The sequence below is a fragment of the Oncorhynchus keta genome, chromosome 32, assembly GCF_023373465.1.
Source record: "Oncorhynchus keta strain PuntledgeMale-10-30-2019 chromosome 32, Oket_V2, whole genome shotgun sequence".
Classification (NCBI taxonomy): Eukaryota; Metazoa; Chordata; class Actinopteri; order Salmoniformes; family Salmonidae; genus Oncorhynchus; species Oncorhynchus keta.
In genome coordinates this window covers 10,417,872-10,547,321 of record NC_068452.1, presented here as the reverse complement: position 1 = coordinate 10,547,321, position 129,450 = coordinate 10,417,872, and the positions used below count along the sequence as shown (strand labels likewise).

The 129,450-nt window shown below is 42.5% G+C and overlaps 1 protein-coding gene across 2 annotated transcripts; it reads right to left on the bottom strand.

Annotated features, from left to right (window-relative positions):
• Nucleotides 1–21,250: 21,250 nt before the first annotated feature.
• On the bottom strand, nucleotides 21,251–118,404 carry LOC118365729 (spectrin beta chain, non-erythrocytic 1-like). Of its 2 annotated transcripts, XM_052490177.1 has the most exons (36): nucleotides 118,254–118,404; nucleotides 104,267–104,482; nucleotides 81,334–81,485; nucleotides 76,254–76,427; nucleotides 74,846–74,940; nucleotides 74,467–74,547; nucleotides 73,927–74,042; nucleotides 71,912–72,024; nucleotides 71,463–71,650; nucleotides 70,746–70,863; nucleotides 70,028–70,186; nucleotides 67,983–68,285; nucleotides 66,067–66,220; nucleotides 64,955–65,825; nucleotides 58,928–59,065; nucleotides 55,074–55,830; nucleotides 54,361–54,563; nucleotides 51,567–51,657; nucleotides 51,108–51,254; nucleotides 49,007–49,270; nucleotides 48,499–48,723; nucleotides 47,930–48,019; nucleotides 44,946–45,224; nucleotides 44,685–44,815; nucleotides 44,112–44,316; nucleotides 43,371–43,745; nucleotides 39,649–39,893; nucleotides 39,276–39,414; nucleotides 38,187–38,271; nucleotides 37,134–37,330; nucleotides 36,504–36,604; nucleotides 27,572–27,626; nucleotides 25,198–25,412; nucleotides 24,846–25,019; nucleotides 23,001–23,043; nucleotides 21,251–22,602 (listed from the first exon to the last, which is right to left on the bottom strand). In XM_052490177.1, exons 2-36 carry the CDS (start codon nucleotides 104,415–104,417, stop codon nucleotides 22,384–22,386), a joined length of 7,053 nt encoding a protein of 2,350 aa, XP_052346137.1. In that variant the 5' UTR covers nucleotides 104,418–104,482; nucleotides 118,254–118,404; the 3' UTR covers nucleotides 21,251–22,383. The 2 variants fall into 2 exon arrangements, with proteins under 2 accessions (XP_052346137.1, XP_052346138.1); XM_052490178.1 differs by lacking the exons at nucleotides 104,267–104,482; nucleotides 118,254–118,404 and adding an exon at nucleotides 95,347–96,053.
• Nucleotides 118,405–129,450: the final 11,046 nt, after the last annotated feature.

Sequence of the window (129,450 nt, the reverse complement as noted above, 5' to 3'; positions counted from 1 at the left end):
TGGGGGACAACGTCATTAATGCACCTATTGATGAGCCGGCAACTGATGTGGTATACTCCTCCATGCCATCGGTTGCATCCCGGAACCTATTCCAGTCTGTGCTAGCAAAACAGTCCTTTAGCTTAGCATCTGCGTCATCTGACCACTTCCGTATTGAGCAAGTCACTGGTACTTCCTGCTTTGGTTTTAGACCCCATCATAGCACTGAGACTGCACTTGTGTAGGTGGTAAATTACCTTTTAATGGCGTCAGACCGAGGCTCTGCATCTGTCCTCATGCTCCTAGATCTTGCTTTTGATACCATCGATCACCACATTATTTTGGAGAGATTGGAAACCCAAATTGGTCTACATGGACAAGTTCTGGCCTGGTTTAGATCTTTTCTGTCGGAAAGATATCGGTTTGTCTCTGTGGATGGTTTGTCCTCTGACAAATCAACTGTAAATGTTGGTGTTCCTCAAGGTTCCGTTTTAGGACCACTATTGTTTTCACTATATATTTTACCTCTTGGTGATGTCAATCGAAAACATAATGTTCTACTTTTAAACTCGGACAAAACAGAGATTCTTGTTCTAGGTCCCAAGAAACAAAGAGATCTTCTGTTGAATCTGACAATTAATCTTGATGGTTGTACAGTCGTCTCAAATAAAACTGTAAAGGACCTTGCCGTTACTCTGGACACTGATCTCTCTTTTGGCGAACATATCAAGACTGTTTCAAGGACAGCTTTTTTCCATCTACGTAACATTGCAAAAATCAGAAGCTTTCTGTCCAAAAATGACGCAGAAAAATTAATCCATGCTTTTGACACTTCTAGGTTAGACTACTGCAATGCTCTATCTTTCCGATTTGGTCCTGCCGTCCATACCTACACGTTCGCTACGGTCACAAGACGCAGGCCTCCTAACTGTCCCTAGAATTTCTAAGCAAACAGCTGGAGGCAGGAATGGCCTGCCTACCCATTTGAGAGACGCAGACTTGGTCTCAACCTTTAAGTCTTTATTGAAGACTCATCTCTTCAGTAGGTCCTATGATTGAGTGTAGTCTGGCCCAGGAATGTGAAGGTGAATGGAAAGGCACTGGAGCAACGAACCGCCCTTGCTGTTTCTGCCTGGCCGGTTCCCCTCTCTCCACTGGGATTCTCTGCCTCAAACCCTATTTATCAAATCAAATCAAATGAATTTATATAGCCCTTCTTACATCAGCTGATATCTGAAAGTGATGTACAGAAACCCAGCCTAAAACCCCAAACAGCAAGCAATGCAGGTGTAGAAGCACGATGGCTAGGAAAAACTCCCTAGAAAGGCCAAAACCTAGGAAGAATCCAGGCTATGTGGGGTGGCCAGTCCTCTTCTGGCTGTGCCGGGTGGAGATTATAACAGAACATGGCCAAGATGTTCAAATGTTCATAAATGACCAGCATGGTCAAATAATAATAATCACAGGCAAAACAGTTGAAACTGGAGCAGCAGCACGGCCAGGTGGACTGGGGACAGCAAGGAGTCATCATGCCAGGTAGTCCTGAGGCATGATCCTAGGGCTCAGGTCCTCCGAGAGAGAGAAAGAAAGAGAGAAAGAGAGAATTAGAGAGAGCATACTTAAATTCACACAGGACACCGGATAAGACAGGAGAAGTACTCCAGATATAACAAACTGACCCTAGCCCCCCGACACATAAACTACTGCAGCATAAATACTGGAGGCTGAGACAGGAGGGGTCAGGAGACACTGTGGCCCCATCCGATGACACCCCCGGACAGGGCCAAACAGGAAGGATATAACCCTACCCACTTTGCCAAAGCACAGCCCCCCCACTACTAGAGGGATATCTTCAACCAACTTACCATCCTGAGACAAGGCCGAGTATAGCCCACAAAGATCTCTGCCACGGCACAACCCAAGGGGGGGGGGCTAAGTCACTGGCTTACTGGTGCTCTTCCATGCCGTCCCTAGGACGGGTGCATCACTTGAGTTGGTTGAGTCACAGACGTGATCTTCTTGTCTGGGTTGACGTCCCCTTTTGGGTTGTGCCGTGGCGGAGATCTGTCAGCATTTATAATATTGTACCTAAACTTCATGTTTCTATCACAGCTGTCTGATTTAATTTTATACGTTATGACTTTACTTGCATAAAAACTGTAGATTAAAATGTGATTAGTGATGTGGTTAATTCCATTTATTTGTATTTTTTATTAATCTTTTAACTACAAAAACCTCAAATAAAATAAAATTGATAAACAAAAAGCCTGGCCTACTTTTACAACCTTTGATTTGTATAAAAAGTTAGTTGTTGATTTGATAGAAATAATCAAGTCCTATACAATTACATTTAAATCTCTTATCAGCAATAACCTTTTCATGGATTGGTCAGAAATATCAAAGTAAATGTCAAATTATTCAAATTCAAACCAGACCCTCAACAGAACTGCAGCACGTAATCACTGCCTTAAGTGCCCTTATAGCGATTGCACTTTCACTTATTTAAAAAAAATGCCCGGCCCCTATCAGAAAACCTTGGCTCGTGAAAGATCCTTTGTAGTAATCAGAGAGGAATGGAAATTGTTGTCAACATTTAAATAGGTTAACAACGAATTTCAGTTGAATGTCTGGTCTGTTGAATGTCTGAAACAAAACCTACTTTACCTCGGTGGGTTACCCTCTGTGAGAAGCAAATGCTGTTGTGGCTATATTACCAACCTGGTCTCAGAGCATTTCGTATTATTCTGTATCTAAATCCGGGGCTCTCCATATAGTATGATATGTTCTGTATTGTATGTAATCATTTGTGGATGTCCATTGCCCATATAATATGTAACGAATTACAATTCGTAATATATGTTATGAAATTGCAAAACGTACAATATGTTACGAATTTGCAAAACGTATGATATATTACGAATTCTAGCTAGGTGGATAACGTTAGATAACTGATTAAGGTTAGCTCGGCGAAGGGTTAGGGTTAAGTTTAGGAGTTAGGTTTAGGTTTAGGTTAGGGGAAGGGTTAGCTAAAGGGGTTAAGGTTGGGGATGTTTTAGCGAACATGTAAATTGCAAAAAAACATAATAGGTAGTTGAAAAGTTGCTAAAATGCTGAAGTTGTCCTTGATGAGATTTGAACAAATTAGCTCCTTACATTTTGATCAGGACATCAAATTAAGTCACTTCTTAGCAATACTTTGACTGAGAAAAGAGTGGGCTTAAAGTTGTTGAAGGAAAATGCCTACTCAGAAAGATACACACACACACACACACAACAACAACAACCACACCCCTCAAAGAGCAGTCTGTGTTATGAAAACACAATTGTGTGCATGTGCATGGATTCATGTGCTTAAGTATGTGTGCGCGCTTGTGCATGTACATACTGTATGACTCAGTCTGGGGCAGAGTGTGGGAACTGCAGGAGTTGGAGAGAGAAGAGACGCATGATGACAACTCTCCCTCTGGCTGGAACTCACCCAGAAAGAGAGAGAAGTAGAAAGAGAGGAGAGAGAAAGAGAGGGAGGGAGTCATAAGTAACAGACAATGACCATCCTCTGTGCCAACGACTGCTTTCAAAGCTTCTGTCTTCCACTTAGCATTTTTTTCAACAATCAGATAAACAGCTGATTTCACAGGGTTTCACAAACAAGTTCCCCATATATTTTTGTAAGCGTACATCTCTATTCTTTGTTGGATGAATGAAGCTTGGATGTTGGTGTGTAATGTTTTGTTATGGTTATATGTTACGTTATGATGGCTTGACTGAACTACATTTCGAAGTGTGGTATTACCGGACTGTATCTCATAGTGAGGTACAAATATTTCTGTAATTGATTACTGAAATGTAATTAAAGCTCGCTAAACAAATCAGTAGTAACAATTTAGTAACAATTTAAAATATGCAAAGGTATCCAAAACAAAGGGTATTTCAGCAAAACACCTCCTGAATATTGCCCTACAGTGTTGCTGAATGGTAATACATATTGTAATTAAGATAAATAATTATAAACTGGGTGGTTTGAGCCCTGAATGCTGATTGGCTGACAGCCGTGGTATATCAGACCCTATACCATGGGTATGACGAAACATTTATTTTAAATTTTCTAATTACGTTGGTAACCAGTTTATAATAGCAATAAGGTACCTCTGGGGTTTGTGATATATGGCCAATATACCATGACTAAGGGCTGTGTCCAGGCACTCCGCGTTGTGCATAAGAACAGCCCTTAGCCATTGTATATTGGCCATATACCACACACCCTCTTGTCTTATTGCTTAAATAAACCTCTTTCATGTAGAAGTCTCAAGGTATTGCTCGCCTGAGGTAGAGTACCTTATGATAAGCTGTAAACCACACTATCTACCAAGAGGGTTCTCATCTATATTATTCATAGCCGTCTATTTACCACCACAGACCGATGCTGGCATTAAGAGCGCACTCAACTAACTCTATAAAGCCAAAAAGCAATCAATGTTAACCCAGAAGTGTCCTGGTAATCCATCTGGCACTGCTTTGTGAATGTTGACCTGTTTAAAGGTCTTAATCACATTGGCTAGAGAGAGTGTTATCACACTGTCATCCAGAACAGCTGGTGCTCTTGTGCATGTTTAAGTGTTGCTTGCCTCAAAGCAAGCGTAAAAGGCATTTAGCTCGTCTGGTAGACTTGCGTCACTGGGCAGCTCGCATCTGGGTTTCCCTTTGTAGTCCGTAATAGTTTTCAAGCCCTGCCACATCCGATGCGCATCAGAGCAGGTGTAGTAGGATTCAATCTTAATCCTGTAGTTGCCGGGGACTAATTAGCTTCTTAAGGCTGCATCCCTTGTTCTCAATTTCCACCTGAAGACATACCCTAATCTAACTGCCTATAGCTCAGCCCCAGAGGCAAGGATATGCATATTCTTGGTATCATTTAAATGGAAACATTCTGAAGTTTGTGGAAATGTTAATTTAATGTAGGAGAATATAACACAGTAGATCTGGTGGCAGAAAAGAGAAAAAAGATCATACGTTTTCTGTTTTTTATTGTTGTAGCAGCATCTTTCACATGTACTAGAATAGCCACACAGTCAGATAGAATGCTGGTGTGGTGTGTAAAGTATCAGACTGATAACTTCAGGAATGGGTGAGCTACATGACATTAAGCATGAAGTCACCCAGGTGTCCCACACAAGTTGTCCAAATGTACGCAAGTGACCGAATTGGAGAAATGACCTATAACTATATACAACAGTGCAAATAACTATATACAACATATCAAAAAGCAATTCTAACACACCAAAAAATATATAAAAATGTTTAAAAAAATATAGGAAAACAAATGTTTAAAAAAAACAGTAGACCCTTTGGACGTCCTCTACACAATATTTTGCTGCCTGTGCCATGTCCCGTAGCAGTCTCTTTCTGATGTAAAGCAGAGGCAAACTGAACAAGTGGTGCAGGTCATGCAACACAGAACACAACAACGCCTCCATGCTGTGCTGTTTTGGCCCTGAGGCACAGTCATGCCTGTAGTAATGAACTGTGGCATATGAACACCACTGGAGGCAGGAGTAGAGGGGGCAGAGGTAGAGCAGGCAGCTTGGCACCGGGGGCTCCCAGTCGAAGTCGCTATCACTGTGAAAGAAAACATGTAAAAAAATATTTTTATTGTATGAGCCTTTTATCATCACATAAAATAAACAGATATGTATTGTATAGAGCAGAAGGAACAGTCACTAAGGTGAAGTGCTGTTCCATTCAACTCCGGCCATTGTTGTGGGCCTGCCCTCCCCCGAAAAGCACCCAATGGCTATTTCATATGGAAATGGTGAGGAGTAGCAGGCGCAGTGGCCATGTGTGTGTTTGCTGTTCTACTCCATTCCATTTGAATAAAAAAATGGAAAATATATATATCTGACATGGAATACAGCTCCTCAGCTCCTGTTTGAATCATAACACTCAAAGATTCCTCAAACAAAAAATCTATCTCAGTTTCCCGATCAATCTCTTCTATAATCTGGTGCAAATCTGTATACTTAGACTTGGACTTCACTTTTCCTGATTTATTCGCCATGATGTCTTCAATGAAATCGTTGAAAATACTCCTTTCCAAAATACTGCTGTGCGTAACAAGCGTCACTGCAACTCCTCTGATAGTCAAGGCGAGAATGGAGTGCGTTAGCCGTGCGTTTACAAACAAAGAATGGTGGTCCAACCCATAACCATCACATACTGGCGTTTACCTCAGCTTATTGGCTATCTACCCAGCTATATTTCAAGAAGATCAGTGGTCATTGGGCAGAAATACAGTCAATCAACGAAGCTTCGCTAAAATAATTGGTGCGCAATGAAGTCATTGTTCATTGTCTTCAAATCAGTTCACTTCGGTCAATACTCCCTGCAAAAAAAAACAATCATGTTTGGCTGTGTTGCAAACATCCACAGGAATGCACTGAAACCAACCATGACTAGATAAACGATTGTCTACTGTGTGTAATTATGTTGAATGCTCCGTAAAAAATTGATAGAGATGGAATTCACGGCACAAACGGTTTACAAAATGTTTCAATTTAGGCTCTAAAAATGGATTTTATCAAAGAAAATGGCACTTCATTTGATCACTGGGACCCTCAGGAAGAGAAATAAGAGAAAGACATCAGAATGTAAGTCATAATTTTACCTTCAGATGTGAATGTGTAAAAACTGTCATGGCGGAAAATGTTTTTGTTGTTGATTGCTCTTCTCAAACAAAAGCATGGTATTTGTTCTCGGAAAACGTAGTTTAATTACCAAGATTCTAATCTTTTGAAGGGTGTAAGACACTTGCATTTTCAAGAATGTTTAATGTTACGACGTTGTATTTTTAGTTGTCACTCTGAAATGTCCCCTGATGTTGATCCCTGTACGGGGATCGCAGCCATAAGAGGTCAATGCAGGCAAACTTAAATCAGTTTGACCAAATATATATATATACAGTATATATTTTTTGTCACATGTGCAACTAGAGGATTTTATTTTTTTAAACTCTAGACCACCTTTACTCCACACACAGAGAGATGCATACAAAGCTCTCTCCCGCCCTCCATTTGGCAAATCCGACCATATTTCTATCCTTCTGATTCCGGCTTACAAGCAAAAACCAAAGCAGGAAGTACCAGAGACTCGCTCAATACGAAAGTGGTCAGATGGCGTGGATGCTACGCTACAGAACTTTTTTGCTAGCACAGACTGGAATATGTTCCGGGATTCATCAAATGGCATTGAGGAGTATACCACCTCAGTCATCAGCTTCATCAATAAGTGCATCGACGACGTTATCCCCACAGTGACCGTTCGTACATATCCCAACCAGAAGCCATGGATTACAGGTAACATCGGCATCGAGCTAAAGGCTAGAGCTGTCGCTTTTAAGGAGCAGGACACTAATCCGGACGCCTATAAGAAATCCCTGTTACGGATACAAGTATCCTGTGTGTATCCTGTGTGTGTGTGTTTCTTTTCTCTCCTTCTCCCCTCAAAGGTGAAAATCATCATCCCCCAATCAGTCACCAATCATCAATCAGAAGACACACCTCCTCCTGTTTCCTACCCAATCACCGTTCCTTTCCCTTTGTTTAAAAACCCTGTCAGTTGTTTGCTGTGGAGCACAATCTCTCTGTAAATGCCATGGCTGTAGGTCTCTCTGTTTCACTCTCTCTTTATGTATTGACCTCTCTTTTGTTTGAGCACTTCCATATCACTTTGTCCTCACCTGTGACTATTGTTTTTGGTTATGGTGTTTGTTTGCTGGTGGGAAAAGGGGGAAACAAGATAAGTCGCCCATGGGCATACACTACCCGTAGGTAAACTTTGTTAAATACACTAGTTAGAACTGGGCGGACCACCCACTGTATTTTTTGGTTAGTTAGTTAGCTGTTGTTGAAATAGGCTAGTCTAGCTTCGGGGTGTTTATGAATACTTATTATTTCTTTCCTTGGGTCCAGCTCAGCCCCTTTTCCTGCTCCCCCCATTACCGTGTGTTTTCCAATAAACCGAGTTTGACGGTAGATTTCAGTTGTTGCGGTTATTTCGTTCTCACTTTTACTTTTTCACTATTATAATTTGCATGAGTTATGTTACAGGTCTCGTTACCATCTCCCCTAGACTGTCGGGCCAAAAGGGATTCGTAACAATCCCGCAATGCCCTCAGACGAACCATCAAACAAGCAAAGCGTAAATACAGGATTAAGATTGAATCCTACTACACCGGCTCTGACGCTCATCAGATGTGGCAGGGCTTGAAAACTATTACGGACTACAAAGGGAAACCCAGATGCGAGCTGCCCAGTGACGCAGTCCTACCAGATGAGCTAAATGCCTTACATGCTCGCTTCGAGGCAAGCAACACTGAAGCATGCACTAGAGCACCAGCTGTTCTGGATGACAGTGTGACAACGCTCTCGGTAGCCGATGTGAGCATGAAAAAGGTCAACATTCACAAAACCGCGGGGCCAGATGGATTACCAAGACGTGTACTCAAAGCATGCACGGACCAACTGGCAAGTGTCTTCACTGACATTTTCAACCTCTCCCTGACTGAGTCTGTTTTACCTACAGGTTTCAAGCAGACCACCATAGTCCCTGTGCCCAAGGAAGCGAAGGTAACTTGCTTCCTTGATCCTGGACTTCCTGACGGCCTGTCCCCAGGTGGTAAGGCAACAACACGTTTGCCATGCTGATCCTCAACACTGGTGCCCCTAAGGGGTGTGTACTTAGTCCCCTCCTGTACTCCCTGTTCACCCATGACTGCCTGGCCAAGTACGACTCCAACACCATCATTAAGTTGGTAGTACACCTGATCAACGACAACGATGCCTATAGGGCAGAGGTCAGAGAACTGGCAGTGTGGTGCCAGGACAACAACCTCTCCCTCAATGTGAGCAAGACAAAGGAGCTGATCGTGGACTACAGGAAAAGGCTGGCCGAACAGGCCCCTATTAACATCAATGGGGCTGTAGTAGAGCGGGTCGAGATTTTCAAGTTCCTTGGTGTCCACATCACCAACAACCAGTCATGGTCCAAACACACCAAGACAGTCGTGAAGAGGGCATGACAAAACATTTTCCCCCTCAAGAGACTGAAAATATTTGGCATGGGTCCCCAGATCCTCAAAAAGTTCTACAACTGCACCCGAGAGAATCCTGACCAGTTCCATCACCGCCTGGTATGGCAACTGCTTGGCATCTGAACGTAAGGCGCTACAGAGGGTAGTGTGTACGACCCAGTACATCACTTGAGCCAAGCTTCCTGCAATCCAGGACCTATATAATTGAAACTCTGGGGGTGGTATTTTATTTTTGGATAAAAAAACGTTCCTGTTTTAAACAGGATATTTTGTCACGACAAGATGCTCGACTATGCATATAATTGACAGCTTTGGATAGAAAACACTCTAACGTTTCCAAAACGGCAAAATATTGTCTGTGAGTATAACAGAACTTATGTTACAGGCGAAACCCAGATAAAAATCCAATCAGGAAGTGCCCCATATTTTGAAAGCGCTGCATGCCAGTGAGAAGGATTACGAATTACCCTTACTTACCCTAGCCTAGGTATTTTTCCTTGAAGAATAGGTAAGGGACCACAATGGGTTTCATGGTGTCTCCCCAGAAGGTGGTGATTGACTCCGCTATTCCTGGCGTCGTGAGAAAGTTTGTTCCACCATTGGGGGCCAGAGCAGCCATGTTTCGAACAGTTTTGACTGGGCTAATTTGGAAAAAAGGAACTGTAGTTCCTGCAGTGGTAGGGAGGCGATTTCTCAGGCCAAACGTGGAACAAACGCTAGTGCCCAAAAATTGTTTGGAAAGGAACATTTGTAGGGCCTGATCAGAGCCTGGTAAATGATTTATTTGATTGGTGAAAATTGCCCCTCACAGCTCCGTAGGCTATGATAAGCACCATGGTCTTGTCTAGCGGTTGGCTTTAAAGCATATTTTGAAAACTGAGATGACAGTGGATTAATAAAAGGCTGACGTGTCTCAATATATTTCATTTGGGAATTAATAGGAATATTTTCCAGGGATATTTATGTCTGCTGCGTTATGGATGAGTTTCAGGGGTTTAATGGCACAGGCAGGGAGCCCAGTATCAAGAGGGTAATGCAGTAATCAAGACGGGGGAAAGATGACAAGTGCCAGTAGTCTCCAGTCACCCAAGTCAGACTGTTTTCTTCCTGTACCACACGGCAGCAGTACCTAGGACCAAAAGGCTCTTGCGGATGTTGCCATAAGACTGCTGAACCAATAATCAAAGGAACGGGACACCCCCCCATTTGTTTTGTACACTGCTGTTATGTTTATTTTTTAGTATTATTATTTTTTTACGTTTATTTAACCAGGTAGGTGTTGTTCTCATTTCCAGGATCCTGGCCAAGGTTCAGACACATACAACAACACAGAGTTACACATGTAATAAACAAACCATACAGTCAATAATACAGTAGAACAAAAGAAAACAAAAAGTCTATATACAGTGAGTGCAAATGAGGTAAGTTAAGGAAATAAATAGGCCATGGTGGCGAAGTAATTACAATATAGCAATTAAACACTGGAATGGTAGATCGGCAGAAGTTGAATGTGCAGGTAGAGATACTGGGGTGCAAAGGAGCAAAATAAATAAATAAATACCAGTATGGGGAGGAGGTAGGTAGATAGATGGGCTGTTTACAGATGGGCTATATACAGGTGCAGTGATGAGGGAGATGTGAGTCTCCAGCTTCAGAGATTTTTGCAATTCGTTCCAGTCATGGGCAGCAGAGAACTAGAAGGAAAGACGACCAAAGAAGGAATTGGCTTTGGGGGTGACCAGTGAGATATACCTGCTGCAGCACGTGTTACGAGTGGGTGCTGCTATGGTGACCTGTGAGCTGAGATAAGGCGGGGCTTTACCTAGCAGAGACTTGTAGATAACCTGTAGCCAGTGGGTTTGGCGAAGAGTATGAAGCGAGGGCCAACCAACCTACAGGTCGCAATGGTGGGTAGTGTATGGGGCTTTGGTGACGGATGGCACTGTGATAGACTGCATCCAGTTTGTTGAGTAGAGTGTTGGAGGCTATTTTATAGATGACATCACCGAAGTTGAGGATCGGTAGGATGGTCAGTTTTACGAGGGTATGTTTGGCAGCATGAGTGAAGGATGCTTTGTTGTGATATAGGAAGCCAAATCTAGATTTAATTTTGGATTGGAGATGCTTAATGTGAGTCTGGAAGGAGAGTTTACAGTCTAACCAGACACCCAGGTATTTGTAGTTGTCCACGTATTCTAAGTCAGAGCCGTCCAGAGTAGTGATGCTGGAGTTGGAGGCCACGGAAGGAGAGTTGTATGGCATTGAAGCTCGTCTGGAGGTTAGTTAGCACAGTGTCCAAGGAGGGGCCAGAATTATACAGAATGGTATCGTCTGCGTAGAGGTGGATCAGAGAATCACCAGCAGCAAGAGCAACATCATTGATGTATACAGAAAAGAGAGTCGGCCCGAGAATTGAACCCTGTGGCACACCCATAGAGACTGTCAGAGGTCCGGACAACAGGCCCTCTGATTTGACACACTGAACTCTATCAGAGAAGTAGTTGATGAACCAGGTGAGAAACCAAGGCTGTCGAGTCTGCCAATAAGAATGTTGTGATTGACAGAGTCGAAAGCCTTGACCAGGTCGATGAATATGGCTGCACAGTAATGTCTCTTATCGATGGCGGTTATGATGTCGTTTAGAACCTTGAGCATGGCTGGGGTGCACCCATGACCAGCTCTGAAACCAGATTGCATAGCGGAGAAGGTATGGTGGGATTTGAAATGGTCAGTAATCTGTTTGTTAACTTGGCTTTTGAAGACCTTAGAAAGACAGGGTAGGATAGATATGCTGTAGCAGTTTGGGTCTAGAGTGTCACCCCCTTTGAAGAGGGGGATGACCGCGGCAGCTTTCCAATCTTTGGGAATCTCAGACGATGCGAAAGAGAGGTTGAAAAGACTAGTAATAGGAGTTGCAACATTTTCGGCAGATAATTTTAGAAAGAGAGGGTCCAGATTGTCTAGCCTGGCTGATTTGTAGGGGTCCAGATTTTGCAGCTCTTTCAGAACATCAGCTATCTGGATTTGGGTAAAGGGGAAATGGTGGGGGCTTTGGCGGGTTGCTGTGGAGGGTGCCGGGCAGTTGACCGGGGCAGGGGTAGCCATGTAGAAAGCATGGCCAGCCGTAGAGAAATGCTTATTGAAATTCTCAATTATAGTGGATTTATCGGTGGTGACAGTGTTTCCTAGCCTCAGAGCAGTGGGCAGCTGGGAGGAGGTGCTCTTATTCTACATGGACTTTAGTGTCCCAGAACTGTTTTGAGTTAGTACTACAGGATGCAAATTTTTGTTTGAAAAAGTTTGCCTGAGCTTTTCTAACTGCCTGTGTATATTTTTCCTAACTTCCCTGAAAAGTTGCATATCATGGGGGCTATTCGATGCTAATGCAGAATGCCATAGGATTTTTTGTGCCGGTCAAGTGCAGACAGGTCTGGAGTGAACCAAGGACTATATCTATTCCTACTTCTACATTTGAGAGGGGCATGCTTATTTAAGATGGTGAGGAAGGCACTTTTAAAGAATAGCCAGGCATCCTCTACTGACAGGATGAGGTCAATGTCATTCCAGGATACCCCGGCCAGGTCGATTAGAAAGGCCTGCTCGCAGAAGTGTTTCAGGGAGCATTTGACAGTGATGAGGGGTGGTCGTTTGGTCGCAGACCCATTACGGATGCAGGCAATGAGGCAGTGATCGCTGAGATCTTGATTGAAAACAGCAGAGGTGTATTTGGAGGGCGAATTAGTTCGGATGACATCTATGAACTTAAGGATAGGAATGATGTATGTAAATGTAAATGTAATGAATGATGATGGTGTCTAAGAATCGTTGACAGACATGTTCTCCACTTGGAGTGTTTACTGATTTTGGGGTTGTACCTGGTCGGTTCATTGATTTGTGTGAGATTGAGGGCATCGAGCTTAGTTTGTAGGATGGCCGGGGTGTTAAGCATGTCCCAGTTTAGGTCACCTAGTAGCACGAGCTCAGAAGATAGATGGGGGGCAATCAATTCACATATGGTATCGAGGGCACAGCTGGGGGCAGAGGGAAGTCTATAGCAAGCGGCAACAGTGACTTGTTTCTGTAAAGGTGAATTTTTAGAAGTAGAAGCTCAAATTGTTTGGGTACAGACTTAGATAGTAATACAGAACTCTGCAGGCTATCTTTGCAGTAGATTGCATCACCACCCCCTTTGGCAATTCTATCTTGGCGGAAAACGTTATAGTTAGCAATGGAGATTTCAGGGTTTTTGATGGTTTTCCTAAGCCAGGATTCGGACACGGCTAAGACATCTGGGTTGGCAGAGTGTGCTAAAGCAGTGAGTAAAACAAACTTAGGGAGTAGGCTTCTAATGTTAACATGCATGAAACCAAGGCTTTTACGTTTACAGAAGTCAACAAATGAGAGCACCTGGGGGGTGGTAGTGGAGCTAGGCACTGCAGGACCTGGATTAACCTCCACATCACCAGAGGAACAGAGGAGAAGTAGGATAAGGGTACGGCTAAAGACTATACGAACTGGCCGTCTAGCACGTTCAGAACAGAGAGTAAAAGGAGCAGGTTTCTGGGCACGATAGCATAGATTCAAGGCATAGTGTACAGACAAAGGTAAGGTAGGATGTGAGTACCTAGGCATTGAGTAATGAAGAGAGAGATATAGTCTCTAGAGATGTTTAAACCAGGTGATGTCATCGCATATGTAGGAGGTGGAACAACATGGTTGGTTAAGGCATATTGGAGCAGGGCTAGAGGCTCTACAGTGAAATAAGACAGTAATCACTAACCAGGACAGTAATGGACAAGGCATATTGATATTAGAGAGAGGCATGCGGAGCCAGGTGAACATATGGGGTCATATAACATATGAGTGGTTGGGCTACCTGGGGACACGGCGATTCAGACAGTTAGCAGGCTAACAAGCTAACAGTTAGTAGGCTGGGGCTAAACAAGCTAGCATCTAGTAGACCGGGGCAAGCTAGCAGTTAGTAGGCCGGGTTAGCAAGCAAGCAGTTAGCATGGGCTAGCAGTTACAGACCAGGCAGGTAAGCTAGCAGTTAGCAGGCCGGCAGCTAGCAGTTAGTAGACCGGGGCAAGCTAGCAGTTAGCAGGCCGTGTTAGCAAGCAGTTAGCAGGGGCTGGCAGTTAGCAGACCGGGTTAGCAAGCAAGCAGTAGGCAAGGGCTAGAAGTTAGCAGACCGGGCAGGCAAGCTAGCAGTTAGCAAACCGGGCCCGGCAAGCTAGCAGTTAGCTGACCGGGTTAGCAAGCAAGCAAATGGCAGGGGCTAGAAAGTTAGCCTTTGGGGGACGTTGCGATGGGGGTAAGTCTGTTTTTGCCTCTTCGTGTGGTGACGTCGATAGACCAGTCATGGAATGAGTAGGGTTCCAAGTAGCTCTAGGTAGCTAGCAGGCCTAGCTGGTTAGCAGAATGGGCCTTCAGCGGGCATCGCGCCTGAGGGGCCTGTTGGAGTCCTCGGCCAGATTATGTCGGTATTCCAGTCGTAGGGGGTCTGCGGGTTTCCATGCCCGTACCGGCTGTAGAAGGGGTCCGGGTATTGTAACCCAGGAGTATACTTTGGTGGTAGCACAGGAGCCCTGGCCGGCCTAGCTTCAAGCTAATTGGTGCTTCCTCTGGGATGGAAATGCTAGCCAGGAGTCGTCATCCGGGATTGCGGTTAGCTAGTTGTGAAGATCCAGATGAAAATGTTCAGTTTGCGGTAGGAATCCGGGGATAAAAATAACAGGTCCGTTATGCTCTGGTTAGAGTCACGTTTTTTAAAAAAAACATTTTTTTATTTCACCTTTATTTAACCAGGTAGGCTAGTTGAGAACAAGTTCTCATTTGCAATTGCGACCTGGCCAAGATAAAGCATAGCAGTGTGAACAGACAACACAGAGTTGCACATGGAGTAAACAATTAACAAGTCAATAACACAGTAGAAAAAATGGGCAGTCTATATACAATGTGTGCAAAAGGCATGAGGAGGTAGGCGAATAATACAATTTTGCAGATTAACACGTTGTTCGAACTGACGAGAGCTTTCCGAGCTGAAGGTTAGCTGATGACCGCTGACAATGGTTTGCTGACTGATAGCTGGTAGTTAGCTGGCTAGCTTCAGTTGAGGCATTCTGGATCCGAAGTAAATATAAATACTTTAGGGAAAAAAAGCAGATCCACGCGACATTGGGTGAGGCGGGTTGCAGGGGAGTATTTAGATGTTGAGGTTTAGCAAAATATTTTAAAGGATATGCCACGAAAAAGATGTACAACGATATATACAAGGGAAACGACAGGACAAAGACGTCTGACTGCTACGCCATCTTGGAAATGTTTAGATATACATTTTTATTATCTATGCATAGTCACTTCACCCGCCTACATGTACAAATGACCTCTAACCTGTCTCAGTACCAGTATATAGCCCCTGCATGTAGCCTCGTTATTGTTATCTTATTGTGTTACTTTTTATTATTTTTTACTTTAGTTTATTTGGTAAATATTTTCTTAACTCTTTCACAGTAAGGTCTGCACTTGTTGTATTCAGTGCATGTGACAAATAAAGTTTGATTTAATTTGATTAGATTATATTGGCCATATACCACATCCCCTCGGGTCTTATTGCTTATTAAATAAACATATTTTCATGCAGTGAATTAGACCATTTTAATATGATTCAGTTGTATGATTCAGATTATAAAACCTGTTCTAAAAGTTTCATTTTCTACTGGATGTGAAATCAAAGGACATTTAGAAAAAAACGATAAAATAATATATGTCTTCACCATAGAAAGTATTACAGCTAAATCAACAGAAAGAAGGGGAAAATACATCAGGCAGTCATGGCTCATGAGGTCTCTTTCAAGTGAAAATGGGATCTTTGGTTACGGAGATGAGAATCTACACGCGACATCAAAGCTTCAGACTTCAGAGAAAATCTTAAATATTTGTTTTCAAAGTATTATACAGCTAGGGGGGCCAGTGACAATAAGGTCTATGCTCAGATTTACAGTATACAGAGTTTAGTCCTGGAGTTTCAAAGGAGAATCTCCACTGCTTTTTAGACCAATATTTGTGTTTATCTGTGTCCAGGAAACCAGCAGATATTGCTATGAGCAAGATGTAAGACTTCGCTCACACACGGTTACACACAGTATCTGCACATGTGCACGGGTTCTCTTTACACTTTTACAATGTGGTGGCCACATGGGCAGTGGTGGAAAAAGTACTCAATATAACTTAATAGAAAATGACTGAAGTAAAATATAAATAAATAAAATAGTAAAATACAGATACCCTCAAAAAAAAAAACTTGAAGATGCACTCCCGAACTTTTGTATAATTTCAGCCAGTAGTTTTGAAAGTGGTGTTCACGAGCCAAAACTGGTCCCCGTTTTCTGTGTACTATGTCATCCAATTGTGTACTACATCATCCATTTCGTGATATGTTACGAATTTTGCAATTTGTATAATATCATATGAATTTTCCAATACGTATGACATATCATATGAATTTTCCAATACGTATGACATATCATATGAATTTTCCAATACGTATGACATATCATATGAATTTTGCAATTAGTGTGATATGCTACAAATCCAATGTGTGAGAATTTGTTGTGCTTAAGATCCCAGAGTGTATCTTTTAAGTAGTACTTTAAAGTATTTTTACTTAAGTAATTTAGACCACGGGATGAAAACAGCAGAGAAGTTGAGCTTCGCGCTTTAACGCTCCTCCTAGTTGTTGTGGAAATTGACCAACTATACTGTTTACCTTCTGCATCTACGTCATATAGCTGACTCTACCTTTAAATGCGCTTGACACTTAAATAGTCAGGAACTAACTATCTAAATGACTTAAATGTCTTATTTGTGATTCCTATAGCTGTGTGAGGCCTGTTGTTTGTCATTAATGTATTTGTGGAGTGCAATATCAGCAACACGTGGGATAATAACCCATTATTAGTGTCTCTGGCAACTACATACCTGCCATAGGTGGATTAAGTTAAGTCTTGTCTTTGGTCATTGATTGAGTGTTTTTCTCTTAGATGTTAAGTCCCTTATTTGGGAGACTTTGAGAGTTTCTGGACCGATTCCGACTGACATTTTGGCTCTCTGTGAATGTTGTAGGGTGCAGTGCCTTGTAGTGCCAAAGAAGCCCCATGCCTCTGCTCTCCACTCTCACTCTCTCAGCTGAAATGACTTGAAGTGTCAGGTTTCAGACAAAGATTTGCATAGGGTGTGATGTGTCAAAGGAACTATTTCCCATGCCTGCGAAACTCACAGCTGTCCTGGGTACTACGGGAGACTCCATCAGATGCATGCAGCAATAGTAGTTTAATCTCGCTGTGATATTCTCCGCCGGATTTAGAGCTCTCAACATGAAAAAATACAACATAATTTTATAGAATTGGAACAACAGTCCTGCAAAATTGCAGAGTGCATCAAATATGATTTAGACCTTGTTTATGGAAAAGTGTTTATTTCTGTATTTCAAAGCTGCAACTTGCTAAAAATTGTCCACAGCGTTCCTATCATCTAGTTTAAAACATTACTTCAAAAATGTACTTACAGAGTGCATCAAACATGATTTAGAGCTTGTTTATGGAAAAGTGGTTATTTCTGCATTTCAATGTTGCAACTTGCTGAAAATTGTGCACAGTGTTCATATCATCTAGTTCTAAACAGTACTTCTAAAAATGTTACTTAGGGTGCATCAAACATGATTTAGAGTTTGTTTATGGAAAAATTGTTATTTTTGCATTTCAATGTTGCAACTTGCTGAAAATTGTCCAGTATTCATATCATCTCAAATAAGCAGATTTTTAAATATTTTTTTATATTGAGTGCATCAAACATGATTTAGAGCTTGTTTATGGAAAAGTGGTTATTTCTGCATTTCAACGTTGCAACTTGCTGAAAATTGTCCACAGTGTTCCAATCATCTTGTTTAAACAGTACTGCAAAAAAAAATTGCTTACAGAGTTCATCAAACATGATTTAGAACTTGTTTATGGAAAAGCGTTTATTTCTTTATTTCAACACTGCAACTTGCTAAAAATTGCCCACAGTGTTCCTATCATCTAGTTTAAACAGTAATTCAAAAATGTTTACTTACAGAGTTCATCAAACACGATTTAGACCATGTTTATGGAAAAGTGTTTATTTCTGTATTTCAATGCTGCAACTTGCTAAAAATTGTCCACAAGTGTTCCTATCATTTTGTTTAAACAGTTCTGCAAAGAAATTGCTTATACAGAGTGCATCAAACATGATTTAGACCTTGTTTTACAGAAGTGTTTATTTCTGTATTTCAAGGTGGCAACTTGCTGAAAAATGGCCACAGTGTTCCTATCATCTAGTTTGAACAGTACTGCAAAAATGTTTACTCACAGAGTGCATTAAACATGATTTGGACCTTGTTGGGGGTTGCATCATGTTATGGGTATGCTTGTCTTTGGCAAGGACTATGGAGTTTTCTTTTTAGGATACAAAGAAACGGAAGAGAGCTAAGCACAGGCAAGTTGCTTACGAGAGTAGTTACAGTTTTGACTTAAATCGTTTTGAAAATAGAGTTGAAGTTTACATACACTTAGGTTGGAAACATTAACTCGTTTTTCAACCACTCCACAAATGTCTTGTTAACAAATTATAGTTTTGGCAAGTCAGTTAGGACATCTACTTTGTAATTGTTCCAACAATTCTTTACAGATTATTTCACTTAACTCACTGTATCACAATTCCAGTGGATCAGAAGTTTACACTAAGTTGACTGTGCCTTTAAACAGCTTGGAAAAGTCCAGAAAATTACGTCATGGCTTTAGTAGCTTCTGATAAGCTAATTGACATAATTTGAGTCAATTGGGGTGTACCTGTGGATGTATTTCAAGGCCTACCTTCAAACTCAGTGCCTCTTTGCTTGACATCATGGGGAAATCTTAAGAAATCAGCCAAGACCTCAGACAAAAAATTGTAGTCTGGTCTGGTTCATCCTTGGGAGCAATTTTCAAACGCCTGAAGGTACCACATTGTACAAACAATAGTACGCAAATATAAACACCATGGGACCAAGCAGCCGCCATACCGCTCAGGAGGGAGACGCGTTCTGTCTCCTAGAGATGAACATACTTTGGTGCGAAACGTGCAAATCAATCCCAGAACAACAGCAAAGGACCTTATAAAGATGCCGGAGGAAACAGGTACAAAAGTATCTATATCCACAGTAAAACGAGTCCTATATCGACATAATCTGAAAGGCCGCTCAGCAAGGAAGAAGCCACTGCTCCAAAACAGCCATAAAAAAGCCAGAGTACGGTTTTCAACTGCACATGGGGACAAAGATTTTACTTTTTGGAGAAATATCTTCTGGTCTGATGAAACAAAAATATAACTGTTTGGTCATAATGACCATTGTTATCTTTGGAGGAAAAAGGGGGATGCTTGCTAGCCGAAGAACACCATCCCAAACGTGAAGCACGTGGGTGCCAGCATCATGTTGTGGGGGTGCTTTGCTGCAGGAGGGACTGGTGCACTTCACAAAATAGACTGCAATCATGAGGGAGGAAATTTGTGGATATATTGAAGCAACATCTCAAGACATCAGTCAGGAAGTTAAAGCTTGGTCACAAATGGATCTTCCAAATGGTCCTTCTGTGGCTCAGTTGGTAGAGCATGGCGCTTGTAACGCCAGGGTAGTGGGTTCGATTCCCGGGACCACCCATACGTAGAATGTATGCACACATGACTAAGTCGCTTTGGATAAAAGCGTCAGCTAAATGGCATATATTATTATTATATTATTATATTATTATTATTATTCCAAATGGACAATGACCCAAAGCATACTTCCAAAGTTGTGGTAAAATGGCTTAAGGACAACGAAAGTCAAGGTATTGGAATGGCCATCACAAAGCCCCGACCTCATCCTATAGAAAATTTGGGGCAGAACTGAAAAAGCGTGTGCGAGCAAGGAGGCCTACAAACCAGCTCAGTCAGGGCCAAAATTCACCCAACTTATTGTGGGAAGCTACCCAAAACGATTGACCAAAGTTAAACAATTTAAAGGCAATGCTACCAAATACTAATTGAGTGTACTTCTGATGAAATAAATAAAGCTGAAATAAATCCCTCTCTACTATTATTCTGACATTTCACATTCTTAAAATAAAGTGATCCTAATTTTTACTCTGATTAAATGTCAGAAATGATGAAAAACTGAGTTAAAATGTATTTGGCTAAGGAGTATGTAAACTTCCGACTTCAACTGTACATGGCAAGACTTGAAATTGACTATCTAGTAATGATCAACAACCAACTTGACAGAGTTCGACATTTTTAAAAGTAATAATTGGGAACTATTGTACAATCCAGGTGTGCAAAGTTCTTAGAGACTTACCCAGAAATACTCACAGCTTTAGTCTCTGCCAAAGGTGATTCTAACATGTATTGAATCAGGGAGCTGAATACTTGCGCAACAACTATATTTCAGTTATTTAATTTGCATTAACATTTAAACATTTTTTTTGAATACTTATCTAATCCAGATATAATAGTATTTTATTTTCCATAATAAAAATAAAATGTTAGAATTTTTCTTCCACTTTGACATTAAGAGTACTTTGTGTAGACTTTGACAAAAAAAATGACAATTACATCCACTTGAATCCCACTTTGTAAGACAACAAAATGTGGAAAAGGTCAAAGGGTACGAAGACTTTCTGAAGGCACTGTATGACAGAAGATAAGCTGCATGTAGCTAATTATAGACAAGTTGACAAACAAATAGCCTATCAAAATGTTGGAAATTATAAGAAACAAAGGCCTAGTGGCGGTAAAAAAAAAAAAATATCCTGCACCTCGTCAAAACATTTTTTCCAGCATCTCTACAGTGCATTTTCTGTGTTTGTGGGTTAGGGTGCGGTGTGGGCCTCAGATTTTCACATATAGTAGGGCAGTTGCAGATGGGTTATTAGGAATGTTGGGCTGTTGTGTGTTAACAAAAATATGACCAGCACATCACAATAAGGTGCTCTGTACTGAAGTTATAGACTAGGGCATTTGAATTTTGAATGTGTATTTAGTTACATTGATTGCACAGAGTAAACTTAAAGTACTAATTAGATTACAGCAAGGTTCAACATTTTCAAGCAGACGAGCTCCACTTCTCCAAAACCATAGGTAGCAAACAAACTATAATGTTTAATAGCATTTTAATGACATCGCACATATTTGAGAGACAGAGAGAGAGAAGTCTATAGGTGCAGTTTCATACATCAGAAATCCAGGTCAATATTCCATATATGCCCAAAGACTCAGGCATTGCAAAGCATTTCATTCCTATTACATAATTTCTGATTGTTTTTTTTCTCAATACAATATATACAGTGACAAAGAAATGCACACTATGTATCAAATAACAGGATAACATAGCAAAAATTATAATGTGCAGTGCTAGAGCCAACAAGCAAGCAACCTTTTTTTGCAGTAAATGCTGAATTTCCACATTTCAATTTAACATCAATGCTTTAAAGTGTTTGTTATACATACTGATACTGATTTTATAATCTGTAGCCAACTATTATTATTTGGAAACATATATTATGATGCAACTCAAGAGGGACAAAAGTAAACAAAGGAAAATAATTACTGGTCCATGATATAAAACATTACACCATGAGGGAATCATTTAAAGATATTCATCTTGTTTCAATTAAAGGTGTATTATTAGGCTTATCTTGACCAAAAAAGAAATGCGCTTATTCATAATGCTGGCTAGCTATGCCCTTGTGGAGCCTGATATTTTCTCGTGGTTGTTTGTTTTCAAGTAAGAATCATAGTAAATTATGTTGAAAAGTTTCATTAAATTCTTTATTCAATATGTGTATGTCCAGTCACAAAAATGAATTATTTTCAACAGAAAAAAAATGTAGGCCTGCCTCTTGAAGACACCCCTCACAAAATTGAGGAAATGTTTAAATACTCAGACCCATTTGAACAAAACACAATGACAAAAAGCACACAAAACACATTTTTACAAGTAAATAATTAAGGTTAAAATATTAAATGGTCCTCATGATATTACCAAATCTATTTCATGATGGAACCTGCCAGATACACCTTGACACTAACAAAGTTCAAATGGTTCATTTACATTTGTATTTCAAGTCTCATCGACCGTTTTACCCATTTCCAGGAACATTAAACACAGCATGTGGTGTAGTTGAGCAGGAATATCATTGTGGCTGGACAGACAAAAATTAAAAAGAAGTAAAGAAAAAACAATGCTGCACTAATAAAAAACATAATGTCTTCATTGCTGTGAAACTTTATAGTTTTTTCTTGCCAAAGAGGCTGAATCGCTTCTCCTTGTCCTTTTCTTTGTCTTTCTCCCGCTTGCCCGGGCTGGATTCGGTGGTGAGGGTGACAGTGGCGGGCAGGGTCTGGGCTCGGCTCGACGCCGGAGTGCTCTGGTTGCTGGGCGTAATCGATACCTTGTCAGGTGTCCCCGCGTTCAGAATGGCCTGGATCCATGTGCTCATCTCCTCCTGTAAGGGGTCATTGAAAGGTCAGTTTCCTAAGCACTTTTTTAAGCTAATGTTGTGCTTTCTCTGTCTCAAAAAGAGAATGGCAATTGTAAAGATGTATGCTGATAAGTGAATGAAATTTGGCAAAGAAGTACTGAGTCTGGGTCGTCATGACATATGAAGTGCCACATTAGCTAGGGAATTTTGGGGAAACTCACCCTAGAAGAATAGGTGCATGCAAGGTAGTGGAGGCCAGTTTAACAACTAGCCCAATAATTAGGTTGGGTAGTCAAGAACAGGGCCTCTACACAAAAGTTGTTGTTCATTTGTTTTACAGTATACCCACGGTTTTGTTTTGGCCTACCGAAACAATATTTAACACGATTACACAAAATGTTAAACAAAGGAAGCAGACTTACCTCTTCTTTGGCTTGGAAGAGATACTCATTTCCATCAGCAACTCTGAGGAAAAAAAAGAAAAAAAAATTGGGGGGGGAACTTAATAAACATATATATACACTGCTCAAAACAATAAAGGGAACAATAAAATAACACATCCTAGATCTGAATGAATGAAATAATCTTAATAAATACTTTTCTCTTTACATAGTTGAATGTGCTGACAACAAAATCACACAAAAATTATCAATGGAAATCAAATTTATCAACCCATGGAGGTCTGGATTTGGAGTCGCACTCAAAATTAAAGTGGAAAACCACACTACAGGCTGATCCAACTTTGATGTAATGTCCTTAAAACAAGTCAAAATGAGGCTCAGTAGTGTGTGTGGCCTCCACGTGCCTGTATGACCTCCCTAAAATGCCTGGACATGCTCCTGATGAGGTGGCGGATGGTCTCCTGAGGGATCTCCTCCCAGACCTGGACTAAAGCATCTGCCAACTCCTGGACAGTCTGTGGTGCAACGTGGCGTTGGTGGATTGAGCGAGACATGGTGTCCCAGATGTGCTCAATTGGATTCAGGTCTGGGGAACGGGCGGTCCATAGCATCAATGCCTTCCTCTTGCAGGAACTGCTGACACACTCCAGCCACATGAGGTCTAGCATTGTCTTGCATTAGGAGGAACCCAGGGCCAACCGCACCAGCATATGGTCTCACAAGGGGTCTGAGGATCTCATCTCGGTACCTAATGGCAGTCAGGCTACCTCTGGCGAGCACATGGAGGGCTGTGCGGCCCCCCAAAGAAATGCCACCCCACACCATGACTGACCCACCGCCAAACCGGTCATGCTGGAGGATGTTGCAGGCAGCAGAACGTTCTCCACGGTGTCTCCAGACTATGTCACATGTGCTCAGTGTGAACCTGCTTTCATCTATAAAGAGCACAGGGCGCCAGTGGCAAATTTGCCAATCTTGTTGTTATCTGGCAAATGCCAAACGTCCTGCACGGTGTAAGCACAACCCCTACCTGTGGAAGTTGGGCCCTCATACCACCCTCATGGAGTCTGTTTCTGACCGTTTGAGCAGACACATGCACATTTGTGGCCTGCTGGAGGTCATTTTGCAGGGCTCTGGCAGTGCTACTCCTGCTCCTCCTTGCACAAAGGTGGAGGTAGTGGTCTTGCTGCTGGGTTGTTGCCCTCCTACGGCCTCCTCCACGTCTCCTGTACTGGCCTGTCTCCTGGTAGCGCCTCCATGCTCTGGAAACTACGCTGACAGACACAGCAAACCTTCTTGCCACAGCTCGCATTGATGTGCCATCCTGGATGAGCTGCACTACCGGAGCTACTTGTGTGGGTTGTAGACTCCGTCTCATGCTACCACTAGAGTGAAAGCACCGCCAGCATTCAAAAGTAACCAAAACATCAGCCAGGAAGCATAGGAACTGAGAAGTGGTCTGTGGTCACCACCTGCAATTGCCAATTGCCTATAATTTCCACCTGTTGTCTATTCCATTTGCACAACAGCATGTGAAATTTATTGTCAATCAGTGTTGCTTCCTAAGTGGACAGTTTGATTTCACAGAAGTGTGATTGACTTGGAGTTACATTGTGTTGTTTAAGTGTTCCCTTTATTTTTTTGAGCAGTGTATTTCAGATTCAAAAGAGATTCGGATAGCAACATTTGCAAGAAAAACATTCTGAAATGGCAGTCATTAAACTGAACTGGTTCTAACAAAATGAATTAGAACATTAAGAAATCCGATTTAGACTGAAGCAGATAGCGTAAAGAAGTGCAACTGTGAGGATCCACTTCTGGGGTGATTCCATGAGAAGAAACATGAACACCACTCAAGTGTTTTACCTGAGTTTGAAGACATGCTTCTTTTTTTTGTAGTCCATGGCCACATCACACACAGCCCCCATTAGACTGATCGGAATCGCATTATGGTAGGGGATGCCTTGACCAGCACCCTTGTTGTCTTTGTAGAAGCCCATTTCCTGATTGTTGATAACGCAGTACACGTTATGCCATGATCTGAAAAAGAGAGCTTTGTGAGCCTGGGAAAAAAAGTCATTGTGATCCTGGGATGTATTGTACAACACAAGTTACCTTCCTTAAAATAATCTATTTACATAAAAATAAACGGTATAATTAAACGACTTCTTCCAAACAATGCTATTTGGATTCTCTCTTTTGATCCAGTTCACCATACCTGCTTGAGGCCTTCTTGTTGTGTCCCTCCCATTCATGCTTGCGATGCAGGAAGCCCTCCAGCTGAGCCACAGGCGTATCGTGGTTCTGGGTCAGCAACGTGGAGGACAGGCTGCCCTTGCCCCGCCGGTCGGCTGTGGGTGAGGGAATGGGGCTCGGGTCCTTTGAGTTCTGCTCCGCCACTCCATTCATGATCTCAACTCTATCCAAGCCGTTCTGTGTGTGTGTGTGAGAGAGAGAGAGAGAGAGCGCCCAATCATTTCCCCAATCATGCCTTAAAACTAGAGTATGCAACGCTAATAGGCTCTTCTGGTTTCTGAATTGTATTTGGACAAAGAATGTTGTGATTGAGTCAACCAGGTATGCTCCCAGGTAGGACGCCAGGTAGCGCCCCTGGAGGGGGGTGGGGGTGGGGGGGGTACTGTTACACCTTGGTCTGTTTCACATGTCTCTGTTCTTGTCTCCACCCCCTCCAGGTGTCGCCCATCTTCCCCATTATCCCCAGTGTACTTATACCTGTGTTTGTATGTTGCCAGTTGGTTTTTGTTTGTCAAGCCTACCAGTGTTTTTCCTCTTGCTCCTGTCTTTTTGTAGTTCCTGTTTGCTAGTTTCCCCGGTTTTGACCATTCTGCCTGCCCTGACCCTGACTGCCATTCTGTACCTTGTCACACCACCCTGGATTTACTGACCTCTGCCTGCCCTTGACCTGTAGTTTTGCTTGCCCCATGTACTAGTGATAAACATTTGTTACTTTGACACTGTCTGCATCTGGATCTTCTCCTGAAATGTAAAAAAAAGCCTGGGTTTCATGCATGGAAGTGTATTTGAGTTTTAAAATACATAGTGTATTTCCTAATACATTCCAATAATCAACTACCTGTCTTAAAAATAACATTTAAAATGATAAATATTTACTTTGGAATGTCTTTAAAAGTAATTAAATTACCCTAAATAGTATTTGAACCCTGGTCTGCACTGTATCACCATTCCAATGATGTCTGTTTGTATTTGTATTTATTATGGATCCCCATTATCTCTTCCTGGGGTCCAGCAAAATGAAGGCAGTTATACCATTTTAAAAACATTACAATACATTCACAGATTTCACAACACACCGTCTGCCCTCAGGCCCCTACTCCACCACTACCACATATCTACAATACCAAATTGGTGTGTGTATAGTGTGTATGTTATCATGTGTATGCATGCGTCTCTGTACACGTTTGTGCTGCTTCATAGTCCCCGCAGTTCCAGAAGGTGTATTTTGATCTGTTTCTTAAATCAAATTTTACTGCTTGCATCAGTTACTTGATGTGGAATAGAGTTCCATGTAGTCATGGCTCTATTTAGTACTGTGCACCTCCCGTAGTCTGTTCTGGACTTGGGGACTGTGAAGAGGCCTCTTGTGGCATGTCTTGTGGGGTATGCATGGGTGTCCGAGCTGTGCGCCAGTAGTTCAAAACAGACAGCTCGGTGCATTCAACATGTCAATACCTCTTATAAATACAAGTAATGATGAAGTCAATCCCTCTTCCGCTTTGAGCCAGGAGAGATTGCTTGTCAATCTCTGCTGCCCTGTTTTGAGCTAATTGCTCAAAGTCCCGGTTTGTGGCACCTGACCACACGACTGAACAGTAGTCCAGGTGCGACAAAACTAGGGCCAGTAGGATCTGCCTTGTTGATAGTGCTGTTAAGAAGGTTGAGCAGCAGTGCTTTACTATGGACAGACTTCTCCCCATTTTAGCTACTGTTGTATCAATATGTTTCGACAATGACAGTTTACAATCCAAGGTTACTCCAAGCAGTTTAGTCAACTCAACTTCCCACATTTAGTCAACTCAAATTTCCACATTATTTATTACAAGATTTGGTTGAGGTTTAGGGTTTAGTGAATGATTTGTCCCAAATACAATGCTTTTAGTTTTAGAAATATGTGACAGGCATGCACAAGCAGGAATTGCTGCGTCATTGTTCTACATATACTTGCGTCTTAGTTTGTCGTTAGTAGTGATTGAAGAAGTACTGGAATGACAGTGTAACGCAGGACAAAATGCAGATTAACCTACATAAGAGGTGGCCTTGACACCAGTGGGGTCATGCACCAACATTCATTATTATTATAATTTGAAGAGGCATGGATGGGCCTTCACACCAAAATAATTTAATTTATATTTCATACATAAAATATTTCAATATATTAATATTCATTCTTCAGCTTTAATGCAATTATATTTTCTGGGAAACGCCTCAGATGCAAACAATGCACCTTAGGTGAGATTTAACAATGTAATGCTCTGAGAAGTAAGGCCCTAGTCAGTCTATTGACCCTAAAAGCTGGCATATTTTTGGTCGTAAACTTTGGAGCAGTGACTTACCTGTGGAGAATCCTGGTCTGAGGGCAGTCCGTTCTGCAGTCCGTTCTCTACTCCACTGTGGCGAATATAAAGTAGAAAGGGATAATCAGGAAGCGAGTCAATGAAGATGAGTAAGTGTCCATGAGCTTACCTAACAACTTGCCTGTGGTGATTTTCATCGCTAACTTAATTTACAAGAAAGAGTCACAATTGTTTGATGAGTGCACATGTTGGCTCTTTGCCCTAGCACTACAAAGATTCTTCAAATAAATCTAATCTTAATGATGAGTTGATTATTTCAATCAACTGTGTGGTGCTAGGGCAAAAACCTAAACGTTAACCCCCTGGGGTCCCCATGACAGAGTTTGGGAAACACTGAAATATGTAAAAGGAAGCACTTTGTTATTCTACGATTGGAATGAGTCAGAGTGGAATGAGTCTGGGTCTTTGAGATAAGTAACATACTACATTAGCTATGATGGCTTTGGGAAACACACCCTTGTCTGTTTCTTTACCAGCACCGCTACTAGGGCGGTGGCAGTTACAACATTTCGTCAGCCAGTGATTGTCAAGGAAATAACTGGTCTCACGGTAATTGACCATTCATCTCCTGGGTTTCATTGTTCATTGTAGCTGGGGATTTTAACAAGGCTAATCTAAAAACAAGAATCCCTCAATTGTATTAGCATATTGATTGCGCAACCAGGGCTGGAAATACCTTGGATCATTGTTACTCTAACTTCCACGACGCCTATAAGGCCCTGCCCCGCCCTCCTTTCGGAAAAGCTGACCACGACTCCATTTTGTTGATCCCTGCCCACGCTGAGGTCTGTCCAACGCTGGTCCGACCAAGCTGATTCCACACTCCAAGACTGCTTCCATCACGTGGACTGGGATATGTTTCGTATTGCGTCAGATAACAACATTGACGAATACGCTGATTCGGTGTGCGAGTTCATTAGAACGTGCGCTGAAGATGTCGTTTCCATAGCAACGATTAAAACATTCCCTAACCATAAACCGTGGATTGATGGCAGCATTCGCGTGAAACTGAAAGCGCCAACCACTGCTTTTAATCAGGGCAAGGTGACTGGTAACATGACCGAATACAAACAGTGCAGCTATTCCGTCCGCAAGGCAATCAAACAAGTTAAGTGTCAGTATAGAGACAAAGTAGAATCTCAATTCAACGGTTCAGACACAAGAGGTATGTGGCAGGGTCTACAGTCAATCACGGACTACAAGAAGAAAACCAGCCCAGTCACGGACCAGGATGTCTTGCTACCGGGCAGACTAAATAACTTTTTTGCCCGCTTTGAGGACAATACAGTGCCACTGACACGGCCTGCAACGAAAACATGCGGACTCTCCTTCACTGCAGCCGAGGTGAGTAAAACATTTAAACGTGTTAACCCTCGCAAGGTCTGCAGGCCCAGACGGCATCCCCAGCCGCACCCTCAGAGCATGCGCAGACCAGCTGGCCGGTGTGTTTATGGACATATTCAATCAATCCCTATACCAGTCTGCTGTTCCCACATGCTTCACGAGGGCCACCATTGTTCCTGTTCCCAAGAAAGCTAAGGTAACTGAGCTAAACGACTACCGCACCGTAGCACTCACTTCCGTCATCATGAAGTGCTTTGAGAGACTAGTCAAGGACCATATCACCTCCACCCTACCTGACACCCTAGACCCACTCCAATTTGCTTACCACCCAAATAGGTCCACAGACGGTGCAATCTCAACCACACTGCCCTAACCCATCTGGACAAGAGGAATACCTATGTGAGAATGCTGTTCATCGACTACAGCTCGGCATTCAACACCATAGTACCCTCCAAGCTCGTCATCAAGCTCGAGACCCTGGGTCTCGACCCCGCCCTGTGCAACTGGGTACTGGACTTCCTGACGGGCCGCACCCAGGTGGTGAGGGTAGGCAACAACATCTCCACCCCGCTGATCCTCAACAATTGCGCCCCACAAGGGTGCGTTCTGAGCCCTCTCCTGTACTCCCTTGTTCACCCACGACTGCGTGGCCACGCACGCCTCCAACTCAATCATCAAGTTTGCGGACGACACAACAGTGGTAGGCTTGATTGCCAACAACGACGAGACGACCTACAGGGAGGAGGTGAGGGCCCTCGGAGTGTGGTGTCAGGAAAATAACCTCACACTCAACGTCCACAAAACTAAGGAGATGATTGTGGACTTCAGGAAACAGCAGAGGGAACACCCCCCTATCCACATCAATGGAACAGTAGTGGAGAGGGTAGTAAGTTAAGTTCCTCGGCATAACAAACTGAATTGGTCCACTCACACAGACAGCATCGTGGAGAAGGCGCAGCAGCGCCTCTACAACCTCAGGAGGCTGAAAAAATTTGTCTTGTCACCAAAAGCACTCAAACTTCTACAGATGCACAATCGAGAGCATCCTGGCGGGCTGTATCACCGCCTGGTACGGCAACTGCTCCGCCCACAACCGTAAGGCTCTCCAGAGGGTAGTGAGGTCTGCACAACGCATCACCGGGGGTAAACTACCTGCCCTCCAGGACACCTACACCACCCGATGTTACAGGAAGGCCATAAAGATCATAAAGGACAACAACCACCCGAGCCACTGCCTGTTCACCCCGCTATCATCCAGAAGGCGAGGTCAGTACAGGTGCATCAAAGCTGGGACCGAGAGACTGAAAAACAGCTTCTATCTCAAGGCCATCAGACTGTTTAACAGCCACCACTAACATTGAGTGGCTGCTGCCAACACACTGACACTGACTCAACTCCAGCCACTTTAATAATGGGATTTAATGGGAAATGAAGTAAAATATATCACTAGCCACTTTAAACAATTCTACCTAATATAATGTTACATACCCTACATTATTCATCTCATATGCATATGTATATACTGTACTCTATATCATCTACTGCATCCTTATGTAATACATGTATCACTAGCCACTTTAACTATGCCACTTTGTTTACATACTCATCTCATATGTATATACTGTACTCAATACCATCTACTGTATCTTGCCTATGCTGCTCTGTACCATCACTGATTCATATATCTTTATGTACATATTCTTTATCCCCTTACACTGTGTATAAGACAGTAGTTTTGGAATTGTTAGTTAGATTACTTGTTGGTTATTACTGCATTGTCGGAACTAGAAGCACAAGCATTTCGCTACACTCGCATTAACATCTGCTAACCATGTGTATGTGAAAAATAAAATTTGATTTGATCTAACAATGCAGACCTTCAGAACATCTACATTTTAAAAAGTATAATAAATCCATGTAATATAGCCTACACCTTCACAATAAATCCATTATTTATTGTAGACGGGTCTAAAGAAGCTTGATACGAAGAAAATGGAGTCTATTTCAGAAGAACAGAATAACATACTCTGATATGTCCTTATGTTAGTTCCTGATATGGCTGTGGGCTACACTAGTTCATTTAACAGACAAGATTTGTTTAGAATTCTGTGACATTATTGCTGTGCTGCGTTGTGCCCTTCTCCCGGAGTGCTGCGTTGTGCCCTTCTCCCGGAGTGCTGCGTTGTGCCCTTCTCCCGGAGTGCTGCGTTGTGCCCTTCTCCCTGAGTGCTGCGTTGTGCCCTTCTCCCTGAGTGCTGCGTTGTGCCCTTCTCCCTGAGTGCTGCGTTGTGCCCTTCTCCCTGAGTGCTGCGTTGTGCCCTTCTCCCCCGGAGTGCTGCGTTGTGCCCTTCTCCCGGAGTGCTGCGTTGTGCCCTTCTCCCTGAGTGCTGCGCCCTTCTCCCTGAGTGCCCTTCTCCCTGAGTGCTGCGTTGTGCCCTTCTCCCTGAGTGCTGCGTTGTGCCCTTCTCCCTGAGTGTGCTGCATTGTGCCCTTCTCCCTGAGTGCTGCATTGTGCCCTTCTCCCTGAGTGCTGCATTGTGCCCTTCTCCCTGAGTGTGCTGCATTGTGCCCTTCTCCCTGAGTGCTGCATTGTGCCCTTCTCCCTGAGTGCTGCATTGTGCCCTTCTCCCTGAGTGCTGCATTGTGCCCTTCTCCCTGAGTGCTGCATTGTGCCCTTCTCCCTGAGTGCTGCATTGTGCCCTTCTCCCTGAGTGCTGCATTGTGCCCTTCTCCTGAGTGCTGCATTGTGCCCTTCTCCTGAGTGCTGCACTGTGCCCTTCTGCCCCTCCCGGAGTGCTGCATTGTGCCCTTCTCCCTGAGTGCTGCATTGTGCCCTTCTCCCTGAGTGCTGCATTGTGCCCTTCTCCCTGAGTGCTGCATTGTGCCCTTCTCTCCCTGAGTGCTGCATTGTGCCCTTCTGCCCCTGAGTGCTGCATTGTGCCCTTCTCCCTGAGTGCTGCATTGTGCCCTTCTCCCTGAGTGCTGCATTGTGCCCTTCTCCCTGAGTGCTGCATTGTGCCCTTCTCCCTGAGTGCTGCATTGTGCCCTTCTCCCTGAGTGCTGCATTGTGCCCTTCTCCCTGAGTGCTGCATTGTGCCCTTCTCCCTGAGTGCTGCATTGTGCCCTTCTCCCTGAGTGCTGCATTGTGCCCTTCTCCCTGAGTGCTGCATTGTGCCCTTCTCCCTGAGTGCTGCATTGTGCCCTTCTCCCTGAGTGCTGCATTGTGCCCTTCTCCCTGAGTGCTGCATTGTGCCCTTCTCCCTGAGTGCTGCATTGTGCCCTTCTCCCTGAGTGCTGCATTGTGCCCTTCTCCCTGAGTGCTGCGTTGTGCATTTTTATGGTGAAATTATCTACCCCAAACTTGAAACTCACGCACTGTTTATGCATGCCAGTTAGGTCTTAACGTCTTGTAAAGCGGATTAACGTGTTTAATTTTAAGAAGTTATTTGGCCACTTTAATTGTGATACTAACCGTATCAAAACATATAGGCATATGGGCTAGGCTACATAAGGTGAGTGACTACAATTAGAAATAAAATGCAGTTTCTTATGCTGGGCATGATTCACAAGTGATAATATATAATTCACAAGTGACAGGCTAATATTGTCACCCATCAGACTATTCTTAATTGAATCTTATCTTTACATATACAGTTGAAGTCGGAAGTTTACATACACTTAGGTTTAGTCATTTAAACTTGTTTCTCAATCACTCCACAAAATTCCTGTTAAGTAAAGTTTTGGAAAGACGGTTAGGACATCTACTTTGCACAGGACACAAGTAATTTTTCCAACAATTGTTTACAGACAGATTATTTCACTTTACGATTCACTGTATCACAATTCCATGGGGTCAGAAGTTTACATACACTAAGTTGACTGTGCCTTTAAACAACTCGGAAAATTCCAGAAAATTATGTCATGGCTTTAGAAGCTTCCGTTAGGCTAATTGACATCATTTGAGTCAATTGTCAATTCAAATCTTGGGCCGACTCTCTTCTCTGTATACATCAATGATGTTGCTCTTGCTGCTGGTGATTCTCTGATCCACCTCTATGCAGCTGACACCATTCTGGCCCTTCTTTTGACACTGTGCTAACTAACCTCCGGACGAGCTTCAATGCCATATAACTCTCCATCCGTGGCCTCCAACTGCTCTTAAATGCTAGTAAAACTAAATGCATGCTCTTCAACCGATCGCTGCCAGCACCTGCCCGCCCATCCAGCATCACTACTCTGGACGGTTCTGACTTAGAATATGTGGACAACTACAAATACCTAGGTGTCTGATTAGACTGTAAACTCTCTTCCAGAGCCACATTAAGCATCTCCAATACAAAATTAAATCTAGAATCGGCGTCCTATTTCGCAACAAAGCATCCTTCACTCATGCTGCCAAACATACCCTCGTAGAACTGACTATCCTACCGATCCTCGACTTCGGCGATGTCATTTTCAAAATAGCCTCCAACACTCTACTCAACAAATTGGATGCAGTCTATCACAGTGCCATCCATTTTGTCACCAAAGCCCCATATACTACCCACCACTGTGACCTGTATGCTCTCGTTGGCTGGCCCTCACTTCATACTCGTCGCCAACCCCACTGGCTCCAGGTCATCTACAAGTCTTTGCTAGGTAAAGCTCTGTCTTTACTCAATTCACTGGTCACCATAGCAGCACCCACCCGCAGCACATGCTCCAGCAGGTATATTTAACTGGTCACCCCCAAAGCCAATTCTTCCTTTGGCCGCCTTTCCTTCCAGTTCTGCTGCCAATGACTGGAACGAACTGCAAACATTGTTGAAGCTGGAGACTCATATCTCCCTCAATAACTTCAAGCACCAGCTGTCAGAGCAGCTCACAGATCATTTCACCTGTACATAGCCCATCTGTAAATAGCCCATCCAACTACCTCATCCCCATACTGTATTTATTTATTTAGCTCCTTTGCACCCCAGTATCTCTACTTGCACATTCATCTTCTGCACATCTACCACTCCAGTGTTGTAATTGCTATATTGTAATTACCTCGCCACTATGGCCTATTTTATTGCCTTTACCTCCCTTATCTTACCTCATTTGCACACACTGTATATATACACTTATTTTTTTCCCTACTGTATTATTGACTGTATGTTTGTTTATTCCATGTGTAACTCTGTGTTGTTGTATATGTCGAACTGCTTTGCTTTATCTTGGCCATGTCGCAGTTGTAAATTAGAACTTTTCTCAACTAGCCTACCTGGTTAAATAAAAATATAACAAATTGGAGGTGTACCTGTGGATGTATTTCCAGGCCTACCTTCAAACTCAGTGCCTCTTTGCTTTACATCATGTGAAAATCAAAAGAAATCAGCAAAGACCTCAGACAAAAAAATTGTAGACCTCCACAAGTCTGGTTCATCCTTGGGAGCAATTTCCAAATGCCTGAAGGTACCACGTTCATCTGTACAAGCAACAGTATGCAAGTATAAACACCATGGGACCACGCAGCCGTCATACAGCTCAGGAGGAGACTCGTTCTGCCTCCTAGAGATGAATGTACTTGGGTGCGAAATGTACAAATCAACAGCAAAGGACCTTGTGAAGATGCTGGAAGAAACAGGTACAAAAGTATCTATAGAGTACGGTTTGCAACTGCACATGGGGAAAAAGATTGTACTTTTTGGAGAAATGTTCTTCTGGTCTGATGAAACAAAAATAGAACTGTTTGATCATAATGACCATCGTTATGTTTGAAGGGAAAAGAGGGAGGTTTGCAATCCGAAGAACACCATCCTAACCGTGAAGCACGGGGGTGGCAGCATCATGTTGTGGGGGTGCTTTGCTGCAGGAGGAACTGGTGCACTTCACAAAATAGATGGCATCATGACGGAGGAAAATGTGGATATATTGAAGCAACAATCAGTCAGGAAATTAAAGCTTGGTCGCAAATGTGTCTTCCAAATGGACAATGACCCCAAGCATACTTCCAAGGTTGTGGCTAGCGGGACACCTGTCGACAACTTCCGGTGAAATTGGAGGGCGCGCAATTCAATTAAATAATCATAAGAATTATGGATATTAAACATTTATATACATACCAGTATCTTATATCAGTTAAAAGCTTAAGTTCTTGTAATCTAACTGTACTGTCAGATTTACAATGGGCTTTACAGCGAAAGCATGCCATGTGATTGTTTGAGGATGGCGCCCCACATCAACATATTGTTCCACCGGCACAGGCTTCGTAAAATCACAAATAGCGATTAAGTATTAAATCTTCCTCTGATTTGCAATCCAAATGGTCCCAGCTACAAAATGTAGTGTCGTTTTGTTAGATAAAATCCTTCTTTATATCCCAAAAAGTCTGTTTAGTTGGCGCCATCGATTTGAGTAATCCACTCGTTCAACAAGCAGAGAAAGGAATCCAAAAATCTTCCGCTAAACTTTGTTAAAACAAGTCAAAATACATTCTCAGGTACCCTAAAATGTAATTAAACTATAATATTTCATACGGAAAGAAGTATGTTAAATAGGAAAACGATATTAGCAGATGCGCGTCCTCTTCTTCGTGCACGCACAGACTGATTTCCAACTCTGAGTCCCAGTACTAAAACTCGTACTTCTTCCTTGTTTGGGAAGAAACAAGCCTGAAACATTGAACAAAGACTGTTGACATCTCGTGGAAGCCATAGTAATTGCAATCTGGGAGCTGAATTTGGATATGCCCATATACTTTCCATTGTAAGAGCATGAGCTCTCTAAAAAAAAAAGAATAATAATAATAATCTGGTTGGTTTTTCTTTGGATTTTCTCCTCCCATATTTATTGTGTTATAGTCTCATACATTATTATAACATTTCTACAAAATTCAAAGTGTTTTATATCCACTGGTACCAATTATATGCATATCCTGGCTTCTGGGCCTGAGTAACAGGCAGTTTACTTTGTGCACGTCAGTCAGACAGGAAGTGGAGAAAAATAGACCCTAGCCTGAAATAGTGTTAAGGACAACAAAATCAAGGTATTGGAGTGGCCATCACAAAGCCCTGACCTCAATCCTTTCAAGAATATGTGGGCAGAACTGAAAAAGCGTGTGAGAGCAAGGAGGCCTACAAACAATTTAAAGGCAATGCTACCAAATACTAATTGAGTGTATGTAAACTGACCCACTGGGAATGTGATGAAATAACTAAAAGCTGAATTCTCTCTTCTATTATTCTGACATTTCACATTCTTAAAATAAAGTGGTGATCCTAACTGACCTAAGACAGGGAATTTCTCCTAGGATTAAACGTCAGGAATTGTGAAAAACTTAGTTTAAATGTATTTGGCTAAGGTGTATGTAAACTTCCGACTTCAACTGTACTAAATAATGTATGTGTGACTTTTATTTAATATAGAAATTACCATTATCATGCACCTGTCTCGAAACAGGGGCAGCGGGAAAAGTCATCTATGCACTTAAATAACGAACGGAGGACGCTTTTCCCTGTCTTCATTTTCATGCCAGCCAGGTAAGCTATACTCCTGTTGTAAAGATAAACAATAAACAAGATAAGCAACAGCCTGCTACACTTACCTCTGCCGTGGTGAGTCCTGCGCCGGTAAAGGCTCTGGCGAAGGGGGTTTTCGCATTCTCTCTTCTTCCTCTTGCTGTCTTCTCACTTCCAATAACTCCAACTGGAAGAACAAGACACAACGGAACCTCAGTCTCATTTTACCCCCTTCATCTGAGTAAATTTGGCAATGCCACCTTCAAAAAAGTGATGGGTCACACTTCAATTTTAAAGTTGGCTATTGACCTGGGACTTAATGTGAAAAATGGTAGCAAATTTAATTAACTAATGATTACATTGTAGTTTCTTTGGGATTCATTGGAACATGCAAAACATTGTACCAATTATTACCAATTATGTTGAATTCTTTGAACTTATATTATATTACTACTATCAAATTTTTCATGAAATATTGGGTAAATACTGTAATGACATGCAGTTAACACTAGGTGTCAATGTTAGTATGTGAACTTAAATAATTGACTAGCACAAGATAGCTGTTCACTAAACAATGTTTTATGAACATTACAAATGCCCACTGGAATATAACTGAAAAAGTAACTGTCTATGAGTAAGACTATTGTCTAAGAATCATTTTATCATAAACATTCATGACACGTCACAGACAAATTGCAAACTGTCAAAACACTCACCGTAGTCAACCTCTCCAGTGCTGAGAAGCGCTCCTCCCAAGTAGCGGCCGACTTCTCAAAAGCCTCGTGCCTCTTGATCAGTTTCTCCACTTCGTCTACGCTCTGCCCCAACTCCGGGCCAAACAGGTATGGTTCCTGTCCCAGCAGCCACGCCTCTGCCACCCCTGCATCCCTCCCAAACTGGTGAACTTCCAAAACTAGACCATGCAGAGCAAAGAGAAGAAAGTCAACAGGGAAAACATCTGCTTCATCTGACCACTTTTTTATAGACCTAGTCACTGGTGCTTTCTGCTTTAATTTTTGCTTGTAAAGCAGGAATCAGGAGGACAGCATTATGGTCAGATTTGCCAAATGGAGGGCGAGGGAGAGCTTTGTAAACGTGTGTGGAGTAAAGGTGGTCTAGAATTTTTTTCTCTCTGGTTGCACATTTAACATGCTGATAGAAATGAGGTAAAACTGATTTAAGTTTCCCCGCATTAAATTCCCCGGCCACTTAGGTATTTTATACATAGATTCCATGCAATGATGTGTATAAACCCTGGATTTGTTTTGCTACGTAATGGCCAATGTGAGGCTTTGAAGCCAATTCTAGGACAAAATTACACGTATTTAAGTATGTCTTTGTTATGGGGACAGTAATATTAGTACTCTACCCCAAAAATGTTTAAGTCATATATTTATATATATATATATTTTTTTTTCATGTTCAGTTCAGAAAATATATTTTTTAAGTAAGCATAAGGTGTCTGTAATAGAATAGGCTTGTCAAAAATGAATATAGACATACACATTTTGATTTATATAGCTTCCAAAATATTTTTTGAAATGGAGAGAGGAAGAGTACCAAAATGGCTGCTCGCAGGCTTCAAAACAGTGCCCTGTCAGTCATCTAGGATTAATACATATAATGAATTGCATGTCATAATACATTGACAAATTACGTTGAAACAACATTCATTGAATCAGTTTGGTGCCCAATAGGGCGGGATATGCCCAACTAGTGACAAGATTCCATCCAATAGCATGTGGGAAAGTATGAACAAAAATCCTTACTCAGTCTTAACCACTCCCGTCGGTCCTCCCACTTGTCAATCATGTCTTTCCTCTTGTCCATCAGCTGTAGTAATTTATCTTTGATCTAAACAGAGGACAAAGCAGCAAATTATTATATTTTAACATTGGGTATCACATACAAACTATGCAATACACTAAAACCTGAAGAGGCTACGATGCAGTATGGTCATTCCACAAAATGAGTGCCTTTGATATTTTAAGAAATGGTGCCCTTTAATAAATCCGATTTTTATATCAATGAAGACATGCTAAAGTGCGAAGATTCAAAAACTTTGACGTCCCTCATTGCACCCTCTGTGACTTCCAGGAACCCACTTCACTCCAACATTTCTCCAGGTTTTCACCATCATTGTAAATCCCCAGTTATTTGCTTTATTGACAAAGCCATTTCTGAAGATGATTATTTATTTAATATGATTAGTGATTCCTTTTAAAGGTTAAAAAAAACAACAACAACCTGTCCCTCATTTGAAGGTCAACCCTGTTATGTGAACTGAACTCTCGTTTTAATATGGCAAAACTATTCCTTAAAAAAAAAATACAAATCAAAAGAAACATTGAACATCTAAATCATACTGTAAAAAGCTGGTGAGATGGATCTACTCTTTTTGGGCATTTTCTGGTGTTTTGTGGTGGGAATCTGAGTGGGTTGACCATAACATGTCAACCATGTTAAAACATTTTTTTTAATGAAACTTGCATTCAATTGCACCTCCCTGTTGCATATAACAAGCTTCAATTTCCCCCGTCACAAGGGATTTATGGCTGATTTAAGACGAAATAGTCAACCCTGTTCTGGTCAACACTGTTACTTTATTTGGCAGTTTTTTGTATTAAGTTGAACATGTACACTTTATGACAGAATGCTAAAATTAGGTGAAATCAAACATGTATTTTCACCAAGTTACACATCTCAAAAAGCACCATAGTGGTGAAACGACCCAGTAACATAGGGCTGTCAAATTAATTTACCCAAATGGACCATTTAATTGAGAAAGAGCAGTGGTCCTCAAATGGCTCATGGGCTGCCCTGCAGTAGCATAGCATTGGTTTGGCAATGGAACCTACCTCCTCTGATGCATAGTGCTTTCTGGCTAGCAGAGACTTGCCCAACTCAATGCAGGCGGTGAAGCTGTCATTGCGGGCGTCGATCTCAGCCTTGATACCCTGGTGGTTGTTCATCAACAACTCCACAGAGGACACGTCCCTGTGCAGAGAAAGAAAAATGCGCACACACACACACACACACACACACACACACACACACACACACACACACACACACACACACACACACACACACACACACACACACACACACACACACACACGATATCCGTATACAAACCTAAGATTGGAATAGGAATTTCAGTTTACCTCCTGAATTGACTGAATTGAAATGGAACTGACCCCCACCTAGCTAAGTACAATAATCATTTACCTTGGATTCTCCTGGGCTTCGATGAGACGGATGACGTCCTCCATCCACAGCATGAGATCGCGCACCATGCTGAAGAAGTGAAATTTGTCACCCGTGTCCAGGAGGTGGCCTCTGCGGACATCGCAAGACTCCAGCAGGGTATTCCAGGCCTCCAGCACCTCGCTCTCTCTCCGCTGGATGTCGTCTGCCTTGTCACCGGCGTAGGCTGACTGGAGGCGGACGGCATCCTCCTGCAGCTGCCTCACCTGAAGGTCCAAACACAAGTCGCTTTAATGCATTTTATTCTACAATTATACTACCTTTTGCTGCCTGGTATTTACATGAAATGACAGGCTATATGTAATTAACAGGTTAATAATTACTAGTGATGTGCACCGATATGGAAGATCTATATTGATATTGGTAAAAAATAATAATAACCGATACCATAGCGGTTTTATGAATAACATTGTGTGATTGTTTCATTTTCTGTTCATTTCCATGGCTTTGTGAAGCTCAGACAACTGCTTTCTTATTGCCTATTGGGATTGCCATCTGGGGGCCAGTTTGAGTACAATGGGAAGCCAGTTGGTGACCCATCAGCAGGCAGTTAAGTACAGTGCATTCTGAAAGTATTCAGACTAGAGGTCGACCGATTATGATTTTTCAACGCTGATACCGATACCGATTATTGGAGGACCAAAAAAGCCAGAAAACCAAAAAAAGATTTTATTGATGTATTATATTAAGTTAAAATAACAAAATATTACAAAATAACAAAATAATGACAATTACAACAATACTAAATTAACACTTATTTTAACTTAATATAATACATCAATAAAATCAATTTATCCACAAGTAAATAATGAAACATGTTCAATTTGGTTTAAATAATGCAAAAACAAAGTATTGGAGAAGAAAGTAAAAGTGCAATATGTGCTATGTAAGAAAGCTAACGTTTCAGTTCCTTGCTCAGAACATGAGAACATATGAAAGCTGGTGGTTCCTTTTATTAACATGAGTCTTCAATATTCACAGGTAAGAAGTTTTAAGTTGTAGTTATTGTAGGAATTATAGGACTATTTCCCTCTCTACCATTTGTATTTCATATCCCTTTGACTATTGGATGTTCTTATAGGCACTTTAGTATTGCCAGTGTAACAGTATTGCTTCCATCCCTCTCCTCGCACCTCTCTGGGCTGGTATATATAAATATATATATAAATATATACCAGCAACACAATGACAACAGCCACCATCGAAGCAGCGTTACCCATGCAGAGCAAGGGAAACAACCACCCCAAGGCTCAGAGCGAGTGAAGTTTGAAACACTATTAGCGAGCGCTAACTAGCTAGCCATTTCACTTCGGTTACACAAGCCTCATCTCAGGAGTTGATAGGCTTGAAGTCATAAACAGCGCAATGCTTGACGTACAACGAAGAGCTGCTGGCAAAACGCTCGAAAGTGCTGTTTGAATGAATGTTTGAGCGTTGGTAGGCAGAAGCAGGCGCGTAATCAGATACTTAGATACTTGTATGCTCAGTCAGATTATAGGTTATAGGACACGCTAGATAATATCTAGTAATATCATCAACCATGTGTAGTTAACTAGTGATTATGATTGATTGTTTTTTATAAGATAATTTTAATGCTAGCTAGCAACTTACCTTGGCCTTACTGCATTCGCGTAACAGGCAGTCTCCACAACGAGAGAGAGGCAGGTCGTTATTGCGACCTCGTTACTAGTTAACTGTAAGGTTGCAAGATTGGATCCCCTGAGCTGAGAAGGTGAAAATATGTAATTCTGCCCCTGAACGAGGCAGTTAACCCACTGACTAACTGACTTGCCTAGTTAAAAAAAAGGTATAAAAAAAGTAATATATTTTTTAATTTAAAAAATCTGCAAATTGGCGGCGCCCAAAAAATACAGATTTTCGATTGTAATGAAAACTTGAAATCGGCCCTAATTAAATCGGCCATTCCGATTAATCGGACGACCTCTAATTCAGACCCCTTGACTTTTTCCAAATTTCGTTACAGCCTTATTCTAAAATGGATTCAATACATTTACCTCATCAATCTACACACAATACCTGATAATGATAAAGCAAAAACAGGTTTCTAGAAATGCTTGCAAATTGATTAAAAACAAAAAGCAGAAACACTTTATTTACATAAGTATTCAGACCCTTTGCTATGAGACTCAAAATTGAGCTCAGGTGCACCCTGTTTCCATTGATCATCCTTGAAATGTTTCTATAACTTGATTGGAATCCACCTGTGGTAAATTCAATTGATGGGACATGATTTGGAAAGGCACACAACTGTCTTTATAAGGTCCCACAGTTGACAGTGCATGTCAGAGCAAAAACCAAGCCATGAGATCAAACAAATGTTTATTAGAGCTCCAAGACAGGATTGTCTCGAGGCACAGATCTGGGGAAGGGTACCAAAAAATGTCTGTAGCATTGAACACAGTGGCCTCCATCATTCTTAAATGGAAAAGTTTATAACCACCAAGACTCTTCCTAGAGCTGCCCCCCCGGCCAAACTGAGCAATCGGGGGAGAAGAGCCTTGGTCAGGGAGGTGACCAAGAACTCGATGGTCACTGACAGAGCTCCAGAGTTCCTCTATGGAGATAGGAGAGATTCCAGAAGGACAACCATCTCTGCAGCACTCCACCAATCACGCCTTTATGGTAGAGTGGCCAGACGGAAGTCACTCAGTAAAAGGAACATGACAGCCCGTTTGGAGTTTGCCAAAAGGCACCTAAAGACTCCCAGAACATGAGAAACAATATTCTCTGATCTGATGAAAACAAGATTGAACTCTTTTGCCTGAATGCCAAGTGTCACGTCTGGAGGAAACCTGGCACCATCCCTACAGTGAAGCATGGTGGTGGCAGCATCATGCTGTGGGGATGTCTTTCAGTGGCAGGGACTGGGAGACTTGTCAGGATCAAGGGAACGCTGAACGGAGCAAAGTACAGAGAGATCCTTGATGAAAACCTGTTCCAGAGAGTTCAGACTGGGCGAAGGTTCACCTTCCAACGGGACAATAACCCTATGCACACAACTAAGACAACGCAGGAGTGGCTTCGGGACAAGTCTCTGAATGTCCTTTGAGTGGTCCAGCCAGAGCCCGGACTTGAACCCGAACATCTCTGGAGAGACCTGAAAATAGCTGTGCAGTAATGCTCCCCATCCAACCTGACAGCTTGAGAGGATTTGCAGAGAAGAATTGGAGAAACCCCCTAAATACAGGTGTGCCTAGCCTGCAGAGTCATATCCAAGAAGACTCGAGGCTGTAATCGCAGCCAAAGACACTTCACCAAAGGACTGAGTCAAGGGTCTGAATACTTATATAAATGTCATATTTCTATTTTCTAAAAACCTGTTTTTGCTTTGTCATTATGGGGCATTGTGTGTAGATTGATGAGGGGAAAAAACTATTTCATCCATTTTAGAATAAGGCTGAAACGTAACAAATGTGGAACAAGTCAAGGGGTCTGAATACTTTCCGAATGCACTGTATGCTAAGTTGAGAGCCTGTGAGAGGGTTTTGTGTCTGCAAGAACAGTCATGTTTCCTCTTTTGCATAATAGTGTAGGTTATCAATATCAATATTACATTGAATGATCGATATTGGTGCCCACCACTAATAATAACATGAGATTTCATTTTCCGCAGTGCAGTGATCTGGTGAAGTGAGCTACAGGGAGATATTAGATATATCTACCTGTGTTCCCAGGGCCTGGATGTCGTGCTCGAAGGTGGTGTGCATCCGCTGCAGTGTCTCCACCGTGTTCTGGTCACGTCCCACCTCCTCGGGAAGCTTCTTGTGTTTGTCCTGGATGCGGCCCAGGATCTCCTTGGCGTCGTGGTAGAACTTGTGTAGCTCGTAAGAGGCGGCCAGGATCTGCGTGCGCGTGTCGATGAGCTCCAGCAGGTCAGCCCAGGCCTCGTTGAGGCAGTCCTTCCACTCAGCCACTGTGGCGGCATCTGCGTGGCCCGCATTAATCAGCTCGTCGGACAGGCGGTTGACGGCATCCACACGCTCCTGGCCGATGTTGCCTGTGTCACGGGAAAACTCCCGGAAGCGCTCCTGGAGCATCTGTGGATGGATAGATGGATGGAGAGGAGGAGAATGAGGACCTTTAACACAAATATACATTGTACTGCCTTGTTTTACTAAAAGGTAATGGTTGTATCAAATGGGCAGTACTGAAATCAGTCTATGGCCGTGTTACAGACTGTTTGCAAAGCAGTCACACACCAAAGCACACGACACCTGGATAAGTGTCAACCATATCAATATGATACCCAACTGCAATGCAGCATTCAATTATTGGTACTTTAATACAATCATACATTGTGCAATGTGCTGCTTTGCAGATGGTCTGGAATACAGACTGTGTTTTCCTCCCTGACAGCACCAGGAGTGAAAGGGTAGGGTTTGAAGTCAGGTGACGTAGTTTACAGTGACATGCTCGTAGTCCTGTCCCAGCTCGTGAGATCCGGCCACCACCTCCCGCTCGGCAATCCACTGCTCCAAGTCGTCGACCTCGCGGTTGAGCTGGAACAGGCGGAACCTCTCATCCAGTTTGCCCCGCCTCTCCTCAGACAGGTCCTTCATGCCGGCATAGAGCTTGTCCACCTGAGACTGACGCATGCCTATCCTCTCACTGCCCACACAAACAGAAATCAAGATTTCAATGATCAGTGGATGGGTTTAACAAGAGTAATCTTTTTTGTTTTTGCAAAAAAACATATTCTTCATGTTCATGTTCCAGCCCAATACTAACACCCCTGATCAAACTAATAAACTAGTCATGGTCTGCAATCAAGGCTTTTGTTTCGTGAAATCAGGTCTGTTAGGGTTCAGATGAAACAAAAATATGCATACACACCACACTCTGGTCTACTGAATACTCCACTCATAGAAATACTTTTTCTCGATCGGACATTCATATTCAAGTCAACGTTCCTTGACGGGTGGCAATAATAAGTGACATTCTACTTCAATGGCTTCACTCTGGGCTCTCTCACTGACCTCTCTGTATGTCCTGCAGCTGTCAGGCCTCTGCTGGTCTTGGAGAGCTGATGGACTGTCTCAGCGTAGTCCTCCACCGATTGTTCCACAATCTGGTGCTTCTTCAGCATGGCTACAGAGCTCTGCTCATCCTAAGAGGGAAATACACTTGTTTTTAGCGCTTTGGGAATTCTAAGTTAGTAGCAACATTATCAATACACACACACACACAGAAATATATATTTGTACAGCACCAAAACACTGTCAATAACACCCTAGTACCTTGGCTTTTTCCTCAGACATCATGTACAACTCCTGCTCGCTCATCCAGGCCTCTGCCTCGGCGGCATCAAAGTAGTACTTCTGGGCGTTGTGGGACTGCTCCAGTCGGGCGTGACGCTTCTCTGTCTCCTCAATCATCAGACCCCACAGCTGTTGCAGGTCGGCGAGGTGCTGGCGGATGGCCTGCACGGCAAGGCTGTCCTCCATCAGCAGGCTCTCGCTCCGCTCGAAAATGTCGTCGAAGCGGGGCTGGTGTCCCTGGATCTCCTTCTGCAAGGTCTGAGAAGGGGACACAATACTTTTATTGCACATTTCCATGGAAATTAATTTTGTAATGTCAGCAATACATTAAAATACTAGATACACAAAACCAAGAGCAAAATACAGTAGATACACTTCAAGTAAGTAAGTAAGCTATGCCTGAACGGCTCAAAGGGCAGGAGCCCTATTTCTGTACTGTACACCCCCTGGAGAAGACACCAATCTATCTACCCTATATCTCAATTAAAACTCAATAAGACAGTGATACTCTTTGCTATGTAGGATATCATTCAATATATTTGCTTAAATATCTTGGTAGGAATAGGATAACAGATCTAGGCAGGCACCTCATCACCAAAACGATCAGCCTCATTGCTTTTAAACGTTTTGTTGATGCGAGTGGCTGTATTAGGTTGGGATCTATCGGTATCCCACAACTCTCCCAGAGTATGTTTGGAATATTTCTTTATTGCACAGAAGGACAAGTTGACCAATAGAATAGGTCAACTTTTGTACTAAGGGGGATAGTAGATTGACATAGGCTTATGCTTTTGCTATTCGTTAAGCCTACTCATCTTGTTGGCTGACAAAAAGCAGGCTAAATGTGGACATATTCAATATGCGCCTCGGAATTCGCAGTTGTGTCACCGATGTGTCCGTCTTCATTCACTTGTAGCCTACTTCTTGCCTGAGAAAGACCCAATCACGTGATGGGCATTGGCGATCTGAGAGACCCATGTGAGTGAGAGGTGCTACAGAGCACAGCAGCTGGGAGAATGGAATTATAAATTGCCTATTATATTCAGCCCAAGGGCACAACTGCTACTTTTTCAATTGTATTCCTCATACCGTAAAATAATGTCACGGAATTTGAAGTACCGTAATTTCCGGACTATAAGCCCCTACTTTATTCCCACACTTTGAACCTCGCGGTTTATACAATGACGCGGCTAATTTATGGATGTTTCCCGCTTTCACAAGATTCATGCCGCCAAAAAAACTGAGCACCGTCACATAATGTGACGTAAATCGAGCGCGCTCAAACTTCCCATCATTCTGATTACGGTAGTAATTTTGTCACCCTCATCATGGCAAAGACACGGAGAAATGCATATGATACAGCTTTCAAGTTGAAGGCGATACATCTGGCTGTTGGAAAAGGAAATAGAGCTGCTGCATGGGAGCTTGGCCTTAATGAGTCGATGATAAGACGTTGGAAACAGCAGCGTGAGGAACTGACTCAGTGCAGAAAGACAACAAAAGCTTTCAGAGGGAAGAAAAGTATTTGCAGCCACTCGACATCAGTGTAAATCGTGCATTTAAGGTGGCGCTCCTTGTTCAGTGGGAGGCTTGGATGACAAGTGGGGAGAAATCCATCACTAAAACGGGCCGCAGGCGCAGAGCATCTTATGGTCAAGTCTGCCAGTGGGTCCTGACAGCGTGGAACATTGTCAAAAAATCCACTATCATCAACGGATTTCGAAAGGCTGGACTGCTGCGTGTTGAAGGGGCAGCATGAGCTCAGCGGGGTATTTGCCTCCGGGTGAAAGTGACGAGAGCGACAATGAAAACGATCCAACATCGGATGAAGCAATTCTGAGGCTATTCAACACCGACACAAGGAGATGACTTCAGTGGTTTCAGTGCACAGGAGGAGGAGGAGGAAGATAGTGACCAATGACTTTCTTGGTAGGCTACTGTTTTAATTTTTGTTACAAGCAGTGTTTCGTTAAAGCCTATTTATTTTTGTTACAAGCCATGTTTCGTTTAAAGGCTGTGTAAAGTTCAGTTGTTTCAATGTACTACATGTGCAGCTTATTTATGTACAAAATACATATTTTTTAATAATTCAGTGGGTGCGGTTTATATTCAGGTGCGCTTAATAGTCCAGCAATTATGGTAAATCTTGTCTGCTAAATTAACTAGTGTAGCCCACAGCCATATGGCATAGCCATATCAGGGCCTAACACAAGGACAACAGAGTATGCTATTCTGTTCTTTTGAAATATACTACATTTTCTTTATATCATGTTTCTTTAGACATGTCTAAAATACATAATGTATTTATATTAAATTGATGTATTAGACGTTTTAAAATGTAGATGTTCCAAAGGTCTGCATCAGTGGCTTGTAGGGTATCCCTGGAAGCCAGGAGATGCTAAACGTCTTTATGCTAATTACCAGGCAATTACCAGTGAGAACAGCAGTTATTTGCTTGACAATCACTGACTGACAAAATTTCATGAACAACACAGCCCTAAACACAGACACTAACAATTATAATTTTGCTTATAAATAAGTGCATAAACGTATTCACGACAATAGAATGGTGCTTATTTTGGGCCTAAGTGTGACTTCCTTGTAAAAGTGACATTGTCACGATCGTCGTAATAACATTCAGACCAAAGCGCAGCGTGATATGGGTTCCACATATTTATTAAAGAACAAACTAAGTGTGAGGTCAATGAAGTGCTCACAGGCAACTACACATAAACAAGATCCCACCAAAACACAGTGGGGAAATGGCTGCCTAAATATTATCCCCAATCAGAGACAACAATAAACAGCTGCCTCTGATTGCGAACCATACCAGGTCAACATAGAAATGAACAACCTAGATTACCTACCCTAGTGACACCCCAACCTCACCAAAATAGAGAATTTAAAAAAGCTATGGTCAGGGCGTGACAGACATGTTCAGTACATGAGAAAAATACACATACCTGATTTTTCTTGATAAGCAGTTGAACGGTCTGTAGGTTGTGACCATGCTCTGTGGAGATTGCAATTGGCATCCTCTCTTCGACCCAAAGCTAAAATGGACAAGCCAAATAGATTATTAAGTGCATTGAATGAAAATACCAGAACAAATAAAGCCTCAGTAGAACATGTGCATGCACACACAAACGTTTGTTTTTACTATCCTTGTGGAGACCAAACAATTGATTCCCATTCAAAATCCTATTTTTCCTAACCTAACCTCAACCTAAAATAAATGCCTTAAACTAGATGCCCTACATACTGGTCTTGACGAGAACAAAGAAAAATGTTGAGGGAGATTCCCTTCTGTACCGTTCAACCAATCCAGTAAATGTGGAGGAGTTAAGATGGAATGTTGCCTTGTTAACGTCCCAAAGTTGCACCACAGGCTCTCTACATTTCCCCTGAAAACCAAAAGGTCTCCACTTGTCTGAATTTTCCTTGTTTTACTATCGGGAAACCAAAAAAACCACAAACAAACAAACACACACAGTACACCCCCAGGAGGCAGCTCAATCAACTATCAACTCACTATCTCATCCTCCACGTCGCGGTTGAACTGGTGGATCTCACGGGACGCCACCAGGAAGTTCTTTCTCTTCCTCAGCGGGTCGAGCAGCTCTTTGAACTTGTGCTCCACCATCTGTCTCTGGCAATCCACCTCCTCTGTGACATTCCCTTCCTGGCTGAGGACCAGTGCCTGGCTCTGCAGCTCCACCACCTCCCTCTGACGGACCTCCACCTGGTTCTCCAATATCTAGGGGCCACCAGGGAGAGGGAGGAGAACATTTTGAACACTATGTTTCCCCTAGATGATGTTCCTGGCGGGGCCCAGGCCACTAAGTCAACATCCGTGGTTTCTTATCCAAGATTTTCAGATCAGACCAATTGATGCCATACATTTTTTTATTGCTAAAAAACAATTAAAGCCAACTTATTTAAATTATTATTAGTATTAATATGTTGCATTATTATTTGATTAATGCCAACATGATTTATCAATTTGATTACAACGACACATGCTCCACCATGTACAGTACCTGCTGCTTTTTGAGCAGGATATTGACGCTGGTCAGGTCTTTGCCATAGTCATCAGATTGAATCTGTCCCTCCAGGCCACCCAGCCACTTGTCCAAGTCAGCACAGCTCTGTGTGAACAGCTCAGTCTTGTTGGCGTCAAACAGGCACTGGGCTTTGGTCTGGGTGGTAGACTCCAACACTTCCCACATCTTCTGGAGGGCTGAGAGCTTCTCCTTGACCACAGACTCTGTCTCAGGCTTCTCTAACACCAGCTGCATCCCATCCTGGAGAGGAAAGACTTAGAATCACCTTTATTTCCCAAGTACTTTTACAGGTACCAGGCATTTGAATTAGTGATGTGGTGCTGCCATGCCTCACAGTAACAAAATACACAGTATAAAATAGAAAAGGTCAAGTTTATGAATACTCTTTGCGTTTCTGCAGTTGTTGAAACACATTTTACGGTCGTGAAACACATTTAGTGCGGTGGGCAGGTACAGTCAGTTATGGTGGGGTAACCCCATGAGTTTTGGAGTGGGTATAATATGGCAGTTAGTGAGTATAGGGTAGTCATAATCAGTTGGGGAGCTATAGTGGGTACATACACTCAATAGACAGTTTATTAGGTACACCCATCTAGTACCGGGTTGGATCCCCCTTTGCCTCCTGAACAGCCTGAATTCTTCAGGGCATTCAATAAGGTGTCGGAAAACATTCCACAGGGATGTTGGTCCATGCTGACATCACGCAGTTGCTGCAGATTGGACAGCGGTACATTCATGCTGCGAACAGTCCGTTCCGTCTCATCCCAAAGGTACTCTATTGGGTTGGGGTCTGGGGACTGCGCAGGCCACTCAAGCGAACTGAACTCGCTGTCATATTCCAAGCGATGTTCTTCCACTCCTCAATTGTACAGTGTTGGTCATCTCGTGCCCACTGGAGCCACTTCGTCTTGTTTTTAGCTGATAGGAGTGGAACCCGGTGTGGTCGTCTGCTGCAATAGCCCATCCGTGACAAGGATCAACGAGTTGTGAGTTCCGAGATGCCGTTCTGCACACCACTGTTGTACGGCGCCGTTATTTATCTGTTTGTGCCCCAACTGTTAGCTTGCACGATTCTGGCCATTCTCCTTTGACCTCTCTCATTAACAAGCTATTTTCGCTATGCAAGCTATCCATTTTCGTGAATGGGGTGGTGTACCTAATAAGAAGTGAGTTGAATATTTTACATAAAGTAATGCTAAAGGAAATTGTGACAGTAAGTGTGGGGTTCTTGATGTGGCATCTATGGTTCTTCGGAATTCTAAAAGGTTCTTGAAACGTAATGAAGCCTGCAGATGTGTCCCTTTCATAGCACACAGAAAATTGGCCAGTGTTTATTTTTCAGTGTAACATTTTTAGTGTTGACACAGTAAAGAGTTAAATTAACACTCAGTGGTGTAAAATAACCCCACTGTTGGTGTTAATAACCAGAGTTGAAAAAACCCACAGTTATAATTATCATATTTCCCAGCATGCTCTACTGCAGGTCGATTTTTTAAATTGTTTGTTTCAATATCATTTTTTTTGCATGTACATTGATTAATTAATCGTATGCTACTCAGAAATAAATAACATACATTTTTTTTTAACTATTCAACTATTACTTGGACTATTACTTGGACTTATTGTACCCGTTACTGAAATTTTTGTTCAATTCTAGATGTTTAAGGTAGTCTCATACCTTAGTCTTCCCAACCCTGGAAGTCATTCTGAATGCAGGTTGCGGGTGAATAAAAATTCAAAATGTTGGATATCCCCACTCCAATAGGAGTTACACATCACTTTGCAAGCCAGCATAATGTGGCTTGCAGGTCTGATGTGGGCTGTAAACCATGAGTTTCAGGCCGCTGTGTAAGGCTAAAACTAGGCCCTCAAAAGAAGGACTTATGAAATATGTATTTTATTCTTAAAATAATGTAATTTTAATGACAACATACACTTAAGACTACTTAAAAGTCTAGATAACTGATCACGCTAATGTCATGTAATGGGAGGCACTTGTTATTAACTTGTGTTCATTCATCTAATACCCAATGCAAAATCATCAAGACAGAGTGAATCTTATTTTGGTTTAGCTAACCTTCTCAATTTTGTCCAGCCACTCCTTGTTGGACTGCAGCTCGGCCATGAAGGCCTGATGCTTGAGCCATTTGCTGTGGAGGTTCCTGGCCTCGTCGTACGACATGTCCTGGGCCGTGAGCATCTTCTCATTGATCCACAGGGACAGCTGCTCACACACACACACACACACACACAGGAGGTAGGTAGGTCATTGTATTTGACTGCCTTAGACTGTGAAAGCAGTCTGTCACTATACTTACATGCACTGTTTTATATTTAATACATAGCGTGGCAATGTATGCATTCATAGTATCGGGACTTATATCAATGTTAGACCAATATGAACGATTTCTCACGTCCAGATTAAGCATATTCCTGGAATAATAAGCACTTTCAATGGAGAATGTCTATTGAAAGTGCTTTTTAGTTCAGGAGTAGGCTTAATCTGGTTCCGGGAAAGACATGTTGGGCAGCAGACCTCCTGGGAATCCTGTAGGAACTTCTGAAGGTCCCGGTTATCCTTCAGCCTCATCAGTAGCTCCAGAGCAGCCTTGCGGTTCTTCTTATGTCTGTGCAAATGTTGGGTAAACAGATTTGATCATGGATAATAGATCCCATGTTTATTGTGACAACCACAAACAAGCTCCCAGTTGTGTGTACCATATACAGTATATCACAAAAGTGAGTACACCCCTCACATTTTTTGTAAATATTTGAGTATATCTTTTCATGTGACAACACTGAATAAATTACACTTTGCTACAATGTAAAGTAGTGAGTGTACAGCTTGTATAACAGTGTCAATTTACTGTCCCCTCAAAATAACAACACACAGCCATTAATGTCTAAACCGCTGGCAACAAGAGTGAGTACAACCCTAAGTGAATGGTTGCATCACTGCCCGGTACGACAATTGCTCGGCCTCTGACCTCAAGGAGGGTAGTGCGTACGGCCCAGTACATCACCGGGGCTAAACTGCCTGCCATCCAGGACCTCTACACCAGGCAGTGTCAGAGGAAGGCCCTAAAAATTGTCAAAGACCCCAGCCACCCCAGTCAAAGACTGTTCTCTCTACTACCACATGGCAAGCAGTACCGGAGTGCCAAGTCTAGGTCCTAAATGCTTCTCAACAGTTTTTACCCCCAAGCCATAAGACTCCTGAACATGTAATCAAAAGGCTACCCGGACTATTTGCAAGGTGTGCCTCCCCCAACCCCTCTTTTACGCTGCTGCTACACTCTGTTTATCATATATGCATAGTCACTTTAACTATACATTCATGTACATACTACCTCAATTGGGCCTACCAACCAGTCCTCCCGCACATTGGCTAACCGTGCTCTGTCCCCACCTGACAACCACTCTTTTACGCTACTGTTACTCTCTGTTCATCATATATGCACAGTCACTTTAACCATATCTACATGTACATACTACCTCAATCAGCCTGACTAACCGGTGTCTGTATGTAGCCTCACTACTTTTATAGCCTCGCTACTGTATATAGCCTCGCTACTGTATATAGCCTCGCTACTGTATATAGCCTGTCTTTTTACTGTTGTTTTATTTCTTTACCTACCCATTGTTCACCTAATACCTTTTTTGCACTGTTGGTTAGAGCCTGTAACTAAGCATTTCACTGTAACCTGTTGTATTCGGCCCACGTGACAAATACACTTTGATTTGATGCTGCCACCTATGTGCTTCACGGTTGGGATGGTGTTCTTCGGCTTGCAAGCATCCCCCTTTTGCCTCCAAACATAACGATGGTCATTATGGCCAAATAGTTATATTTTTGTTTCTTCAGACCAGAGAATATCTCTCCAAAATGTACAATCTTTGTCCCCATGTGCAGTTGCAAACCATAGTCTGTTTTTTTATGGCGGTTTTGGAGCAGTGGCTTCTTCCTTGCTGAGCGGCCTTTCAGGTTATGTCGATATAGGACTCGTTTTACTGTGGATATAGATACTTTTGTACCTGTTTCCTCTAGCATCTTCACAAGGTCCTTTGCTATTGTTCTGGGATTGATTTGCACTTTTCGCACAACAGTACACTCATCTCTAGGAGACAGAACGCGTCTCCTTTCTGAGCGGTATGATGGCTGTGTGGTCCCATGGTGTTTGTACTATTAATATAATAATATAATAATATAATAATATATATATGTACTATTGTTTGTACAGATGAACGTGGTACCTTCAGGCATTTGGAAATTGCTCCCAAGGATGAACCAGACGTGGAGGTCTACAATTCTTTGTCTAAGGTCTCTGATTTCTTTAGATTTTTTGATGATGTCAAGCAAAGAGACACTGAGTTTGAAGGTAGGCCTTGAAATACATCCACAGGTACAACTCAAATTATGCCAATTAGCCTATCAGAAGCTTCTGAAGCCATGACATCATTATTTAAAATTGTCCAAGCTGTTTAAAGGCACAGTCAACTTAGTGTATGTAAACTTCTGACCCACTGGTATTGTGATACAGTGAATTATAAGTGAAATAATCTGTCTAAACAATTGTTGGAAAAATTACTTGTGTCATGCATAAAGTAGATGTCCTAACCAACTTTCCAAAACTATAGTTTGTTAACACGAAATTTGTGGAGTGGTTGAGATGATTGTAGTCCACAATCATCTCCCTAGTCTTGGTTACGTTGAAGGATAGGTTGTGTGGGTGCTTTGCTGCAGGAGGGACTGGTGCACTTCACAAAATAGATGGCTTCATGAGGAAGATGGCTTCATCACGATACACAATACCAAGTAAATGCAAAGATCAATATCAAGCGTTGTACTGGCATTTGTGGTAGCTGTAAATCTAATAACTGGGTGGTCATATATCTAACCATTGGTTGTATTCTGGGTAGTCTTTTTTTGCAGTAAAGCTGTGCAGGTAGCCTACTGGTTAAGCGTTTTGAGCCAGTAACTGAAAGGTTGCTGGTTTGAATCCCCAAGGTGGAAAAATCTGCTGCTCTGCCCTTGAGCAAGACAATTAACCCGGGCGCTAATGATGTCGATTAAGGCAGCCCCCCGCACCTCTCTGATTTAGAGTGGTTGCGTTAAATACGGAAAACACATTTTAGAGGAATGCATTCAGTTATGCAACTGACTAGGTATCCCATTTCCAGGAGATCGCTTTATCATATTAATGTGGTTCCTGGGGCAGTAAATACTCCAACAGGTGTGAGATCTAATCTGCGCAGCAGAGTAACCGCAAAAAAATGACGACCTGTCCACCAGTGTCATTTGTAACTATATAGCAGAAGAGGCTTCTAACCTGTCGTCAATAGACGCCGCTCTCTCCTGGATGCGGTCGGCGTTGATGTTGCCATCACTCGCCAGCCGCCTGCCAGCCTCCACCACACTGTTGATCTTCTCTTCGTTGGCGTCCATGGTGGTCATGAAGTCCTCCTGCTGCTTGATGGCTACTTCGGCCCCCTCAAGCGTAGTGGCCATCTCTGTATGGGCCATCATGTATTCCTAAGATTAGGGTTATAAAAAGAGAGAGTCAATCACAGGGGTTTTCTAATAATCCCCACTGAGACTGGATATCCAGGTTGGGGTCAATTCCATTTCAAATCAGTTAGGGAGTACACTGAAATTCTTGAATTGACTGAACTGAAACAGAATATAGAACTCAACCCTGCTGGTAATTCAATCTAAAGTACATTGGACACTTTCTGAAATGTACTTTTTTGATTTGCAAAGCAGCATGTCCTAGGTAGAGGGAGTGGATTATAGTTGGGCACACAAAATGACACATTGTTACCACATCCCTGCCTAGTAAAATTAGGTAATAACAGCTAAAAGGAGGACTTTAAAATAAACTGTTACCAAAAATCACATTTTGAATGAGTGTAATTAGTGAAATGGAACCATTCACTTTGGATTCCTAGGCTAATATTTGTCCACTCTTGGAATAGAATTGAAACTCAATTGAATCGAACAATCAAGTACCCTGGTTTAAGGGGTATTGACCAATCAGCGTACCTGGTTGTTGAGGAAGGCCTCGGCCTGCGTGGTGTCCCTGAGAAACAGTTGGTAGGCGTGGGACTGGGACAGCAGGTTCTGCCGGTTTTCCCACATCTTGTGCAGCTCATTCCAGCCCGTGTCCAGGGCCTGTAGCCGCTGCCTCAGGAACATGTACTGGGCATCGGTCTGGCCCTGGGTCACCATCTCGCCCATGTCGCGCATCTTCTGGTAGTCCTCCTCGTAGTTGCGGATCTCGTTCTTGATGCCCTCGTGCTGCGCTAGCAGCTTCTCTGCCTCGGCCAGCGTGTTGGGCGTCTCCTCAGAGGCGACGGCTGTCTGTGTGCGCGACAGCCACGATTGGAAGTCATCCAGCTCGCGCAGGAACTGCTGCAGCTTGCTGGCCTCACCAAGGGACTCCTCGCGATTACGCAGTGTGGCCTTCATCTCCTCCCACACGGCAGTGATCTCGGCCAGGCGGCCCTTGATGGCTTTGGCCTGGTCCGGGTGCTCGCCGGCCAGCCGCTCTGCCTCGCCGCGCAGGTCGCCCAGCTTGTCCTCGATGGCAGCCAGGTCACGCTCCATGCCAGTGAGTTTACGCTGCAGCGCCATGACACCTGTCAGATCGTTGCCCAGCTCCTGGGTGGACTCGATGACCTTCGTCTTCTCGCGGATCCATGACTTGGTTTCGTTGCAGTCCAGGTGATAGTTCTGCACACCCAGCGCCGAGATTAGAGACTCCTTCTTCTGGTCTGCCAGATCCCGGAACTGGCTCCATCTGAGGAACAAATTAATAAATAGAAATATGGTAATTTAGCAGACACTTTGATCCAGTTGACGGACAGTGGCACATATTTCAATATTTGTGGCCCGTACGGGAATCAAACCAACCATAACCCTGTTGTTGCCAGACCAAGGCTCAAATTGACTGAACTGGCCAATTAATTTGATGATAACCAATAATAAATGTCCAGCTCAATTCAAAGGATAAAGTCATATCCAACGCAAAATAACACAATTTTGAGTCAATAGGTATTATTAATTCACCATGAGAAAAGTAAAGGTCAGGCATAGTTAAAATCACATAACTGCTTAACTACATTATAATATCCTAATCATCTTTTGGTTTCTTCATTTGGCATCAGGTACAGTGCCTTGTAAAAGTGTTTTTCCTATTTTGTAGCATTACAACCTGTAATTTAAATGTATTTGGATTCAATGCAATGAACAAAATAGTCCAAATCGGTGAAGTGGAAAAAAATACTTGTTTCAAAAAATTCTAAAAAAAAAAAAAAAGTGGTGCGTGTATATGTATTCACCCCCTTTGCTATGAAGCCCCTAAATAAGATCTGGTGCAACCAATTACCTTCAGAAGTCACATAATTAGATAGAGTCCACCTGTGTGCAATCTAAGTGTCACATGATCTCAATATACATGCACACCTGTTCTGAAAGGCCACAGAGTCTGCAACACCACCAAGCAAGTGGCACCACCAAGCAAGTGGCACCACCAAGCAAGTGGCACCACCAAGCAAGTGGCACCACCAAGCAAGTGGCACCACCAAGCAAGTGGCACCACGCAAGACCAAGGAGCTCTCCAAACAGGTCAGGGACTGTCACGATCGTTGGGAGCACACCCAGACCAACGTGTAGCGTGATCTGGGTTCCACATCTTTTATTAGAAATAAGTGAACCACACAACAAAACAATAACGACAATGGAGTGCTAACATGCAACTACACATAAACAATATCCCACAAAACACAGGTGGAAAAAAGCTACCTAAGTATGATCCCCAATTAGAGACAACAATTACCAGCTGCCTCTATTTGGGAATCATACAAAACTAGAACCCCACATAGAAATAATAAACTAGACTAACCCCCCTGACCTACTCTACCATAGAAAATAAGGTCTCTCTACGGTCAGGACGTGACAGGGACAAAGTTGTGGGTAAGTAAAAAAAAAATATCTGAAACTTTGATCATATGGAGCACCATTAATTCTATTATTAAAAAATTGAAAGAATATGGCACCACAAGAAACCTACCAAAACGCACAGACCAGGCAAGGAGGGCATTAATCAGAGAGGCAACAGAGACCAAAGATAACCCAGAAAGAACTGCAAAGCTCTACAGCGGAGATTGGAGTATCTGTCCATAGGACCACTTTAAGCCGTACATTCCACAGAGCTGGGCTTTACAAAAGAGTGTCCAGAAAAAAAGCCATTGCTTAAAGAAAAAACAATAGGCAAACCCATGCATTTTGGTGTTCGCCAAAAGGCATGTGGGAGACTCCCTAAACATATGGAAGAAGGAACTCTGGCAGATGAGACTAAAATTTAGGTTTTTGGCCATCAAGGAAAACACTATGTCTGGCGCAAACCCAACACCTCTCATCCAGCATCATGCTGTGGGGATGTTTTTCCATCGGCAGGGACTGGGAAACTGGTCAGAATTGAAGGAATGATGGATGGCTCGAATGACAGGGAAATTCTTGAGGGAAACATGTTTCAGTCTTCCAGAGATTTGAGACTGGGATGGTGGTTCACCTTCCAGCAGGACAATGGCCCTAAGCATACTGCTAAAGCAACACTCGAGTGGTTTAAGGGGAAAAATGGAAATGTCAAAGCCCAGACCTCAATCCAATTGAGAATCTGTGGTATGACTTAAAATTGCTGTACATCAGCGGAACCCATCCAATTTGAATGTGCCGGAGCAGTTTTTCTTTGAAGGATGGGCAAAAATCCCAGTGTATAATAAACAATTGTATAGCACTGATTCTCTACTTTTATCCAATGTATAAAAAAAACAATTTCAAATTTTGCTACATAAGACCGATTTGAGCCATTCAGTCACAAATATGCACCCAAGCCAAATTGAAATGTTATCAGAAAGATGTTGGGTTGTTTTCATAGATTCATATTTCCTTACAACCGGTGAAACTGAAGTCATTTGAACATTTTGCACAGAAAATCTTTTACATTATTTTATAGTTATTGTATTTTCTCCCCGGTCCCTAAACGTCTTTGCACCGTGATAGAAGCAGAGATCACTCAGAAAAGTTTTCACAACTACATTGAAGCATTCATTCCATTGATTTATGACATTCTGGTGAGCAAGGGTTTATCTAGTCTTCTAGGGCAACATATGATGACAGAAGAGAAGCTGCATGTATCTAATTCTAAGTTGACAAACAAATATAAGTAGAAACATATCTAAATGTTCTATATTAGTGGGTTAGGGTCAGGTGTGTGACTCAGAGTTTCACTTTATCACATATAGTCAGGCCACTGCGGATGGGCTATTAGCAATTGCGGCAGGGTGAGGGTGAACAAACAGCTGATCCGCGTTCCACTGAGGGACATATCAGCTACAGATGTAGGATCTTAATTTGAGCCAGTTTGCTACAGCAAGAAAAAATTCCTACAGCAACAGTAAATGTGGATTATAATTACTGGACATTTTTTGTAGGGGTTGATACATTTTTAATTAGGGCAAATCAAGTCTGAACATTTTAAGTGGAAGTTAAACTTTAGAAGCCTTGATTTTTGATGAGCCCAATGGGCCGGCATGATGAGCCAAGGAAATCCCACCAGCCAAGTCCCCTAACCCGGACAACGTTGGGCCAATTGGTGCCAGCCCATTGGGCTCCCGTTCACGGCCGGCTGTGACACAGCCTGGGATCGAACCTGAGGCTGTAGTGGCACAGTGCCTTAGACCGCTGCACCACTCGGGAGGCCCCCTTGAAGCTATGTTAAACCTCGAATACACTACAAGTTTGCATTTCCTGAAACAACAGGATGATCAAATTAAGCTACGGCATCTGTATGACAGGAGATAGACAGACGTCTGTCTGTGAATGGATCAACTTGCCTGTTGTTGAGCTTATCTTGCTGGGCTTTGATGTTCTTCTCACTGGGGTGTCCGTTGTGCATCAGCTGCCTGGCGATCTGGTTCACAACAGCGACGCGTGATGCCTGGTTGTTCATCTCAGGCTCCAGGCTCTCGAACCTGGGAAAGAGAGAGCATGCCATGTCCAATCAGTTCCACTTCAAAACAAACCATTTTCTCTTCAAAACTAATGTTAAGATAGCATATGGACATTGATGTCTGGGCCACATTCAGGCAAATGTTGTGGAAAGCTGCAGATAGAACTGTCATGAATAGAGCTGACATGATTCCTCATCCTACCTACAGCACCCAATGTCACAGGAAGGATTATCAAGGACAACAACCACCCGAGCCACTGCCTGTTCACATCACTACCATCCAGAAGGCGAGGTCAGTACAGTTGCATTAAAACTGGAACAAAGAAACTGAAAAACAGCTTCTTTCTCAAGGCCATCAGACTGTTAAATAGCCATCACTAGCACAAAGAGGCTGCTGCCTACATACACAGACTTGAAATCATTGGCCACTTTAATAAATGGAACACGAGTCACTTTTAATAATGTCACCTTAATAATGTTTACATATCTTGCATTACTCATCTCATACCTATATACTGTATTCTATACTATTCTACTGTATCTTAGTCTATGCCGCTCTGACATTGCTCGTCCATATATTTATATATTCTTAATTCCATTCCTTTACTTAGATGTATGTGTATTAGGTATTTGTTGTGACATTTTTAGATATTATTTGTTAGATATTGCTGCACTGTCGGAACTAGAAGCACAAGCATTTCGCTACACCTGCAATAACATCTGCTAAACACGTGTATGTGACCAATAAAATGTGATTTGATTAGATACATATCAGAGGCATGTTTGTTCCACATACCATGTTTTTATCTGAATGTTCCACAAAGTTTTATCCGGATGAATCCACCTCAGACGTATTCCCCTGTTTGGGGATTAATCTCATTTTCTCCTTGTATTATCTGCCTTGTTCTGTCTGTTTCAAATATCTATTTCATAATTTTCTATTTAAAAAGGTGAACTTCAGTTTCTCGGAAGGAACCTAACAAATAGGGCACCTTTAACGCCCAGTAGGAGGAGCTGTTGCATTATAACTCATTTACCATTTGTATATTTATAGCTTTTCCTCAATCACGTAAAACAGTTTTTTTGGAACTGTGGTCAAACGTACCGACAGCAGAACATCAGTGATCAAATGCTCAAATACAGTTACAGATCTTCTGGTCATTTTCTTTTCTTTCTACTTGGATTGCATCTCTTAGACACCCTTTTGCTAAACCTGAAATACAACTGCCATCAATGAATGCAATATTCTGTGACGTGTTTTGTTCACATAAGAGCATTTTGCAAATCTGCCCATTGTTTCCAGAAATCAGTAAATACTAGTGCACAAAATTGTAAAATGGCTCTATCAGTGTAAATTCACGTAAAATATAGCAGAGGTTGGGGACGTGCCCTGTATACCCATTGGGTAATCCAGCACTGATTGTATACTTCCATTACAGAGTGACCCTTTGGTGTAAATTGAAGCCTTTCCATTCGTATCAGCAGTTCCTCCACTGTATTCACCTGTCCTTTTTCCTCTTTGGGATTGTTTTTCTGCTTGGTGATGGAAAGTCTACAAACTTATCAGTAGAACAGACTATGTATAGAATACATGGAATTGGACTATGATGATGCAGCTGAATGAATCCTGCATACAATGTGACATTTTTGGGGTGAAATATACATAAAAGTAGAGTAATTTTCCATAGCTTTGCACCTTTTGATATTCCAATTTTGATCGTCATGATTTAGTGACTGCACATTTTTTTTAAACAGACTAACTTTCTTTTGTGTCCGCTTGACTCAAGAGGCATCGGGCAGTCTTTCGACTACTGTATTTGCAGTTTTGATGAATCCAAATGATTTTATGAGAAGTAAACTACATTTTAAAGGTTTAAATGCATTTTGGGCATGATTCCGACATAGTAAATGACATCTTTCCTAAGCACTTCTCAGTAGTTGATATTCAGACTTGCCTTGTAAAGGTGCGTAACAGGCTTTGCAGGCACGGTTCCCTTGCCTGTGCTTAATAAATTGAAATCAACCTCTGAAAACCCTCCCACTTTCTCGTGGAATTTTCATTCAAATCGGGTTTTCAGTACATTTATCTTAAACAATCCCTTTAAATACGGCATACCTTTGATTTTTAATTTGGTTGACAGACTCAATAGAATACATTGAATGTACAAAACATTAGGAATGCCTTCCTAATATTGAGTTGCATCCCCCTTTTTGTCCTCAGAACAGCCTCAATTCGTCGGGGCATGGAATCTACAAGGTGTTGAAAGCGTTCCATGTTGACTCCAATGCTTCCTAGAGTTGTGTCAAGTTGGATGGATGTCCTATGGGTGGTGGACCATTCTTGATACACCTGGGAAACTGTTGAGTGTGAAACACCTAGCAGCGTTGAAGTTCATGACACACTCAAACCGGTGCTCCCGTCACCTGCTACCATACCCCGTTCAAAGGCACTTTAATATTTTGTCTTGCCCATTCACCCTCTGAATGGCACACATACACAATCCATGTCTCAATTGTCTCAAGGCTTTAAAATGATTCTTTAAACTGTCTCCTTCCCTTCATCTACATTGACTGAAGTGGATTTAACAAGTGACATCAACAAGGGATCAAAGCCTTCACCTGGATTCACCTGGTCAGTCTGTCATGGAAAGAGTTTTGGAAATCGCAAAAAGGGGTTCAGAATATTAGGGATCAATGAAGGGATTTCTATTTCTGCACCAATTGATAGATTAAAAACTACTCTGATTTTGTAGATTGTTTAGGGTTAGAATATATATATATATTTTTAAATGGTGTTGAGTCATTCTGAAAATTACCACATTCAGTTCTTTAACCCATGGTAATGTTGGAAGATTAGTGAACATAGAATTGTAATATGGAGAATAGTGTACAATAATAGGATATACCCTCGTCTATTGCCTGCACTAACCGTGGAACTGTGTGATGACACAGCCAAGTATTGCGCCATGCGTCGAATTCAAACGGTTACGGCTTGGTCTGTGTTCTGCTCCATAATGATTTAATTAGCCTGCCTTTTTTAATATTATCAACTGTTACTAATGATCCTCAGCAACAACCACAAGGAAGAGACTGCGTTTACAGAGGAAGCAAAGCAAATTAATGTAAATGAAACAATGGAATTAAATGGAATGATAATCTAAGCTAAAGGGAACTAAGAGTAAATTGGCAGTTGTTATGAGGCCTACTGACATGTGATACTGTTAGTGGCTAATATTTAACATGATAGAAATATGAAACAGAGAAAGTCAGGGTATGCCTACAATTAAGACATTCGAAAGTGCCCATCACTTAAGTTAAAATGCTGTACAATTTAAATTCTGTGTAATGGCACAGCATTTCATAAACTTTACTGTGGGAAAGTTGATATGTTGATATGTTGATATACATCAGTTTGCATCCATATGACTGGTTTCACATTTGTCTCCAGCGATTATAAGGTCAAATATTTATTTATTTTATTTCACATTTATTTAACCAGGTAGGCTAGTTGAGAACAAGTTCTCATTTACAACTGCGACCTGGCCAAGATAAAGCAAAGCAGTTCGACACATACAACAACACAGAGTTACACATGGAATAAACAAACATACAGTCAATAATACAGTAGAACAAGTCTATATACAGTGTATGCAAATGAGGTAGGATAAGGGAGGTAAGGCAAACAATAGGCCATAGTGGCGAAGTAATTACAATATAGCAATTAAACATGGAATGGTAGATGTGCAGAAGATGAATGAGCAAGTAGAGATACCGGGGTGCAAAGGAGCAAAATAAATACAGTATGGGGATGAGGTAGTTGGATGGGCTATTTACAGATGGGCTATGTACAGGTGCAGTGATCTGTGAGCTGCCCTGACAGCTGGTGCTTAAAGCTAGTGAGGGAGATATGAGTCTCCAGCTTCAGTGATTTTTGCAGTTTGTTCCAGTCATTGGCAGCAGAGAACTGGAAGGAAAGGCGGCCAAAGGAAGAATTGGCTTTGGGGGTGACTAGTGAGATGCTACGGGTGGGTGCTGCTATGGCGACCAGGGCGCAGAGATAAGGCGAGGCTTTACCGAGCAACGACTTGTAGATGACCTGGAGCCAGTGGGTTTGGCGACGAGTATGAAGTGAGGACCAGCCAACGAGAGCGTACAGGTCGCAGTGGTGGGTAGTATATGGGGCTTTGGTGACAAAACGGATGGCACTGTGATAGACTGCATCCAATTTGTTGAGTAGAGTGTTGGAGGCTATTTTGTAAATTACATCGAAGTTGAGGATTGGTAGGATGGTCAGTTTTAAGAGGGTATGTTTGGCAGCATGAGTGAAGGATGCTTTGTTGCGAAATAGGAAGCCGATTCTAGATTTAATTCGGATTGGAGATGTTTATTGTGGGTCTGAAAGGAGAGTTTACAGTCTAACCAGACACCTAGGTATTTGTAGTTGTCCACATATTCTAGGTCAGAACCGTCCAGAGTAGTGATGCTAGTCGGGCGGGAGGGTGCGGTTAGCAATCGATTGAAGAGTATGCACTTAGTTTTACTAGCATTTAAGAGCAGTTGGAGGCCACGGAAGGAGAGTTGTATGGCATTGAAGCTCGTCTGGAGGTTAATTAACACATTGTCCAAAGAAGGGCCAGAGGTATACAGAATGGTGTCATCTCAGTAGAGGTGGATCAGAGAATCACCCGCAGCAAGAGCGACATCATTGATGTACACATAGAAGAGAGTCGGCCCGAGAATTGAACCCTGTGGCACCCCCATAGAGACTGGCAGAGGTCCGGACAACAGGCCCTCCGATTTCACACACTAAACTCTATCAGATAAGTAGTTGGTGAACCAGGCGATGCAATCTTTTGAGAAACCAAGGCTGTTGAGTCTGCCAATAAGAATGTGGTGATTGACAGAGTCGAAAGCCTTGGCCAGGTCGATGAATACAGCTGCACAGTAATGTCTCTTATCGATGGTGGTTACGATATCCTTTAGGACCTTGAGCGTGGCTGAGGTGCACCCATGACCAGCTCTGAAACCAGATTGCATAGCGGAGAAGGTACGGTGGGGATTCGAAATGGTCGGTAATCTGTTTGTTAACTTGGCTTTCAAAGACCTTAGAAAGGCAGGGTAGGATAGATATATGTCTGTAGCAGTTTGGGTCTGGAGTGTCTCCCCCAGCATTCCAATCTTTGGGAATCTCAGATTCAGGCTAGTAATAGGGGTGTCACACATCTAAAGCAAGTGTTACTTATATTTACAATTAACTTCTTCAAATGGATGACTCATTTACTTATCAATAGCTGTTATCAATAGCTCTTACCAAGTTGTAAATTACATTGCATGGAGAATGGTGTTATTTTTATAGGAAAAAAATTCAGTAGATGCTTTTTCCACTTGGAACAAATAGGTTCGCTAGACCTTATTAATTGCTTCCTTGTGTGTAAAGGTGGTGGAATGATTAGGAAATTAAGTCAAGGTCAGAATACGGCATATGTGTAGACTCACCTCTGCCACACTAACTTATCCAAAATAAATAGCAGATGAATAGCACGCTATTCCCATTCTTATGTTCAAAGTCAGAATACACATTTAGAGAAAAGTGCATTAAAAAAGGAATTTGCGTTCCATTTTCACACACTTAACTTGAGTCGGAATCGGGCCTTTAATGTTTTGCAAATGGCCAGAGTTACATTTCTTCTGTTACAGTGTTTTGAAAATCGACAACATTGTTCCCAAAAAATGCGTGCATGTGTGTTATTTCACGTCTTCAAATAGTAAAAATAAAGAAAAATGACATTTGACTGAAACTGTATGTCAAGTATTTGAGTGGCACACTAAGATAAATCAGGCCTAAAAGGTGGAGGCGCTGGGGGTCGACTATGACTTCAGCATGCATTTATATATGTATGGATTCTCTCACCTGTGCTGTATGACCTCTAGGTCTTCCAGCTTCTCTGGGATCTCCATACTGTTGAGCCACTGCTCCTTCTCATCGATCCACATCTCGCAGGCGTCCGCCTCGCTGAACATCTTGTAGAGGGCCAGGGCGTCCTGCAGTGCCTGCTTTCTAAACCGGGTCAGCTCGGCCACCTCCTTGTAACGCTCCTCTATGCCTGCCAAACGGCCCTTGACCTGTTCCGATTGGACCTGCACCTCAGGCAAGGCGCCCGCCTGCTCATGGAGCGCATCTATCACCGGCCGATAGCTGGCCACCTCGGCGGCGGCGTCCTTGTGTTTGCGCACCAGGGCCTGTGTGGAGAACTCGTCATGGCCCACCTCGCCACTGGACACGATGCGCAGGGCATCCAGGGTCCAGGCGTCGGCGTCATCTGCATCCGCCTGGAACTGGTGCAGGGCATACGCTTCCTCCAGATGGGCCTTCCTCGCGGCCGCCAGCTCCTCCAACGCTGCCCACTGCGCCCGCAGGTTGGTGATGCGTTCACGGATCTTGGCAGCGCCGAAGTGGCCGCCGTCGGCCATGGCCTGGCCCTCAGTAATGGTGTGCTGCAGGTGACCTGCACGGCCACTCATCTCGTTCTCCAGGGTGCGGTGCTGGCTCAGCAGGCGCACAGTGCCCGTCAGGTCCTTGCCGCTCTCGTCCGACGACAGGATCTGCTCCTTCTCACGGATCCAGCCCTCCTCCTCGGCCATCTCCCAGAAGAACTTCCAGAGGCGGTGGGACTCCTCCAGGCGGGCCCGTCGCTCGGCAGCCAGCTGGGTCAGTTCCTGATAGCAGAACTCCATGTGTGCCGCGCGGTCGCGTATTACCTGAGGGTCACAGGGCTTGTAAACTGTAGAGGAGACAGAACAGAGGCCCAGTTAGCATCTTGCAGGACCCACAGATTTACATTGTACTGTATATGTTATGACCATTCCGTTCCTTTAATGTTTATTTTTCCATTTGCTCGTATAGATCTTGCAAAATGTATGCTATACAACTGAACCGAAAAATTGTGTGTTGACATATATTATCATCATCAGTTAATAATACAATTAGAATAATAGCAGTCGGAATGTTTAGGTCATTCTCACCATCGCCATCGATGGCAAACTTCTGAGCATTGTTGTTGACAGCTTTGACTCGGTCGGCCTGGATGCCGATGTCAGCCTCCACCAGGGCATGTTTCTGCAAGAGATCCTCCACTCCGAGCAGATGCTTCCCATAGTCCTGGGACAGTAGCATCATCTGTGTGGTAGAGACATAAAGGCATGACATACAGGCAGGCATGCGTGTGAGCAACATACAGGCACCTTCAATTACACTGGCCTTAGTTCGTCAGTTGCCAATATGAATCGTTTACTTTTTGTGCACTTTGAAACGCAATATGAGTATTTATTTCAAGGTGAGGAGAGGAAACTTTGAAACTTTTATAATTTAGATGAAATGTAAAAATCAATCCAAATCAACCACTACTGTAAGGTTTTGTATTTTTTTTCTTAGTCAACCTTGTGTTCTGTTTTGTTGTTTTCTTGAATGTAGCCCTGTCTTTCATTTTTGTTAATTGAATTCACCTGGTCTCATCAGCTCCTTATTTAGATCGGTTCATTCTGTTTGTGCCTTTGTGAGGTATTGTTTGTTTTGACTCTACTAAGCCTTTTCCTAGCTCGTTTGTGAGAACCAGTTATAGCCTTCAGTCCTAGTTTTGATTCACCTGCCTGTTTGCCTACCTGTGTAAGACCATTGCCTGCCTGTGTAAGACCATTGCCTGCCTGTGTATGACCATTGCCTGCCTGTGACCACGTTTACTGCTTTCTGTGAAGGTGAAATAAACACCTGCCGCGCTCTGCGTGTGAATCTACACCTTTTTCTCCCTGAATATTCATTACAACTACCATCAACTCCCTTGTGACTCCTGTAAACCGAAGAGGATTCGATAGGTGAAAGCGATATGCAAGAATTCCACCCAGCCAATCAGAAAGGCAAGATGATGCAGTGCTTACAGTGCCAACCCAATCCTCTTGTATCTACAGGAGTGCCTAGGACAAGGTTCAGGTGTGCAGATTTGGAATTATTCAGCATTGGACTGACATATGCCAGTTAATTTCACCATTAATACTGGTTAAAATTATTATTTAGAAGAGAGATGGGACATTAGGGTAATATTATTTGACACCCCCTACCGGAAATGTCACGCAAGATTAATAGATTGTTTGACTTGAAATGACCTGTTTCCAATACATTGTTCACGTGTTAGTGAAATTTTATTTATTTAATCTTTATTTAACTAGGCAAGTGAGTAAAGAACAAATTCTTATTTGCAATGACGGCCTACCAAAAGACCTCCTGCGGGGGCGGGGTCTAGGATTATTATTTTTTTTTTTACAAATATAGGACAAAACACACATCACGACAAGAGACAACATGACATTACATAAAGAGAGGCCTAAGACAACAACATAGCAAGGCAGCAACACATGACAACACAGCATGGTAGCAACATTTTATGCCTTTATTTAACTAGGCAAGTCAGTTAAGAACAAATTCTTATTTTCAATGACAGCCTAGGAACAGTGGGTTAACTGCCTGTTCAGGGGCAGAACGACAGATTTGTCGACCTTGTCAGCTCGGGGGTTTGAACTTGCAACCTTCCGGTTGACTAGTCCAACGCTCTAACTACTAGGCTACCCTGCCGCCCATGACAACAACATGGTAGCAGCACAAAACATAGTTTCAAACATTATTGGGGACAGACAACAGCACAAAGGGCAAGAAGGTAGAGACAACAATACATCACGCAAACATGCCACAACTATCAGTAGTGTCCATGATTGAGTCTTTGAATGAAGAGGTTGAAGAGTAAGAGTGAAAGCAGGGTAGATGAGGTAGAATGCATTTTGAAGAATTCAATTTGTGTTACAATAAAAAATTAAATGTGCAATTACACATTTGGTCTTTCCAACAGTTTTAACAGATACATTTTCAGAAGTGTCCTCTCTCCCTTTCTTACCTTCATCTCGTCCATCCAGTCCATGATGTAAAGCATCTCCTGGAAGACCCTCTGCAGACCCAAGTTCATCTCCAGGCGCTGGCGCCTCGACTTCAGAAGCTCCCGCAGGTACTCCCACAGCCGGATCACATTGTCCTTGCGTGCTGCGATTCGTTTGATGTCGTGGTATTTCTCTGCCTCCAGCGCCTTAGCGACGGACACCACGGCCTGCACACGCTCCTCGTAAGCTGTAATATCAGTCTCGATGGCCTCATGCTTCTTGGTGGCCGCGTCCACAGCTGGAAGGTCGAAGCCAAAGTTGTCCTGCGAGATAGAAGTGATGGGAATGGAATAGATTAAAATACAATAAATATTATATCGTATGGTTGGCAACATACTGGCATACAAGGAAGAAATACTCTATTTCTGTAAAGTTATCGTCTTTACAATTTGACAATGACGTATAAAATACTATGCTTCCTTTAAAGGGGCAATCCGCAGTTGCTATTTTTGGATTTATACATTGATGTACCCATTGATTCTTGAAGAATATAACTTAGAAATGCCTCATGAGGGGGCTCTCGAGTGGTGCAGTGGTCTGCGTCACTACAGATCTGGGTTCGATACTGGGCTGTGTCGCAGCCGGCCGCGACCGGGAGACTCATGAGGTGGCGCACAATTGGCCCAGAGTCGTTGGGTTATGGGGAGGGTTTGGCCAGCTGGGATTTCCTTGTCTTATCACGCTCTACCAACTCCTGTGGCGGCCCAGGCGCATGCACAATGTTTCCTCCGACACATTGGTGCAGCTGGCTTCCGGGTTAAGCAAGCATTGTGTCAAGAAGCAGTGCGGCTTGGCGGGGTCTTGTTTCGGTTAAGGATCCACCCCTTTTTTTTTTTTTCCGCCTAAAATGACATACCCAAATCTAACTGCCTGTAGCTCAGTCCCTAAAGCAAGGATATGCATATTCTTGGTACCATTTGAAAGTTTGTGGAAATGTGAAAGGAATGTAGGAGAATTTAACACAATAGATCTGGTTAAATATAAAAACCAACGTTCTTTTGTATTTTTTTTTGTACCATCATCTTTGAAATGCAAGAGAAAGGCCATAATGTATTATTCCAGCCCAGGTGCAATTTATATGTTGGCCAGTAGATGGCAGCGGTGTATTTGCAAAGTTTTAGACTGATCCAATGAACCATTGCATTTATGTTCAAAATGTTGTATCAAGACTGCCCAAATGTGCCTAATTTATTTATTAACAACGTTTCATGTTCAAAATTGTGCACTCTCCTCAAATAATAGTATGGTATTATTTTACTGTAATAGCTACTGTAAATTGGACAGTGCAGTTAGATTAACAAGAATGTAAGCTTTCTGCCAATATCAGATATGTCTTTGTCCTGAGAAATGTTCTTGTTACTTACAACCTTTATGCTAATCACATTAGCCTACATTAGCTCAACCGTCCCGTGGAAGGGACACCACCAATCCCGAAGAAGATTTATTAACGATAATTTGTGATAACATGGATGGTCAAGCCTCACATCCAATAGCTCTGTCTATGAATTTGAGAGTGGTTAAATTTTCCCGGCCCATCCCTCAGGTTATTGCCAAAACAGAGGCGGGGTGTCCGCTTTGTTATTGTTTCAACTGCAGATTGGCCCTGATTTCAGTTTGACAAAAGTAGGAAAGCAAATGAGATGTACCCTTTACATCTGCAGCACTTAATCTTAATGTGCACAGAGATGCTGCCATACCAGTGTATTACACTGAATCTGTGTGTCCACCAAGTGGTGCAAAACTGTGAGAAAACAATGGCCGAGACATTTGTATTGACAATGTGGTAAAGTACTGTATTTTGTGTAAATAGGAGGTAAAGTGTCACAATTGCTTTTTATAATTATTCTTTGTATGAGTGTGTGTTTGTGTGTGTCTATGGCTGTGCGACAAGCCGTTGGATTTCACTTAGCCAGTTGTCCCTCATGGCTACTTTGAGTGTTTGTGTGAGTATGTGCATACATTAACATGTGTGTTCTTCTATTTGTGCGCAAGCGTTTGTTTTTACCTGTGAGACGAGGCGCTGGTTCTCACTCAACCAGGTCTCCCTCATGGCAGCCTTGCGGTCAAAGCGGCGAGCCAGCTGCTCCAGTTTCTCCTGTCGAATCAGCTCTGTCCTCAGAGACAGCTCCCGCTCATGCTCCGCCTTCTCCAGTCTCTCCCAGGTCTACCATAGACAAAGTTAAACACAATATTAACTCAGGTGTGTCATATGGACAAGACAGACCAACATGAACATCGGACGTTATTGTTCTGTTCATTTCTAGACTATTCTACATGTTGAATTGCCACCATTTTCCACCAGTCTGTCTTGTACCTTACCGTACACACTATGCCAATGGTGGATTAAACTCTTTCATAATCTCACAGTTTTATGTCCGCATGCAAAAATGTATGAGTTGGCTGAATACCTCCCGTTGTAATAATTATACCATAGTAAAACACCTACTTACTAATAATAATACTACCACACACCAAAGAAAGACTACCAAACACCCTGACACAGACAAACAGGAGAGAGAGATAATGAAACATCAAGCTTTTCACTAAGACAAAACATTGGTCAAGGCTTAGGGTAACTTTGACCCTAGACCCTTTATCTTGAGTCAGTTTAGCATTTTCTCCACTAATGGTAAAGGTTAGGATTGGGGGAAGGGAAACTGATCCTTAATCTGTACCTAGGGAAATGTCACCCTAAAGCGTTCGTCAGAGACTACAGGCATCACCTTGTTAATGTCAGAGATGAGTTTGCCCTCCCTGGGCATGTAGACTTTCTGATTGTTAGCCCTCATCTTGCTCTGGATGGTAAACAGAAGCACCTCCAGGTTGCCCTTCTCAGTAAACCTGATCGATAAAAAAGGTAAGTGGTTTTGGGGGAGTGATATTTTGACAACGTATAAAAGGGCTAATGTCTAAACACATATCGTATTACTTCCACGTTTGCAGGGTTGCACTTATTTCAAAGCGTTTTTGGAATGCAACATGTCACGTCTTATTTCTGCATCGTTACATACTAAACATGCATACCGTATCGCTTCAATTCATGGACATAGCACAACTAAAATTTTGAAGGACATTCCACTACAAGCAGGAGAGAGGCGTGCACCCAGAATGGTGTGCCATTCATTAACATTAGGACTTATCATTTTTGCTTTTGGTAGTGACATGAATTTTTCAGAAAAATATTGGTTCAGAAGTTTGGAACAAAGAATTTGTGATGTTCTGGGAATGTCACAGGAACAGTAACCAAAAAAGGGGTCAAGGAATGACAAGGTAACTGGACAATGTTATACCTTGAGTAAATATTGTAGACATTTACAAATATTCTTAAAATGGTCTTAAAGCTGAAGATTGCCCATCTTGTCAGATCTCCATAAGTGCATAGGGGTTGCATTGGGGTATAGGGGATCCTTTGGGATTGGGTGCTGGCGGGGGTTACTCACTTAGGGGGTTTCTCAACCGTGCGATATGTGTTGAAGGCTTGAAGCTGCTGCTGCACCCCGTTTAAAGAGTTGGCAAACTTGCGATTGTTGAGGATGATGATGGTCTGCTCGATCCACTCCAGCAGGTCTGAGGCCAGAGACTCGTACTTCTCAATCATCTTCTCTGTCTCAATGGCATTGTCCAGTACCTAGCGGAACAAAGAGTATTTGTTTTCTTTCTTTTAGTTTGGCCTTCCTGAAGTGCCAGATTGACAGTTTGCACTTTTGGTACTATTCAATTGGTTTCATTATGACCTCAATCAAGTACAGCTTGAAAGTTTTTTAACTATTTGAATCCAAATCTGAAAAGCTCTTACTCTGCCCCGAACAACTGAGGCAACTTGTTGACAACAACCCAACAAACAAGCATGGAATTTGAGATAATAAATTGAGAATAAACGCTGAGTCACCTTCCCAATACGTTTCCCCTCGACTTTCAGGGCCTTCATTTTGGAGAAGTAGTGGTAGTATGTCACCACGTATGTGATGACAGACTTCTCATCGGGGTGGTCCACACTGATATCTGGGAAGCAAAAATTACATTTCTGATTGGTTAATACAATTTGTAAGTTATAGTGACAATGATTTGGAACATTACAAAAATATTAAAAGAAGATCTCCTTTTGTATTTCATTATTTTGTATGACAGGGCAGTGGGAAGGTAAAGCAGGTGGAAAGTGGCAGACATGGCTCAAATCCCCATCGCCAGGGGGTATATGTAGTCTGGAGTATGCAGCACTATCACTGGACCAGAATCTGACCCCTAGAGTATTTTAAACATTCCAGTTACGATTTTTTACAATTTTATTACGTTTATTTGGATAACAAAAACATAACAGTACAGTCGTAGCCAAATGTTTTGCGAACGACACAAATATTAATTTCCAAAGTTTGCTGCCTCAGTGTCTTTAGATATTTTTGTCAGATGTTACTATGGAATACTGAAGTATAATTACAAGCATTTCAAAAGTGTCAAAGGCTTTGATTAACAATTACATTTAGTTGATGCAAAGAGTCAATATTTGGTATTTTTCAAGACCTCTGCAATCTGCCCCGGCATGCTGTCAATTAACTTCTGGGCCACATCAAAGGCAGCAGATTCTTGGCAGCAGATGTCAGCAGATTCTTGCATAATCAATGCTTGGAGTTTGTCAGAATTTGTGGGGTTTTGTTTGTCCACCCGCCTCTTGAGGATTGACCACAAGTTCTCAATGGGATTAAGGTCTGGGGAGTTTCCTGGCCATGGACTCAAAATATTGATGTTTTGTTCCCCAAGCCCCTTACTTATCAATTTTTCCTTATGGCAAGGTACTCCATCATACTGTAAAAGGCATTATTCATCACCAAACTGTTCCTGGATGTTTGGGAGAAGTTGCTCTCAGAGGATGTGTTGGTACTATTATTTATTCATGGCTGTGTTCTTAGGCAAAATTGTGAGTGAGCCCACTCCCTTGGCTGAGAAGCACCCACAAATGAATGGTCTCAAGATGCTTTACTGTTGGCATGACACAGGACTGATGGTAGCGTTCACCTTTTCTCCGGACAAGCTTTTTTCCGGATGCCCCAAATAATCAGAAATGGGATTCATCAGAGAAAATGACTTTACCCCAGTCCTCAGAAGTCCAATCCCTGTACCTTTTGCAGAATATGAGTCTGTCCCTGATGTTTTCCTGGAGAGAAGTGGCTTCTTTGCTGCCCTTCTTGACACCAGGCCATCCTCCAAAAGTCTTCGCCTCACTGTGCGTGCAGATGCACTCACACCTGCCTGCTGCCATAGCTAAGCAAGCTCTGTACTGGTGGTGCCCCGACCCCTCAACTGAATCAACTTTAGGAGACGTCCTGGCGCTTGCTGGACTTTCTTGGGCGCCCTGAAGCCTTCTCCACAACAATTGAACCGCTCTCCTTGAAGTTCTTGTTGATCCGATAAGTGGTTGATTTAAGTGCGATCTTACTGGCAGCAATATCCTTGCCTGTGAAGCCCTTTTTGTGCAAAGCAATGATAATGGCACCACCCTCCTTTTGAAGCTTCCAGTCTGTTATTCGAACTCAATCAGCATGACAGAGTGATCTCCAGCCTTGTCCTCGTCAACACTCACACCTGTGTTAACAAGAGAATCACTGACATGTTGTCAGCTGGTCCTTTTGTGGCATGGCTGAAATGCAGTGGAAATGTTTTTGGGGGGATTCAGTTCATTTGCATGGCAAAGAGGGACTTTGCAATTCATCTGATCTTCATAACATTCTGGAGTATATGCAAATTGCCATCATACAAACTGAGGCAGCAGACTTTGTGAAAATTCATATTTGTGTCATTCTCAAAACTTTTGGCCACGACTGTACACTGAGAAAGTATGCGTTGCACTAGATTTAGCTATTGTATATATGCACTCCTCCACTACATAGAAGAGCATAGTTCAGAACTCACCCTCTGGGTCCAGGAGCTTGGTAAGCCCCAGATGCTGCTCAGCCAAATTGAAGGCATTCTGCAGGTTGTGGTGGGCATTAGACTTTTTCAGCTTGTCAAAGTCAATCAGGTCTGGCCTTTACACGAGACAAAGCATCATACAACAGCACCAGTCACACAGTATACCACCAAATAATCACAAGGTAAATACCCAGATGTAATTTACCTGTTCAAATGTTAGTTATGTTCCAATATCTCAAAGATTCAACACAATTATACCAACTGACGTACAGTAATGCATCAATAAATCCCAAAGACACCAAAAAAGTAGTTATTTGAACATTACTCTATTGTAAATAAGAAAATAAATCATCATAAATGAGGGGGGCTGGAGGCGGGATGAAAAAATAGATATATTGGGTCATTACAGGCTGTGACATAAATCACAAAGGATAATTGGTTTGAATTACATGTGAAAAACTATCTGAAATATGTTAGGAGCGTTGTAAAATGTGACCCACAAGGACATGAAGGATAGTTGATCAAACAGACTCTTGTTACCTGTGCTTGTGGATGAGGGCATTGAATGCCATGCCGTCTCGCCAACTGGTGCTGAAGTTGTGAATGTTCACGTTTGGATAGCTGTAAAGAACAAAACAGAGAACAACAGATATGACTGTGTGTTCAATGTTCAAATTCATTCCCGAAGCAATTTCTACATAATTCAAGAAGTGGATCTTCGTCTGGAATTTCTTTACTGACTTGTAAATGAAAAAATTCACAATGGTGTTGCTGTCTAAATAAATGTATATCTTAAAATTAAGGAGGATTGTTTAAGTCAAGCGGTGGAACTGAGAGCGGTAATGTAGATGACCCAAGTCTAAGAACTTCAAGTCTCGAAGAAACGTGTCTGAAAGCAAGGTGACAGTCAATCACTCACCCAGCAGTCTTCATCTGGCACCAGAGGAGCAGGGCATCCTTGGCTGATCTCTTCTCCTTGTTGTCTCCATCAGTCTCAACGCTAATGTCCTGAATCTGTCACACAGACAATGATACAACAGCACCTGTGAACAGTCTTAAATAAAAAAAAATGTCATTTTATTTGGCACATGCGCTGACTATAAGAGTTGTAGACTTTACTGTAAAATGCCTATTTACGAGCCCTTTCCCAACAATGCAGTTAAAAAGGTAAGAAAATGTGATTAAAAAAATAAAATAATAGTAATACATTAAAATAACAATGACACGGCTATATACAAGGAGTACTGGTACCGAGTCAATGCGCTGGGGAGACAAGGTAGTTGAGGGGATTGAGTTAATATGTAAATGTGGGTAGGGGTAAAAGTGACGAGGCGATCAGGGTAGATAATAAACAGAGCAGTGGTAGCGTGTGGGGAGAGTGGGAAACAGTATGAATGTGTGTGAGTGTATGTAGTGTGTGTATGTGTATGTTGAGTGTCTCAGTGTAGTATGTGTGAGTGTGTGTGTGGGTAGAGTCCAGTGAATGTGCATAGAGCCAGTGCAAGAGAGTCAGTGCAATAAAATATAAAAAGGGAGTCAATGCAAATAGTCCGGGTAGCCATTTGATTAACTGATCAGCAGTCTGATGGCTTGGGGATAGAAGCTGTTCAGGAGCCTTTTTTGTCCCAGACTTGGCACTCCGGTACCACTTTCCGGAGAGAACAGTCTTATGACTTGGATGACTGGAGTCTTTGACTTCCTCTGACACCGCCTGGTATAGTGGTCCTGGGCTTTACGCACTACCCGCTGTAGCGCCTTGCGGTCTGATGCCAAGCAGTTGCCATACCAAGTGGTGTGCTCTCATACATTGCCTACATATCTTATTCGTGTCATAACATAATATTTATGTAAATAATTGACTGTGTAATATGTGTGCTGAGGACAAGTTAGTATTAGATCACTGTTATAAAGGATGAGGCCTTATAGTAAATAAGCTTTCGACACTCTGTTGGAATGAAATCAGCATACTGGCCAACTCTCCTCATGGAGAGCAACTGGGTTTGTTGCTCACATACCAATAATAACATACCTGATTCAGATAACCGAGACCCTGAGGTACACAGGGGGTCTCCAGGATGATAATAATAGAACACAGGGTAAGTGAGAGTTCAAACCAGACAAATTGATGCATTAAAAAACACAGCAATTCAATGGTTTTCAACAGGAGCAGTGCTTTGGGGGAGGCCCTCGGGTGCCCCCGCTGTCCGTTATATATGTAGCAAAGACTTATCCATCACCCAATTGAAAACCTAGAACAGCATTTCTAGCAAATCATTTCTCCCCACCAGACATACGTTTCATGCGTTTTGGTTTGAAGACTCTCTTACCTGGAACCTGAGAATGATGGTCCAGATGAGGCCCAGGGTGAGGCAGTGGTTGCCGTCAACGATGTCATGTGAGCCCATGTTTTCCAGGTGGACCCTCTGCTCCTTGAGGAACTGCAGGGCCTTGTCCACATTCTCCAGGCAGTGGATACGCATCCGGCCCCTGGTGGGCTTGGGCTGGGGAGACGGGACAGGACACGGAACACGTCAGCTACAAGAGATTTACACGTTTTTATTTACATTTTTAGTCATTTATCAGACACTCTTATCCAGAGCAACTTACAATCAGTTGAGTGGCTGTAGGTTAAAAAAAATAAGTTGGTGACACTTTATTATTAAGCATGTACAGTATGTGCCCTTACACTGTCTAATTATAAGGCTTCCCCAAAATATTATAGGATCATACATGCCCATGGCATCATAATGCATTATACTTGTTGGCCTAAAGTTAAAGGGATAGTTCACCCATATTACAGAAATGTACACATTGCTTTCCAGTCTATGGACAAGGTATGACAGCCAGCCATGCTTTGGTTTAGTTTTCCTGTCACCATTTTAGCATTTGTGGCATAAATCCCATACAAGTCATGGTACCGATATTAGCATTTTTCGCACATCAAGTCCAAATCATCCGAAAGTATCTGAAATTGATTGTGAGGATAATAATCGGTCCCATGACTTGAATGGGACTTGTGCCACAAATTCTAACACGTTAGCATGTGGAAACAGTGCCAGTGAAACTAAACCAAAGCATGGATTGCTGTCATACACTTTTTTACATTTTACAGACGCTCTTATCCAGAGCGACTTCATACTTTTAAATATTTTTTTCATACTGATCCCTCATAGGAATCTAACCCACAAGCCTGGCGCTGCAAGCAGCATGCTCTATCAACCAGCTCTACCAACATAGTTACATAGAACTTGTCCATACCTTTTCCATAGACTGCTTACAGGGTAAGGAAACCAATATGTCATTTAGTAATTTGGGTGAACTATCATTTTAAGTTTGAAATTATATTGCCATGCCATTAGAAAGCGTGTTCATACTGATATGTAGTTCTGTTTTTGTTTGTACATTACATGACCAAACGTATGTGGACACCTGCTCGTCGAACATCTCATTCCAAAATCATTGGCATTAATATGGAGTTGGTCCCCACTTTGCTGCTATAACAGCCTCCACTCTTTTGGGAAGGCTTTCCACTAGATGTTGGAACATTGCTCCGGGGGACTTGCTTCCATTCAGCCACAAGAGTATTAGTGAGGTCGGGCACTGATGTTGGGCGATTAGGCCTGGCTCATTGAAGTCATGACTCTGTGCAGACCAGTCAAGTTCTTCCACACGGATCTCAACAAACCATTTCTGTATGGATCTCGCTTTGTGCACGGGTGCATTGTCATGCTGAAACATGAAAGGGCCTTCCCCAAACTGTTGCCACAAAGTTGGAAGCACAGAATCGTATAGAATGTCATTGTATGCTGTAGCGTTAAGATTTCCCTTCAGTGGAACTAAGGGGCCTTGCCTGAACCATGAAAAACACTTTACATTTGGCACTATGCATTGGAGCAGATAGCGTTCTCCTGGCATCCACCAAATCCAGATTAGTCCGTCGGGCTGCCAGATGGTGAAGAGTGATTCATCACTCCAGAGAAAGAGTGTCCACTGCGCCAGAGTCCAATGTCGGTGAGCTATACACCACTTCAGCCGATGCTTGGCATTGCGCATGGTGATCTTAGGCTTGTGTGCGGCTGCTCGGCCATGGAAACCCATTTCTATAAGCTTCCGACAAACAGTTAATGTGCCGACATTGCTTTCAGAGGCAGTTTGGTACTCGTTAGTGAGTTTTGCAATGGAAGACAGACGATTTTTACACCCTATGCACTCGCCAGTCCCGTTCTATGAGCTTGTGTGGCCTATCACTTCTCGGCTGAGCCATTGTTGCTCCTCGAAATTTGCACTTCACAATAACAGCACTTACAGTTGACGAGGGCAGCTGTAGCAGGGCAGAAGTTTGATAAACTGACTTGTTGGAAAGGTGGCATCAAATGACGGTGCCACGTTGAAAGTCACTGAGCTCTTCAGTTAGGCCATTGTACTACCAATGTTGTCTATGGAGACAACATATTTATATTTTATACACCTGTCAGCAATGGGTGTGGCTGAAATAGCCAAATCGTTTCATTTGAAGGGGTGTCCACATACTTTTGGATATACTCTATAGTGTATCACACTTTTACAATTGCCTGGTAGTCTACATGAAATCAAAAGTGCAATCATGGTTACAAATTTAACCTGACCAAAAAAAAAGTCCTAAAAGCTATTTCAAACTCACATCAAATACATTCAAGTTTAAGTATATGACATGGGTTTTATATACACAACATGGCACTTCTTCACCCTCCTAAAAGCAGAGGATGCAGCTGACCATTTTAATCTGATGAAAGTGAATGAGTAACCTGGCAATAAAGCAGCCCTCTGCCCTCTGATGTGTGTGGAGACTTTACTCTGAGGTGTGGTTTTGGAGGAGCAGAAGGGGGGGGGGACTAGGCCTTTGTGCGGGGGGGGTCAACCCTATTCAATCAAAACCGCTATCTGGGTATAACATTTTGGAAGCAGGCAAATTGGAAGCAGTAAAACAAAAACATAACTGTTTGGATTTTGAAGTACTCAGTTTTTCCACAAAAGAAGAAAAGTCAATGAGATTGTAAAAAAAAACAAAAACATAACTGCTTACTTAATTTAAAATACAGTACTGTACATGTCTAGTGTGTGTGTGTGTGTGTGTGTGTGTGTGTGTGTGTGTGTGTGTGTGTGTGTGCGTACATGTTCGCCTGAGCGTGCTGTGTGGTGGCGCAGCTCTTTGAGATGCAGATTTATACTCTGTAGGAGCCGGGAGTGCAGCGCCAGCTGAGTAACAATGACATAAGCACTTTTCTACCAGACCATGAGATCATGTAAAGGAAGCCTCATTCCTACAGTCTCTACAGGTTCACTTTCCTTAATCATTGCTGAAAGATGACGTACAAAATGTGGGGAGACCATGGCTTGCATTTTATATGCAATGCAGGTACGTACACACACAGCCGGGTATTCTACATTTTAGCAGACGTTCTTATCCAGAGCAACTAGGGATACGTGTCGTGCTCAAGGGCACATAAACAGATCGTTCACCTAGTTGGCTCAGGGATTCGAACCAGTGACCTTTCATATACATGTCCAATGCTCTTAACCGCTGGTAAGCACATTCTGTATGTATAGATTCTTGAACTATGTCATAAAAAAAAGTGCTAGGTAGTGACAAAAAAAGATTTTCAGTGCTTTTGAGAGGTGACGTACTGGTAAAAACATAGGTGGGTAAACTCCGATAGCTGTAAATAAAAAAAGGTCTGTAAAATGACATTTAGGTGTATTTATCCTCCACTACACCACTACTTCTCAGTGCTTATTAATACACGACTTGAGTACGATCTATTTACTGGTTTCCATGATACCTGACGAGACACCTAACAGGGTCAGAAGAACACTGGTATGGGGCCTATGCAAGTCGAATCATCCTCCTATGTGTTGCACAATATCCTGGTAACCTAATATGGTACCAGACCTGGGTTCAAATAGTATTTTACAATCTTTCAAATACCTGGAGTTTTTTTTTTACTTGAGCCTGCCCGCAGTGCCAGATGGGCAGGGTTTGCAGTTTTGGGACTATTCCATTGTTAACATTGTGCCAGGAAAGGTCAGTCAAGCGCAGCTTAAGTATTTAAACAATTCCAAATACTATTTGGTCCCATGCCTCTACCTGGCAAATAGCTGTTACCTGCTGTGCCTAAACTCAAATCGAGTTACACATTGACCAGGAAAGTGACGAATTAAAACCGACACAAGGCATGCCCAGAGGAAGTAATTCATGTCTTGTAGTCCTTTAATCACAATAGGAAGTGCAAAAATAGGAGTTGGGGATTACAAGAGCCGAGTACCGTAATGTAATACAATACAATACAAAAGGGAAAGCCCTTTGAGTTTTGAGCATCAACTGCTGTTCTTAATTGCACACATGGATTACCCCAATAGCCACATGGCATAAAGCCCACAAAGTCAACTCTGGACCTCAAAGCCAGTTCCACTGTCACACCCTGATCTGTTTTACATGTCCTTGTTATTGTCTCCACCCCCTTCAGGTGTCGCTTGTTATCCCCAGTGTATTTATCCCCGTGTTTCCTGTCTCTCTGTGCCAGTTTGTCTTGTATGTTCCAAGTAAACCAGCCTTTTTCCCCCGTACTCCTGCCTTTGCTATTCTCCTTTTTCTCGTCCTCCCTGTTTTGACCCTTGCCTGTTCTGGACTCTGTACCCGCCTGCCTGACCATTATGCCTGCCTTAACCTTGACCTTTTGCCTGTCCACGACCATTCTCTTGCCCTACTCCCTTTTTGGATTATTAAAACATTGTAAACTCCAACCATCTTCATCTGGGTCTCGTGTCATGATATCCACTACATTTTTTTTCATTGTTCAGGGACTGGGACTGATTTAGACCAGGGAACACAAGGTGTGTACAATAAATTCAGGTAGAACAGAAAACCAGCAGGCTCCGGACCTCATAGGGTAAGAGTTGCGTACCCCTGCAATAGAGTATCCTTGGTAGATTACATTATGGGTTGTGCCTTGTTGGGTATTTTCTAATAGAGTGAGATATCGTGTATTTAGGCATTTTAATGATGGTGAAACTTGGAGAAATCTTCCTAGAATTACACAGGGTTGACGGAGGGACATGTCAAAATGCTGAATTTTGGCACTATAGTATGTTTTTATTCATATTAATTGAAGTATTCAGTTCTCCGTGTGGTCTATATTAAAAGGGCACTTCATTTAATATAACACACTTTTAAAATGCAATATAGATGCAAAACTGCTACTTAAAATATCAAATGGATGCAAAAGGCACCCTTTTCATGGAACGCCCCTCAAGTATCTCAGAGTAGAAGTTCTGATCTAGGATCAGGTCCTCCCTGCCCATGTAATCTTATTCATTGTGATCTAAAAAGGCTAAACTGATCCATATAAGCCCAGGTAGCACGGTACTCACCAGTCTCTCCCCAGACAGCACCTCCAGCAGTTTGATGAGCATGCGTCCATCACTCAGGTCCCTGTACAGGTCCGTGATGCGGCAGGACACCCGGGAGAGGTGAGAGTTCACCCATTTGGTGAAGGTCTTCTTCTGCACCACTTCGCGCTCATCTGGAGAGAAAAGAAGACCGGGAATAAAATTAAGAAGGAAGAAATAAAAGAGAAGCTATGTCAAAGTGATATGTCATTAAATGAATTGGGATATGAAACAAGTGAATTCCTGATGACGGATAAGCAGAGTTGGGGTAAAAAATAAAAATAAAAACATTTTAGCAGAGAGACTTACAGTAGCAGTTAGGGTTAAGTGCGTTGCTCAAGGGCACATCGGCAGATTTTTTACATAGTCGGCTCAGGGTTTTGAACCAGTGACCTTGTGGTTACTGGCCCAACACTCTAACCTGCTAGGCTATCTGCTGCCCTATGTTTGCCAAATTAGCAGTGTTGGGGAGTAGTGAACTACATGTAGTTCAACTAGTAATTAAACTACATTTTGCTGTAGCTTGGTGGTAGATTCAATTAAAATCTTGGTAGTGTAGTTAATTGCTTTTTGACCATGTAGCTAACTACTGGAACAACACACTACTTTTTGGCATACAGAGAAGAAAATATGGATGGAATACACAGTATTTTATCATTTGTGGGGCATCAGACGTTCCTAAATATCACTCGAAATATCGTTTTTGTCTTTAAGAGTGATCTGTTTTGCAATTGGCAATCTATGACATTTAAGATATAGATATTATAAGACATTGAAGTATAGTTAACAGCTCACACTGTCCCTATACAGCCTGGTCTTTTCATTTCAAATCTGAAATACTAGAAATACTTCAAGTCTGAAATAATAATAATAATAATAATAGAGTCGTGATCTAACTAATCAACTACTGTAATCATCCCCTGATTAACTGAATAAGGTGTTTTAGTGCTGGGCTAAAGCATATTTAAAATGTGTACTCCCTGGGTCCCCAAGGCTAGATTGAAAATGTCAATAAGATTGTAAGGCTGCCATTCAGATGTAACACTTTTTACATAAACAAAATCAATACTGTGTTGCTAAGTATTGTGGCAAATGATGGAACCCATGTGTTGTTATATACAGTAACAGTAATGATACTCATTGTATAATATGAGAGGTTTTGGTCATTGTGGGTGATTGGCCCGCTTTGTCACATGCAACTCATCATCCTTTCATGATCCAGATATTAAAACAACTAGACTGGATTGGGACTGGTGGCCTTGCCTCTTCAGACCTATTGCAGAATGTCTTACGGCTTCCTCTCCTGGTCTCTCCATCTCCACTGAGATGAAGGAAATGGACAGGTGAACGCAAATGCTTGATAGGCGGTCGACCATATTGTTTGCCATCTGTTCTGGGTTCTCAGGACAGTGTGCATGAAAGTGAGGAGACAAGGGGAGAAAGCCACTGCAGACTAATGAGATATATCCATAGCATTGAAATGTTTTTTTAAAAAAGTGAAAGTGGGAATCCTGTTTATGTTCGGGGCCCTTGACAGGGACAATGCCCCACCCTCTGGCTCAGAGTTCATATCCATGAACACAAGGCGGGTTTATTTATAATCCTCCCCAATTTTCCTGTTATTGCATTCCTTATCCCTGCAAAGACGTAAGCAAGTGATTTGATTGTTTGTTTGCCACACGACGGAATGAGAGCGATGACCTTGCCGCATGCAGGGCTGGCTGCACCTTGCAATGAACTCCAAGGCCCTCTTGACTTTTTTTGTTGGGAGTGATTTATTTGACACGTTTGACGATCTTGCCGAAAGAATAAGAATTGTAGAAGGTCGAACCTATCCCCCATTCCTGCAACACAAAACATTAAATCAACATATGAAATAAAAAGGTATCCTTTCACTATAAACACTATTGATTTGGAATCGACCGCTCAGTTAATACTGAACCCTGGGGCCACAATTGTACTGTGTATGACTTCACTAACCAGACTCAGAGCCAACCTCCTGCCTGCTGCCTTACCCCTCGGGGGTACAACCAGCTATCATCACAGGCGCTGCTGAGGAGAGGACGGCTCATAATAATGGCTGGAAAGGAGTGAATGGAATGGCATAGACACATGGAAACCATGTGTTTGATCTATTTCATAGAATTCCACTTATTCTGCTCCAGCCATGACCACAAGCCCATCCTCCCCAATTAAGGTGACACCAACCTCCTATGCATCCAAACCCATTTCTGTGGCATTCGTGCAACATGGTAACATCACCACAAGTGTTACATAGAGGTACATGCTAGCGGGGATTTTTTAAGGAGTCTTCTGTGAGACAGGAGGACAAGACAGAGCTGGACAGAAGAACAGTGTTCCTCTCCTCCACCACTGCCCACGCTCAACTCCGAGGAGGGCTAGCTAGAGGAATGTTGCACTAGCATCTGGTCTTATCGTTAGGTAAACACACAGCTCCCGTACTATTAACACAGGTTGAAGAGTAAAGCTTGAGCTGTTTAACAACAAATAAACGATGCCAATAAAGACGATTTCAGGTCGTTTATTAAAACAAGGCTACGTCAGGACGTTTGTCATTTTTCAAAGACCTTGGGCTGATGGGGAAATGATAGCAGTATCTCGAAGGGCCAAGTAGGGGGATATGGTTAAGAGAAATACATCATTGATTATGTGAAATGACAACCATGTTTTTTTTTAATGATTCCAATGTCATCTCAATGCCATTTTTAGCAGATGATCGCTTTAGGATCTTGATGCAATAGAGGAAGTTCAATTCAATCAATACTACTAATTTTTTTTTTTTTGGGGGGGGGGGGTTAAGTGCCACCAATTGAGTTTCTTAGTTTGTGCTATAAAATGTCTGTTGGTATAAAGAGGGTTTAGTATCAATTGTTATAGTAAGTAGCTAGGTTTCCATCCAAATGGTGACAGATTTGAATGTGACAAAACTATTGGTAGAGTTGGAATCTGCAGATTTTCTCACCAGTGTGAGAAAAACATACTTTTTTCAGTTATAAATCAGTGTGTGATGATTTAAAGTTCAATGTGATTCCAACTCTACCAATAGTTTTGTCACAATATAGCAGTGATGTAAAGTACTTAAGTAAACATACTTTAAAGTACTATTTAAAGTAGTTTTTTGGTATCTTTACTTTATTATCTATATTTTTGATAACTTTTACTTCACTACATCCCTAAAGACAATTATGTATTTTTTACTCCATACATTTCCCCTGACAACCAAAAGTACTCGTTACATTTAGAATGGCTAGTAGAACAAGAAAATTGTCAAATTCAGGCACTTACTGCATCAAGAGAACATATCTGGTCATCCCTATCGCCTCTTAAAGAAGTTACAGGTCTGTGAGAGCCAGAAATCTTGCTTGTTTGTAGGTGACCAAATACTTATTTTCCACCATAATATGCAAGTGAATTCATTAAAAATCCTTCAATGTGATTTTCTGGATTTCTTTTCTAATTTTGTCTGTCATAGTTTAAGTGTACCTATGATGAAAATTACAGGCCTCTCTCATCTTTTTAAGTGGGAGAACTTGCATAATTGGTGGCTGACTAAATACTTTTTTGCCCCACTATATATCACGATCATCAGCATACATTTGAACTTCAGACCCAGTACAGACAGAAGGCAGATCATTAATGTACAAGCTGAACAGGAGGGGCCCCAGTATTGACCCTTGGGGCACGCCCACATCATAGCTAAGAGTGGACGACAGCTCATTGCACTGAGTTCTGCCTTCAAAGTATGATTTCATCCATCTCAAGACATCAGGGGAAAAGTTGAACTTGGACAATTTTATGATGAGAATTTCATGGTTAACAGTATCAAAATCCTTCCTTAGGTCCAGAAACACAGCCCCAACAACACCCCCTTTTCCATCTTGGACTTCACATTTTCCAGAAGAAAGCAGTTGGCTGTTTTTGTGGAGTGTTTCGCTCTGAAGCCAAACTGCATGGAATGTAATGTGAATGTTGAGGTGGGCAATCAGTTGTTCTGCGACACACTTTTCAATAACCTTTGACACCACAGGTAGTATACTAATGGGCCTGTAGTTACTCACATCAGCAGAGTCGCCTGATTTAAAGAGGGCCGTTATTATGGCCGACTTCCATACCCTTGGAAACACCCCGAGACCAATAGATGTGTTGGTGACCTTAGTAATGGGGCCAATGAGTGACTCTTTGTAGTTTTTAAGATAGGTAGAGTCCAGCCCAAACACATCTTTGGCTTTAGAGTTCTTTAGTGAGCTAATCACCTTGTTCACCTTTGACTCAGAAACCTCCCTTATGATGAAGACAGGTTGGGCATAATTTACTAGCACTGAGCCCAAGAAACCAGTAGAGTGGTTCTGTGTCAGTACACTGACAGAGTCAATAAAGTAGGAATTGAAGGCTATTGCTATTTCGACTGCATCCTGGGTTAGATTTTTATTCACCATGATTTCTAGTATTTTTGCAGTGTTACTATGGTCTTTCCCTGTTAACGTTTTTAGATTCTCCCAGATCAGTTTAGAATTTCCCTTTGCTTCAGCAATTATATTAATAAAAAAAGTTTGCCTTGGCCTGTTTGATTTCTTTCATCGCCTTATTTCTCAACATGGTAAACCTACGTCTGTCATGCTCTAATTTGGATCTTAGGGCTATTTTCAGAGCATAATCTCATTCTTTCATCAATTTCCAGATTTCTCCATTTAGCCAAGGAAGAGTGCTCTTTTGGCCAGGTTTGGATTTGATTTTCTTTAGGAAACCATTTATTGTAGTCTGGATTGTGGATAGAAAAACTTGACTATCAGCTTCCACGTCTGTATAGGACAAGAGATCATTCCAGTTAATTCCCTTAATTGCATTTTCAAAATAGTTTAATTCACTCTTAGGTATTCTGAGTTGATCTGGCTTTCTAACAGTAGAGAGGTTAAACCTGCTCTTAGACAGCTTTCTGTCTATAAGTGTCAGATTATGATCAGATAGCCCAGTAACCATATTGAATGATTTAGTCACTCTCTCTGGTTTATTACTGAACACCAAATCAATCTGTGTTTTAGAGCAACAAGTCACCCTGGTTGGCCCTTTAAATTGCTGTGTACGGTCAAAAAGTATTAGTGATCGTTTGAGGGTTTTCCTACAAAACTTGTCTTCATAATTAATGTTAAAATCTCCCATTAAGATGACCTCTTTCCCAAAGTCACATTCCCTAAGCATGTTATTACACTGATCAAAAACACACACTTTTGGTGGAAGGTGGCCTATACATTCCAATAAGGGTAAAAGACATTTGGGGAGACAGTGACAGGCCAATACATTCTAGTTCATTATCACATGACCACTCAATTTGTTTACACCGGATATGTTCTTTAATGTAAATCATCACACACCCTCCTCTTCCTTCAATCCCGTCTCTCCCGAAGACATTGTAGCCAATCACAATCAAAGCAGCATATGGAGAGTTTTTATGGAGCCGTGTCTCTGAGAGGCAGAGGAAGTCAAGGTTGGAGTCTGTGAGTCAATGTTGAATTTGATCACTTTTTGGAATTGCACTACGATTGTTCAAGTGCCCCCCTAGTAGTCCCTTGGGCTTAACTCGTGGGTCCCAGATGACACATTGAAAAAAAAGTGGCATTTTCTTTGTTTTCTGACGGGTGGGTTTAGGCCATTTTGTTTTGTTTTTATTATGGGCAGTTCGGTATTGCAATTAACAATCCCTCCCGCCTGCACTGGATACGGGGAACTAATTAAAACAGCTTGCGTACCAGAAGCAGAGTCAGGGATCGCATATTGCGACTTGGGTATGTTTGAAGAGTCAAAATCTATCCTGGAGCCGGGTGAGCCGAGAGAAACCATGGGACCATAGCACTCACCCACTTCCACAGAGGCAACGATCAGCTCCATAAAACCTCGCCATATGCTGCTTTGATTGTGCCTGGCTACAATGTTTTCACGAGGCCATCCACCACTTTCCACTCCGGTGAGCAACGCTGGCACGGTGATGTTGGGTCCAGGATTGAGTTGCACATCCCCGGAGAGCAGGAGGGTAGTGAACAGGTAGTTTAACAGTTTCCGATAAATGTTAGACTTGTGTTTGTTACGCCTAAGCGGTTCAGTGGAATCGGGAGCAAGGTAGACTTGGCCATTATTCAGAACATTATGGTATGCTGTGTACTGTCCGCTCCAGTGGAACGGTGAACCAATGTGTTTGGTGTTGGTATTCTCCGGCAGTAGACTGGTGTCATCCCAGCAAGGACGCACTGAGATTATCAGTAGAGCAGCTACATAACTGACAATCATGGCAGAGTACTGGAGATAAAACACACAATTGAGCTTTAACTCTTTGCATGAGTTGCTTAGCTGGGGTCGGCGTACACCTGGTGGTTTAGATACATTTACAGCATTCGAATGAGAAGCCACACAACCCTGTCTTCCGTCCGCCATCTCGTTACATGTACTTTACTAGCATGACATGGTTGGATACAGGCCTGTCGTGACATGTACTTTACTAGCATGACATGGTTGGATACAGGCCTGTCGTGACATGTACTTTACTAGCATAAAAAGGTTGGATGGCAACCTTTTTAGTGTCACTAAAAAACATGCAAACGGTAATTGCATTGGAAGGTACATTCATTGGAGGGTACATTCATTGGAGGGTACATTCATTGGAGGGTACATTCATTGGAGGGTACATTCATTGGAGGGTACATTCATTGGAGGGTACATTCATTGGAGGGTACATATTTTGTACATCGTACTTAATGCTATTTGACGCTGTTCTAGTCCAAATTTCATCTATATGAGCGCATGGAATACACTTTGTTTCACTTTGCATCGGTGCTTGTGTCAGTTTCTTAAGTAGAAATTGTCCACAAATATTGAATTGTAAAAGTCTGTTATATTAATTGAAGTGCTCTTTTAATATGGACCACATGGAAAATTCCATAAATTCGATTTTTATATGAATAAAGATTTGCTATTAGTGATTCATTTTATGCAGGACAAAAACCTGTCCCTCTTTTAAGGTCAACTGAGGGAAATGTTTATCATTTTATACAGGAGTAAAAAAGACCTAGTGCACTAATTTGGTGGGAATTTATTTTACTTAATTTTGTAAATATATTTTTTATATTCATTCTCTTTATTGTTATTTATCAGGGGGTGCCAGCACCCTCAGCACCCCTACTTCCCGCAGCTATGTAAATCGAACCTAATTTGTGGAATAACCCATATATTCAAGTATATCCACTTATTTCTCGGAGGCTATTCATGAATATCTTACTATTGCACTGATTAATAGGGTCCTTTAGTCCTAATCGTGTTGGATATCACTCTCTTCCAGAGAAAATCATCCCAAATTGTGACCTTGACTTGACCCACAGCTCTATTGTCTTTGGAGTTCAGGAACAAAGAAGCAAATCTAACCAGCTGGGATATGAGCAGTCTGGTCATCATGACTGACACAGAATAGAAACTATTTATTTATTGACGCATCTTGAATCTCTATCCTGGGGGTTAACTCTCCGGTTCCCAAAAGCTAATCTCTCATCTTATTTACATTTACACTTAAGTCATTTAGCAGACGCTCTTATCCAGAGCGACTTACAAATTGGTGCATTCACCTTATGACATCCAGTGGAACAGCCACTTTACATTAGTGCATCTAAATCTTTTAAGGGGGGGTGAGAAGGATTACTTTATCCTATCCTAGGTATTCCTTAAAGAGGTGGGGTTTCAGGTGTCTCCGGAAGGTGGTGATTGACTCCGCTGTCCTGGCGTCGTGAGGGAGTTTGTTCCACCATTGGGGGCCAGAGCAGCGAACAGTTTTGACTGGGCTGAGCGGGAACTGTACTTCCTCAGTGGTAGGGAGGCGAGCAGGCCAGAGGTGGATGAACGCAGTGCCCTTGTTTGGGTGTAGGGCCTGATCAGAGCCTGGAGGTACTGAGGTGCCGTTCCCCTCACAGCTCCGTAGGCAAGCACCATGGTCTTGTAGCGGATGCGAGCTTCAACTGGAAGCCAGTGGAGAGAGCGGAGGAGCGGGGTGACGTGAGAGAACTTGGGAAGGTTGAACACCAGACGGGCTGCGGCGTTCTGGATGAGTTGTAGGGGTTTAATGGCAGAGGCAGGGAGCCCAGCCAACAGCGAGTTGCAGTAATCTAGACGGGAGATTTCTCAACAGGGATGCACATTCATTCAAATTACAGTTTGGTTTCTTTTCTCTCTATTTTTTCCTCTTTCCAGGTTTCGGCAGGAAAAGGGAGATCTTGATTAGGGCACTACTCCGGAATTGCCGAGTTCAAGGCACTTTGGATCACTACCCCACCCTTAGCTGGAAGGAAATACTGAACATGGTGAAAGATTTGAATGATTGGCAGAGACTGAAAACAATCATTCAGAGGGACAACAATAACAACAGCCATTTTGTTTAGGCCTAGATATACATATTATATGATATAGCATTCATTGGCAAACTAACAAATGAACAGACTAGAAATCAGTATCCAAGGATGAAAAACAAAGGTGAAAGACTGGACATCTTAGTGAAGCAGTTGCAAAGGTTGCTTCCTTCTTCCCTCACTGTTGAATCAACATCCTGTGGTGTGTGGCGGGCCAGAAGATTGAAATTCTTCCTGTGTGTAAGGGCTGGATTAATGGATGAGGTCACACTGCCATGTTTAGGGGTGACTAACCACAGGACAAATGCGTTGTCAAATCCACATCCAACTTTGGTTGGTATTTGATTGCTTTGCCATACAGGAAGTCAACTTCATGCAAAACCTGAAATGCTATTGTTGATTGTTGTTTGAAAACTAGATCGAAATTATACAAAAACTGTGTGTGTTAATGATGTTTTGCCCACCAGCAATGTTGATGTAATAATATTATGCTGACAAAACACATGGGGAAAACATAAATACCAGGTACCGTACTTGAGAAGATGTCTCCATGTCATAAAGTGGATAAAGTCCCTCCATTGATAGAAGGGTAAAACAGATCATCGGTCAGATAGGTCATGGTGTTATGGCAGATGGACTGGACTGTTTGTTCTTTTTATAAGGCCTCAGATTATCACACAGGCAACTACCAACAGCTATATACTTCAAATCAATGACTCAACATCAACATTTCCCCGGCAGTCAATGCCTGGCAAGAGGGAAAACAAAGCACTAAACAGAACATGGCTTTGTGTCCATTTACACACAGTTAAAACATTCACTACATTTCGGTATCACTCACTCTTTATTTATGTCTTTGAATTATCTGACATGTTTTATCATTACTTTACTTTGCGGTAAAGATGTGGTTGAAAACCTCAAGATCATTTCTTACTATTCTCAAAAGTCATGATAGCACTATATTTTACAGTACAGTTTCCACTGGTATTTACCTGGTATTAACTAGGACGATGGCCGGAATTTAATCCAATCACGCTTCGTCGACAATGCACCTTTAAAAGGTAATTTCCGATTTAGCCGACATATGCAGCGTTTACTGTGAATGCGTCGCAAAAGCAGGGAACATTGTCTTTAAAAGCTGTATTATTGACCAAGCACGATTAGATTTAATCCCAGCCTATGCAAATATTATTCTCTGGTACAGTGCCTTGCGAAAGTATTCGGCCCCCTTGAACTTTGCGACCTTTTGCCACATTTCAGGATTCAAATATAAATATATAAAACTGTATTTTTTTGTGAAGAATCAACAACAAGTGGGACACAATCATGAAGTGGAACGACATTTATTGGATATGTCAAACTTTTTTAACAAATCAAAAACTGAAAAATTGGGCGTGCAAAATTATTCAGCCCCTTTACTTTCAGTGCAGCAAACTCTCTCCAGAAGTTCAGTGAGGATCTCTGAATGATCCAATGTTGACCTAAATGACTAATGATGATAAATACAATCCACCTGTGTGTAATCAAGTCTCCGTATAAATGCACCTGCACTGTGATAGTCTCAGAGGTCCGTTAAAAGCGCAGAGAGCATCATGAAGAACAAGGAACACACCAGGCAGATCCGAGATACTGTTGTGAAGTTTAAAGCCGGATTTGGATACAAAAAGATTTCCCAAGCTTTAAACATCCCAAGGAGCACTGTGCAAGCGATAATATTGAAATGGAAGGAGTATCAGACCACTGCAAATCTACCAAGACCTGGCCATACAAGGAGAAGACTGATCAGAGATGCAGCCAAGAGGCCCATGATCACTCTGGATGAACTGCAGAGATCTACAGCTGAGGTGGGAGACTGTTGTCCTATGGACAATCAGTCATATATTGCACACATCTGGCCTTTATGGAAGAGTGGCAAGAAGAAAGCCATTTCTTAAAGATATCCATAAAAAGTGTCATTTAAAGTTTGCCACAAGCCACCTGGGAGACACACCAAACATGTGGAAGAAGGTGCTCTGGTCAGATGAAACCAAAATTGAACTTTTTGGCAACAATACAAAACGTTATGTTTGGCGTAAAAGCAACACAGGTCATTACCCTGAACACACCATCCCCACTGTCAAACATGGTGGTGGCAGCATCATGGTTTGGGCCTGCTTTTCTTCAGCAGGGACAGGGAAGATGGTTGAAATTGATGGGAAGATGGAGCCAAATACAGGACCATTCTGGAAGAAAACCTGATGGAGTCTGCAAAAGACCTGAGACTGGGACGGAGATTTGTCTTCCAACAAGACAATGATCCAAAACATAAAACAAAATCTACAATGGAATGGTTCAAAAATAAACATATCCAGGTGTTAGAATGGCCAAGTCAAAGTCCAGACCTGAATCCAATCGAGAATCTGTGGAAAGAACTGAAAACTGCTGTTCACAAATGCTCTCCATCCAACCTCACTGAGCTCGAGCTGTTTTGCAAGGAGGAATGGGAAAAATGTCAGTCTCTCGATGTGCAAAACTGATAGAGACATACCCCAAGCGACTTACAGCTGTAATCGCAGCAAAACATGACGCTACAAAGTATTAACTTAAGGGGGCTGAATAATTTTGCACGCCCAATTTTTCAGTTTTTGATTTGTTAAAAAGGTTTGAAATATCCAATAAATGTCGTTCCACTTCATGATTGTGTCCCACTTGTTGTTGATTCTTCACAAAAAAATACAGTTTTATATCTTTATGTTTGAAGCCTGAAATGTGGCAAAAGGTCGCAAAGTTCAAGGGGGCCAAATACTTTCGCAAGGCACTGTACTTACTTATCAGAATTCAACAACTGAGGGCATAACAGAAGTTAACATTCAATGCTATATTTCGGGGGTATCCTGCAAATGGGGAGTCAAGGTCAAATAGTCAGTCAGTGTAGCTAAATCGAGTAAATCAAACTTGTTAAGGCCATAACTGCACTCTTTTTCAACACGCTCTCTCAAGTTTGCCCCCTTCCCCAACCAACCCATTCAAAGACTTCTTCAGTTCCATAACTTTCTGTTGCCTTCTTTTTTTGTCTCTCCATAAAATATTTTCTTGCCAGCAGAACAGCCGTTCATTTAGAGACTGACTGTGGTGGAAACCGGGTTGCCAGGGGCCTGTTTGCCGACAAAAGTATTACTTCAGCACTCAAGTCTGTGTGGTGGTAGTCCAGGTCATTGGTGTGGAGAAATGGTTACAGTCTGGTACAAAAGCGACTGGAGTGCATCTAATAACTATTTTTACACTATTGTTCCGACCCAAACAATATAACGTTAGATCGGATATTGTCTTTCCACGCGGTCCTTTCCAGCACGGCTTTAGCAACTATGGTGGATATGTAACCAAGCCAGCACAAGCTTGTCAGAGAAAATGATTGACCTAAAAACCCCACTTCAAGGACTCAGATTAAGCCTACTCTTGGATAAAAAAGGAGCAATGGAAAATCTCCATTAAAAGTGATTTTAAGTACAGGAGTACAACCAGCCTAAATGTATTAGATAAAACAGAACAATTCATGAGACCTGACAACGCACTTTCAATTTCCTTTCGTTTGATACAGCCACGGGAACACAAAATGATTTGCTAAATGTTTTTCACAGTTCATGTGTTTGTAAAAGGTCACTGGCACAATGACACCACGTAGCTATGCTGAAAATATAACACATTTATGAACTAATGAACCAGAGAGCTCTGCCTAATATCAGGTCATGTGATAGACTAGAGTCCTGTCTAGGGGACGTACTTGTACATCAAGCCGTCTCACGCTACAGAAACAGGAGAACTGTTCTATGACCAATTCTGGGTGGAACAAGGCTACTACTTTACTCTGGCTAAAATCAAGGGTCACAGGGATTCAACCAATGGTAATCGTACTCCCCTTACAGTATGTCTGAAATCTTCAGTTGAATGTTACTGTTCCTAGATCCTTTGAGACGCTATCAACATTTGTTATTTATTGAACCTTTAACTAGGCAAGTCAGTTAAGAACAAATTCTTATTTACAATGACAAGCTATCCCGGTCAACTCTGTGCCAATTGTGTGCCGCCCTATGGGACACCCGATCACAGCCGATTGTGATGCAGCCCAGGATTGAACCAGGGTCTGTAGTGACACCTCTAGCACTGCGATGCAGTGCCTTACGCCTTTCGGGACCCTGTTACAGTTCTACCTACAATTTCCATTATCAGCACACCAGGCGCAATCCATACATTTTGCCATATCTTCACTCAATTTAAAAAATATGATGAAGCATAACAATTTCAAGCTAGCAGTACATGACACAAGAATAGCAATCAATAACGTTGACTCTGTGATGTTTTATCAATTCAGTCATCCCATGACTTAGTAAAGCCAATAGACCAGAGGATGAAAGTTCAAGTCTATCTCACGGTCTTTCCTTTTCATTCTGGCTGCTTTACAACATTGGACAAGGTGTCAGCAGTCAGTCAAATCTACACAACGCTACATATTAACAAACGGCACACATTCATCCAGTCGTATCCACGTAGCTGTTGTGGCCAGTTTATACCCTTCAAGGGAGCAAAACTGGACAAATTCTGACCATTGCTGTAGATTTGATGTTCTATTAATGAAAAGGGGACTTATATATATATAAAAAACGTATAGAAGAGAGACACTCAACAACACAATAGTGCATTCAGACAATTATTCATAGAGAGGCTGAGTTAATGACTGATATTTTCATGTGGCAAAGACCACATTCTCTTTGGGATGAGAGAAACCCCGACAAAGATGTCAACAAAGACAGCAGGACTATTAAAAAAAGTTTGTATGATAATGGTAACATTGGCATGCTCATTTCTCATTTTTTTCTATTGCAGTCTAAACTGGGGTTCATCGTAATGAAAATATGAAAATTAATGTAAAAAAATGTTTTTAGAAAACAAGTAATTTTTATAGTAAATATACTAAACAAGAGCAAACAATATCACACAATGACATACTCTATAACTAATAGTAATATATGCCATTTAAAAAAATATATATACTTATACTAACTGTGTAAAAACATATTGTTAAGCGCTATCATTTCCTAGAATTTGGCTCCTTGAAAGTGTATTTTCATGGGAGGGCTGGACAAAAACAACCACTCCCACTCCCACCTTCCCTGTCCCCTCTCATGCTATTGTTGTCCTGACTACCCGCTAGGAACTAGCATGCATGCCGTTTAGATAGCATTGTGGATTGTGTGTTTGTAGACAGAGGGCCTTTTTCAAAAACATCTATTTAGTATTTTATTGTCAACACTAAATGAAATTCATCCTTTTGCCAGATCACAGTGCTGCCATACTAAACGTGACATATCCACCACTAACAGTTACCGTTTCCTTTAGGATTAAGACACCCAATTTGTTTTATTTTCTCAGAAGTCAAAGAACAATAATGAAATATAATGCTCTTCATCCACATAACATTACCCTGATAAAAGAACTGCCAAATTCAACACAGACAATCCAGAATTCTCTCTCTAGACTCCACCATCTATATGCTGACAGAGAATATAGCATAGCAACACCTATAAAGAAAAGGCGCCTGCAGCCTCCAGCATTCACTTACCTTGAAGCTGTTTAAAGCGCCCTTCTAACATGTTGTAGTTGAAAGCCACCTGAGCGGGGAAACCAGAGCCCGGCTTTGTGAATTGTACATCTTTCCCACCCAACTCCCAGTCCATTTCCATAGTTCCAAACTAAAACTGGGACCCACTGAAAGACAATTTTCCCTCAGAAAAAACAAGCACAGCAAGGCGAAAAACGTAGGGAAGTTAAGAAGGGATCCAGTGGGCTCTTTTAGCCTCCTACCACCACCACCCTTGCTACACCACAAGCCCCAAAAAAATAATCCAGTAAAAGTAACAAAAGGAAGGAATGTTCTCAAGGACACTACTCTTCCCAGAGCAGCCACTGAAGGAACCGGAGTGGAGAAGCTGGATCTGTGTCAGATAGGGGTCACAACATGCTTCTTCTTCTCTCTTGATTAGTTCAGTCTTCCCTCTCAACCCATTCAAAAGCAGCCTCCGCCCCACCCCCTCTAGGTTGTGAAGCTGCTCACCCATTCAGGAGTGCACACTTTTGAGTGGTATTGCCCACCCCCAAAAAAAAAAAAATCACTGTACCTCATCCTCAACTGGCAGACAGTTAAGAAAGGTGTCCAATAAAAAGAGAGAATGAAAGGGGTTTTCCTCCCACACAGCACACCTTTCATAAGTCTGGAGGGAAAAGTGGAGGAGGGGGATGGGTTTAGAGAGGGAAGAGGAGTTTGTAATTCCGTCACTGGCTAGCCACGGCCTGGGAGCTCAGTGATGATGTCACCGCCTCATGTCCATGCAGTGGGGAGAAAGAGGGAGGACGTTGGGCCGTACTAAGCCCTGAAGAGAGGGGGTAGAGGGAAGCTAGCCAGGATACAAGCCTGCCAATTCCCAGCATTGTTGTTCAGACAGTGACAGAGGAAAAATCTGGCCATTCCAGAAATGTATAAATGCTGGTTTGAAATAATGTGAGCGACCAATGTCAAAAAGTGACCATACAAACATCCTGTTTCAGAGGTGAACTGAAAGCCTCCCCCCTCTTTCTTCCTAATGGATGAATAGTCCACATATTGGCCCATGAATGGTTGCTTCCCAAACAAAGGAGGAGCACAATCAACCAGTTTCCACTAGGCAGAACATCACAAAGCGAAAAGGATTCTGATTACAAATCAAACATAAATAGCCAAGGTACCGCAGCAAACACTGCCAGGGAAAGGACAGACATAGATTTCTCTCTAAGCAGAGACACTTTCTATAACAGTTATTATTTCATATTCTGAGCAAGTCATTAAAAAAAAGTATGGTCACACAAACAAACAAAGTAATTGTAAAGTCCAGATAATCCTAGTAAATACAACCAAATGTAATCCATACAAGACTCTGACAAAATGTTTTCCATAATTATTCCCCTTTGGATTTAGCCACGGACTCAACCATGTTGCCTTATATTCATGGCAGTCTCAGGAGTTCTCTGCCACAGAGTATTTTTGCTACATACAGTAGCAGCACCATCAACAATATCCCATTTGTCCACCTGTTCATGAGAAAGCCTTGTGGCGAAGGAGGTGGCCACAGTTAAGCTACCTTATATCTACTCCTCATGATGTTATGAATTCATGCTCATCTCAATACCACGAGTCTTGCAGTCATTTGTTTTCCAGCAACTGTGCGAAAAGACTAATCAAAATCATTACGACAATGGACACAGGGAATGAGAAAAGGCCAGAAGGGACACCGTCTGTCCGTCTTTCTGCCTCTCTGACTGTCTGTCCAACCTTAGGGCTCTGCATCTATGTACAGTAGTTCACGTGCTTGGGCTGTTTTGATTGAGGAACACATGCTAATAATGACACTAGAATTCCCGTAATATAAATTATATTATTATGTGTTAAATAATATTATATTTGTTTTATCACAACAAAGCGTAAGGGAGGGGTAAAAAAATATATGAGCAAATATACACTGGGTAAAAACACATGACGAATATACTTTCCTAGTTGTACAGAGCCAAATAAAAGTTATGAACTGTAAATGGCACAAACACACGACACATTAAAACTTATGGGCAGGTGGGACGGTAGCGTCCCACCTGGCCAACATCCAGTGAACTTGCAGAGCGCCAAAGTCTCAAGTCTTAGCACTCAAGTCCCAAGTCAAAAACAGGTAAGTCCGAGTCAAGTCAAGATCGACAAGTCTCAAGTCAAGTCTCAAAAATTAAACTTTGAGTTGAGTCCTAAACAAGTCAAAATGTTCACCAAATGTAAAACCATTTCATATTTTTAACAAGAGTAAGAGTTAGTATATTATATTTACGCAAATCATCAACGCTTTTAAAAATATATTTATTATTTTCCAAATCAAATTCATATTTCCATGGAAATACATGGGTAGCCATGAGGAAGACCCCCCCCCCCCAATAGCAATCGACTATCAAGGATCGCAATCGGGCGATGTAGGCTGGTACACAATCGCCTAACCTTAACACACACCCTCTCTGTGTGTGGTTACAGTAGGCTAACGTGTGTCAATGGTTTAGGAATAGCAGTAACATCAGGCAGGATTTTGACAACCAACTGCCTAGCCAGTTGTACCTCAATCTTGGGTGCAATGATCACGTTCCCGCACTGACTCACTGTGTGGAGGCTCACTGATTTAACGTTATGTTAGCCTACATGCTACACTAGCAAAGTTATAAACTATATAGCTGTCGGCTATATTAGCCACGACTTACCGTTCTTTGTGCAACTTCAAATGTCGAACAAAGTTGGAAGTTATTGCGCCTCAGTCTGTAATTTTCTTCCCACATGTTTTGCAAGTTGCAATCCATTTTTTGTTGATACAGCGTGGTCTTTATATCCGAAAAATAATAATTTGGGGTATCATCTTTCCAAGGGCTCCGTCTGAATTCACCCGCCGACTTTCCTCTGCACTACCACGCCCAACTTTTTCTCATCTGGTACAATTTGATTGGCTGATGTCTGATTCAAACTGTAATCAGTTAAATGAAGAGTTGATGCGCTGCACACTTTTTTTAATAGCATCATTTTATATATTTGGGCTTGGGGAGGGTATCAAGTCAGTTCGAGTTAAAAGGCTCAAGTCCAAGTTAAGTCCCGAGTCATTGGTGTCAAAGTCAAAGTCGAGTTGCAAGTCACCTCTGCTCCCTACTTTACATAACCTCTTTATAAAAGCCTCTTCACCGAGACCTGTAATGCTCGGTTTTAAGTCAGATTCTTAGACAAGAAAAATACATACATCCTTCCACATGACTCACCTCATAGGAATTACTATGAAACAGAAAAAGGAAATAGGGTGGTGACATAGGGGTGTGGGTTTCTGGGTGGGTTTCTGTGATGGTCAACCTCTGCGATAATCATACAAATTGAAAATACCAAAATATTGGAGAGTGAAATCTCTTTAAAAATGTCAAATTGAGTTGTTCATAACAATTACACAGTCCTCCATTCCATTTCCTTGTGGCAAGGTTAATGTATATATGCTTATATTTTAGTTGGATGTGAAACAATAGCCTTTGCTGAGTCTTTGCTGAGCTTATGGAAGTAGCTTCTTCTCAAACGTTTCACATGATGCTTACAAAGAACGAATGAGGTCAGAACAATTCACGGAGAATGGCCAAGCCCACAGATTTGCAGTAAGTGGAAAACGTATGCACCAAAATAAAACCTTGCTTTTCTAACTTACCTTGAAATAGGACACCTGCATACAGATCTCCAATCTTAATTTGATCACTCTGTGGTCGCAGAGAAGCAGGAACAAATTTAGATAGAGTGTGTGTGTGAAGAGTTCAGTAGTTTGCCAAAAGTTTTGAATGACATTAATTTCCACAAAGTTTGCTGCTTCAGTGTCTTTAGATATTTTTGTCAGATGTTACTATGGAATACTGAAGTATAATTACAAGCATTTCATAAGCGTCAAAGGCTTTTATTGACAATTACATGAAGTTGATGCAAAGAGTCAATATTTGCAGTGTTGACAATCTGCCCTGGCATGCGGTCAATTAACTTCTGGGCCACATCCTGACTGATGGCAGTCCATTCTTGCATAATCAATGCTTGGAGTTTGTCAGAATTTGTGGGGTTTTGTTTGTCCACCCGCCTCTTGAGGATTGACCACAAGTTCTCAATGGGATTAAGGTCTGGGGGGTTTCCTGGCCATGGACCCAAAATATCGATGTTTTGTTCCCCGAGCCACTTATCACTTTTGCCTTATGGCAAGGTGCTCCATCATGCTGGAAAAGGCATTGTTCTGGATGGTTGGGAGAAGTTGCTCTCGGAGGATGTGTTGGTACCATTCTTTATTCATGGCTGTGTTTTTAGGCAAAATTGTGAGTGAGCCCACTCCCTTGGCTGAGAAGCAACCCCACACATGAATGATCTCAGGATGCTTTACTGTTGGCATGACACAGCACTGATGGTAGCGCTCACCTTGTCTTCTCCGGACAAGCTTTTTTCCGGATGCCCCAAACAACCGGAAATGGGATTCAGAGAAAATGACTTTACCCCCAGTCCTCAGCAGTCCAATCCCTGTACCTTTTGCAGAATATCAGTCTGTCCCTGATGTTTTTCCTGGAGAGAAGTGGCTTCTTTGCTGCCCTTCCTGACACCAGGCCATCCTCCAAAAGTCGTTGCCTCACTGTGCATGCAGATGCACTCACACCTGCCTGCTGCCATTCCTGAGCAAGTTCTGTACTGGTGGTGCCCCGATCCCTCAGCTGAATCAACTTTAGGAGACGTCCTGGCGCTTGCTGGACTTTCTTGGGCGCCCGGAAGCCTTCTTCACAACAATTGAACCGCTCTCCTTGAAGTTCTTGATGATCCGATTGATGGTTGATTTAGGTGCAATCTTACTGGCCGCAATATCCTTGCCTGTGAAGCCCTTTTTGTGCAAAGCTATGATGATGGCGCGTGTTTCCTTGCAGGTAACTATGATTGACAGAGGAAGAACAATGATTCCACGCACCACCCTCCTTTTGAAGCTTCTAGTCTGTTATTCGAACTCAATCAGCATGACAGTGCTCTCCAGCCCTGTCCTCGTCAACACACCTGTGTTAATGAGAGAATCACTGACATGATGTAAGCTAGTCCTTTTGTGGTAGTGCTGAAATGCAGTAGAAATGTTCTTGGGGGATTCAGTTCATTTGTATGGCAAAGATGGACTTTGCAATTGATTGCATTTCATCTGATAACTCTTCATAACATTCTGGAGTATATGCAAATTGCCATGATACAAACTGAGGCAGCAGACTTTGTGAAAATTAATATTTGTGTCTTTCTCAAAACTTTGGGCCACGACTGTCGATGTTGCTTTCGCAACAGCTAATTTAATATATATATATTTTTTTTAATTTTACCTTTATTTAACCAGGCAAGTCAGTTAAGAACAAATTCTTATTTTCAATGACGGCCTAGGAACAGTGGGTTTAACTGCCTGTTCAGGGGCAGAACGACAGATTTGTACCTTGTCAGCTGGGGGGTTTGAACTCACAACCTTCTGGTTACTAGTCCAACGCTCTAACCACTAGGCTACCCTGCCGCCACAATGGGGATCTTACAATTTTTTCTGAATATTTAAACACTAACAGTGGTCCTTGAAGTACTATCTCTGAAACCATTAACACTTGGAGCCAATGCATTTACCAAGGGTGCCAAACTGAATGCACATTCTCTGCTTTACACTCAGTTTGTAATTTAATAACACACTTCTAGCAAAACTGTAAACATTGGTCTCTACATTGCTACACTATTTTGCCAATTGCCTTTCCACATTGACATGTGGAAACACATTCAGATAATTAGTTCACTTACAAGTCAGAGCTTGAGCACTATAAATAGACCACAGGTAAACATTTGGTTTGGACAACAATGGAGACCAATATTGGACAAAGAGTAAGAGGGGTGAGAACTAGAGGAGGACGAGGAGGTGAAGAAGTAAGAGGAGGAGGAGAAGGAAGAGTTGAAGTAGGATGAGGGAGAAGGAGAGGACGGGGAAGAGGAGTCAGGAATATAATAACTGATGAAATCAGAGCGACCGTTGTTGACCATGTTGTCAACCATGGGATGAGCATGAGGGATGCCATGGGATGAGCATGAGGGAGGCTAGGCAATGGGTTAAACCAAATCTGAGCCTCTATACTGTTGCATGTATCATCTGGGTATTTCAAAATGAGAACCGGTACATAACTAAGTGCTGTTGTCTTACTGCTACAGTAATATGTACTGTACTTTCATAATGAGAAGGATCTATCACTAAAACCATTCAAATGTTTTTACAGAACTGCAAGAAAACCAGTATCTGGTTGAAGAGGTTGACTATTCACCCCAGAGCAGGAGCCCCACATTGTAAATATGGTCATTTCAAATAACTGCATCAGACTCAGAGGACTGTAGGACCACATATTGGCAGATAACACCATATTCCAAAACGTCAGCGTGAGTCTCTTTACACCATCTTATCATTGGTACTAGATCTGGAAGTGTATAGTGCTACGTCATATTAACTGATCCCTGCCTTTTCGTACTGTGCTACATTGTTGTCTTCTTTCAGAGAGTCGTGGAGCTAGAAGCAGATGCAGTGCATCGTGAGCTAATATATGTGGACGAAGCAGGTTTCAGCCTTGCAAAAACAAGGGGCCATGGGCAGAAATATCAGACGACACCGTGCCATCATCAACGTCTTGGGACAACGTGGTGGCAACATAATGTGTGCGGCTATTAAATTACAATAAATGTATATTTATTTATTTATTTTTATTTCACCTTTATTTAACCAGGTAGGCAAGTTGAGAACAAGTTCTCATTTGCAACTGCGACCTGGCCAAGATAAAGCATAGCAGTGTGAACAGACAACACAGAGTTACACATGGAGTAAACAATTAACAAGTCAATAATACAGTAGAAAAAAGGAGAGTCTATATACATTGTGTGCAAAAGGCATGAGGTAGGCGAGTGCTTCATAGGCCTAGGCTACCTTAAAACTAAGATACAAAACAGAAAATTTGATTTGATTTGAACAGTGTTGTGACTGACAGGATTTTAAATGGATTAGATTGCAACAAATACAAAACTTTAGATGAATGTGTATATTTCTCCATTTACAGTGCCAGCTGTTCCTGTGCTTTTAAGCACTTCTGGTTGGAACAGACATTTCTCGGGATAGAAAATTGGTAGATTCTCTGGAAAATATTAAACCTTACTTACTACTACATATTTGTAAGATGAGCATTGTACTGTATTTCTCTCTCATGGCCATGCGGCTGGGTTGTGAAGAAATAAAAAATTGCCACCCCACGTCAGTACGTGAAGGAAAAGGTCTTTGCAATTCAGCTACACCTGTGAGAGGTCATAGCCAGCATTCCTTAATCTGGTGATCCACCTGAAGGAATTAAAATAATACAACTCAATCTGGCAACCCTGAAACGAATGAGATGACCTGCCATTCATTGTTAGGGGGCCTGATCCTGAACCAGATGGTACACATTAAAGTGGCAATATGTAACGTTTTGGGCGACCTGACCAAATTGACATAGAAATGTGAATTATAGATTGATCATTCTACTTGAAAACAAGTATAAGAAGCGGTAGATCTGTTCTATGTCCACTATTTCTATGCTTTCTGTTCTTACGTTTTGTTTTTGCATCTTTTACTTTCGGTTTTGTACACCAGCTTCAAACAGCTGAAACAAAAATATTTTTGGTTATGGAAAATATAATTTACAGTGGTTTAGAAGGCATAATGACTCTACACTATACTAGCTTATTTTGTCACATAAACTGAAATCAGGTGAACTATTAGAGTTTTAGCAACCAGGAAACGTTGCAGCGATTTCTGCATTCTGCATATTGCAACTTTACAGAGTATGTTGGCTACTCGTGTTGGCGTGTGTGTGTGTGTGTGTGTGTGGGGGGGGGGTTACAGAGTTACCAAGCCACTGGGAATGTAATGATGTTACTGTTTGAGTCATATGGGGCGAGATGATTTTCAGATGCAATAGTAACACCATTACTGTAAACATCAAGCGGGCCCTCTTCAATCAAATGTTTTGAATTCATTTTCCGTTGACTTCATTTTCATTTTACAAAGCAGAACAAAGTTTAATAGCAGAATGACCCGTTTTCGATTCAACCCAAGGCGCCTGGTTACTAGTAGGTAGGTGTTCATGTAGCCATTGAAGACACTCTTGACTGCAGCAAGTGGAGGTGGGGGAGAGGCGTATGCTCCGCTGGGCAGGAATGCAGGAAAACACAGTCATGTGAGAAGCAGGATACTCATCGGAATGCAGAGGGCTTTGTGGCCTCCGGCCAGAAAGAAGAGAAACCAAGGAACACTTTCTCATTTCTATTTATTATCATTTTTTCTCTCTTGTCAAAACACTTTGCTTAATTGCTGGGTCGGCTTCTGGTTCTGTGCAGGCACTTACCTATTGAAACTCTCTCTGTTCCAGTAAGCATCGGTGACTTTGCCATGGGGATTTTGTACATAATCTCTCATATAAAACAGCTCAATGGTAGAAAGTCACAACTATTCTTCTATTACCGCCAACAATAATTGCTTACAAATGTGCACCAAATGATCACTTCTTATTTTGTGACTTTAGTTTCTCAACACACATTGAGCGATATACAAATGAATGATGTGGTCGCCGAGCAGATTCAAAGAGGTTTCTTCCATATCTTCCTGTATCCGTCTGCAAACATCTACTTTGAGCGTTTGCTTTGCCTGCCTGGAGTGCCAGGTGGGTGGAGTTTGCACTTCTGGGATCATTTGTATTGGTTTCATTGCATCAGGCAAGCAGAGCTTCAGTATTTTGAATGGTATTTGAACCGAAGTCCAGGTATACATCATCATACAACCATTGCTATTCTATGAGATTAAGTCAATGCAATGCCAGCAACAGGGGTTATCCTGACACTCTCTCCTCTCTGCCTCACTCACCTGCCAGGGCCTTGATGCGCGAGCGCTCGAACAGGCGAGCCGAGCTGTTCTCATTATCCCACTCGTCATCCCAGCGGTTGTTGACCGTGTCGCTGCTACTGTACTGCTGCGTGATCTCCATGTGTTCATATTCCGCGGCTACTGTCGTCATCCTGACCTTTCACCTCTGACCTTTTCACCGATTACACTTCTTCATCAGTGGCTTCTGATGAAGCCCTGCAATCACAGAAACAGAGAGAGACATGTTCACATACACGCCACATTCAGTTAGGACACCAGGGCTGTATTAGGTGTAGGATGAAGTTGCCCCGAGATGCTGATCTTCGGTCAGTTTAGCATATTCCCCTCTAATGGTTTGTGGTTAGGGTTGTGGGAGGGGAAGCTGATTCTAGTTCTGTACCTGGGGTGGACTTCTCCCAGCAGTGGAATTACATATTGTAGATGGCGTTCCAAGTCATCTATGTGCTGTTATGCTGTGCATCTCAAAATATTGCTGTATCATATTAATGTGGTTGTGAGATCTGATCATCTGTGCAGCACGACTACAGAAAAGATGCCCTGGAACGCAACCATTGTATAAGGGCAGAACTATGGGGATATTTTGAGTAAGATTTCAGCCTGATTTTTCACGCTATACTCTCGGTTAGTTTCCTAAACATGGTTCATAGGTAAACAAATGGAGCAATAGGACACAATGTCTATCTCTTGGTTTAATCACATTTTCCAAATATGTCAAGGATTTAAACACAATTACAGATTTGTGAAAAGTGAGAAATGTAATGACAATGACACATTTTGTCGTAGTAGAAATTACATTATAGTGAAATGGAGACAACAATGTTACAAATGTAAGTTGTGTTACCCCACTCAAAGTGAATTAGCCAGCAATGTGTTGCTGATGCCGAAGGACAAAACTTATCAAGACACACAGTGCCATCTTCTGGTAAAACCCGAGACTCACTTCTACCAGAATGTTTTCTATCAAATATACCACATTCAATCAGGGTAGCCATTTCCTACAGTCAATGACCAAAAGCACCCTCTTTGGCATCATGGGTGGAAAGTTATTCATATTTTTCAAATTTCCGTCATAAAGATAATAATAATAATAATAATAAGATAATACAAATTAAACGAAAATTGTGTTATGTCAAACCGTTTTGTTATATTTCAGTCTCTGTGATATATATAAAGTTGATAGCAGCATTAGATTCAAAATATTATATTTCCATTTTTAAATATAGCTACCCTGAAAATCCTGAGCTCTTCATTTAAAATAAATGTATTGACACCAGATGGTATCATGTTAGTCATCATTAATAGTGACAAGGAGAGGAACTGCTGTTTGACAAAGCGAGATATTGGTATATCAAACTCCCCAAAAACTTTACTCTTCCACAGGTATTTTCCCACTCCTAGATTTGCAGTCCTCTATTGTTGAGAGTGTGCTTCCCTTGGAATTCTCTCAACCAGCTTCACCTGCAACGCTTTTCCATCAGTCTTGAAGGAGTTCCCACATATTCTGAGCACTTGTTGGTTTTTCTTCACTCAGCGGTCTAACTCATCCCAAACGATCTCAATTGGGTTGAGGTTGGGTGATTGTGGAGGCCAGGTCATCTGATGCAGCACCTCATCACTCTCCTTCTTAGTCAAATAGCCCTTACTCGGCCTGGATGTGTGTTGGGTCATTGTCCTGTTGAAAAACAAATGATAGTCCCACTAAGCGCAAACCAGATGGGATGGAGTATCACTGCAGAATGCTGTGGTAGCCATGCTGGTTAAGTGTGCCTTGAATTCTAAATAAATCACTGACAGCGTCACCAGAAAAGCACAACCACACCATCATACCTCCTCCAACATGCTTCACGGTGGGAACGACACACGTGGAGATCATCCGTTTACCTAATCTGAGTCTCACGAAGACACGGCAGTTGGAACCAAAAAATCTCACATTTGGACTCCGACCAAAGGACAGATTTCCACCATTCAAATGTTCATTGCTCGTGTTTCTTGGCCCAAGCAAGTCTCTTTTTATTGGTGTCCTTTAGTAAGTGGCTTTATTTGCAGCAATTCGACCATGAAGGCCTGATTCATGCAGTCTCCTCTGAAAAGTTGTCTGTTATTTGACCTCTGTGAAGCATTTATTTGGGCTACAATCTGAGGTGCAGTTAACTCAAATGAACTTATCCTCTGCAGCAAAGCTAACTCTGGGTCTTCCTTTCCTATGAAGGTCCTCATGGGAACCAGTTTCATCATAGCGCTTGATGGTTTTTGCGACTGCACTTGAAGAAACTTTAAAAGTTCTTGACATTTTCCAGATTGACTGACCTTCATGTTTTAAAGTAATGATGGACTGTCGTTTCTCTTTGCTTATTTGAGCTGTTCTTGCCTTAGTCCTATTTGGTAAAATACCAAGTCCATATTATCTTCTGAATACCACCCCTACATTGTCACAACACAACTGATTGGCTCAAACGTATTAAAGGAAAGAAATTGCACAAATTAACTTTTAACAAGGCACACCTGTTAATTGAAATCCATTCCAGGTGACTACCTCATGAAGCTGGTTGAGAGAATGCCAAGAGCGTGCAAAGCTGTCATCAAGGCAAGGGTGGCTACTTTGAAGAATATAAAACATATTTTGATTTGTTAAACACTTTTTTGGTTACTACATGATTCCATTTGTGTAATTTCATGGTTGTGATGACTTCACTATTATTCTACAATGTAGAAAATAGTAAAAAATAAAGAAACTCTCGAATGAGTAGGTGTATCCAAGCTTTTGACTGCTAATGTATATAATAAATAAACTAATAATACTCCCATCTGAAGCTTTTGAAAATAGGCCTCATACCCTAGAATAAAGAATGATAAAGAATAAAAGAAAGAGAGACGGAGGGCATCATTATTATCATCACCATCATCACAGCTCCTACAGTTGATTTGATGGAAGCAGCAGTGTACATACCAGTATGTACTTTGTTTCCCTAACCAGAGGCCTACACAGTGACTACGGCTGACATTTATCCACTTCGCCACTTAGCAGATAGGGCTAAGTGCTTACATTCAGCAGAAACTGCAATCCTCTTCCTGTAAACATTAGTAGTTGTCTATAGATTGCCTCAGCCGTTTCCTCCTCGTCTGATACGTTGTGTATCCCCTGTATCCCTCCCCTGACTAGGGATGAGTCCCAAATGTCCCACCCTTTTGCATATTTAGTGCCCTATGGGCCCTGGTCAAAAGTAATGCACAATAAAGGGAATAGAGGCCTGTTTGTGACGCACCTAGGACGCAGGTTGACGTCTATTGTCATGAGTCTTGTCCTGGATGCAGAACTGAGTGATTTCCGCTAGATAGGCCAGCTGCAAAGTCAAAATTCAAAACCATAAGGCAAAAGTGATAAGTAAGTGGCTCAGGGAACAAAACATCGATATTTTGGGTCCATGGCCAGGAAACCCCCCAGACCGTAATCCCATTGAGAACTTGTGGTCAATCCTCAAGAGGCGGGTGGACAAACAAAAAAACTAATTCTGACAAACTCCAAACATTGTTTATGCAAGAATGGGCTGCCATCAGTCAGGATGTGGCCCAGAAGTTAATTGACAGAGGTTAATTGCAGAGGTCTTGAAAAAGAAGGGTCAACACTGCAAATATTGACTCTTTGCATCAACGTCATGTAATTATCAACAAAAAGCCTTTGACACTTATGAAATGCTTGTAACTATACTTCAGTATTCCATAGTAACATCTGACAAAAAATATCTAAAGACACTGAAGTAGCCAACTTTGTGAAAATTAATATTTGTGTCATTCTCAAAACTTTTGGCCACGACTGTAGATTTGATCAACTCTCTGTCTGGCCTTGTGGTTAGAGCAGCGTTTCCCAAACTCGGTCCTCGTGACCCAAAGGGGTGCACGTTTTTTTTTTTGCCCTAACACTACACAGCTGATCCAAATTATCAAAGCTTGATGATTTGTTGATTATTTGAATCAACTGTGTAGTGCTAGGGGGAAGGAAAATAAGTGCAGCCTTTTTTGGAGTCCTGAGGACTGAATTTGGGAAACCCTGGGTTAGATGGTCCGCATCAATATTATTTGGGGGTTCAATCCCTGGTCGAATCATACCAAAGACTAAACATGGGACCTAATTCCTTTCTGCTTGGCACTCAGCATTAGCGGGATGGTTTGTGATTTTGGCAATGAGGTGTATGTATCTGCGTGAAGTTGGATGGAAGTGGCTAACTAGCATTTGCTCAATTGCTAACTAGCATTAGTACGATGACTTGAAAAGTCTACAGGAACAGCTAGCAAACTATCTCCAACTTCTTTCATACTGGACGCAGATACATAAAAACGGTATCCACAAGTTCATACGACTCTGGGGAAGAAGATCAAATCTTACGTGTGTGAACTATCCCTTTAAGGAGATGGATTGGGGCTAAGGCCCTGTGACAGACTAGCATCCTGTCCAGCAGTTGTACTTGTACATCAAGCTGCCTCATGCTGCAGAAACAGGAGGTAGGCTGCTGCCCCTATGGGCCGTCCTGGCTCTGACAAGGCTTACTTACTTAATAAGCTGGAAAGTGAGGATACCATGCATTTCATTAAACTTTTGTGTGTCTTCCTCCAAATAGTCTTGTTTGCATGTCTTCATGAAAATCTTCCAACGAATATCTAAGGGACTTGAACAAATACATGAAAAACGAGTTAAGTATCTATCTATCCGTTAGAACAACCTCATTTAAAGTTATGACCTACATTTTAAAAAAAATCTAACTAGCCGGCAGTAGTTTCTGTTGTCCGTCAACCCCCATAGAAAAACAATATGGTACATATGTATTTGGAGGGTAGACCATTTCAATCTGAACGCGGCCCATGACAACTTTATGCAACATGTGGAATTAAGCGTCTACGTTCTATAAGTGACTACCTGTTTGTAGGGCTATATATGTTTATGTAACCAGCCCCAGATCCTCACGAGCATGCCTGTTTGTCTGACGTCTTCCCAAGAAAAACAGATTAATAACTTGCGATCCAAACATTGCCGCTAACAAGGCTGTGTGTATGTATCATGTTTTTAAACAACTGAAAAGCGGTTTGACCTGGGGCAGATACCTCACTACGGGGATAGAAGACATGCTTGAGTCAAGCCTGAAAAAAAAGCCATAAACTGGCAATCCCCAATCCCACTGGTTTCTCCTGTAGACATAAATACATACACTACTGTTCAAAAGTTTGGGGTCACTTAGAAATGTCCTTGTTTTTGAAAGAAATGCACATTTTTTTGTCCGTTAAAATAACCCCAAATTGATCAGAAATACAGTGTAAACATTGTTAATGTTGTAAATGACTATTTTAGCTGGAAACTGCAGATTTTTTTATGGAATATCTACATAAGCGTACAGAGGCCCATTATCAGCAACCATCACTCCTGTGTTCCAATGGCACATTGTGTTAGCTAATCCAAGTTTATCATTTTAAAAGGCTAATTGATCATTTAAAAAAAACTTTTGCAATTATGTTAGCACAGCTGAAAACTGTTGTCTGCTTCAAGAAGCAATAAACCTGGCCTTCTTTAGACTAGTTGAGTTTCTGGAGCATCAGCATTTGCGGATTCGATTACAGGCTCAAAATGGCCAGAAACAAAATACCTTTCTTCTGAAACTCATCAGTCTATTCTTGTTCTGAGAAATGAAGGCTATTCCATGCGAGAAATTGCCAAGAAACTGAAGATCTCATACAACGCTATGTACTACTCCCTTCACAGAACAGTGCGAACTGGCTCTAACCAGAATAGAAAGAGGAGAGAGGCCCGGGTGCACAACTGAGCAAGAGGACTAGTACATTAGAGTGTCTAGTTTGAGAAACAGACACCTCACAAGTCCTCAACTGTCCTCCTCGGTCCAGTTTCTGTGTTCTTTTGCCCATCTTAATCTTTTATTTTTATTGGCCAGTCTGAGATATGTATTTTTCTTTGCAACTCTGCCTAGAAGGTCAATTAAACTTTTAAAATTATAAAATTGGATTAGCTAACACAATGTGCCATTGGAGCACAGGAGTGATGGTTGCTGATAATGGGCCTCTGTACACCTATGTAGATATTCCATTAAAAAAATCTACCAACCGTTTCCAGCTACAATAGTAATTTACAACATTAACCATGTCTATAATGTATTTCTGATCAATTTGATGTCATTTTAATTGTCACGACTTCCGGCAGAAGTCTGTTCCTCTCCTTGTTCAGGCGGCATTCGATGTCACCAGTCTTGTAGCCATCGCCGATTCACCTTTCATTTCCCATTTTGTTTTGTTTTCCCACACACCTGGTTTACATTTCCCTCATTACTTGTCATGTATTTAACCCTCTGTTCCCCCCCATGTCTGTGTGTGTAATTGTTTATTGTCAGGTAGGCCCGCTTCCGGCTGGTTTGCGCCGGGTTTTGTTTTATGCCCGTGCTTTGTGGCAGCCGGTACTTTGTATGTGGTTGTGGTACTTTGTGCTGCCTCACTTGTTCTTTGGGCATTTGTTTTTGTGGCGCAATTGTGTTCTGTTACAATGATTTCCTCAGTAAAGTGCTTTGTCCCAGCTACACGCACCATTGACATTAATGGACAAAAAAAAAAAAAAGCTTTTCTTTCAAAAACAAGGACATTTCTAAGTGACCCCAAACGTTTGAACAGTAGTGTACATCAATTCACTTTCTAAAAAACCTGTTTTCGCTTTGTCATTATGAGCTATTGTGTGTTGATAACAAAATAAATGTGGTCTGAATACTTTCCGAATGCACTGCATCTCCTCAATTTCACACAGCATACTTTCAAAACATCTCACTCACTCACTCACTCTCTCACACTCTCTCACACTCTCTCACACTCTCTCACACTCTCTCACACTCTCTCACACTCTCTCACACTCTCTCACACTCTCTCACACTCTCTCACACTCTCTCTCTCATCAGATACTTTCGAATCTAGGCCTCATACCACATTTCTGCCAACTTAAAGCCCCTATGACTACAACTTAGCCATTGCTCTTGCTGTCCCTCTTTTGCCATAGTACAATTGTGTGTGTGTGTGTGTGTGTGTGTGTGTGTGAGGCACTTCAAGGAATCAGGGATTATCTATTCAGCACATTAATCATATGCTAAATGGGGCACACCATTTCTCTCTCACACCATTTCAAGAAAAATATCAAATTAATATCTGCAGTGGCAGGTATTGAAATTGTTTGAGAGAGTAAAGGGAGCCAAGATGGATGCTGTCCTTCAGCTGTGTTAGCAGCTACAAACCACATGACATGGAAACTGCACCAGTGGAACTCCAGGTCACGATTTCCTGCTTTCGTGGACCAAGAGACATGGAAAATGGGGGAACACAAATGATGAGGTTCATGACATGGGAAATGCATCCTCTTAGAATTAGCTCATCTTTTCCAGAAACTCTTGAACAACGTTCCCCTCCAGGCAAAAGTGATAGACCACGGGTAGCTCTGGTCCAGGGCGCTAGTGCTTTAAGGATGTGCACTAACACCGTTGGACAAGAGCTAGACCACAGACAACAAACAAAGGACGGCATAATGTCATTACAGCTGTAGCACAAATGAAAGCACAAAAAGACACCATTTCCAAGAGACTAGCCCAGCTGCAAAACTCCATTTTGAATAACATGACAATCAATTGCAAATGAGCTAAAGTCGAACGAGAGTTAGACACATCATTAACTATTTGGTTCTGTACGAGCACTGCTACCAAATGACATTGATTGATTATATTATAACCTTATGTATATTAATCATACAGCCAACATTTAAGACAGTTTCTTACTGCAGGGTCAGTCAGTGAAATCTTGGTGTGCAGCCCAGCTGTGCACCCTTGGGCAGGACACTGGTTCTAAGCCAGCTGTGCAAACGGCTAATTTGTCAAAACAGTAAGTGATCTGAATAAAATACAACTGGGAGCCTGTATCAGAAGTGCAACAAAAGCTTGCCGCTGTGTAACTCATCACCAAAAAAAATACGTAGTACTAATGCGTTTTAAGGTGCTATAGGCCCCAACCGAGGTTAGGAAGGGCAAAACATCAACCCAACACAGTCTTTGCTGTGCTTCTACCTCACAGGACAGATATTGAATTAGGGCACTTAGGGGGAAAATCATGGAAACAAATGTGTATCAAGTATCCAGAGGAGGAGAATTGGGAAAGAGTAAAACTATTATAGGCTACTGCGGCTGCGCATGGTTCTCGCCCACTCCCAAGGGGTCTTTGTCATTTCCGCTAGTTCTGTTTGGGCTTAGATAACAGAGAGTACTGTATGCTTATCAGCTATTTGGCTTCAGTTATGCCAAACATACCCCAGTCCAAACATTGGCGTATGTAATGTTCTATTTTCCTTGATCTACTGTCGTTTCCTGAATACTCATAGTATCACTAAATGGATGAAAAGATGGAACTGAATAACACAATGAAAATGACTAAACTATTACTACCAATTTCAAAGGGGGTGACACTCTAGACCCAAACTGTTATAGACCTATATCCATCCTGCCCTGCCTTTCTAAAGTCTTCGAAAGCCAAGTTCGTAAACAGATCACTGACCATTTCGAATCCCACCGTACCTTCTCCGCTGTGCAATCCAGTTTCCGAGCTGGTCACAGGTGCACCTCAGCCACGCTCAAGGTACTAAACGATATCATAACCGCCATCGAGAAAAGACAGTACTGTGCAGCCGCCTTCATCGACCTGGCCAAGGCTTTCGACTCTGTCAATCACCACATTCTTATCGGCAGACTCAACAGCCTTGGTTTCTCAAATGACTGCCTCACCTGGTTCACCAACTACTTCTCAGACAGAGTTCAGTGTGTCAAATCGGAGGGCCTGTTGTCCGGACCTCTGGCAGTCTCTATGGGGGTACCACAGGGTTAAATTCTTGGGCCGTCTATTTTCTCTGTATATATCAATGATGTTGCTCTTGCTGCGGGTGATTCCCTGATCCACCTCTACGCAGACGACACCATTCTGTATACATCTGGCCCTTATTTGGACACTGTTAACGAACCTCCAAACAAGCTTCAGTGCCATACAACACTCCTTCTGTGGCCTCCAACTGCTCTTAAAAACGCTAGTAAAACCAAATACATGCTTTTCAACCGTTCGCTGCCCGCACCCGCCCGCCTGACTAGCATCACTACTCTGGACGGTTCTGACCTAGAATATGTGGACAACTACAAATACCTAGGTGTCTGGTTAGACTGTAAACTCTCCTTTCAGACTCACATTAAACATCATCTCCAATCCAAATGTACATCTAGAATCGGCTTCCTATTTCGCAACAAAGCATCCTTCACTCATGTTACCAAACATACCCTCGTAAAACTGACCATCCTACTGATCCTCAACTTCGGCGATGTCATTTACAAAATAGCCTCAAACACTCTACTCAACAAATTGGATGCAGGCTATCACAGTGCCATCCGTTTTGTCACCAAAGCCCCTTATACCACCCACCACTGCGACCTGTATGCAGTAGTCGGCTGGCCCTCGCTACATATTCGTAGCCAGACCCACTGGCTCCAGGTCATCTATAAGTCTATGCTAGGTAAAGCTCCGCCTTAGTTCACTGGTCACGATAACAACACCCACCCATAGCACACGTTCCAGCAGGTATATCTCACTGGTCTTCCCCATAGCCAACACCTGCTTTGGCCGCCTTTCCTTCCAGATCTCTGCTGCAAATGACTGGAACTAATTGCAAAAATCGCTCAAGCTGGAGACTAATATTTCCCTCACTAACTTTAAACATCAGCTAACCGATCGCTGCAGCTGTACATCTGTAAATAGCCCACCCAATTTACCTACCTCATCCCCATTATTGTTTTTATTTACTTTTCTGCTCTTTTGCACCCCAGTATTTCTACTTGCACATCTGCTCATCTATCACTCCAGTGTTAATTTGCCAAACTGTAATTACTTCGCTAATATGGCCTATTTATTGCCTTACCTCCTCACGCCATTTGCACACACTGTATATAGACTTTATTTTTTTTCTATTTTGTTATTGACTGTACGCTTGTTTATTCCATGTGTGTTGTGTTGTTTGTGTCGCACTGCTTTGTTTTATCTTGGACAGGTCGCAGTTGTAAATGAGAACTTGTTCTCAACCATCTTACCTGATTAAATTAAGGTGAATTAAATAAAATAAAAAAATTAATTACATCAGCTTAAATGGCCTAGTATTTTAGACACAAAAATGGCACTGGGGAGGCTGCAAGACTAATGGCTCAGTCTCTAGGCATTCTCAGACTTTGGTCCCTATAACAAGAGTGTACATTCCTTTTAGCCTAAAAGACACAGCTGTGGAAACTTGCTTGCAATGGTGGTCCTACTGAAGGGGAGATGGCCCATGCATGTCTAAGTTGGCTGACCACTCCCAAAACAATGTACATACCATCACCCAAACCATTTTTTCCCCACATTTTAGTCAACACTCATATCCAGAGCGACTTACAGGAGCAATTATGCTCAAGGGCACTTCAGCCGATTTTTCACTAGTCGGCACAGAGATTCAAACCAGCGATCTTTCGGTTACTGGCCCAATGCTCTTAACTGCTAGGCTACCAGCCACATGCGCACACACGCATGATCACACGCACACGCATGCACGCACAGCGAGGCTGTGTGGTCCTCACCTGTAACCCCAGTGGTCACAGCTGTTCCCCACCCTTCCACCCACCTCTTTTACTGACCATCACCTGCCCTGATAGAAAACAGGATGCCACCCTCTCCACCACCTTTTTCACTATAACACATGCTGTTGTGTCAATTTCAAATACCAGCCCCAAACACACCAGGTATCAGTTTATGTGATGACATTCATTGTCTTTTTAATAATTGATTCTTAAGATGCCTCTCAGACCGGACTTATGAAATGTGAGATATCTATCTCAAACAAATAGAAGATTTTAAAAGCAGTTTGGAGTTAAAAGGTCCCGTGGATAAAATGGCTGGTTGCCTACAGTGGAAGGGGCATACAGTATCTGTGCAGTTTGAGCATGACTGTTTTATCAGTCATTTCACTGGATGAGCAGATAATGTAAGAAGAGTTTAGGGAAAATGGAGCCTGAAGGTGAGAGAAATTCAATTCAAGGCAGAATTCTGAAAATAATTTCTCCTTAACACAACTGATTTATTTATTGTGAAACCATCAGGGCACATAAATAACTGTTCCACTGCTCCCTGAACAGATGATACTCATTGAAAGGGCTACCTTGATTTTAGCCCGGCACTTGCGGGGCGCAGTCACAAGACGCACTGGGCTGAGCAGACCCACAGGAGACACAGTGCGTAGGGCTGGTGCCATATAACACGGACCGAGGGGACGCACTGGAGACCAGATGCCCTGAGCCGGCTTCATCCCTCCTGGCTTGATGCCCATTCTAGCCCGGCCAATATGAGGAGCTGCGATGTAGCGCACCGGGCTATGTATGCGCACTGGGGACACCGTGGGCTTCACCGCATTACAAGGTGCCTGCCCGGTCACTCTCTCTCCACAGTAAGCACAGGAAGTTGGCTCAGGTCTCCTACTTGACTTTGCCAATCTCCCCGTGTGCCCCCCCCACCCCAAGAAATGTTTGGGGCTGCTTCTCGGGCTTCCTTGCTAGCAGTGTTCCCTCGTACCACTGGTTCACCTCTCCTGGCTGCCTCCACCTGTTCCCATGGGAGGCGATCCCTTCCAGCCAGGACGTGGTACGTGTTCGGCATATTATTAAATATAACTGAACACTAAATACAAAGTAACAAAAGGCACAACCGAAACAGCTCCGTCAGGTGCAAAACACACTAAACAGAAAATAACTACCCACAACTCAAGGGCGAAAACAGGCTGCCTAAGTATGGTTCTCAATCAGAGACAACGATTGACCGCTGCCTCTGATTGGGAACCATACCAGGCCAAACACCTAGAAATACAAACATAGAATGCCCACCCCAACTCATGCCCTGACCAACCTAAAATAGAGCCATAAAAAGAGGAACTAAGGTCAGGACGTGACATGGTGTAACTGCACAGAGACTCAAATTGAGAAAAACAAAGACAAAAACAACAACCTAAAGATATTGGAAAATACATGTATATCGGTTGTGGATATGCCAGGATATCATCATTTTGTAACTTTCAGTTCTTGAACACATAATTTGGAAACCAAATATGTAATATTTGGTCTGTGCATTTGTGCATATGTGTGATATTAGACAGATGGATAGGTTGTATTTGTGTGAGTGTGTGTGTGTGCTTGTGTCTTTCTGCATTCACACACTGAAGTTTTTCCCCATTGCTAAGGGACCCCGCCCTTTCACACAAGGCTGAGAGGGGCTGGCAGACACTAGGTCTGCATACAGCAAATGGTCTTAAGAAAAGAGCCTGATCCATCAAGCAAAACCTAATAGCAAAATGCACCAGAGTGCCAAACTTTAATGCCACTTATGCCATGGAAAGCCTGATCAAAAACTCTTCCGTAGAACCATTAAAACCCCAAATAACTTGAAACAAACATGTCACTCAAGCCTTGTGGTTTAGAAAAAGTATTGATTCAGTAATATCAAGTCCCATAGAATACCCACAGTGTAACTACATTGCAGGTCTTAGAGTTATTAAAAATCCTTTAAATCCTATAACAATCTTTAACTGTGCATGTGTTCCTTTGTAGTTCGCAATGGATATTTCACAACTTCAGTTCCCACTGTGGCTGGCATAACTTTTGGTAGGTAGGATAGATAGGCCTACCAGGTAAGCTTAACGTGCCACCACTGGAACGAGGAAGTTACTAGTTGCTTGGAAAATAGATGCTTTCAGTAACTTCGGCCTACAGCTTCACTACCATAGAGCCGAGTATTTGGCTCGGCAGAACCACTTTGTTTAACTGACTCATCTCCCTCATTGCTCGCATTTTAAATGTTGCGAGTCCTTCTGTGACTAGGACATTGAGGAATCGACTCGACCAGGTCGCATTAGTGCTGCAACGCTGGACTGGTTTGATGCTGAAGAAGCCCGCATGTAGCATCAACTGCAAAGATTTAGTCCACCAAATAAAAACTATATTGGAGACACAAACAACATGTTGATGAGATGTAAATGTAAAGTATTTGGTCACTAGCACATAGTAGAGAAAACCATGTAGGTGATGCTTCACGTCCTCCAAGTTATGTTTTGAGGAGGAGCCGAACACTTGCGTATTGCTAGTTACTATATCATCATCGCATCAAGCAATGACAGATTTTAGCTGCCAATGTAACATTAGCCAACAGCGGCCATTTCAACTACGGATACACTTCACCTAAAATGAGTAATGTGGTCTATATCAATAACCCAAAATTATCAATCGTTAACAACTATGCACCACGTAAAACAAGGACCATAAAATAGTGGAATTTCTGTTATTGTGCACAACCTAACTCACACATCCTGTTAATGCCACAGTTAGCCTATCGAACTGTACAGAATAAACAAACCAGCTAATCCTTGCCCTCGCAGCATCACCACCTTTCGCGCAGCGCCACAGATCCGCACGACCACGCCTGTTTGCGTCCATTCTACTGTACTGTTATTCCACCCATAATGAAAGTCACAGAACACCATGCAAATTGATATCAGACAATATACAAATGAAATATTATCCAAATTGCGCATAATGTATAAGATAGGCCTTTAAATAAAGGCATTTCTGATATGAGCAGTAGGCCTACAACATCAACATGTGTAAAAAAAACAAAGACCTACAAAACATAGTTTCAATCGTATGTCTATATAGACGTGATTCACGATTTCATATTTGCTTAATTTCACAATTTTCCATCACCTCACAGTAAATTTAGGTAACCTATTTGCTTTGTAGCCAATCGGTGGAACGGAGATTGTCTAACCTCTGGCCGAATTACATTATAACTGGCAATGTGATGAGAAACTCGTCTGTTTCAAACAACACATTTTTTGACTTACCAATCCAATAATAAGGAACGAACTTCACCGCCTTCAGAATCCGCAACGGGCAAACGAGAGGCTGGGCAACAAGAGCTGGGAATGACTGGGAGAATCCGCACTGCCGCCTCCAGTCCACCAAAAACTGTAATGCTGCACTGAATTTCGAAGGGGCGGGGATTATAGAGACTGAAGTAAACCTATCAGAGGCTACACTAAATCAAACAATTGGAATATTTGTTATATATTATATTAAAAACATAAATGAAATATTATAGTCTAGCCTACATCAACATACAGTTTAAATCGGAAGTTTACATAGTTGTATTTATTTATTTTTATTTCACCTTTATTTAACCAGGTAGGCAAGTTGAGAACAAAGTTCTCATTTACAATTGCGACCAGGCCAAGAAAGCAAAGCAGTTCGACACATACAACGACACAGAGTTACACATGGAGTAAAACAAACATACAGTCAATAATACAGTATAAACAAGTCTATATACACGATGTGAGGTGAGATAAGGGAGGTAAAGGCAAAAAAAAGGCCATGGTGGCAAAGTAAATACTATAGAGCAAAGGAGCTAAATACATCAAATAAATACAGTAGGGAAAGGGGTAGTTGTTTGGTTAAATTATAGGTGGGCTATGTACAGGTGCAGTAATCTGTGAGCTGCTCTGACAGTTGGTGCTTAAAGCTAGTGAGGGAGATAAGTGTTTCCAGTTTCAGAGATTTTTGTAGTTCCTTCCAGTCATTGGCAGCAGAGAACTGGAAGGAAAGGCGGCCAAAGAAATAATTGGTTTTGGGGGTGACCAGAGCGATATACCTGCTGGAGCGCGTGCAACAGGTGGGTGATGCTATGGTGTCCAGCGAGCTGAGATAAGGGGGGACTTTACCTAGCAGGGTCTTGTATATGACATGGAGCCAGGGGGTTTGGCGACGAGTATGAAGCGAGGGCCAGCCAACGAGAGCGTATAGGTCGTAATGGTGGGTTGTATATGGGGCTTTGGTGACAAAACGGATTGCACTGTGATAGACTGCATCCAATTTGTTGAGTGGGGTATTGGAGGCTATTTTGTAAATGACATCGCGAAGTCAAGGATTGGTAGGATGGTCAGTTTTACAAGGGTATGTTTGGCAGCATGAGTGAAGGATGCTTTGTTGCGAAATAGGAAGCCAATTCTAGATTTAACTTTGGATTGTAGATGTTTGATGTGGGTCTGGAAGTAGCGTTTACAGTCTAACCAGACACCTAGGTATTTGTAGTTGTCCACGTATTCTAAGTCAGAGCCGTCCAGAGTAGTGATGTTGGACAGGCGGGCAGGTGCAGGCAGCGATCGGTTGAAGAGCATGCATTTAGTTTTACTTGTATTTAAGAGCAATTGGAGGCCACGGAAGGAGAGTTGTATGGCATTGAAGCTTGCCTGGAGGGTTGTTAACACAGTATCCAAAGAAGGGCCAGAAGTATACAGAATGGTGTCGTCTGCGTAGAGGTGGATCAGAGACTCACCAGCAGCAGGAGCAACATCATTGATGTATACAGAGAAGAGAGTCGGTCCAAGAATTGAACCCTGTGGCACCCCGATAGAGACTGCCAGAGGTCCGGACAGCAGACCCTCCGATTTGACACACTGAACTCTATCAGTGAAGTAGTTGGTGAACCAGGCGAGGCAATCATTTGAGAAACCAAGGCTGTCGAGTCTGCCGATATGGTGATTGACAGAGTCGAAAGCCTTGGCCAGATCAATGAATACGGCTGCACAGTAATGTTTCTTATCGATGGCGGTTAAGATATCGTTTAGGACCTTGAGCGTGGCTGAGGTGCACCCATGACCAGCTCTGAAACCAGATTGCATAGCAGAGAAGGTATGGTGAGATTCGAAATGGTCGGTAATCTGTTTGTTGACTTGGCTTTCGAAGACCTTAGAAAGGCAGGGTAGGATAGATATAGGTCTGTAGCAGTTTGGGTCAAGAGTGTCCCCCCCTTTGAAGCGGGGGATGACCGCAGCTGCTTTCCAATCTTTGGGAATCTCAGACGACACGAAAGAGAGGTTAAACAGGCTAGTAATAGGGGTGGCAACAATTTCGGCAGATAATTTTAGAAAGAAAGGGTCCAGATTGTCTAGCCCGGCTGATTTGTAGGGGTCCAGATTTTGCAGCTCTTTCAGAACATCAGCTGACTGGATTTGAGAGAAGGAGAAATGGAGAAGGCTTGGGGAGTTGCTGTGGGGGGGTGCAGTGCTGTTGACCGGGGTAGGAGTAGCCAGGTGGAAAGCATGGCCAGCCGTAGAAAAATGCTTATTGAAATTCTCAATTATGGTGGACTTATCAGTGATGACAGCATTTCCTATCTTCAGTGCAGTGGGCAGCTGGGAGGAGGTGTTCTTATTCTCCATGGACTTTACAGTGTCCCAGAACCTTTTTGAGTTAGTGTTGCAGGAAGCAAATTTCTGCTTGAAAAAGCTAGCCTTGGCTTTTCTACCTGCCTGTGTATAATGGTTTCTATCTTCCCTGAACAGCTGCATATCACGGGGGCTGTTTGATGCTAATGCAGAACGCCATAGGATGTTTTTGTGTTGGTTAAGGGCAGTCAGGTCTGGGGAGAACCAAGGGCTATATCTGTTCCTGGTTCTAAATTTCTTGAATGGGGCATGCTTATTTAAGATGCTTAGGAAGGCATTTAAAAAAATAAATAACCAGGCATCCTCTACTGACGGGATGAGATCAATATCCTTCCAGGATACCCCGGCCAGGTTGATTAGAAAGGCCTGCTCGCTGAAGTGTTTCAGGGAGCGTTTGACAGTGAAGAGTGGAGGTCGTTTGACCGCTGACCCATTACGGATGCAGGCAATGATCGCTGAGATCTTGGTTGAAGACAGCAGAGGTGTATTTAGAGGGCAAGTTGGTTAGGATGATATCTATGAGGGTGCCCATATTTAAGGCTTTGGGGAGGTACCTGGTAGGTTCATTGATAATTTGTGTGAGATTGAGGGCATCAAGCTGAGATTGTAGGATGGCTGGGGTGTTAAGCATGTTCCAGTTTAGGTCGCCTAGCAGCACGAGCTCTGAAGATAGATGGGGGGCAATCAGTTCACATCTGGTGTCCAGAGCACAGCTGGGGGCAGAGGGTGGTCTATAACAGGCGGCAACGGTGAGAGACTTGTTTTTTGAGAGGTGGATTTTTAAAAGTAGAAGTTCAAATTGTTTGGGTACAGACCTGGATAGTAGGACAGAACTCTGCAGGCTATCTTTGCAGTAGATTGCAACACCGCCCCCTTTGGCAGTTCTATCTTGTCTGAAAATGTTGTAGTTTGGGGTGAACATTTTTGAATTTTTGGTGGTCTTCCTAAGCCAGGATTCAGACACAGCTAGAACATCCGGGTTGGCAGAATGTGCTAAAGTAGTGAATAGAACAAACTTAGGGAGGAGGCTTCTAATGTTAACATGCATGAAACCAAGGCTATTACGGTTACAGAAGTCATCAAAAGAGAGCGCCTGGGGAATAGGAGTGGAGCTAGGCACTGCAGGGCCTGGATTCACCTCTACATCGCCAGACCACCAGAGGAGGAGTACGATAAGGGTACGGCTAAAAGCAATACGAATTGGTCGTCTAGAACGTCTGGAACAGAGAGTAAAAGGAGGTTTCTGGGGGCGATAAAATAGCTTCAAGGTATCATGTACAGACAAAGGTATGGTAGGATGTGAATACAGTGGAGGTAAACCTAGGTATTGAGTGATTATGAGAGAGATATTGTCTCTAGAAACATCATTGAAACCAGGAGATGTCATTGCATGTGTGGGTGGTGGAACTAATATGTTGGATAAGGTATATTGAGCAAGACGAGAGGCTCTACAGTGGGGTTCCGTGTGGTAGAGGGGATCAATACAATTTACAAAAAAAAAAAGATATAGTTAAGAGGCCCAAGAAAAATATAATAATAATTGTCCGATAGGTCTATTCAGATAGCAGCCGATAAGACAGCTAACGGTTAGCGGACCGCAGACGGGCGCTCAGGTAACGTCGCGACAGAGGAGCCAGCCGGATAACTCCCTCGGGTAGATGATGTCGGTAGTCCAGTTGTGAAGGCCCGGTGGGGCTCTGCGTTGGCAGTAAAACGGGTCCGGATAGGTGATTGTAGCCCAGGAGTGAATGATGGAACTCTTCAGCTGGCTAGCACCGGAATAATTGATGTTTGCTCCGGAATCGACAAAAGCCGGATAGCAGCTAGCTAGCTGCGAGATCCAGGTATAAATGTCCAGAGTTAGCGGTTGAAATCCAGGGACATAGAGAGAAATAGGTCCGATATGTTCCGGTCCGAGCCGCGCCGTACAAAACTGGCGATAGATTCGAGCTAAACCATGGTCCAGATGAGAAAAAGGTGTTTCTCCCCCTCAAGTCAATGTCTCCACGCCTTCAGAGCCTTGACGACAGCCAACAGCTCCTGGTCCCCCACGTCATAGTTTCGCTCTGCCGGACTAAGCTTCCTCGAGAAAAAGGCACAGGGGCGGAGCTTTGGTGGCGTACCCGAGCACTGAGAGAGCACGGCTCCTATCCCAGCCTCGGACGCGTCCACCTCCGGATGGGCCAGCACGGGAACAGAGGTAAACAGAGCCCTCAGGTGACCAAAAGCCCTGTCCGCCACTGCAAACGCACCAGTCCCCCCTTCAGCAGTGAGGTAATGGGAGCCGCTACCTGACCAAAACCCCGGATAAAACTCCGGTAGTAATTGGCAAACCCTAGAAACCGCTGCACCTCCTTTACCGTGGTGGGAGTCAGCCAATTAGGCACAGCTGAAATGCGGTCACTCTCCATCTCCACCCCTGAAGTGGAAATGCGGTACCCTAGGAAGGAGACTGACTGTTGGAAGAACAGGCATTTCTCAGCCTTGACGTACAGGTCATGCTCCAACAGACGACCAAGCACCCTGCGCACCAGGGACACATGCTTGGTGCTTGAAGCGGAGTATATCAGAATGTCATCAATATACACCCTGCCCGTGCAGGTCCCTGAAAATCTTGTCTATAAAGGCTTGGAAGACTGATGGAGCATTCATCAACCCGTACGGCATGACGAGGTACTCATAATACCCTAAGTTAGTACTGAAAGCAGTCTTCCACTCGTCTCCCTCCCAGACACGCACCAGGTTGTACGTGCTCCTGAGATCTAGTTTGGTGAAGTGCGACCCGTGCATTGACCAAATCGCTGTGGCTATGAGAGGTAGCGGGTAACTGTACCTCACAGTGATCTGTTTAGACCTCGATAGTCAATACACAGGCACAGACCTCCCTTCTTCACAAAAAAGAAACTCAAGGAGGCGAGTGAAGTGGAGGACCGAATGTAGCCCAGACGCAGAGATTCGGAAACATAAGTTTCCGCCGTCTCCGCCTGTGACAGGGGATACACGTGACTCCTGGGAAGTGCGGTGTCTACCAGGAGATTTATCGTACAATCCCACCGTCAATGGGGTGGTAATTGAGTCGCCTTCTTTTTGGAGAAGGCGAGAGCCAAATCGGCATATTCAGGGGGGATGCGCACGGTGGAAACCTGGTCTGGACTCTCCACCGTAGTAGCACCAACGGAAACCCCAAAACATCTACCCGAGCACTCTCGCGACCACCCCGTGAGAGCCCTCTGTTGCCACGAGACAGTGGGGTCATGACAGGCTAACCAGGGTAGGCCTAGCACCACGGGAAACCGCGTGAACGGGGAAGGGCACAGCCATGGGAACAATCAGGATCTCTAAACTATAGGCAAATGATTTGTCTATAAAATTCCCAACCGCGCCTGACTCGACGAGTGCCTTATGCTGGGAATGCGGGGAAAGTTCAGGAAAAGTGACATACACAAACAGGTGTGGAACAGAGGGATCTGAGTGAGAATGGTGCCAGCTCACCTGGGGTGACACCAGAGTGCCCTGCCTACTGCCTCGATCCCCAGAGGAACCAACACGGCACCGACCAGCAGTGTGACGTCTGTGGCCACAGATGGTGCACGAGACGGAAACTCCTCCAGTCTTTCTGCGCACAGCACCTCCCAGCTCCATGGGCATCGGAGCGGTGGTGCTGGGGGATGGAACCGACAGACCCCGCTCTGGACGTCCGCGGGTAGCCAGCAGGTTGTCCAACTGAATAGACGGGTCCACCAGCTGGTCGAAGGTGAGGGTCCCTGCAGGCCAACTCCCGACGGACGTCCTCGTGCAAACTGCAGCGATTACTGGTCGATCAGGGTCCTTTTGCTCCATCCCGCGCAAGCGGCCAGGGTCCGAAAGTCCATGGCGAAAATGAAAAGTGGATCGACTAGAATCAGTGACACCGAACACCGCCCGAACAAGGAGAGTAAACGACTTCGGTGGAAGCCGTGACAGGCCAGATCGCAGTTGTAAATGAGAACTTGTCCTTAACTGGCCTACGTGGTTAAATAAATAAATATAAAATAGTTGTTCTACTTGTGCTCTTTCCACAGATAGCTCTGTCTTGCTGATAACATCTGATCTGATATGACTCCATATGCGATTTGACTCCTGTATTACTGATTGTATTCAATAAAACGTTGTTAGGGTTGTGTCAATTCAAATCTGGTATCAGAACAAGTATGACACTGAGTCACCGATTGTATACTATGTACTTTTTATTAGCTAAGCAATAAGTGGTAAATGCAATTTTCTTATATACGGGTTCACTGTAACACCACGCAGGGCAGAACAGAGAACTGACTTGTTCCTGACAAAGTTATTATAATATACTCTGACAGAAGTAGTTCCCGCTTCTGAGCTGGCCTGTCAGAGTAGAGACTGGGAGTGGTTTAAACTCACCTCAGCCTATCGTTGATTGTTGGCGCACGAGCTGGTCCCAGCCCCTCGGCGCTTCAGCGGTCAGGCGTTGTTGCTGTGTAGAATATCTATGCGCTCATACTCTCGATACAGTTATCACACACCTGGCTCCTGTTATCTAACAAAAGACCTTTTGTTTTCTACACTACGTTCTGTATGTCCCCGCAACTCATTGCAGTTTTTATGTTATTCTGTATTTTTCCACCACAAGAAAGGCCCATGGCCCTGAAACTGTTGACACCCTAGATTAGCTGCAATTCACACTATGCTACACAATGTCTGAAGTCAGCTATGTTGCACAACACATACACAAGCCAACAGCAGATAATATTCAATCACATATGATATGGTAACGGGCTATAGTGCATAACACAGAACCTCACAACATCAAATATAAATAATTTGGGATTCTATACTTGATAGATGGTAGTTCCCAATCAGACAATTACTATAATAAAAATGTTTTCCTCAGTGCAATGTTTGGTGAATGCAAGGTGTTTTTGGTCCTCAGTCCTCTTATGTGTACTAATTCAGCTTTAAATGACCATAATCGAGTCCATCCTCACCTCCTCCATCACTGCAACGGATTGTCCAGTCTGCTGAGAGGGTCATTGGCTGCCACCTGCCCTCCATCGAGGTCCTGTATGACTCCAGGGCAAAGAACCATGCAAGAAAGATCATCGACGACCCCTTCCACACTCTCTTCCAAAGATTCCCCTCTAGCAAACGGTTCAGGTTAATCACAACCAAGATCTCACGCCTCCTGAACACTTTCTTCCCCCATGACATTGCCCTCACCAACCATCCACCTGGTCCTCTTATCCATGGACTTTGCACTCTACATTATTAATTTACAGACTATGCACCCTGCACTATCATCCCAAAACTGCACATTGCTCTTTGCACATCTCTTATATCCATAATTTAGCTTATTTTTTTTTACATTTGTCATTTAGCAGATGCTCTTATCCAGAGCGACTTATAAGAGCCATTAGGGTAAAGTGCCTTGCTCAAGTGCTCAACAGATTTTTCACATTTGGCTCAGTTACTGGTAGGGTTGCCAACTTTCTCACTACCAAATAAGGGACAAAAGGTTGCAAGTACTACACATTTGAGGGATACTATAGTGTAAAGTATAGGATTTTAAAGTATTCTACAGTTCACTACAGAATTCTATAGTAAACTGTAGTAGTTTGTATGTGGGCTTTCTCGTATGGCCATGAAGTTCTCTACTGTAATGGACAGAGTCTCTCCACAGCAGCGGTGACCTCAAAATTATTGTTAAAACACACACACACACACACACACACACACACACACACACACACACACACACACACACACACACACACACACACACACACACACACACACACACACACACAAAATGTACTTAGGGTCAGGGGCTCTGAGAGACACAGCATGATACCTCAGCCATGGGGAAGACCGTAGTCTCTTGGGAGTGTATGTGTAGTCTCTTGGGAGTGTATGTGTAGTCTCTTGGGAGTGTATGTTTTTGAGCCCCCAGTGGCCCCATCACGCAAGGGTGGGATTCTGCTCTTCTGATTTAGGAGTAACAATTGAGGCAAGACAGTCTAAAACAAACAACCTTTTTACCATCACTGACTTGGTGCCAGACAGTTGTGGTATTTGTTCCAATACACCCCACAGAAACAAAAATGTTTTTATAATTCAAATGAAATTATGTAAAAAAAAAAAAAAAAAACATTCATCTAATATTTAAGAATGCAAAAAAATGTTTACATCAAAATGTGTTTGAAAATATTACTACACGACCAAAAGTATGTGGTCATCTGCTCGTCGAACATCTCATTCCAAATCATGGGCATTAATATGGAGTTGGTCCCCGTTTTGCTGCTATAACAGCCTCCACTCTTCTGGGAAGGCTTTCCACTAGATGTTGGAACATTGCTGCGGGGACTGATGTTGGGCGATTAGACCTGGCTCGCTGTCGGCATTCCAATTCATCCCAAAGGTGTTTGATGGGGTTCGGGTCTGGGCTCTGTGCAGGCCAGTCAAGTTCTTCCACACCGATCTCAACAAACAATTTCTGTATGGAGAATCATCTAGAATGTCATTGAATGTCATTGCATGCTGTAGCGTTAAGATTTACCTTCACTGAAATTAAGGGAACTAGCCCGAACCAGGAAAAACAGCCCCAGACCATTATTCCTCCTCCACCAAACTGTACAGTTGGCACTATACATTGAGCCAGGTAGTTTTCTCAGATTCGTCCGTCGGACTGCCAGATGGTGAAGTGTGATTCACCACTCCAGAAAACGAGTTTCCACTGCTCCAATGGCGGCAAGCTTTGCACCACTTGGCATTGCACATGGTGATCGTAGGCTCGCGTGCGGCTGCTCGGCCATGGAAACCAATTTCATGAAGCTCCAGACGAACAGTTCTTGTGCTGACATTGCTTCCAGAGGCAGTTTGGAACTTAGTAGTAAGTGTTGCAACCGAGGACAGATTATTTTTACACGCTATTTCAACACTCGGCGGTCCCGTTCTGTGAACTTGGCTCAGCAATTGTTACTCCTTGACGTTTCCACTTCACAATAACAGCACTTACAGTTATCCGGGGCATAGACGTTTTACGAACTAACTTGTTGTAAAGGTGGCATCCTATGATGGTGCCATGTTGAAAGTCACTGCGCTCTTCAGTAAGGCCATTCTACTGCCAATGTTTGTCTACGGAGATGGCACGGCTCTGTGCTTTTCAACAACGGGTGTGCCTGAAATAGCCAAATCCACTCATTTGAAGGGGTGTCCACATACTTTTGTATATATAGTGTAGCTCAAGCACATTTTCCTATCATTGTAAAATTACATTTGACCTCCGCCCTCTGGTCAAGCTATGTGGTTCCTTCTTGACTGTCGCTCCATCTGTTGAAGGCTTGAAACACATAGAACCTGAGAGAGTGACACTGAGATTCCGATTTTTCACTTTATATATCTCAAACAAAACAACCGATTATCAAGTTAAACAATCCATACACATCTATGCACAAGGACTACTTTTCACAATTTCCACTGAAAATATTGCAAAACATGTTTACTTGAAAAACAGTGCAGATGTAAAGATTGGTAACAGAATGATGGTTTCTGCTGTTTGTGACGTTTTTCTGTTTCCAAACTTGGCATCTGCACAGTTCTTCAAGTAAAATTTAAAATTTTCAGTGGAAATTTGTTAAAGTGTGTGTAGAGTTGCATGGTTTGTTCAATTTTGCAGTCATTCTTTTTATTTTTACATACATTTTTTTACATACATCCTGAAGACAAACAATGCATATGAAATGCTTCAGTCTGGTTTTAGACCCCATCATAGCACTGAGACTGCACTTGTGAAGGTGGTAAATTACCTTTTAATGGCATCAGACCGAGGCTTTGTATCTGTCCTCGTGATCCTAGACCTTAGTGCTGCTTTTGATACCATCGATCACCACATTCTTTTGGAGAGATTGGAAACCCAAATTGGTCTACACGGAGAAGTTCTGGCCTGGTTGAGATCTTATCTGTCGGAAAGATATCAGTTTGTCTCTGTGAATGCTTTGTCCTCTGACAAATCAACTGTAAATTTCAGTGTTCCTCAAGGTTCCATTTTAGGACCACTATTGTTTTCACTATATATTTTACCTCTTGGGTATGTCATTCGAAAACATAATGTCAACTTTCACTGCTATGCGGATGACACATAGCTGTACATTTCAATGAAACATGGTGAAGCCTCAAAATTGCCCTCGCTAGAAGCCTGTGTTTCAGACATAAGGAAGTGGATGGCTGTAAACGTAATACTTTTAAACTCGGACAAAACAGAGATGCTTGTTCTAGGTCCCGAGAAACAAAGAGATCTTCTGTTGAATCTGACAGTTAATGTTGATGGTTGTACAGTCGTCTCAAATAAAACGGTGAAGGGCCGCGGTGTTACTCTGGACCCTGATCTCTCTTTTGACGAACATATCAAGACTGTTTCAAGGACAGCTTTTTTCCATCTACATAACATTGCAAAAATCAGAAACGTTCTGTACCAAAATTATGCAGAAAAACTAATCCATGCTTTTGTTACTTCTAGGTTAGACTACTGCAATGTTCTATTTTCCGGCTACCCGGATAAAGCACTAAATAAACTTCAGTTAGAACTAAATACAGCTGCTAGAATCCTGACTAGAACCAAAAAATGTGATCATATTACTCCAGTGCTAGCCTCCCTACCTACACGGGCTTCCTGTCAAGGCAAGGGCTGATTTTAAGGTTTTACTGCTAACCTACATAGCATTACATGGGCTTGCTCCTACCTATCTCTCTGATTTGGTCCTGCCGTACATACCTACACGTACGCTACGGTCACAAGATGCAGGCCTCCTAA

Coding starts and splice junctions, on each gene's coding strand:
- LOC118365729 (XM_052490177.1), bottom strand. CDS start 104,417: ATGACGACAGTAGCCGCGGAATATGAACACATGGAGATCACGCAGCAG. Junction 51,658..54,360: donor GCGGCGTCTATTGACGACAG/GTTAGAAGCCTC, acceptor ACATTTGCACAG/ACATAAGAAGAACCGCAAGG. Junction 23,044..24,845: donor AAGCATGTCTTCAAACTCAG/GTAAAACACTTG, acceptor TTTTTTCCTCAG/AGTTGCTGATGGAAATGAGT.